The following is a 105,053-nucleotide window of genomic DNA, read 5'->3' as shown; positions in this document are numbered from 1 at the left end:
GACTTGGCCGGATTAGCACTGGGTGTTATGCTATATGTTGGCAAATTGAACTCCAATAAAAAAATAAATTAAATTAAATAAATAAAAAAGAAAATATCCTGGGAAGATAGACACCAATATATTATCCATAGTTACTTATGAATTACAACTTTTATTGAAGTATAGTCGACATACAATGTTCTGTTAGTTTCAGGTATATAGCACAGCGATTCTGCCATTCTATACATTATGCTATGCTTACCACAATAAGTATAATCACATCTGTCACCAGACATTATTATGGTATTATTTTTTTAAGATTTTATTCATGAGAGATGCACAAAGAAAGAGGCAGAGACACAGGCAGAGGGAGAAGCAGGAGCCCAAAGTGGGACTTGATGCCAGATCTTGGGATCACACCCTGAGCCGAAGGCAATCAACTGCGTCCCATTATTGTAGTATTATTGATTGTATTCCCTAACAATGTACGTTTTATCCGTGACTTACTTTACAATTGGAAGTTTGCACCTCTTAATCCCCTTCACCTATTTTGCCAATGTCCTCCACTCTACTTCCTTCCAGCAATGGTATTTATGATTTTGTTCTTGTATTTGTTCTCTGTATTTATGATTGTTTCTTTCGCTTTTTTTAGATTCCATATATTTGTCTTTCTCTGACTTATTTCATGTAGCATAACTTCTAGGCACTTCCATGTTGTTTCAAATGGCAAGATCTCATTTTTTATGGCTGAGTAATATTCCATTCTGTGTATATATCACATCTTTTTCCAGTCATCAGTCCATGGACACTTGGGCTGCTTCCATATTTTGGCTATTGTTACAAATGCTAAACATGGGAGTGCATGTATATCTTCAAATTTGTGTTTTTGTTCTTTGGGTAGATACCCAGTAGAATTACTGGATCATTTGGTATTTCTGTTGTTTTGGTTTTTTAAGACTTTATTTGCAGAGAACACAAGCAGGAGGAGAGGCAGAGGGAGAGAGAGATGCAGACCTCCCACCAAGCAGGGAAGGAGACTGACACAGGGCTTGATTCTGGGACCCTGGGATTATGACCCAAGCCAAAGGTTTAATGAACTAGCCACCCAGGCGCCCTATTGTTTTTTGTTTTGAGAAAGACAGAATGCTCACCCACATTATGAGGTGGGGGAAGGAATCATTTTTTAAGATTTTGAGAAAGAGAAAGCTTGAGCACGAGAAGGACAGAGGGAGAGAGAGAAGCAAACTCCCCACTAAGCATGGAGCCCAACACTGGGTTGAATCCCACGACCCTAAGATCATGACCTGAGCTGAAATCAAGAGTCCGATGCCCACCCAAGCCACCTAGGAGCCCAGAGGGAGAGAATCTTAAGCAGGTTCTGCACACAGCTCAACCTCACAATCCTGAGATCATGACCTCAGCCAAAATCAAGACTCAAGTGCTTAACTGAGTCATGAAGGTGCCCCTCTATTGTTAATTTTTTAAGGAATTTCCATACTGTGTACCACAGTGGTTACACCAATGTGCATTACCACCAGTAGTGCATGAAAGTTTTCTTTTCTCCACATCCTGGCCAACACTAGTTATTTCTTGTCTTTTTTATACTAGGTCTTTGAACAAATTTAAGGTGGTATTTCATTTGGATTTGCATTTACCTGCTGATTAGTGATGCTGAGCATCTTTTCATTGGTCTGTTGGCCATCCACCATCCATATATCTCTGGAAAAACATGTTTTCAGGTCCTCTGCCCATTCTTAAATTATTCAGCTTTTTGGGCTATTGAGTTGAATAAGTTCTCTTTTTATTTTATTAATTTTTTAAAGATTTATTTATTCATGTAGACATAGAGAGAGAGAGGCAGAGACACAGGAGGAGGGAGAAGCAGGCTCCATGCCGGGAGCCCAACCTGGGACTCGATCCCAGGACTCCAGGATCGCACCCTGGGCCAAAGGCAGGCGCTAAACCACTGAACCACCCAGGGATCCCCAAGTTCTCTTTTTAAAAAAGATTTTATTGGGATGCCTGGGTGGCTCAGTGGTTGAGTGACTGACTTCAGTTCAGGGTGCTCAGGGGATGATCCTGGAGTTCTGGGATCGAGTTCCACATTGAGCTCCCTGCATGGAGCCTGCTTCTCCCTCTGCCTAAGTCTCTGCCTCTCTCCTTCTGTGCCTCTCATGAATAAATAAATCTTTTTTACTTTTTAAAAACGATTTTATTTACTTGGCAGAGATACAGGGAGAACACCAAAAGGAACACAGGCAGGCAGAAGCAGAGGGAGAAGCAGACTCCATGCTGAGCAGGGATACCAATGCAAGGTTTGATCCCAGGACCCTGAGATCATGACCCAAGCTGAAGGCAGACACAAATGACTGAGCCACCCAGCTCCTCCTAGTTGAGTAAGTTCTTTATGTATCGTGGATATTAACCACTTTTTGGACATACCAAATGCACCTATCTTCTCTCCTTCAGTAGGTTGCCTTTTCATTTTGTTGGTTTTCTTTGCTGTTTAAGAGCTTTTTATTTTGATGCAGTCCCAAAAATCTATTTTTGCTTTTGTTTCCCCTTCCTGAAAGGACAAATCTAGAAAAATGTTGTCAAGGCCAACGGCCAAGAGATTTCTGCCTATGTTTCCTTTTAGAAGTTTTAAGATTTCAGGTCTCACATTTTTTATTTTATTCTTCCCTATAGTATAAGAAAGTGGCCCAGTTTCATTCTTTTCCGTGTAGCTATCCAGTTGTCCCAACACCATTTATTGAGGAGACTATCATTTCTCCAATGTATATTCCCTCCTTTGTCATAGATTAATTGGCCATATAAGTGAGGGCTTATTTCTGAATCTTAGTTCCATTGATCTCTGCATTCACTTTGGTTCAGGTCATGATCTCAGGGTTCTCGGGTTGAACCCCACATCGAGCTCTCTGCTCAGCAAGGAGTCTGCTTCTCCCTCTCCCCTGGACATCCCCCCCTTCTCATGCTCACTAGCACACACTCTCTTGCCCTCTCTCAAGTAAATAAGATCTTTAAAGAAAAAAATTACACCATCTAAATCGACTTCTAGGCTAAATTCAAAATACAAGGGGGTAAAAAACAAGATGCTAGAATAAGAATAGGAGCACCTGTGTTAGATAAGGCACTCAAGATAAGGTCTCCATGAGATGACATTTAAGCTGAAATCTGAAGGAAAGGAAGGTAGTCCTCCATGATAAAGAGTGGAGGGACAAAAGAGCTTTATACATGGAACAGCAAAAGTCAGAGTCCTCATTCAGACCTTTGCATATTTTTCTTCTCTCCCTCACCTCCCCACTCAGTACTTTTGTTGATTTGCCTTCCAGTTCACTATTGTTCTGTGTTCAACTTGTTAAGTCCATGTGTTAAACTATTAATTTCATGTACTGTGTTTTCAATTCTAGAACAGCCATTTGACTATTTTTTATAGATTCTAATTACTAACTGAAATTGTCTAGTTTCCTTTTTCTTCCATCCTCTCCTGTATGTTAACATATTAACCATAATTACATCAACATCCTTATCTAAAACACCCAATATCTAGGTCACCTCTGTCTGCATCTCTTGTCAATTTTGTCTCATTGATTACAGGCACACCTCGGAGATAATTGAAGGTTTGTTTCCAGACCACCACAGTGGTTGCAATTTATTGCAATAAAGCAAGTCAAATGAATGTTTCCCAATGCATATAAATGTTATGCTTATACTATAGTCAATTATATGTGCAGTACACTTTATCCTCCCCATGGACATATATTTTTTTTATTTTTTTTATTTTTATTTATTTATGATAGTCACAGAGAGAGAGAGAGAGAGAGAGAGAGAGAGAGAGAGAGAGGCAGAGACATAGGCAGAGGGAGAAGCAGGCTCCATGCACCGGGAGCCTGATGTGGGATTCGATCCCGGGTCTCCAGGATCGTGCCCTGGGCCAAAGGCAGGCGCCAAACCACTGCGCCACCCAGGGATCCCCCCATGGACATATATTAATTAAAAAAAATACTTTGCTAAAAAAAAAAAAACCCACTAACCATCACATTGGCTTTTATAATCTTTTTGCTGGTGGAGGGTAATGCCTTGCTGATGGCTGCTGACTGGTCTGGGCAGTCGTTACTGATGGGTGGGTAGCTTTGGCAATTCCTTAAGATAATGAAGCTTGATCCATTAATTACTTTCTTTCATAAACGATTTCTCTATAGCATGTGATGCTGTTTGGTAGCATTTTATCCACAATAGAATTTCTTTCAAAATTAAAGTAAATCCTCTCAAATCCTGCCACTGCTTTACCAAGTTTATGTAATATTCTACATTCTTTGTCATTTCAACAGCCTTCACAGCATCTTCACCAAGAGTAGATTCCATCTCAGAGAGCCACTTTGTTCATCCATAAGAAGCAGCTCCTTATCTGTAAAATGTTACCATTAGATTGCAGCAATTCAATACAATGGAGAAAAACTTTAATATTATATCAGAATTACTAAAATGTGGTAGAGATATAAAATGAGCAAATACTGTTGGAAATGGCAAAGATAGACTTCCTCTGCACAGGGTTGTCAAAAACCTTCAACTGAAAAAAAAAAAAAGGGCAGTATCTGCAAAGCACAATAAAGTATGTCTGTATATGATCCTGTTTTTCACACGCCTAATTTAAAAAAAAAATAATTTTGCCAGACATTATGTTTAAAAGAACTTCAGGGGCTTCTACCAGAGAATTTCTCCTTTCTTCTGCTAGTTTGAGGGGCTAATCACCTCAGTCCAGCAACAGTGAGTTGGGTCAGCACTTCACTCAATCTTCAATAAGCCTCAGTTCACCCTTGTTGAGCCTTTGGATTTGGGGTTGGAACTCTCCTAAAGCTTTTAAGTTAGAGGACTTGGTATGTCCTCCTCTCCTTAACCTCCAACCTCCTACCTCGTGCAGCTTCAAGTTTTGATGAGATGGCTTGAGGAGGCTGGGCATTGATTTTAGGGAGCCACCTCCTCTGGTGGTTTTTTTCATTCCTAAACACCACAGACACTGCAGATACTTCAGTCTTCTAGAAGCTTTTATTCTGGGGATGCCTGGGTGGCTCAGTGGTTAAGCGTCTGCCTTGGGCTTGGGGCATGATCCTGGAGTCCCAGGACCAAGTCCCATATTGGGCTCCCTGCATTGGGGCCTGCTTCTCCCTCTGCCTGTGTCTCTGCCTCTCTCCCTGTCTCTCATGAATAAGTAAATAAAATCTTTGAAAAAGAGATAGCAGCTTTTATTCTGGCTCCCTGGCCACCCACACAGCCCTGAAACCTAGCACATGTCCCAGGGGAGGGAACTGGCTGTGCATTTGAAGCTTCTCAAGTTGCTAATCTACCATTTCAACTTTAATTGACCACAGGAACACTTGTGATTCCTCTCTCATATTTTGGTCCATCTAGTCATCACTCTTTCCACAGCTCAACGATACCTTTTTTTTTTTTTAATTTTTATTTATTTATGATAGTCACAGAGAGAGAGAGAGAGGCAGAGACATAGGCAGAGGGAGAAGCAGGCTCCATGCACCGGGAGCCTGATGTGGGATTCGATCCCGGGTCTCCAGGATTGCGCCCTGGGCCAAAGGCAAGTGCCAAACCACTGCGCCACCCAGGGATCCCTCAACGATACCTTTAAAAACTCGTCGTATTTTCTCTGGTTCCTGCCACAATTCTGCATCCTATTTGGAAGTAGACTTTTTGAAGACAATTTAAGCAGCAGCTAAATCCAACCTCATAACATTGCATTCACTTGAAGAAGTTTACAGTAAAAACTGCTGCAAGCATACTAGAGAAACACAACTGCAGGACAGTCACATCTATGAGTGTGCCAGATACTGAGAGTCATTCAGCTGTACACTCAGCCTGAGTATATGCAAGATAATTATTCTGAAGGGAAACTCAATTAAGGAAGGTTTCACATGGAAATTATATAAGGAGTCACACTCCAGAAAAGATACCATGTGTTATGTGCTCTTCTATAAAGGATAGGCCTATTCATTAGGAGTATGATGCTTTAACAACATATGGATAATTGAGTAAATGGCAGCAGAGTAATGAAAATATTGTAACTGTCTTACTTGAAATAACGGTTGCATTCCTGCACTAAATGTTAAATATGCAAACGTGGGATTCCTGGGTGGCGCAGCAGTTTGGCGCCTGCCTTTGGCCCAGGGCACGATCCTGGAGACCCGGGATCGAATCCCACGTTGGGCTCCCAGTGCATGGAGCCTGCTTCTCCCTCTGCCTATGTGTCTGCCTCTCTCTCTCTCTCTCTATCATAAATAAATAAAAATTTTAAAAAATTAAAAATAAATAAATATGCAAACGTAAGAAAATTGTCTGAGATAGAAACTTCTTATACTACATTGTTCAACATGTTCAAGGAGGATGCAATACATCCCTTCACATGTATGGAGATGGTCACACTATATAGTACCATTGTTTCTTGTCTCAACAATTCAAATAGGAACTGAAATAATACTATGTTCTACAAGTGACTTAAAGTGTAACATCATACATGTTTTTCTCCTACTGTCTGCTTTTATATCTTGTGTGCCTGGCTACTGTTACAGAGTTTCATCCTGAAAAACAGGCAACTTTCCTTTTTCCTTTTCTGCTACCTCTGGAAAGCACTACAGCTTATAAAAGATTGTTAAATATGGAAAGATTTAACAGATTTTTGTGCTAAAATTGAGTGAAAGAAAGCAACTATGAGCCTTGCCAACACCTTCTTGCTATGACAAATAAAACATACAATGAAAATACCCACAAATTATTTTCCCCCCAGTGGCATCTTAACATCTTATTGTATAATCTAGAAATTATCTGTATTTAATTTAATTAAAAATAATAGCAGGGGCACCTGGTTGGCTCAGTTAAGTGGTGGAATCCTGATTTCAGCTCAGGTCATGGGATTAAGCCCCTCGTCAGGCGTCTGCTAGATTCTCTCTCCCCTTTTCCCTCTGTCCTTACTCACTGCACACATTTTCTCCCAAATAAATAGCTTTCAAATAAATAGTTCCTATTTTCTGAAATATCTTAACCACAAATGAATGAGCATACCTTTAGGATGAGTTACATAGTTCAGAATGATTTTGCATGAAAGGAATTTTAAGGGAAAGTTAACTGTTTTTGAGAAAATGCTTCATGGGATTTGGTAAGCTGGACTACTACCCACCATGGCACTCCCTGCGATTGCCACACACTTACCTGATCATAGGCCTCTTGACATTTTTTCTCCCTCATTCTCTTTCCCTTGCTCCAATAAGGAAGTCACATTTGATTTAAAAAATAGTCCTGCTTGCAATAGGGGAGAAAATAGATGCTTCAAAAGATTATGGTTCTTCCTAGATCCAGACTCAATTTCTTAATATAAAGGAGAAGCTATTAGAAGAGAACAAAAACCTTCAAGGAAGAATAGAAACCACTTCCCACTTCTGCCAATTTTAATTTGTTTCCTCAAGAACCCAGAATAGAATTCAGGCAGGCAACTGCAAGCCCACCCGCTTTTACTAAAGAGAAAGCAAAGATACCTAGCTTGAGGTTCTGAATTTGGAAAACCTCGGATGTAACCTCGGATGCAGTTCCCATAGTTCCCAATCATTACATTCCCATATAAATTCTTCTGGTTCTGAATTTGGAAAACCTCGAATGTAACCTCGGATGCAGTTCCCATAGTTCCCAATCATTACATTCCCATATAAATTCTTCTGGTCAGGTTCCAATCTGCCCCATTTCTCCTGAGACAAGTCTATGACCACATCCCTGAATGTTCAAACCTCTGAAATGACAAATGCATTTTTTTTTGACAAATACATTTTTGTTCAACAAAGACCCCCTTTACATGGTGCCTGCCACACCATAGGAAAGGAAGGATTTGTACAATGGAGCTATTCCAGTAGCAATTGAGGCTCTGAGGAAATTATTAGACAACAGCTATGTTATATCATAGTAGGTAGGAAAGAAATTGGCCAGCTTCTCACTTGGTGAAAGATTTGCCCATACACGAAAAAATGTATTTAAATGAGGCACTTATTCAACCGCTAAACTGTGTATTACCTATCTTGCCAAGTCTTAAAGCAGATAGATGCTTCCAAGATAAGATACACCTTTAACTGGGACATTAAAAATAAGCAAGGTGTACATGAAGAGTCAGAACAACATCTGGTTTATTGTGACAAATAACGTGCTTACAAAAGGAATGTTCCCACTGAAAATGGAACAAAAGAGGAAAACCACCTTGGTATCTTCCTACAACATAACTTATTTACATTTACTTCAGGCTAAGACAGGGCTAGTCATATTCAAGAATAAACACGAGTTAGCAAAACCTTAAATCTAAACTATATCTCAAAGCTAAAGCCCTAAGTTCTTAAAAGTGTTTCTGTAATCCTGTATGTTTCTACAAATGCACACCAGTCTTCACTGCTGACATCACTATTGGGGTATTTGCATTTTCAGAACCACAAATGCTGTAGAAAAGAACTGTGCAAGTACCAGATTGATTAACTAAAAAACAAAGTATTTATTAATAACTTTCTTTTCTAAATTTGCTTTAAAACAAAAATCATCTCCCCCAAAGAAAAACTCCCCCAAATTCCCTCCAGTAGGATGTCTCAGGACTCCTAAGATTTTGCCACACTCCTTACAATGGTAGTTTGCTTCCCAGTTTAATTCTGCAGTTCGGAAATAAAGCAGATAGTCACCTTCTATTCATTTATAGGGTTGCTCTTTCTCCTTAGAAGAGTATTTTCAAATTTAATAAATATTGCATGGTACACAGACATTGCCAAATCACTGCTTTGTAAGACTTTGCTTTATTATAAATTTTCTGATGTCCAGGAAATAATGCACTCTTGCCCACACACTCTGTCCTGTTTGAGCTGACAGATGCAGAATTAGGGCCAATTTCCAATTAAAAGCTTTCTCACATTTATTGGCCATGTATCCTTTCCTGGTAGGAATTTATAAATGTAGAGTGAGGGAATCCTACCAATGAAGTCTTCTCGGTACTGACTGATTTTATCTTCTGATGTTACAGAATGTGCAGCTATTATGGCTTTCCCACATATTCCTGTGTGACTTTTTTCTCCAGGATGTTGAATCAAGTATAACCCATTCTCTTCACATTCAACATATGCACTTAAGGCTTCTTGCTAGGAGTCCTCTCAAATCCAAAGTAAGGCATGAACTGTTTGTTTTTTTCTTAAACCATACACTCTTAGGTTTTCTCTATAGAGCGAATTCCTTTGTGTTCAGTAAGGAATGAGTGATAATTAAATGAATTTTCATATTCATAGGGGTTCTCTACAGTGTGTGTTCTCTGATGTTTGGCAAGGTTTGAGCTCCAGCTGAAGGACTTACTGCACACCTTACATACATAGGGTTTCTCCCCAGTGTGAGTTATCTGATGGAGAATAAGGGAGAAGCTTCGACTGAATGTTTTATCACACTCAGTACATGCATAGGGCTTTTCTCCAGTGTGAATTTTCATGTGTTGCAGAAGAGATGCATGCCATGTGAAAACTTTACCACAGTCATCACACTCATAGAGCTTTTCTCCAGCATGAATCCTCTGATGTTTAATAAGGAACGAGTGGCAACGGAAGGCTTTCCTACATTCATTACATTCGTAGGGAGTTTTGGTAGTATGGATGCTCTGATGCCGAGTAAGGTGTGAAGAACGGCGAAATGCCTTCCCACATTCAATGCATTCATAAGGTTTCTCTCCAGTATGTGTAATCTGGTGGCGAATGAGTTCTGAGCCACTGCTAAAGGCCTTCCCACATTTCCTACATATATACTGTTTCTTTCCTATGTGAATTCTCTGATGTCGTGTGAGGTTTGAGGCACGGCTAAAAGCCTTTCCACATTCAGTACATTCATAGGGTTTCTCCCCAGTATGTGTTCTCCGGTGTTCAATGAGGAATGAGAGGTAACTGAATGTTTTATTACAGTCCTTACACTCATGGGGTTTCTTTCCAGTATGTATCATCTGATGTTTCACAAGGTTTGAAATCTGGCTAAAGGTTTTGCCACATTCCTTACACACATATGGTTTCTCTCCAGTATGAGTTCTTTGGTGTAACACAAGGGAAAAGCGCCGACTGAAAGTTTTTCCACACTCATGACATCCATGGGGTCTCTCCACAGTATTGATACTCATGTGCTGAGATAGGGCTCCTGAATGAGAGTCTGTCACTTGCCTGATACATCCCTGATTTCCTTGCATCTGAGTATCTTCCTCGCATTTCCAGCCTCCTTTAAAACTGGAATGGTCAGGGTCTTGGTTAAGAATTCTTTCCACTACCAAATACTGGGATGAATCATATTCACATATGACATTATTTGGAGAAAATTCTTTGATCTCACCATGAGACTCTGAAAATGAAAAAACAAAGCAAATGTTTGTTTTTCCTCTATTGAGTAAAGTAAAGCCACTCCTCACTTTTTCAATGACCGATTTTTAAAAAGCAGGAAAAAAAATCTCAACACTGCATGGCTTTCATAGTTCTCATACAGACTGAAATCTGAGCAGTATGCTCAGAAATTCAGAAGACATCAGAGGAGAGATGTAGGTAAATAAGGAAAAACAAAGCAGAAGTAATTGAAGGTGAGGGGGAAAAAGCAGGACAGGAAGATAAATACTTGGGAAGGATGTGTTCTCGTCTTCCCCAGCTCTACTTAAACTTTTCTGCACCCAAAAGGACTTGAAAAAGACAAATTTATAATGCTACTAATAAACTATGAGTGTTCCTCTGGTCCCACAAAAACATCAAACTGTTCACTTAATGCCTCAGGAAACATCTTACCATGACTTATTCTAAATAAGTAAGTAAAAGATATGTCTTTGAAAATGACTGCCTATGATCCTCTCTCTACTTTCCAAACTAACAAGTAAAGCTCAACTTTGGTATAACAGTGTCTTTCCACCACATGCTTTTTAAAAAAAAAAAAAAAAATTATTTATTAGAGAGAGTGCACAAACAAGAGGGGCAGAAGAAGAGGGAGAGAATCTGAAGCAAACTCCCCACTAAGTACAGAGCCTGACTCAGGGCTCCACCTCATGGCCTGAGCCAAAACCAAGACACTTAGCCAACTGAACCACCCAGGAGTCCCATCAGATGCTTTTAATAGTCAAACATAGGCCCTGATTTTCTCCAGGCTAAATTTTAGGAAAGTACTTTATCATTTTCAGGGAGGAAAACTATATAATGCTATGAAGACTTTTAAAAAATATATATTCACTCATATTCCAATTCTTAGGAAATACTTGGGGGTAAAAAGCCATTATATATAATTTATTCTCAGATGCTTCAGAGAAAAAAATCATATACCAAATGATGATGGGAATGGGACAAAATGTTAGTAATAGCGGAATCTGAGTAAAGAGCTTATGGGTATTCTTTGCACTATTCTTGAAAGTTTTCTGGAAGTTTAAAATTATTTCCAAATACACTAAAAAAATCATTTTTCTCTAAAACACACTTTAACATTTTAAATACTTTTATTTATTATCACTGACCATAAGCTTCTAAGGAAAAGTAAATAGACTTCTTTTTTTTTCTAAGATTTTATTTATATATTTGAGAGAGAGTGAGACAGTACAGGGAAGGGGCAGAGAGAGAAGTAGACTACCCACTGAGCAGGTAACCCATCACAGGGCTTGATCCCAGGGTCCTGAGATCATGACCTGAGCCGAAGACAAGTGCTTCACTGACTGAGCCATCCAGGGAATCCCAGACCTCTTTCTGTAATATCTGAACAAAGAATCAAGATCTATACCTACATGGTGGGCACGGTAAAATGAAAGATTAGGATTGGGGAGGCAGTAAAATAATAGTTAAGAAAAATGGTCTCAATAAAGAGAAAATCTTAAATTACTTTCCTGGCTCCTCTATAAACCAATTCCCTGCCTACTGAGCAATTCAGTAAGAGCTGTGGGGATATAAACAGAATAATTCTGTTCATGAGCCGAGAACACAGAAGAAAACAATTACTGATATAAGAAACAAGATAAGCCTATTATACTTAGAGTAAAAATTGTATGAAAGACCAGAAATATAAAAGTCCACTGCAAAAACAAGAGTGTGGCATGCACATGGGGAAGCAAAAGAAAGCAAGAAAGTATGCGGCCATGAAGCGAATGCTTAGTCTCCAAGATCAGAGGCTTAAAGCGAAGGATAGATTAAAACCTAAAAAGAAAGAAAAGAAAGATCCCAGTGCACTCAAGGAAAGAGAAGTCTCCCAACATCCTTCCTGCTTATTCTTCCAATATAACACACAGCTGGGCCCACCTTACCACATCCTGGTTGATACCAACTTTATCAACTTTTCCATTAAAGCCAAACTTGACTTAGTACAGTCAATGATGGACTGTCTGTATGCCAAGTGTATCCCTTGTATAACTGTGTAATGGCTGAAATTGAGAAACTGGGGCAAAAGTATCGAGTGGCTCTAAGGATTGCCAAGGATCCGAGATTTGAACGATTGCCACGCGCACACACACAAAGGAACCTATGCAGATGACTGCTTAGTACAGAGAGTAACTCAGCACAAGTGTTACATTGTGGCCACAGTTGACCGGGACCTTAAACGAAGGATCTGGAAGATCCCGGGACCTTAAACGAAGGATCCAGAAGATCCCTGAAGTTCCCATCATGTACATTTCTAACCATAGGTACAACATTGAGCAGATGCCAGATGATTATGGAGCCCCTCGGTTCTAATTCTTAATAAGAGTTTTTCTGCCTTCTTATACCAACTTTTTCTGTTGCCAGTTCATATTAGCAATATGCTATAGTATGAATTATTCTTCTTACCCATTTGCTCTGTTACGAGCTGAGTATGGTTAAATATATTCATTTTTTGATGTTTTGAAAAAAAAAAAAAGTTCACTGCAGTTGGTAAAGAGGCTTCACCTGAGGAAATTAGTTGGAAACTGAACTATAGCAGGATGTATCAGGTGAACCTAGACATTTAATATTAGAAAAAGCCACTGGAGTTAACTGCACAGATTCAGTATACAACCTGCCATATGACTTCACAGACCAATAAGAGTAAAAAGCACAACCAAGAAAATCAGGTTCAAAATATGAACAGAATGCTAATTATATATTCCTCACCCCTCTTCCTTCCCTCAAAGTCACCTCCCCTCCTTTTATCACCTGTATGCCCATACTCTTCGGTAAACAACAGATGGATCTGATATAATTTAGCACTTATACTTATTAAAAGCCTAGAGGAATACAAGGATTCATTTTTCTTTCTTTTTAAGATTTGTTTGAGAGAGAGCACATGTGAGTGGAGGGAGAGGCAGAGGGAGGGGAAGAGAGAATCTCAAGCAGACTCAACACTCCGTGTAGAGCTCAATCTCACAACCTGAGGTCAGACCTGCTTTTCAATGCTATAATGGAATTTTTAGCTATGCTAAGACAAGAAAAGCAAATACAGATTGGCAAGAAGAAATAAAACTTGTTGTTGACAGATGACACTATTAATCTATGCAGAGAATCTGAAAAAATTTACCAAAAAACTTGAATAAGTAATTATAACAAAATTGCAGGATATAAAGTTAATGTACAAAAGTCATTCTTTCCCAGATACCAGGAATGAAAAAGAGACATTATTGTTTATATTAGCATACAAAAAATGAAATACTTAGGTATAAATCTAAAAAACAGGTACCAGGATTTATACAAGGAAAACTACAAAACTCGGATGATAGATATGAAGAACTAAATAGACAGAAATTCCATGTTCATTGGATGATTCAATATTGCCAAGATGTCAATTCCTCCCTACTTGATCTATAGATACAATGAAATCCGAGAAAGTAATTTTACAGATCCCAACAAACTGATTCTAAAGTTTGTATCAAGAAGCAAAAGATCTAGAATACCTAACAGGATCCTGAAGGAAAAGAACAAAGCTAGAGGATTGACAATGACTTCAAGACATATTATAAACTTATTATAATGAAGACAGTGAAAGACTAGACAAGTAGATCAATGGAACAGAGTATAGAGCTCAGAAACAGACCTGCATAATTATAGTCAATTGATCTTTGAAAAAGGAACAAAGACATCACAAGGGACCAAAAACATCTTTTCAACAAATGGTCCTCAAACAACTGTGCATCCACACGCATAAAAATGAATTTAGGCACACAACTTACACTTTTGACTAAAATTAACTCAAAATGGATCATAGACCTGGGATACCTGGGTGGCTCAGCAGTTGAGCATCTGCCTTCGGCTCAGGGTGTGATCCCAGAGTCCTGGGATTGAGTCCCGCATTAGGCTCCCTACATGGAGCCTGCTTCTCCCTTTGCCTGTGTCTCTGCCTCTCTCTCTCTCTCTGGATCATAAACCTAAATATAAAACACAAAACTATAAACGTCCTAGAAGATAACATAGGAACCTAGATGACCTTAGATATGGCAATGACTTTTTAAATACAACAACCAAAACCATGATCCATGAAAGTAAGCTAGACTTCATAAATAGCCTCTGCTCTACAAAAGCCAGTATCAAAAGAACGAGAAGACAGACCACAACCTGGGAGAAAATATGTGCAAAAGACATATCTGATAAGACCTGATAACCAAAATATACAAAGAATTCTTAAAACTTAACAATAAGAAAATGAACAATACAATTTAAAAATGAGCAAAAGACCCAAACAGACGCATCACCAAAGATAATACAGATGGCCAGTAAGAATACGGAAAGATATTCAACATCACATTTCATGAAAGAATTCTAAGTAAAACAAGATACCACTACACACTTATTAGAATGGCCAAAATCCAAACCACTAACAACATCAAATGCTGAGAAGGATGCAGAGCAATAGGAACTACCATTCATTGCTTGTGGGAATGTAAAATGGTAGAACCACTTTGGAAAATAGTTTGGCAGTTTCTTTTAAAGATTTTATATATATGAAAGATTCTATATATTTACTTATTTGAAAGAGAGAAAGAGAAGGAATAGGGGGAGGGGCAGAGGGAGAAGCAGACTCCCCATGGAGCAGGTTAGCCTGATTTGAGATTCAATCCCAGAACCCTGGAATCATGACCTGGGCTGAAGACAGATGCTTACCTGAATGAGCTGCCCAGGTGCCCAGTTTGGCAGTTTCTTAACATACTCTTACCACATGATCCAACAATTGCATTCTTGGTATTTACCAATCAATTCAAAACTTATACTCACACAAAAGCCTGCAAAAGGATGTTTATTTATTTATTTTTTTATTTATTTTTATTTTTTTTTTAATTTTTATTTATTTATGATAGTCACAGAGAGAGAGAGAGAGAGGCAGAGACACAGGCAGAGGGAGAAGCAGGCTCCATGCACTGGGAGCCTGATGTGGGATTCGATCCTGGGTCTCCAGGATCGCGCCCTGGGCCAAAGGCAGGCGCCAAACCGCTGCGCCACCCAGGGATCCCTCAAAAGGATGTTTATAGCAGCTTTCTTTATAATTGTCAAAACTTGGAAGCAACCAAGATACTCTTCAGTAGGAGAATGCAAAAGTAAACTGCAGTTCATCTAGACAAAAGAATATTATTCAGCACTTAAAAGAAACGAGCTGTTTACCCACGGAAAGGTATAAAGTTAAAGTAGCCAATCTGAAAATGCTTACTACTGTATGATTTCAACTACATGGCATTCTGGAAAAGGCAAAATCAGGAAGACAATAAAAAGATCAATAGTGGCCAGGGATTGGTGGGGAAAGAGTGATGAACAGGCAGAGCACAAAGGATTTTTAGTAAACTATTCCACATGATAACAATGGTGGATACATATCATTCTTATACATTTGCCCAAACCCAAGAATGTATATACAACATCAAGAGCAAAACCTAACGTAAACTATGGACTTTGGGTCATGATGTGTCAATGTAGGTTTATCAATTTTAACAAATATACATTATGTATGGGGATTGTGGTATGGGATGTCCACAATGGGAGTGGTTGTAGACCTCTGTACTTTCCATGCAATTTTGCTGTGAAACTAAAACTACTTTTAAAAAGTTTATTGAGACACCTGGGTGGCTCAGCAGTGAGTGTCTGCCTTTGGCTATGGGTGTGATCCAGATCCAGGAATCAAGTCCCACATCGGAGGACTCTGATGGGGAGCCTGCTTCTCCCTCTATGTCTCTGCCTCTGTCTCTTGTGAATAAATAAATCTTCTAAAAAAATAAAAATAAAAAGCTTATTAATTTAAAAAAAATCACTATTGTATTTGCAGGGAAGAATCAATCTAGAAAGATTTAGGGTAGTTTTATTGCTTTAATAAAGGCTGAGAGATACAAATATACAAATTCACTACTAGCATTTTTTTTTCTTTTTACTACTAGCATTCCAATAGAAAAGCAATATAGCCTGTAAGAAACTAGGGAAAGTTGCTTAAGAATAAATTCAACAACAACAACAACAACAACAAAAAGAATAAATTCAACAATATAGGTTGCCTGACTGGCTCCGTCAGTGGAGCATTCAACTCTTGATCTCAGGGTTGTAAATTCAAGCCCCATGTTGGGTGTAGAGATTACTTAGAAAAAATAAAATATTTTGGGGCACCTGAATGGCTCAGTCAGCTAAGCAGCCAGCTCTTGATTTCTGTTCAGTCATGATCTTGGGGTTCCGGGATCGATCCCTCCTCAGTGGGGAGTATGCTTGAGAATTTTTCTGCCTCTGCCCCTTTCCCCATTTATACACATAAATATAGGTGGTTTTTCTCTCTAAAATAAATCTTAAAAAAAAAAAAAAAAAAAAAAAGCAGCACTCCAAATGACTAAAATTTGAGAAGCATGGTGATCTCTTTATTAAGCTCCAGAGTATGATACTTGATTGCCTAGTGAATTGATATGGTTAAATATCCCACAAAGATCCAAAACTCAGTCACAGATTGAAAAAAAATCTTCCCCTTCCCTTCAAGGTTGTTCTTATTTATTTGTTTGTTTATTTATTTAATTTATTTATGACAGAAAGAAAGAAAGAAAAGAAAAGAAAAGAAAAGAAAAGAAAAGAAAAGAAAAAAGAGAAAAAAGGAAAAGAACGAATGAACCAACGAGCACTAAGATGAGTGTTATCAACCACAACTCCTCAATCTTCTTCAGGTCTTGTATCTAGTCAATCTCCAAGTCCAATCTCCACATCCTTAGGTTAGCAGCCTGTACAGGGAAGCCTCCCTTCCCTGAGCACTTCCACAGTTCCACAGTTCATGTGATGATTAAATCCAGACCAGGTTATAGAGACAACTCTTAAGTGGTAGCCCTGTTTCCTAATCTTGCTTCCAATAAATCTGTTTTCCAAACCTCAGCTAAATAAAATGCTTGCCTGCCTAAAATCTTTCAACAACTCCGTTAGAGATGAACTCTATGTTTGCTAACATGACTTGCAAAGCACCTGCATCATATGACCAGTGTTTTCCCTAACTTTCCTTAATTCCCATTTTCCTTCTTATACTTTATACTTTTGTTCAATCTAGCCTGAACCTTGTATTTTCATTTTATTAGTATCATCTTTCTACACACTGTAACTTTTTTTTCACTTACAAAATATAAGATGAAATATTCAGTCCCTTATAGATGGAGTAAGAGCACTGCCACCTGTCTCTCCTGAATGCAGCTAAAAGCCATGGAAAAAATGCACAGAGCAGCTATCTGAAAACTCTAAAAAGTAAAGGGTGGCAAGTTAATTGGAGAAGGAAATCAGAACTCAAAGTAACACTGAACTGGTGGTGAGTTTCTTGGTTTGTTATCCTTGTCTCCAGGCCTAAACCCAAAGGCAACATGAAAGCAGGAACTGTGCATCAGGCTGCTCCCAGAGTAGCCTCCATTTCTGGTCTGAGAATGGGAAAGAGGGTCTCTACTAGTCAGAGAAATCTTACCCCATTTCTACCCAATCGCAAGGTATCTTGCAGCAGCGATACCTTGGCAATTAAAACTATAAGAGTGTTCGCAGAAAAATCTATGGTCACAAGAGCACAGGAATAATACCCATTTTCTTCTTTTTCTGTCTCCTTGTTGCTTGGTGCAGAGGCAGACATGGTTGTAGGAAATAGAGAGTAGAGGGGAAACTAGAGGTCTGCCTTTCTACCCAGAAGACTGAAAGAGGAGCCCTACAAGTGAAGCAGGGTAGGAGAGGGAGCTCAAGAAAATGCTTCTGTAAAGTTGTATAAAATTCAGGGCACATCCCTGAGTTGTGCACATACATGAAATCCTGGACTCACACCTGAGATGTGCACATGCATGACATCCTCAATGTATCCCTGGGTTGTACACGTGCATGACATCCTGGGTGCGTCCCAGGGTTGGGCAAGTGCATGACATCCTGGGCGCATCCCAGAGTTGTGCAAGTGCATGACATGCTGGGCACATTCCTAGGTTGTGTAAAGTGCGTGACATCCTGGGTGCACCCTTGGGTTGTGCACGCATGTATCTGACCCTGTATACTGTGCTAGAAACTGAAAACTGAAATGGGACCCCACAGCCTAGGTTGGGAAAGGCCAGAGGAGGTGCATATATACGACAGACCTACGAAAGCCGTAAAAATACAACTGTCCTAGGACCACATATGTAGAAGAAAGGTTAGAACTGACGGCCTTAACGTACCCATATTGACAACCTGCCTAAATATAATTACCATCCCTGCAGGACCTAAACAAGACCTAGTCTTAGAATATAAAAATAAATAGGTTAAAATTCAAGTTATAGGACATCTGGAGAAACAGAAATGTTTCACCATCCTACAGGACAGCTGCAGACAACCCAGCTATAATACACACTTACGAAGCATTTATTTATGGATAGTGCTTTTAAAAAAAATACAAGCAAAACTTTTTTTTGTTTTTTTTTGTTTTTTTAAAGATTTATTTATTTGTTTATTCAGAGAGAGCGAGAGAGAGGCAGAGACGCAGGCAGAGGGAGAAGCAGGCTCCATGCAGGAAGCCAGACGCGGGACCCGATCCCGGGTCTCCAGGATCACACCCTGGGCTGCAGGCGGTGCTAAACCGCTGCGCCACCGGGGCTGCCCGCAAAACTGTTTTGATATGAAAAATGGTTATTTTGATCATGTAGAAAATGTCCCTATAATTTATACATGATAGTGAAGTGAAATATTGAGATGTAATTTACTTTTCAATTATTCTGCAAAAAAAGGAGTGGAGTGAGGCAAATAAAGGAAAATGTTATCCATTATTTAGTCCATAACTAAGGCTGTATAGACATATGCGAGAATAGAAAAGGAAACAATCAATAAAAAACAGAGAACCCATAAATATACACAAATATTAACATTTAAGTTATGACAAACCTACAACATGTCAGCATATGATGCCATGATAACTGGATCTCCTCCCAGAAGAAATCAAAATTGACCAGTAACTCACACAACACACAAAAATCAATTCAAAGTGGACAACAGATCTAAACGTGATTGGCAAAATGACTAGGTTTAAGAGAAAATATAAGAAAATGCCTTCATTATGACCTCATGACAGGGAATGGTTTCTTAAACATGTTAATTCTACAGGGAACAACATCTGACCGCACTAAAACTAAAAATTTCCGTTCATCAAAAGAAGTTATTAAGGGGGAAAATATACCATATGTGACAGAAAAACATTTGCAGTGAAAATAATTAGCGAAGCATTTGTATCTGAAATATCTAACTTCTACAAATCAATACAAAAGACCGAGAATCCAATACATAAATGAGCAAAGACCTTCAAGACACATATCACAGATGAGGGTACCTAGGTGTCCAGTAAACATACGGAAAGGTGCTCAACCTCATCAGTAATCAGAAAAATGCAATTTTCAACCATAGCAACCTCCCATTGCACACTCCTCTGCTAGGTCTGTATATGGTGTCTGACTGTCTGGGACATTCATTAGTAAGTATGCAGAACCAGGGGAACCCACTTATGGTGTTCGTGAGAATGTCAGTAAAAGCACTCTGGAAAACATTTTTGCATTATCTCATGATATGAAAGAGGTACACCATCCTCTGCCCCAGCAATTCTAGACCTAGAAAGACACCACAACAAACCTGTGCCAGTCTGCACCTGGGCACAAGGACAATAGTAACATTGCTTGCAACAGCCCTAAAATGCAAACAACACAAGAAGCCCTCAATAACAGAATGGATAAATTGGTGGGGTACTGATGTGTACAATGAAACAAACTACCACAGTAATATGCAAAAAAGCATAAATCTTAAAAGTACTTTTGAAAAGCAAATCACAATACATACATTATGAACCCTCTAGATGAAGTTCACAAACATACTCATTTAACTATAGTGATTAGAGATACAAACAGTTGACAAGGTTTGTCAAGTAACCAAACCAGTAAGTTGCTCCCATAAAGAGAAGACTGCCTCGAGGTAGGGAAGAGGTGAGCACACAGTGCTCTTATGACGTGAGCAGTGGTTACATGCATATCTTTCAATAATTTGTTAAGCTGTACATTCATTTTGCCTTTTTAGAAAGGTACTGGACTGTAGCCAAGGAAACCACCATGTGCTCCCTCCACAGGGAGCCTGGTGTGCAATGGTGGCAAACAGTAGCCCCCTCAGTAGTGTATACAGCCTGTTGCTTAAATGGGTTGCCTTACAGGACTTTGGACACAGCCCTTTCCCTTTGACATTCATGTGTGACCTCATGCTACCCCCAATATGGGTTCCAAACAGGGATGTGGGGCACCCTTGGAAAACCCCAGGGCACAATAGCCAGGGTCCACATAGGCCAAATCCTTATCATCCATACAAAATGGAGAACCCTTATGCAGGGCCATTCCCAGTTCCCTGGGGCTGCCAGAAGATCCACATCTCTAAGAAGTGGGTCCACATCTCACTTTAATACACAAGAATTTGAAGCCATGATGGCTGAAAAGCAGTTCATCTCAAATACCTGTGGGGGTCAAACACACCCTAACCATGGCCTCCTGGATAAATGGCTGGCCCTATGCTCATGAGAACCTTCCCACTGCCCTCTCCTTATTCATGCCCACCAATAAATCCTATCCTACTTCCTGTTTTTAATGAAAAGGGGGTACTAGAATGAACACAAAAAAATTAGCAGAACTGTATTAAAGTAAGTGGAGGGGCACTTGGCTGGTTCCATCGGTAGAGGAGGTAACTCTTAATCTCAAGGCCAGGAGTTTGAGCCCCACACTGGACACAGGATTATTTAGAACAAAAGTAAGTAAGTGAATGAATGAAGGAATGAATAAAATAGTGGAATTAGAGGCAATTTTTCTGTTTGACCTTTCCTCACTTCCCTTGTACACAGTTCTATCAGTTTTATTACTTTTACACAGGACATTATTCTTCAACTCCTCCTTAAATGAAGAAATCTCCCTGCACTTGCTTGAACTCGTAACTTCAGCCCACATCACTGCTTACTACACCCTCCTGGATCTCTGCAGCAAGTGAGCCTCACTGCCGTCAGCACCTGAGAGCTGGAGCTGTTTTCACAGCTACTCTGGTTCCCCTATCAGACTCCCAAACTACTGCTTCCCTGTCCGTGAGAGCATTCCTCCTGTTATGCCAGGAAAAGGTCAGTACACCTCCATCAGAGGTTTTAGAATCAACTAAAGAACTTATAGAACTTTTCATAAATACAGAATTTAAGCTATTTAGATCTATGACAGAATCTTCCAGGGTGTCACATGGCCATTTATTTTTAAAGAACTTCACCAGCAATTCAATTGTCAACCTGAGGTGACATCTCAATCCCATGGCTTCAATTTTCACTTAATATTAAAATTCTCACATCCACATTTCTAACCTGACCATTTTTCTATCATATATTTCAACAGCTTGTGCAAATCTTCACTTGGAAATACCATCCTCTACTCACACCAAGCACATCTCAAACTAATTCATCACTTTTTCTCCAAAACTGATTCCTGTCTTTTATGTTTCTATTACTACTATCCCTATGCAAATTGTCTAGGCCCCAAACACCAACTGGAAATTCCTTATCCCTTACTGCTGAACTGCAAATTTGGAGACATGCAATGAAGTTATTTACAGATCAATTTTACCTCATTAAGTTGTAACTTCTTTGATAGTTATTACACTTTTTTATACTTTCTACTCTCTGTAGCATCCAAGAGAAAGTCTTTTAAATAAATACCAAGAGAATGTGTGAGGGAATGAATAAATCAATTAAACCAAAAGTAGCAACAAATTCATCCAAGACAGTTAAATAGGACCATAGTTTTACCTTTCAATTTAGGCAACAGAAACACAGGTCAATTTCAAGAAAGAAAGGGAGAAGAAATCAAAAAGAAATGAAACTCAGGGGGCAGCCCCGGTGGCGCAGCGGTTTAACGCCGCCTGCAGCCTAGGGCGTGATCCTGGAAACCCTGGATCGAGTCCCACATCAGGCTCTCTGTATGATGCCTGCTTCTCCCTCTGTCTGTGTCTCTGCCTCTCTCTCTTTCCGTCTCTATGAATAAATAAATAAAATCTTTAAAAAAAATGCTCAACCTTTGAGCTAAAATATTAAAAAAAAAGAAAAAAGAAAAAGAAATGTAATGAAACTCAGAGCCCAGACAGAGCTAACAATGGAAAGAAAGAACACATCTGTTAGTGAGAAAGTGTACAAAGGTAAGATGAGAATTGAAGATGGCTGGAAAGCAGATGTGAAATAGTTTCTTCTGAGGATGTGAGCAAGACTTCATAGTCCCCAATGCTCTGGTATCTGTAAGGGAAAATTATAACCAAAATATAAAAAGTATTGCTTTCTTATTGATTAGTTGGGTTGTTACCAACTTACTCACCTGAAAACAGATCTCTTCTCAAATCTCCTTTCTCCAGCCAGGGCCCTTTTCCTTGCTCCAATAAGGAAACCACATAAGGCTTAGAAATGTTAAGACCTGCTTGCAGAAAATGAAATAAATTCCAAATCAGTCCTTCAGTCTCTAGAAGAGAGCCATTAAAACAAAGGCCATGGGATGCCTGGGTGGCTTAGTGGTTGAGTGTCTCCCTTTGGATCAGGGCATGATCCCAGAGTCCTGGGATCAAGTCTTGCATCAGGCTCTCTGCAGGGAGCCTGCTTCTCCCTCTGCCTGTGTCTCTGCCTCTCTCTGTGTGTCTCTCATGAATAAATAAAAATAAAATCTTTTAAAAAATTAAAAATAAAAATAAATAAATAACATAAAAGAAAGGCCACCTGTAAATGTGAGAGATGTCTAAGGATTAGGTGGTTATAATCCATCTTAAAAAATAAAAAAACGGGGGATCCCTGGGTGGCGCAGCAGTTTAGCGCCTGCCTTTGGCCCAGGGCGCGATCCTGGAGACCCGGGATCGAATCCCATGTCGGGCTCCCGGTGAATGGAGCCTGCTTCTCCCTCTGCCTGTGTCTCTGCCTCTCTCTCTCTATGTGACTATCACAAATAAAATAAATAAATAAATAAATAAATAAAATAAAATAAAATAAAATAAAATAAAATAAAATAAAATAAAATAAAAAAACGGGTGCCTGGCTGGCTCAGTGGTGTGTGACTTTTTTTTTTTTTTAAGATTTTATTTGTTTATTCATGAGAGACATAGAGAGAGAGGCAGAGACACAGGCAGAGGGAGAAGCAGGCTCCCTGCAGAGAGCCTGATGCAAGACTTGATCCCAGGAGCCTGATGCGGGACTCGATCCTGGGTCTCCAGGATCCTGCCCTGGGCCGAAGGCAGCGCTAAACTGCTGAGCCACCGGAGCTGCCCAGGAGTGTGTGACTCTTGATCTCAGGTTGTAAGCTCCAGCTCAAAACTGGGTGTAGATATTACTTAAAAATAAAGATCAGAAAAAATAAAAGGAAAATACAGGGATGTCTGAGTGGCCCAAGCGGTTGAGCATCTGCCTTCACACTTAGGGCATGATCCTGGGTTCCAGAATCAAGTTGCACATCGGGCTCTTTGCAGGGAGCCTGCTTCTCCCTCTGCCTATGTCTCTGCCCCTCTCTCTCTCTCTCTGTCTCTCTCATGAATGAATGAATGAATGAATGAATAAATAAATAAATAAATCTTTAAAAGGAAAAAACTAACAAAAAGAAAAATAACATACTCCTTGGGAATCTCCAATCAGAAAACCAAGATTCACAACAGCCCAAATTTCAAATTCTGACTGAGAGGAGGAGAAATCCACTTACCCAGTGAAACAAGGTGGCTATAGTTCTCCAACATTACATGTCTGTACAGATCCCTCTGAGCAGGCTGAAGCCACTCCCACTCCTCCTGGGAGAAGTCAATGGCCACATCTCTGAATGTCACTGACTCCTGAAATGACATAAAGATATCTGCACAACCAACACCCACTTGATCATTGCCCTGATCAAGGAGTGAAATGAGTCCCATTGTGGAGAGCAGACAATATATATAAGTAGCAATGGGAGTTTTCAGAATTCTGAGTGTAAGAGCCTACCTGTTTTATTAAGTGGAAAAAGGAGAAAAAATAAATGCAATTTGTCCTGAGATAATACACAGTTTTGTGGGGAAAAAAAAAGGATTATACATGCAAACAACATGGATTTCTGGCTTTTTGTTGTAAAAGTTCTTAGAATCTTACAACACTTCATGAATAGTGAAGACAATCTGTTTGTATTTAATAGGCAATGTATATTTTCCTTAAGGGCAGCCAATTTTAATATGATTTGGCAAGATTTCTTCCTGGTAACTAATGAGGAAGCAGGAGCAGAAGACAAACTGAGGGCAAAGCACAAGCTGATTCACCACAGCCTCCCTCCCCCAACCTCCACCCCACCACGACTGACTCGGGACCTGTGTGACATTCCTCAGGCACTCCTGGATGCCCTAAAGCTAAGGGAAGGAAAAACAAATGGCTAACTTATAGAGATCACAATCCTCCAAGGCAAGAGTCTCCCTCAGTTCACAAATGTCTTAGTCGGGCTCCCTGCATGGAGTCTGTTTCTCCCTCTGCCTGTGTCTCTGCCTCTCTCTCTCTCTCATGAATAAATAAATAAAATCTTGAAAAAAAGAAAAGAAAAGAAAACCTTCCTTCTTGGGGCACCTGGGTGGCTCAGTGGTTGGGCATCTGCCTTTGGCTCAGGGTGTCTCTGCTTCTCTGTATGTGTGTGTCTCTCGTGAATAAATGAATAAAATCTTTAAAAAAGAAGAAAAAGGAAAAAGAAAACCTCCCTTCTTCCTTGCCCCCAACTCCCAAGTATATGATCAGTCAACCCTCACAGTCCCCGCAGAGCAGCTTTCTGCCCATGGGTCCTGTCCCTGGGCTTGAATAAAATCATCTTTCTGCAGCAAAGAGTATCAAGAATTCTTTTTTTGGCCATTGGCTCCGGACCCCATCTATATTCAAAAACTACATCAGTAGCAACTGGGTATAGCAGACAGCAGCAGTACCCTTGAGAAGGGACATGCACTCAAGTGCATCACAGCTGTCCCCCTTCCAGAAGAAACAGCTAGGAAACTGAGGGGTACTTGAAGCAAAGTTACAGAACAAGGAGAATTAGCAGTAAAGTGTACGGACTACCCAAGGAAGAGATATAATACTTCCCAAGACCAAGCCTAGCACTTTCCCCCTCAGAGTTAGGGGTAACAGTAACCTCTGCAGCCTGGTTTTGCCCCACTTGAATAATCCACATAACCATGAAGCTTAAACAAAAATGTTGAAAGGTGCCAAACCAGTAAGAGCCCCAGATATACCGCAGCTCTATTTTACAGCTAAAAAAAAAATTTAGGGGTGCCTGGGTGGCTCAGTCAGTGGAGTCTTAGTTTCAGCTTAGGTCAAGATCTTGGAGCCCTGGGATGGAACATCGGATTGCTTCCCGATTCTCTCAACCTCTGCCCCTCAACTCCCACTCTCTCAAGTAATCTTAAAAAAAAAAAAAAAAAATTCTCCTCCTGCTCTCTCAAGTAAATAATCTTTCAAAATTCTCTCCCTGCCCCTCCTCCGTCTTTCAAAAAAAAAAAAAATGGTTTTAAATGTTAAAAGATTACTGACTGATAAAGCTACTTCCTAAACAGTGGAATATGCACCACAGATGGAAACTGCACTCCCAGCAGAACGTGAGGAGCGTCTGGACTCGGAAACAAACAGGCCACAAAGTAGAGCAGAGAAGTGGAACTAAAAACAGAGGGCCTGGGGCAGGATGGGAGGTGTTCTCCACCCCCAGGTCTGTGAAGCATAATTGCCCCCGATTTTGTTTGGTGCCTGCTGCCTCGCCAGGACTCAGGGCGGGGCGCCTGCTGCAACACCCAGAGGGCCTGGGCGGCAGCTCGCCCGCACACACACCTACAGTAAGTTCTCCAGAGATGCTGACGTGCTGGCCCAGGAGCCAGACTGAGACCACTGACACCTGTGCTGCGAACGGATGCTTAATACACTCGTGGTGCAGACGGGCAGCGGGGCATCCTCTCCCCAACGCCGCGCGAGGGAGGGAAGAATCATCGCCCCCGCCCGCCCCCTCCGGTCCAGGTAGATGCGAGAGCCCGAGCGCAGGACCCGGGGCGGGACGGTTCTGGAGAAGCAGAGCTTCGGCCCCACGGCCCAGAGGACGCAGCCACGCTCAGCAAGAAGGAGACTGCAACTTACCTGAGACATAGCTCACGGCGGGACGGGGAAACGGCAGGACCCGGAAACACAGACGGCAGGACCGGAAAAGAGACGGCTCTGCTGCGGCGGAGAACGAAGCACTGAGCGCGCGGCTACGGCGCCCTCCGCCCTCCCGCCCCCTTGGCGCCGCCTTCCCCTTTAATTGGGTCACAGGACGGCGCGCCTCCTCGGCGCCTCCGGTGGGCGAGGCGGTCTCGAGCCGCAGACCTGCCTTCGGCCCTGGACGCCCGGAGAACGTCCCAGCGCGCCAGAGAGGGCCGCTCTACATACCTCGGAGCCCACGCAAGCCCGACTTCCGGCTCTGCGTCCGCGGACTCCGCCGCGAGCCTCCAGCAAACTCCTCCTGCCAGAGCCTCTGGGACCTGATCCCCACCAGGCCTTGGGCCTCCGACGACTACACTTCCCAGGACCCACCGCGGCCTACGGGGCCGATAGGAGAGCGCCCCTCGCACTCTGTGCCTCCCCCTGCGCCTGCGCACACAGCGACAGAGCCCACGGACGTCAGACGACTACATTTCCCAGGAACCACCGCGGCCTGAGAGAGGCGGGCGGAGAGCTCCACGGTGACTTTCGAGCGCCCCACAGGGGAGGCAATGGCGCCTCGAGATAAGTACCGTTGGCCTAAATTACGACTCCCAGAATGTCCCAGGCCCACAGCCTGAGACTTAGAGCCTAGCCGGAAGTGGCTGCGGCCCCCGCACTTCCGGAAAGACCGCCGGCCGGGACAGCTGTAGTAAGAGTTTCCGCAGGTGGGAGCAGGAGCACTAAGGATGGCCGCGGCTCCTGGTCCTCCTGGAGTTCTGAGCCACCCTCGGGAAAGAGCCGCTGAAATGGCCCTGTCGTGGCCGCGTCCGGAGGTTTTGGTGTGCAAGCCACCAGCGCCGTGCCCCTGAAGAGTTCAGGGCCTCAGTGGAGGGGAGGCGGGCGTGAAGATGAGAGCGTGAGCCCACGGGACGGAGGATCCAGGGAGATAAAAGGGCAGTCCAGTCCGTTCTAGAAGGGGTGAAGGGTGAGAGGAAGAAAGGGGCTGTGGGAGGGGGTGGGGGGGTGAGCATGATGAGTGAGGGGTAGGATAGGGGAGTGGGAGGGGACTTGTAGCTGCGGGAGGACTGAGTGTCGGGAATGACGAAGTAGGGTGCACAGGGGTACCGAGCAGTGGCTGGGGGAACAGCTAGCGCGGCACCTCAACAACTTGAGCACTTTCTTTGAGATTTTATTTATTTATTTATTTCCAGACACACAGACACACAGAGACACACAGAGAGGCAGAGGAAGAAGCAGGCTCCTCACGGGAACCCTGATGCAGGACTCGATCCCCGGACCCTGGGATCATGCCCTGAGCCAAAGGCAGCTACTCAACCACTCAGCTACCCAGGCGTCCCTGAAGTTGTGTTCTTGAAACATATAACATTGTGTACCAGCTGTGCTACAATAAAAACAGGACTTTTTCAGTTCAATGGCCAGGTGAAATGAGGGCCAAGGAGAAGCGGTCTGAGTAGAAGCGAGCCTGGAAAAGTGAGCAAGCCTTGGGCAGAGCTTGCAGCTTCAGTGAGGAAACACTGAAGCATGTGATGTTGCAACAGTCGCACTTGCATGTAGTGCCTGGTGTCCCAGCAAATTGAAGGGAAGGAGGACTGGAGCCAGGAAGGCCATTGAAGGCAACGACTCATGTGTGGCATCAGGGGAAGCTGATGCAAGGTGCTTTTTCAAAGTAAACTTTATGCCCAACCTGGAGCCTGAATGCACGACCCCTGAGACCAGCAGGGACTTAGAGATCATGTGCTCCAAGGGCCCAGTGTCATCTCTCCCCCACACACACAACCCTCAGGAAACAGAATCCAGGGTACCTGGATGTGAACTGGAAATAGCAGGTGGAACAGAACGAGGATTGAGGTTTCTTGCTGTGGTGAAATGTTGCCAGAAGTTCCTTCCTTAAAACCTCTACTACCATGGTTATCCACTGTGGTGATTTCAACATCCATTTATACGACATGCCCAGATCTTTGGGCTACTCATTTTATTTCACTAAAATGATGAACACAGGAAAAACACATTTAGAAGCGAAGAAATGGATGCCTTTGGGGGGATATATAGAGACTGTGTGGTTTGATCTCCTGTGTTAATCTCCAACAAACCATTATTTCTCACTGAAGCTTGCTGTGACTTCACTACATCTGCTCTCCCAAATCTTTTTTTCACACAGAAAGTAGCCCAACATTTATAAAAATCCCAAAGTATTCCTCAGCTTAATGACTTTGATGTCTTTTGGTTACTCTGAAGTAAAGCAAAAGTCCTGATCTCACCTCTGTATTCTCAAGCTTATATTATTTTCCACCACTCTGCTTTGTTTCCCCAAATGCCATGGATCCAGGACCTTTGAACCATTTATCTTTTCACATGATAACTTCATTAGTTCATTTCATCTCATCCTTCATATTTCAACCCAGGAAACTCAGAGAACACTTATCTCTTTGATCAGTGTTCTCTGACTCTCCTGTGATCTCTGAGTAATGTCACTTTGTAAATTCACTGCATTCTGTACTCGTTCACTCTAGCATTTGACTAAGTTGTAGTTATGTTTATAAATCTGTGTATTGTATTATTTTTTTGTTCATAACTGTCTATCTCATTAGACTAGAGTGAGTCTAGAGACTGTTTTGCTTATCATTCTGCCTAGAACTACCATATTGCTGGCACAGAATGAGGGCCCAATGTATATTTATTAACTAAATGACAAATGGCTATTACCAGATTTTCGTTTTTGTCATACAGTGAATTAAATTATCTTTTTTTTTTAATTTAATTTTTGTGGGGTGCCTGGGTGGCTCAGTCAGGTGTCTGCGGCTTTCAGCTTGGGTCATGATCCTGGGGTCCTGAGGTCCAGCCCCCGTCAGGCTCCCTGCTCAGCAGGCAATCTGCTTCCTCCTCTATCTGCCACTGCCTCAACTTGTGCTCTCCCTGTCAAATAAAATCTTAAAAAAAAAAAAAAAATTACTTTTTTTGTGAGAATACGCAACTCTATTGACTAGTTCTTATTTATCCTCTGTGAAATACCTATCCATATCCTTTGTCCATTTTTCTCTTGGTTTTTCAGTGGAGTTTGGGGGAGAGGGATAAGACCTTTTATTACTTTTAGGTAATTTCTACACCTATCATGGGGCTTGAACTCACAACCCTGGGACACTGGGTAGCTCAATGGTTGAGTGTCTGCCTTTGGCTCAGGGCGTGATCCTGGGGGCATGGGATCGAGTCCTGCATCATGCTCCCCACAGGGAGTCTGCTTCTCCCTCTGCCTATGTCTCTGCCTCTCTCTGTGTGTCTCTCATGAATAAATAAATAGGTTTTTAAAAATTAAAAAAAACGTAAGTCACCGTAGGATAGCTTATTTTTTCGTAAGGGGATAAAAGAACTAACAACCCTGAGATCAGGAGTCACAAGCTCTACTGACTGACCCAGCTTCACATCCTAGGATCTCTACATTTTTATCATTGATTTGTAGATCTTTTTTTTTCTTTTTTTTTTTTTTTAAGGAGAGGGAGAAATATTTTTTTGAACATTTTATTTATTTATTTATTTGTTTGTTTATGGGGGGATGGGTAATATATTTATGGACCACATATCAGATAAGGGGATTATTTATCATTCAAAATACATAAGGAATTCATACAGGTAATAGCAAAAAGAAAAAACCTGATTTTGATTCATTTTCGATACAATATCCTCAGTATTAACGTTTTTTGTAATTTTTTTAAAAAATTTTATTGGAGTTCAATTTGCCAACATACAGAATAACACCCAGTGCTAATCCCACCAAGTGCCCCCCTCAGTGCCCATCACCCAGTCACCCCAAACCCCCACCCACCTCCCCTTCTACTACCCCTTGTTCATTTCCCAAAGTTAGTTGTCTCTCATGTTTTGTCACCCTCACTGATATTTTCACTCATTTTTTCTCCTTTCCCTTTATTCTCTTTCACTAATTTTTATATTCCCCAAATGAATGAGACCATATGATGTTTGTTACTTTCCGACTGACATATTTCACTTACCATAATACCCTCCAGGTCCCTCCATGTTGAAGCAAATATTGGGTATTTGTCTATTCTAATGGCTGAGTAATATTCCATTGTATACATAGACCACATCTTCTTTATCCATCATCTTTCGATGGACACCATGGCGCCTTCCAGTTTGGCTATCGTGGACATTGCTGCTATAAACATCGGGGTGCAGGTGTCCCGGCGTTTCACTGCATCTGTATCTTTGGGGTAAATCCCCAGCAGTGCAATTGCCGGGTCATAGGGCAGATCTATTTTTAACTCTTTGAAGAACCCCCACACAGTTTTCCAGAGTGGCTGCACCAGTTCACATTCCCACCAACAGTGCAACAGGGTTCCCCTTACTCCACATCCTCTCCAACATTTGTTTCCTGTCTTGTTAATTTTCCCCATTCTCACTGGTGTGAGGTGGTATCTCGTTGTGGTTTTGATTTGTATTTCCCTGGTGGCCAGTGATGCGGAGCATTTTCTCATGTGAGTGTTGGCCATGTCTATGTCTTCCTTTGTGAAATTTCTGTTCATGTCTTTTGCCCATTTCATGATTGGATTGTTTGTTTCTTTGCTGTTGAGTTGAATAAGTTCTTTATAGATCTTGGATACTAGCCCTTTATCTGATAGGTCATTTGCAAATATCTTCTCCCATTCTGTAGGTTGTCTTTTAGTTTTGTTGACTGTTTCTTTTGCTGTGCAGAAGCTTACCTTGATGAAGTCCAAATAATTCATTTTGCTTTTGTTTCTCTTGACTTCATGGATGTATCTTGCAAGAAGTTGCTGTGGCCAAGTTCAAAAAGGGTGTTGCCTCTGTTCTCCTCTAGGATTTTCATGGAATCTTGTCTCATATTTAGATCTTTCATCCATTTTGAGTTTATCTTTGTGTATGGTGTCAGAGAATGATCAGGTTTCATTCTGCATGTGGATGTCCAATTTTCCCAGCACCATTTACTGAAGAGACTGTCTTTTCTCCAGTGGATAGTCTTTCCTGCTTTGTCGAATATTAGTTGACCATAGAGTTGAGGGTCCACTTCTGGATTCTCCATTCTGCTCCATTGATCTATGTGTCTGTTTTTTTGCCAATACCACACTATTTTGATGACCACACTTTTGCAGTACAACCTGAAATCTGACATTGTGATGCCCCCAGCTATGGTTTTCTTTTTTAATATTCCCCTGGCTATTCGGGGTCTCTTCTGCTTCCACACAAATCTTAAGATGATTTGTTCCAACTCTCTGAAGAAAGTCCATGGTGCTTTGATAGGGATTGCAGTAAATGTGTAAATTACCCTGGGTAACATTGACATTTTCACAATATTAATTCTTCCAAACCACAAGCATGGAATATTTTTCCATCTCTTTGTGTCTTCCTCAATTTCTTTCAGAAGTGTTCTGTAGTTTTTAGGGTATAGATCCTTTACTACTTTAGTTAGGTTTATTCCTAGGTATCTTATGCTTCTGGGTGCAACTGTAAATAGGATTATCCCATTTACATGACTCCTTAATTTCTCTTTCTTTAGTCTCATTCTTAGTGTATAGAAATGCCACTGATACCTGGGCATTGAATTTGTATCCTGCCACACTGCCAAGTTGCTGTATGAGTTCTAGCAATCTTGGGGTGGAGTCTTTTGGGTTTTCTATGTACAGTATCATGTCATCTGCAAAGAGGGAAAGTTTGACTTCTTTGCCAATTTGAATGCCTTTTATTTCTTTTTGCTGCCTGATTGCTGAGGCTAGGACTTCTACTACTATTTTGAATAGCAGTGGTGAGAGTGGACATCCCTGTTGTGTTCCTGATCTTAGGGGAAAGGCTCCCAGTGTTTCCCCATTGAGAATGATATTTGCTGTGGGCTTTTCGTGGATGGCTTTTAAGATGCTGAGCAATATTCCCTCTATCCCTACACTCTCAAAAGTTTTGATCAGGAATGGATGCTGTATTTTGTCAAATGCTTTCTCTGCATCTATTGAGAGGATCATGTGGCTCTTGTTTTTTTTCTCTTGTTGATATGATCAGTCACATTGATTGCTTTACAATTGTTGAACCAGCCTTGCATCCCGGGGATAAATCCCATTTGGTCATGGTGAATAATATTCTTAAGTTACTGTTGGATCCTCTTGGCTAGTATGGTGTTGAAAATTTTTGCATCTGTGTTCATCAGGGATATTGGTCTATAATTCTCCTTTTTGGTGGGGTCTTTGTCTGGTTTGGAATTAAGATGATGCCGGACTCATAGAACGAGTTTGGAAGTACTCCACCTCTATCTTTCCAAACAGCTTTAGTAGAATAGGTATGATTTCTTCTTTAAACGTTTGTTAGAATTCCCCTGGGAAGCCATCTGGCCCCGGACTCTGGTGTCTTGGGAGGTTTTTGATAACTGCTTCAATCTCCTCCCTGGTTATCGGCCTGTTCAGGTTTTCTATTTCTTCCTGTTCCAGTTTTAGTAGTTTTTGGCTTTCCAGAAATGTGTTCTTTCTTCTAGATTGCCTAATATATTGGTGTATAGCTGCTCATAATAAGGTTTTTATTTTTTTTAAACAACTTTATTTTTTTTATTTATTTAGGATAGGCACACAGTGAGAGAGAGAGAGGCAGAGATATAGGCAGAGGGAGAAGCAGGCTCCATGCACCGGGAGCCCAACGTGGGATTCGATCCCGGGTCTCCAGGATCGCGCCCTGGGCCAAAGGCAGGCGCTAAACCGCTGCGCCACCCAGGGATCCCGTGGTTTTTAAATCATTTGTATTTCCTTGGTGTTGGTGGTGATCTCTCCTTTCTCATTCATGATTTTATTAATTTGAGTCATTTCTCTCTTCTTTTTAATAAGGCTGCCTAAGGTTTCTCTATCTTATGGATTCTTTCAAAGAACCAACTCCTGGTTTGTTGATCTGTTCCACAGTTCTTCTGGTCTCTATTTTATTGAATTCTGCTTGAATTTTTATTAACTGTTTTCTTCTCCTGGGTGATGGTTTCATTTGCTGTTCCTTCTCCAGTTCCTTTAGGTGCAAGGTTAACTTTTGTATTTGAGTTCTTTCCAGTTTTTGAATGGATGCTTGTATTGTGATGTATTTCCCCCTCAGGACTGCTTTTGCTGTATCCCAAAGATTTTGAACGGTTGTATCTGCATTCTCATTAGTTTCCATGAATCCTTTTAATTCTTCTCTAATTTCCTGGTTGACCTTTTCGTCTTTTAGCAGGATGGTCCTTGACCTCCACGTGTTTGAAATCCTTCCAAACTTCTTGTGGTTTAGTTCTAGTTTCAAAGCATTATGGTCTGAAAATATGCAGGGTACAATCCCAATCTTTTGGTATCGGTTAAGACCTGATTTTTGACCCAGTATGTGGTCTATTCTGGAGAAAGTTCCATGTGCACTTGTGAAGAATATGTATACACTTGCGTTTGGATATAAAGTTCTGTAAATATCTGTGAAATCCATCTGATCTGGTGTATCATTTAAACCTCTTGTTTCTTTGGAGATGTGTTTAGAAGATCTGTCGATTATAGAAAACGCTGTGTTCAAGTTACCAAGTATATTATTATCTAAGTATGTCTTAACTTTGGCTATTATTTGATTGATATATTTGGCTCCCACATTCGGGGCATAAATATTCATGATTCTTGGGTCCTCTTGTTGGATAGATCCTTTCAGTATGATATAGTGTCCCTCTTCATCTCTTATCACAGTCTTTGGGATAAATTTTTTCTGATATTAGGATGGCTACCCCTGCTTTCTTTTGAGGACCATTTGAATGGTTCTCCAACCTTTTATTTTCAGGCTGTAGGTGTCCTTATGTCTAAAATGAGTCTCTTGTAGACAGCAAATAGATGGGTATTGCTTTTTTATCCAGTCTGAAACCCTGCTCCTTTTGATGGTATCATTAAGTCCATTCACGTTCAGAATTACTATTGAAAGATATGAATTTAGGGCAGCCCCGGGGGCGCAGCAGTTTAGCGCCGCCTGCAGCCCTGGGCGTGATCCTGGAGACCCTGGATCCAGTCCCACATCAGGCTCTCTGCATGGAGCCTGCTTCTCCCTCTGCCTGTGTCTCTGCCTCTCATTCTCTCTCTGTGTCTCTATGAATAAATAAATAAAATCTAAAAAAAAAAAGATATGAATTTAGGGTCATCATGATACCTATTCAGTCCCTATTTTTGTGGATTGTTTCTTTGGACTTGCTCTTTCTTTTACAGAGTCCCCCTTAATATTTCTTGCAGAGCTGGTTTGGTGGTCATATATCCTTTCAGTTTCTGCATATCTTGGAAGCTCTTTATCTCTCCTTCTATTCTGAATGAGAGCCTTGTTGGATAGAGTATTCTTGGCTGCATGTTCTTCTCATTTAGGACACTGAATATATCCTGCCAGCCCTTTCTAGCCTGCCAGGTCTCTGTGGAGAGGTCTGCTGTTATCCTAATACTTCTCCCCATAAATGTTAGGGGGTTCTTGTCTCTTGCTGCTTTAAGGATCTTCTCTTTATCTTTGGAATTTGCAAGTTTCACTATTAAATGTCAATGTGTTGAGCATTTTTTATTCATTTTGGGGGGGGGGTGTCTCTCTATCTCCTGGATCTGAATGCCTGTTTCCCTTCCCAAGTTAGGGAAGTTCTCAGCTATGATTTGTTCAAATACACTTTCTGGACCTCTGTCCCTTTTAGCGCCCTCTGGAACCGAATTAAACATAGATTTTTCCTTCTGAGATTGTCATTTATTTCCCTTAACCTATTCTCATGATCTTTTAATTGTTTTTCTCTTTTTTCCTCAGCTTACTTCCTTGCCATTAACTTGTCTTCTATGTCACTCACTCGTTCTTCTACCTTGTTAACCCTCGTCATTAGGACCTCCAGTTTGGATTGCATCTCATTTAATTGATTTTTAATTTTGGCCTGATTAGATCTAAATTTTGCAGTCATGAAGTCTGTTGAATCCTTTATGCTTTTTTCTAGAGCCACCAGTAGCTTTATAATTGTACTTCTGAATTGGCTTTCTGACATTGAATTGTAATCCAAATTTTGTAACTCTGTGGGAGAGTACTGTTTCTGATTCTTTCTTTTGTGGTGAGTTTTTCCTTCTAGTCATTTTGCTCAGTGCAGAGTGGCCAAAAACAAGTTGTACTGGAAAAAAGAGATCAAGAGAGAATAAAAAGGGGGGGGGGGACAAACAGGAAACAAAAAACAAGGGGAGTATCCTCTGATTCTATATACTGTAAATCCCTTGATTTCCTCTAGAACGTTCCAGTGCTGCTTGGTCAATAACTTGCTTTACCCTTGTCCTTCCAGCTGGTCTTCTGCGGGAGGGGCCTGCTGTGCTGATTCTTAGGTGTGTGCACCTAAGGGGAGCTGCCCAGCCCCCTTCCAGGTGCAGGGCTCAGTGGGAGCTGTTTATACTGTGATGCCCCTGCTCAGTCCCAGGTACAAGGTGACACCAGGAGGAACAACAACAGTGGCGGCGGCCAGCTGTCCAGCTCTGAAGTCAGCTCCCGCAGTAACTACTGCAGCTCCTAGTCCGCAGGGGCCTGGATGCTCCAGGGGCGGGTGGCACCGATCTGCACAGCTCGGGGCCACCGGCGGCAGGAGTGTCCTTGCTGTCCTGTGTCCTCCTGGCCTCTGCGTATCCCAGGGGGAGTGCCAGATCTTGGGCTGTGTCTCCCAACACCCTTGGCTCCAGGGCCTGCACCTCTGGAATGGTGCTCCCAGGGCTGCGCAGCCCCCTCATGTGGAGCCGCCGCCTGAGCCACCCGAGCTGCTCCCGGGAGCGCTGTGCGCGTGCTCTAGGCCTTTACGGGGCTCGGCCTGGGGTGTGTGGCGCACTCTCCCTGGGCGCAGTTCCTCTGTTAGTGCCCCTGGGAGTCTGAGGGCATCCCCGCCTCCCCCCCCCCCCCCGGGACCCTGCCAGAGGTCCCTGCGAGCGCCTTTCCAGACCGGGCTCTCCTGTCCTGAGGGCACTTGCCCCGGCCTTAGCCCGGCTCCTCGCGGCGGCCCCTGCCCCTTGGATGCTTTTTTATTTCTTTTTCCCCGTCTCCCTACCTTGATAGAAGCGCGAACTCTTCTCACTGTAGCATTCCAGGCTGTTCTCTCTTTAAATCTCAGGCCGAATTCGTAGGTTTTCAGGATAATTTGAAAGTTATCTAGGTAAGTTGGTGGGGACAGGTGGCTTGGGGACCCTACTCTTCCGCCGTCTTGCCCTGTTGAACCCAAGGAATTTAACAAAAATCCTCTACCCCTGGACAAGCAGAGCAGGACTAACTCCATTTTGTGCTACACCCGCCATCTCACGTATAACCCCGACGTGACCTGCTTCTTGCTTAAGGCGCTGCCCCACCCTGGTCAAGCCGCTGAGCACACCCTTACCAGAAACCGGCTCATATAGGAATGCAGAACGCCTAGCAGCCAGAGAATGTAGACCCTGCCTTTTGCCCACCAAACCTGCGGCCAGTTCTGACCAGAGTGATAGGCTAGTTCAAACGGTCACTATAGGGTAAATTGTAATTCAATTGGCCACCTGCGTGTGAACCCACAGGACTATGCAGCTTTCTGTGTGTGTTACAATCTCATTGGCCACTGGCCCCTATAAAACTGCTGTGCCTCTTATCCTCCGGTCCAAGTCCCTGCTCTGCTTTGTCGGGTGTACTTGCACTCAAGCTCGAGCTTGCAAATAAACCCTTGTGCGCTTGCATCGGGGTCGGCTCCTTGGTGGTTTCTCAGATTCGCAATCTTGGGTCCATGCCCCGCCTCCTACATATCTATCTATCATCTATCTATCTTTCTATCTGAGAGAGAGGGAGAGAGAGAACACAGAGGGGAGGGATAGAGGGAGATGCAAAGCACAGCACCCAATGCAGGGCTCACTCTCATGACCCTGGGATCATGACGTGAACCTAAATCAAGAGTGAGACGTTTATTTATTTATTTTTTTTATGATAGTCACAGAGAGAGAGAGAGAGGCGCAGAGACACAGGCAGAGGGAGAAGCAGGCTCCATGCACCGGGAGCCTGATGTGGGATTCGATCCCGGGTCTCCAGGATCGCGCCCCCAGCCAAAGGCAGGCGCGGAACTGCTGCGCCACCCAGGGATCCCCTGAGACGTTTAACCAACTGAGCCACCTAGGTGCTCCAATTTGTAGGAGCTCTTTATGTGGAATTTTATGCCTTTGGTGTACATGTTGCAGATACAGCATATTCTCAAAAGTCATAACTTCTGTTTTCTCTTTGTATGGTGTGTGTGTGCATGCTGTACTTTGAAATTTCATGCAGTAAAACCTATCCGTCATTTCCGTTTTGGCTTTTGAATTTCTCATGTGTACAGAAGTTATCTACGTATTAAGTTTTATTTTTTTATTTTTTTATTTTTTATTTTTTTTTCGTATTAAGTTTTAAAATATATTCTATACTCTCCTATGCTAAATCCCCTTATATCTCTGTTTCAAGATCCTTTGTTTGGTCCCAGTGATCTGTTTATTCCTGTACCAGTATCATACTGTTTTAGTTACAATAGCTTTCTGATAGATCACGTTCCTTCTTACTCTTGTTTTTTCCCCTAAGATTTTATTTATTACTCATGAGAGACACAGAGAGAGAGGCGGAGACAGAAGCAGACTCCCCTCAGGGAGCCTGATGTGGAACTTGATCCAGGACTCTGGGATCATGCCCTGAGTCTAAAGCAGACACTTTATTATTTTTTTAAGATTATTTTTATTCATAGAGACAGAGAGAGAGAGAGAGAAAAAGAGAGAGAAAGAGGCAGAGACACAGACAGAGGGAGAAGCAGGCAGAAAGCCTGACGTGGGACTCGATCCAGGGTCTCCAGGATCACGCCCTAGGCTGTAGGCGGTGCTAAACCGCTGCGCGACCAGGGCTGCCCCCAGACACTTTTTTTTTTTTTTAAGATTTTATTTATTTATTCATGAGAGACACACAGAGAGAGAGACAGAGACAGAGAGAGAGAGACAGAGAGAGAGAGAGAGAGAGAGAGAGAGAAGCAGGCTCCATGCAAGGAGCCCTATGCGGGACTCGATCCTGGAACTCCAGGATCACACCCTGGGCTGAAGGCAAGGCGCTAAACCGCTGATCCACCCAGGGATCCCCTAAAGCAGACACTTTAGACTTCAACCACTGAGCCACCGAGGTGTCCCCTGTCTTATTCTTTCTCTTCTAATTTTTTCTAGGTTATTCTTACAAGTTTGTCTCATAAGATATATTTTAGATATTTTTTAGAATATTCTTGCCAAATTCTCTTAACAGAATTCATTAGAATTCAATCATGACTATTCAGGTTAAAGAGAAAAACCATGCACTATCTATAGAGGAAAAGTTAAGTGACAGTGGATTTTTTATCTGAATCCATGGAAGCCAGGGGAGGTGGTACAACATTTTTCACATGCTGGAAAAAAAAATTGTTAATCCTTAATTCTATATCTACTAAAAAAATATTCTTCAGAAACCAAGGGGAAATAAAGACCTTCAGATGATGAAGATGCAGGAAAACTAAGAATTTGGCACCAGCAGGTCTTATCTTGAAGACTAACTAGGAGCATGTGGGTGGCTCTGTCAGTGAAGCATCTGCCTTCCTCTCAGGTCATGATCCTGGGATTGAGCCCCACATCGGACTCCCTGCTCAACTGGGGGGATCTGCTTCTCCCTCTGCCCCTCCCCCCGCTCTTGTGCTCGTTCTCCCTCGCTTGCTCTCTCTCAAATAAATAAAATATTTTTTACAAAAAGTACAGCACCATCTGATGTGGTGTTTGGAGTATCAACAGTGATGTTGATAGGAAGGGTTAAATGAACGTAGATGGAAGTAAGGTTTCTGCACTTCAGTCAAAGTGGTAAAATGTCAATATGAGCATGCTGTGTTAAATTAGGTATTTATATTATAATACTAAGTGAAACCACAAATAAAGATACCTCAAAATATTTTCAATAAGGAAAAATAATTCTAAAAAAATGTTCAAGTAACCCACATAAAAGCAAGAAAACATAAAAAGATGAGAAACAGAAGGAACAAGAAAAGTCCCATCTAATATTAGGTGTATAAATAGTATACACACACACACTTAACTGTGACTCTACTGTATAAAATAACTGTCACCAATGACTCACCTTTTTCCATAGCACTTCCTGTAGTGTCTCTAATCAAATGTATCTTCTCAAAAGGTCCTTTTAAAACGACTCCATCCAATTGTAGCTTCTTTCACATCCACATTAATCTTGGTCATATTGCCCTGCATTGTTTTTGTCATAGTATTTATTCTTCCCAGACTCCTTCTCCTCATTTCCCCTCTCCCCTCACTAGAAGGAATATAAACTCGTGAGAGCAGAAGGCTTTTCTGTCCTGCTCAGACCTTGACCCCATCGCCTAGAAGAGCAGTACGGGAGAAGTAGTACATGGTGTATAGAGGCTTATAAAGTATTTTTGAATAAGTGAATGAATAGATCCAAGTAGTAGCATTTTGTAATATGCATGTTTCATTGTACTGATTTACCATAAGTTAGTCAAATGGAGTCAAAGACTCTAATGTTTAAACTAGACAACAGGATATAATTTTTTATCCATTAACATTAAATTCTATACAGTGGGGGATGCCTAGGTGTCTCAGTGGTTGTTTGCTTTGGCTCAGGTCGTGATCCTGGGGTCCTGGAATCAAGTCCCACATTGAGCTCCCCATGGGGAACCTGCTTTTCCTTCTACCTATGTCTCTACCTTTCTCTGTGTCCCTCATGAATGAATAAAATCTTTTTAAAAAGAACATTTTTCATCTATATTATAAACGTCAGGCCCTGGAAAGTAAATAGAGCCCAGCAAAAGAGAAAATAATTCTCAGATGCATCAGTATTATCTTGAAAGGGCCAGTGATACACGTGATTCCCTCATTTTGTGAAGACCCTGAGGGACAGGTCCAGCGGAAACCTTCCCAGGGGTCAAAGCCATGAGCAGTGCACTGGGGAGTTTACTTAACACAGATGGAGGATGGCTAGAAACATGGATATGCAAGGATACCTTGGCAGAGGTAACCCAGTTGGCTGGTTGTTAGGATCCAGACGGGAATAAAGCAAACATCAGGGACAAGGAAGTCTGAGGAAAAGGCAACATGAACTCTGCACTTTGGTAGTGGACATAAAGCAGGTTGGTTCTTATGTCTCACAATACTTAGAAGAGGCAGAGAAAGCAAACAGGGGCAGTGTGACTCATCCTGTGTGTATGAGCTGCCTTCAGGTCCAGTGAGCATTTTAAGGCAAAATAAGTATAATAATGGGATCGTGATCATGGTTAAGACCACAAGCGTTAATGATATTTGCCTACCCAGAAGCAGTCAGCCCAACAGATGGTAAAATGGCCTATTGATGATTCCTTGGTTTTATAGTATATACTTGTGACCCAATTATCAGGTCCTCAAGGATATCCAGCTTCTACATTTTTTATTATAGAAATAAGACCTTCATAAGCTGCCCATCTGTTTTGGCTCTTTAGACCCCAGGATCAATTAGCCACTTCCACAGTTGCCTGCAGCAACAGCAATTCTGATTACCATCCAGATCTTGAGGCTATCACAGTAACCCTGTCTCTCAAATTAAATTCTGCTAGTAGACCTGTTCCATCACAGAACCCAAGAGTCTCCTTTGATATCAAGGACCTCACTTTGGGGCACCCTTGATGCTTAGCACAGCAATGAGCACATATTTATAAGACCCTGGTGCTCCTCTTACGCACATTAATTTCTCGATGTGCCTCTTGGAGGTCAAGGTTGGGAGAATTGGTAAATGGATTACTCATAACAAACCTATATCATCACATTTCCTTAAATTCATATATTATGCCAAGGAGTTTTTGACAGCCCATCTTTGTATTGGCCTCTGTCAAGTCCAAGATTTCAGATAATAAACTGAACAGAAAGAAAGATACTGATAGATTAACAAAATCAAAATCTTGTTCATTGTAAAAACTAACAGGCAGACTTTTGCCAAGACGAAATGAGAATAAAAGAGAATCACAAATAAACATAAATGAAAAAATCAGCATAACACAGATACAGAAGAGATCCAAATATCTATAATTTGATACCAGTAAACATAAATTGCTAGAGAAACACCCTACTCAAACTTCCTGAATAATATACAAAGCAATGGGAGTTGCATGCAATCTCCTGCAGTAAGTTCCTAGTCTTCTCAGGATTTGTCACCTGTCTCTAGAATGCACATGGGGCATCAGGGTCTCCAAAATGCTAGCCAGCTCTTCCTCATCCCACTGGTTGTTGCAATTTCACTGTTACCAGACTATGTCCAGATAGTCTGGACCTCTTCAGACTATTAGGCAGCCCTGGGGTAAACCTGAATGTGTAATGTCTGCTCCATGTTAATGCAAACCTCATCCAACCCTTTTTCCTGAATAGGATAAAAAGAATGTATCTGTCAAATCAAAGTCTATATCCTAGGTACCTGAGAGCATATAAATCTGCTTTAGGAATAGTATCACATCTGCTAGGAGGACTATTACTTGGTTGAATGTGTGTCTAGTTCATAGGCATTGTAGTCTGTAGGGCTTGCCAGGCTAAAAAGCCTGAAGTACTGAAGTAGATAGCAGTGTGATATCAACTCTACCAGGGTATCCTTTAGGTCTTTTAGAATAGCACTCATTTCTTCATTTCTGCCACCCCCTCTCATTTTCCTCCCCCCGCCCCCAGTGCATTACTGTGTTTTATCTACTATCCTATCCAAGGAGAAAGTCTTAGGGACCTCCATTTGGCCTTCCCCACTATGGTGAGCCTTAGCCAAAGACCAGGGATCCAGGGCAGGGTTTACTCTAGCTGCCAAGAATGCCAACCTGTCCAACAGCACAGAGCCTCTCTCACCAGGGTTGATTTGGCTACTGCCATTAGTGAAGGTCCAGAATAAGAGACCAGGGCTGAGCCCCCAGCACAGCACCATTCCCTGATGAGAGTAACTGGCACTTGGTGTCAAGTTGACAATTTTGCCCCCGAAAAGATCACCATTCTCACAATTAAAAACATGTTCCAGGTAGGGGTTTTCTTTCCTGCTCACAGGGCCTCAGCCAGCACCACTATCCAAAGGCAATTACAGAATAATTGAACAGTATGGGATTCCTTATTCACTGTATCAGACCAGAAGCAACCACTTTGCAGCAAAAGGAGTGCAAGAATATGCCCAGAACAATAGGGTACACTGGATATATTACAGAACTTACCTTGGAGCAGCTGCTGGTGCTGCCAAGCACTGGAAAGGCCTCATGAAGGCAGAGCTAAAGCCCAGCTCAGAAGCAATATTCTTCAGGGACAGGGTGCCATCCTTCCAAATGCAGCTTATAAGCTAGATAAGACCTTTTGTGTGTCCCCAAAGCAGACGACATGGGTCTGCATACCACTGTTTGGAAGAAGGGATGGCCTCGCTTGCCACCACCATTACCAATGATTACCTCCAGGGCACTTCATGCTTCCCATAACCACAACGCTGGGCTCCAATTCCCAAAGGGAACACACTTTTCACCCAGAGATAGAGCAAATTTTCTGCTTAATTGCAAGCTACCAGTCCAATGTGGGCATCATGCTCTTTGTATCCAGGAGCCAGCAGGTCCCAGAAGTGGGGCCACTCTTTTCCCAGGGGTTCTTGATGTATCACAAGGAGGAGGATGTAGGGCTACTTACACAACAGTGTGAGGAGGAATTAGTGGATTCAGATGATCCACCTATATGTTTCTTGCATTTACCATCTGCTCAGGTCTGAGGAGGGCCTGGTAACCATGGCTCAGACCCCTGAGGAGGGAGGAGCCACCAATGCCAGCAAAGGCCACAGAATGGCTCACAGGTGAGAAGGGACCAGCTGGTCTGAGCAACCTGTTTCCTCAGTCTCTCCTCAGACAGACCTAATGCTGGGGAAATGGGGCTCAGCAGTGAGAGGGATGGACTGTGGTGACAGATGGGCAATCCAACCCCCTCCAAGGAAGGGCTTGCTGGCAGGGAGAGTGGCCAGCAGACTGCCTCCAGCTGCCAGCTTCTGTGAAGTTGGCCTCACTAAAAAGAACTGCTTGACCTGGGATGATCCTCTTCATAGGGCAGCAGGTCTCTGGTGACAGAGCACCTCAGAGCTGTGGAGATCTGATCATATTGGCCCAATATGAGATACTCCTGAGCAACACATGCTCCAGAGCTCCCTACTGGTGTGGCCAGGGTCTCAACAGTCTCTGTGCAGCCTGACTTCTTCCTCTGATCTGCCCTTTGCTATTTATCCTGCCATCACATCACAGCTGTTGATCCTCAATAAACATCTTGCATTCCAAACTTCATCTCAGGATCCACTTCCAGAGAATCCAAATCAGGACACAGTCTGACCTCCTGTGTTGGAATATTTGGGTTGTAAGTAAAAAACACAATGTGAACCAGCAGAAGCAAACATGAGAATTTATTACAAGGATGTTCAGGATAGCTCACACAAGAATGCAACAATCAAGGCATGAAAAGGGTAGAGGGCAGAGGTGACCCCGGACATCAGGACCAGAAGAACCAGATCCTGGAGCACGAGCTTCCATGGCTTTGTTCTGGCCTCTAACTGAGCCCCCAATTGTTTGGGAAACCATGGAGAGTTACTATGTGTATATGTTACAGCTTCAGTCTCTCAAACTATACAATGAAAGGCAGTCCCAGCTTTCCAGAAGCTTTCTAATGGAAAAGAAAGTGACGGTTATATTATCACAGTGACAGACACGTGTGCAGGTTCATAAAGTGTGGACAGGCATTAACAAGGAACACAGACACTTCAATGACAGAAGATGCAAAAAGTGCAGGACTGGAAACCTCAAGGAACTGCAGATAGTTCAAGGAGGCCAAAAAAGCCATGTGCCAGAAGAATGCTATTCAGAAGTGATGGACAGGCCGGGTTGGTACAGAGGTCCACACTGACCATGTGGGCGATGCACTTCAAGTCCGCAATTAGCCCCATGGAATTTCAGCAGAGGAGTGCGAAGTCAGAATTGCATCTCAAAGCAACTCCTAAGCATGGAATCTGAAGACAGTCACAGTGGGGTGAGCTCATCGGCACTTCGGCCAGACTAGGTGCTGAACATCCAGCAGCTTGTTGGTTCAGTATTTGTGGACTAAGGAGCTGAGCAAAATTGACAACCTGATCATATACTGCTGGGGTAAGTGACCAAATGAGACGCCTCAGGTGCAAATTCCAAATGCCCGCTGATCTGTATTCTGCTGTTGGGTACAGGTGTTGCTGGATAAACTGGATACTCTTTGTGTTTATTTCACCTCAGACTCTACAGGACATGATCTTGAAATCAGAATATCCGGGACATATGGATCCATAGAGGTAACTGTATCTGATTACCAAATCCCACAAAGAAACACTGAACAGAAGGCACTCCTGGGACAGGTCCCAAAATTCAGACTTTACTTAGTAAAAGGAATACAATAGGAAGTGTCCTCTACAGCACTGTTTCCAGGCCAGTGGGGGAACCAGGTGGAGAGGAGAGAGGGGACATGCCTTCCACCTGGTCTACTTAAACATCCAATCAACACAACCTCCAGTGCTCCAGGAGGCTGCACATAAATCCTTCAACTTAAAACCAGTTTTCTTCTTGGTGTGGGATTTGTGGTGGGAACCAATGAGGGAAAATGAGGAGACACAGGTTTTTGTGATTTACCGAGGTAATTTAAAAGACACTAAAAATACCTAATTTCAGAATCAAAGCCCTCTCGTGCGAATTCTACACAACATGCCTGAGCCTCCGCATAAGGCTACTGTCAACCTCAGCCCTCCCCGCCTGATAACTGGCTCTTTGGGGGAGGGAAAAACCCTGCTCTTGGGTATTCAACCAGTGGGGGTAGTGCTGACATTCTAATCTTTAGTGAGACAAATACTGGGTTTAACTGCTTAACAGTAAATGAAATAACCTAGAATTGAGGTGAGCAAAATTAGATCATGTTTAGACAACAGACTCAAAGCTCAATCCAAAAACTAATGAATCAAACTCTGGGAAGGGGAAAGAGAATCATGATAAATGAAAATTTAAAAATGGGAAAATCTACAAAGTTAAGATATCACCCTGTAACTATTCTATTACAAATGAATTTGCTAAAAATACTTTAGATTTAGGGAGAAAAGTAGGAAGTCCTTACATTTGAGTATGAATACAAATTTGGGGACCTAGTACTTTTAATCCGGTGCAGTGGTTTAGAAAACTACTACGTCCCAAATATTCAATAATGATGCTAAAATTGGTAACTAAAGGAAAAAGACACTGCTAGAATCAAAAGCGCAATACACCGTACTGATAAAGCAAGAGAGAAGTCTTTGATTTTTCCAAGTCTGGTAACAAGATCAGGATTGGACTTTTCTGAATTTCACCATCATACAAAGAACACTGTTGACTTTATCAGGCAACATTGTAGAGATCACTGCAAAGTTCTACTTAAGGGGTGGTTCATGCACTGCCAAAGCGAACCCTACTTATCATGAAAGGTTCACAGTGGGAGTCTCCATGTAGAAGATGCAACTAATGACACAAGGTGGAACACAGATATTTCAAATGATGCAACAATGAAAATCCTATTTCCTAATACCTATCCAGTAATTACAGCAAGTCGCAGGAAGGCAAGACAGGCTTCTTTGAACACACCAAAAATATATTTTCCACCACAAAAATCCGTATTTTACATTATCTGAATGCTAACTCCTAAATTGGTTTTTCCATCTAGCTTTTTTACAAGAGATTTTAAGAAACACAAAAAACATATTGGCACACAGCATCGTGATACATCAGAAGGAAGTAACATACAAGCTATACTTGGGGACACAGCACTTGAAGTATGTCTACTTGATGCACGAAGGTGCCAAGCTGAGTGGGAGTAAGACTACACAGCACTACTGCCATCTAGCCTAAATGTTGAGTGATAGTTCATACACCTGCTTTCTTTTGATCACTCATGAGTCACTATAGTTAGGCTGTGGCTCCTACCTTTTAATACTTATTAAAAAGATTTTATATAATTGTTTCAGAGACTCTCAGGCTGCATACTTCATATAATGTTGGCTTTCGTAACTGAAGAGAACGGGCAGCAACAACAGATCCCTTTTATATGCCAATAGGCCATAAGGAAAAAAGATGTGTTATCACTTAAGCTGGATATTTAGCAGTAAGATGTGTTGTATCAGCTACCATTTTCACTGTATCATTGACACAGAAAAACCAGCAGCACGTATGTGTCCTGACCTCAGAGGCACTAACAGGAATGTGCATTTCATGCTCACAATCACTTTAGCATATGATTCCAAAATATGAGACACCCTGTGAGACACAGGAAAATAAAGTCATTAATACCACTGAGAAATGTCTTATTTAGATGTTTCAAAGAGTCAATTTATTCACATATTCTTATTAAAGATTTTATTTATTTATTCATGAGACACACAGAGACAGGCAGAGACATAGGCAGAGGGAGAACAAGGCTCCTTGAGAGGAGCCTGATGTGGGACTCAAGCCTGGGTCTCTGGGATCATGCCTTGAGCCGAAGACAGTCGCTCAACCACTGAGCCACCCAGGTATCCCTATTCACATATTTTAAAAGCTTCATTCTTCAGATTGAGCATATCAACCATCAGAATTGGGATTTTTTTAAAAAAGATTTTATTTATTTATTCATGAGAGACACACAGCAAGAGGCAGAGACACAGAGGGAGAAGCAGACTCCATGCTGGAAGCCCGAAGTAGGACTCAATACCGGGTCCCCAGAATCAGGCCCTGGGACGAAGGCGGCGCTAAATCACTGAGACACCCAGGCTGCCCCAGAATTGGGAATTTTTGATAACCATGTCTATTAATAAAAAAGTACAGGTTCCCTTGATAGCTTTACTTCTAGGGGCATATTTCCAAGGTCTTTAAATTAGTAGTTTTGCCCACAATATGAATTTCCCCAAAATACAATGTGGTTGGATTACCTGCTGAAGACTGTCCCATTCTTAGTATTTTAACTGAGCTTCATTTCTGAGAGTATGTTCTGAATGCACAACAGCTGTGATTTCTTGATAAAAATATTACATCACTTGCTGCATTCATGGGGTTTTTCTTCACTTACTGGACTAGTGTTTACCCCAGTGGGGATATTTCCAACAGCTAAGGAGATGTGACCTTTGCAAAGCTTTCTGACATTCACAGTATTCCTCATTGCTATTAATTTCCTGCTGTATGTCTGACAGTTTTCTGAAATCCACTGCATCTCACAGGCTCATTCTACTCTCAGGGTTCTTATACGATTAAGTTAATCTGCTGAAGGGTTTCCCTACATAACCTCAGAGTTCCTATCCTAATGATTACCAGACAGACACATAATGTGATGCAATTATTTATTTGAAAGATTTACCATAACTGCGTTTTCTGAAGTACGAAGAGGTGAGATCTCTGTCAAAGACTTGGTATGAACTCCATTCCTAGGAATTCTTCACTGTATGAGTTCTCTGGTGATTAATGAGCTGTGACTTTTGGGAGAAGGCTTTCCCACATTCATGGCACTGGTAAGGCTTCTCTCCTGTGTGAATTCTCTGGTGATTAACAAGCTGTGACTTCTGAGAGAAGGCTTTCCTACATTCGCTGCAGCCGTAGGGCTTCTCTCCAGTGTGTGTCCTCTGATGTGGTATTAGGTGTGATTTCCGAGAAAAGGTTTTGCCACATGCGCTGCACTCAAAGGGTTTCTCTCCTGTGTGTGTTCTCCGATGATTGATGAGGCTTGACTTCTCCCTGAAAGCTTTCCCACACTCACTGCATTCATACGGTTTTTCTCCTGTGTGAGTTCTTTGATGTCTAATTAATTCTGATTTCTCAAAGAAAGCTTTCCTACAAAGACTGCATTCATAGGGTTTCTCTCCTGTGTGGATTCTCTGGTGAGTATTCAGTTGTGACTTCTGGGAGAAGGCTTTTTCACAATCCCTGCACCCGTATGGTTTTTCTCCCGTATGAGTTCTCTGGTGAGTTGCAAGACTTGACTTCTCACCAAAGGCTTTCCCACACTCCGTGCATTCATAGGGTTTCTCTCCTGTGTGAGTCCTCTGGTGTGATATGAGATGTGACTTCTGACAAAACGCCTTCCCACATTCACTGCAGACATAGGGCTTTTCTCCTGTATGAATTCTCTGATGATTAGTAAGGCTTAATTTTTCACTGAAAGCTTTCCCACACTCACTGCATTCATAGGGTTTTTCTCCTGTGTGAGTCCTCTGATGCCTAACAAGCTGAGATTTCCTACTGAAGGCTTTCCCACATTTACTGCATACAAAGGGTTTCTCTCCTGTGTGAGTCATCTGATGGGATATGAGATGTGACTTCTGGGAGAAGGCTTTCCCACACTGAATGCACACATGAGGCTTCTCTCCCGTGTGAGTTCTCTGGTGGTTGATGAGACTCGACCGCTCTCTGAAGGCTTTGCCACATTCACTGCATTCATAAGGCTTCTCTCCAGTATGAATGGTCTGATGTCTAATGAGCTCGGACTTCTCAAAGAAGGCTTTTCTACAATCACTACATCCATAGGGTTTTGTCCCTGTATGAGTCCTATGGTGAGTAACAAGTTGCGACTTCCTGCTGAAGGCTTTCCCACACTCTCTACATTCAAAAGGTTTCTCTCCTGTATGAATTCTCTGATGATTAATAAGATTGGACTTCTCACTAAAGGCCCTTCCACATTCACTGCACCCATAGGGTTTTTCACCTGTGTGTGTCCTCCAATGTGATATGAGGTGTGACTTCCGGGAGAAGGCTTTCCCACATTCACCACATTCATATGGTTTCTCTCCTGTGTGTGTTCTCTGATGTGATGTGAGCTGTGACTTTTGGGAGAAGGCTTTCCCACACTGGCCACAATCATAAGGTTTCTCTCCTGTATGAGTTCTGTGATGTGTAATAAACTGTGACTTCTGGGGAAAGGTTTTGCCACACTTCCCACAGCCATAAGCAATCTCTCTTATATGTCTGCTCTGATGTTTAATGAGACTGGATTTCTTAGTGAAGCGTTTCCTACATTCACTGCATTCGTAGAGTTTCTCCCCTAAACGAGTTCTGTGATATATGATAATCTGTGACTTCTTAGAGCTAATTTTATATTTATCATATTCATAATATTTTAACCAAGTATCAGTTTCCTCAGGCTTGGTATGCAGAAACAATTTATCAAATACACTTAAGCCATCTGGTTCTGTTTTTCCATAATCTGCTTTTGGAATAAGTAAATCTAAGTGACGTTTTAAAAGTAATCCATCTACATCATCTTCACTGTTTGATTTCCTTAAAGGAATCAAGTTCATGCTCAGATTGATTTTTTTTCCAAATGCATCACATTCATCATCTTGTTTCATATTTCTAAGCTTCTCCTGGTTATCTTGGTGCCATGTCATGTGACCATTTACTTGCAAGACTTGTTCTATAAAGAAAGAAAACCCTGTGAATGCTTCTATAGTTGTGTTTTTAAAGATTTATTTATTTTCGAGAGTGTGCAAGAGCATGCACGATGAGAGAAGGGGGAGAAGGATAAAAGAGAATCTTGAGCAGACTCCCCAAAGAGTGTGGAACCCAACACAGGGCTCAGTCCCATGACACTGAGATCACAACCTGAGCCAAAACCAAGAGGTGGATGCTCAACTGACTGAGCCACCCAGACGCCCCTTCTATGATTATATTTACTGAATAAAAAATGAGCAATGCTGTTTGAGGGGATGAATGCTTTGGAAGCCTGTATCTCAGTCCCAAGTATGAGATCTATCCTCTAGGTATGTGGAGGAAAAAAAAGAAAATGCTATATATAGGAATAAGATACAGGCAGTAGTATATTAAGTCACCTCTGGTTCTTGTCAAATAAAACTTAATAAAATGAAAAGAAAATGTAAAAAATACATCAAGAGCAAGGAGGAACAAAGAAAGGAAGGTGGAAGAAGTACTGATCCGATATTCTGAGGAGCCGATTTCATTCATGCCTAATAAGGATATACTGTGCTCTGGGTGACCATGGGGACAGGAGCCAGGAAACCCCAATGAAGCTTATATCCTAATGGAGAAGAAGACATAGAAAATCAACAGGTTTGACAGAAGAACTACTAAAGCCATTACAAGCTTGAAGAATGAGAAATCATTTGTGAACTTTTCCCCATTTTTAAGTTTTCTGGAAGTTTGAAACTCCCACTGCATTTTCAACATCATAACCAAGAAAGGCATGTCATGGAGCACATCATCTTTCACGATGGAAACCTATCATGGAAAATACCCTCAGAGTATGAGGGAAAAAGAGGTCTGCAGGTTAAAGTCAGGGTCTACTACAGAAACACTAACTTTGAGATATAGGTCAGGAGTCTGAATAAAGTGTTACATAAACAGATGTGAGAGCAGAAAATGTAGTATTTATAAACTTACAACTTTACATTACTTTAAATGTGATATTGTTAGACTAAGGACACGTTTGGAAATTTTTACTTTTTTCCCACTAGGAAAATGGGACTGCTTTAGTTTTGGTTATTTATGGGATATCCCAGATACCTCAACTCTCCCCACCACTCTTCCCTGCTGTACATTAATCTATCTTATTATCTCAGTGAAATATCTTTCCAAGTGATTTCCCTGTTTCCCGTAACATTTTCCATTCTGTGGATAGGTTAAACTTTTATAAATGTAAATCAGGGGGCACCTGGGTGGTGCAGTCAATTTTGAACATCAGACTCTTGGTTTGGGCTCAGGGCATGATCTCAGGGTCATAGGTTTGAGTCCCATGTGGGGCTCTGACTCAGAGGGAGTGTGCTTCTTTCCCTGTTTCCCTCGGCCTTTCCCCCAACTCTCTCTCAAATAAATAAATCTTAAAAAAAATATATTTTTTAAGCAGTGAACTTTATTTAAAATTACCAGAGTCAATCTAACTGCCTTCCTGCTGCTTATAAGTCAATGTATGACCTAGATCCCACACACTGCCGAGCACACAGACACCCAAACACAAAGGCTTACTTTCTGCTTCCTGTAGCCCCTAAACTTCTTCCTGACCTAATATATTCATATTTGTCAGTCCTTTAAGGGTACACTTTCCCCCAGTTCACATAGCTCACTCAGTTTGGTCTTCATGTCTAGAACCCTGCTGTGGACTGAGAACTTGTGCACCCCACTTCCCCAAACCTGTATGTTGAAGCCCTCCCTACCCTTCTATGTGGATATATTTGGAAATGGGATCACAAAGGAATTAAGGTTAAATGAGATCTTATGGGTGGGGCCCTGATCCAAAAGGATTAGCATCCCTATCAGAAACACCGGAGCAGGCCTCACCCCCCAACTCCATGCACAAATGAAGAAAGGCCACGTGAGGGCAAAACTGCACGGCTACAAGGCTATCTACACACCAGCAAGACTATGTTCACCAGGCTCCTTGCCCTTGGACCCTCCAGGCTCAGAAGTATGGCAAAGCTTTCTGTTGTTTAACCATCTATGATATCTTGTTATGGCAGCCTACACAGTGCCACAAAATCTCCACTACATTTTCTTTTTTTTTTTTTTTTTTTTTTTTTTTTTTTATTTATGATAGTCACAGAGAGAGAGAGAGAGGCAGAGACATAGGCAGAGGGAGAAGCAGGCTCCATGCACTGGGAGCCCGATGTGGGATTCGATCCCGGGTCTCCAGGATCGCGCCCTGAGCCAAAGGCAGGCGCCAAACCGCTGCGCCACCCAGGGATCCCTCCACTACATTTTCATCTACCTTATTTCTATAATGGAAATTTCAGGGTCTGGGTTTTACCCTGGTTATTTGCCAACTTGATTACTTTGATCCTCCCATGAGAAATTAAGTGTAGTGTAGGCAGATAATAGATCTCTAATGTTCACTATTGAACCCATGCCACTGAGCATGATACCTGAAAATATACATATCACCATCTATTCAACCTTCTATGAACTGCTCTAGCAGGCATGATTATGCAAACACATGATTACTTGCAAGGTAGTCCTTGGCTGCCATTTTGGGGGGTGTTCCCACTTCTCCCCAGCTTATAAAAGGGGCTCCCTGTGCCTAGACTGTGTGCAAACAATTGTTCTTTGCTGAGCACCTGCTCTCCTGGGAGTCTGCAATGCTGGTGGTGTGTCAGGCATTAAGATGTCCACAAGCAGCCTCCAATAAAACCCTAGATGCTGGGTCTTTGAGCTTCCCTGGGCAGAAACACTACAGATATTACTGTATTTTCTTTTTGTTGCAGGGAGCAGTGCAGGAAACCCATACTCGGAGTCCTCCAGACTATGCTCCTACCCTTCCCATGGTGATGAAGCTCTCATTACATCCCTGTAATAAATCTCAGCAATATGGACAATGATACCTTGAGTCCTCCTCGTGACTCTCTGAACATGGTGGTGGTCTTGAGGACCCTGACACACAGGGCTTATTTAGTTAACTCTGACAACTAACTACACTGCACTGTAGTGAAACATAAACGTTCAACATTTAGATGTTTTACAAAAAAACAAAAAAACAAAACAAAACAAAAAAACACCACACCAGAACTGGATGCAAATGTCTTCACTCACTAAGTTCTACACCTCTGTAAGGTATATTTGAGGTTTTTATTTTTAATTGTGGATGCTATCAACAAATGAGGGGCACATAAAAATCACAAGAGGTTTCTCAAACTACAAACTCCAGTCCTAGAATACTCAATTTTAAAACTACGTGTTCACGACTCTACTGCATCAATTTTACTGGTAATTGATCCATAATGATTGTCATTGGAAAAACAATATCCAGGTAATCTAATGCAAACCTGGCTAAAAACTCCTAAATTAAAACAATGGGCTTCTGAAGAGATATTTATTGAATGAATATTGTCTAACACATAAACGGAAATAAAACGATAAGCCTTGTGTTTATGCATGCACACAGCTCAGGGACCAACCACCTAAAGAATATTATATACACTGTGATCAGGTCTGGGATGGGACTTCAGAAAAATAGAAAAACTCAGCTGGAGCAGTCAAAAACATTCCATGAATATGAATGCAGTGAAAACAGAGCTTATACAGTCAGGAATAAGTTAAAGCATAGCACGATCAAATGTTCAGATCCAGAGAAGAATAAATATTACATCTGAAAACACTGAGGAAAAAAAAAAAAATGAAAACACTGAGGAATCTTTAGATGGAATTGACCATGAGTTGGGGAAAAAAGAGTAAAGAGCTGACAGCCACACAGACTCAGACCTTGAAGATTCTGTAGGAGGAGGCTGCCCAGGCTACATTCAGAGGGACCGGCATCTTGGGTGGACTGTGGGCCCACCCCAAGTCTACCCTGGGCACCCACGTCTCTGCCCCAAACAATCCTTAAGCCACAAGTGCACACCTGGTCTATATGCAGGGATTCTAGATATTCTGGAGAACTAACACACCCTCCAGGGCAAGGCTCAGGCCATGAGAAATGGGAGTCAGAGGTTGAGAAGCTTCCTGGCCCCTCTCCCTGCAACCACCATAGGTCAGCACTCTTCCATCACACCACTACTAGTGTCCTCTCACTGCGCTCTCCCACTACCAGGTGGGGACCACATCCCCAGGAAATATCTCAGAGTCTGCTCTTGTGGGAACCCAAAGTCCCTATCATATAGCAGATAAGGAGGGCTGTACAATGGATCAGAAGAGTGCTGGTTGCTTTAGGAACTGAAAGACATGGTATCATTTAAGAAAACTTAGAAAACATTAGACTCTAGACCTATCGAGCAATTTGGGAAATTCGGGAATGAGACATTGTGGGTCTAGTTTTAAGTGTGACTTGAAGAGTTAAGTAAAAAGATAGTTTCCAAAAGGCAAAAGACTTAAATAATAAGAATACAAAGAAAGAACATTCAATGTACTCCGTGGTGTCTAATCTACAGGAAGAGCACCGCAGAACCCAATCTTACAATGGGAAGAAAAGGACCGAGTGTGTAGGAGGAATTGGGGAGGACTTCCTGCTGCAAGGAGACTGAACAGAGTGGGCTCCACAGGGTACTTCTCTGGGCATCAGATGCCCAAATGAGGGAAAAATAAAGCTCCTGAATATACAAGCAGGGTGTGTTTGCCCTAGGTGAACAGAGACAAAGACCAAACGTTCAGAATCCTTGACAAGAAGTCAAAGTCCCACACTTGACAGTCAAAACAATTCATGGCCTGGCCACGCAGGAAATATTTTGCTTTGAGCTGTAAGCAAAGAAGCCACATCTAAGCATAATTGGAGTAACTCCTGTCAGTGGTTCCGAATCACCACTAAAGGTTTAGAGATTTGGAAGAGAGCTCTCACAGAAGTCAAGCCCTGACCAGCTGCCCTGATCAGCTGAGACTGAATTTCTGCTCTCCTGCATCTGACTGGTTTGCACACCCACCTGGACAGTCTAAACTTGAGAGTTCTCCAGCTCCTATCCACGGCTCTTCTCCTTGCTCCAACCTGAAGATGACATCAGGTTTCACAACTTCATACCCTGTTCAGGGGAAATCACAAAAGAAATGGCTCCAACTGTTTGTGCTTTAGGGCCTCTAAAGAACAAACAAGTTCTAGCATCAGGTGACACAGTGAATCTACCCATTTGTGTATCAACAGAGTAAATAATTCTCAAAGGCAATGGTTTCCCTGGTGGCTAAGAAACTTTGACTTCTATAATTCAAATACAAAACCTTTATACACCTCAGAGGCACTGGAGCCAGTCTGCCTGGCCCTTTCAGGTATTTGCTATCAATCCTTGGGAAAGTTACTTAAAGGGAGAATAATCATACCTGCCCCACAAAACTGCTGTGTAAATAAGTCCACAGATGAACAGTATGTGAAATACAGTAAGTTCCTAGCACTAGATGCTGAGCACTAATGGTACCACCACCACCATTCTGATAAGTTTCAGAGGCTGCACAATGTAAATAAGTCTCCATTACTGGAAGGCATGGTGCAGACGCTCTCCCTGGCATCATAGTCAAGGAATTTTAAATCTCCTAAATTTAGGCCCAACACCATTGGAAATTTCAGAAGCAGCATGGCTCTCAGCAACTGAACCAGTAAGGTACTAGGCACCATATGAGGTCCTCTGGGAGCTCTCTTACCCAGTGAAACGAGGCTGCTATAGTTCTCCAACATTACATCCTTGTACAAGTCCTTCTGTCTGCCATCCAGGAGCTGCCATTCCTTCTGCGTGAAGTCCACAAATAAATCTTCAAATGACAATGCTTCCTGTAAGAATACAATCCTGGTGAATCTGAAGCAATTAGTACTACACAAGGTGCAAAAGGACTGGAGCTTGAGCACGTTACTCTCACCAAACAAGTTATGGAGAATAACTACTGTCTCTCCTTTGCCAAACATCTCTGGGATAAAATGCCATGTTGCACTCTTCCATCCATATAATACATGGCAACTGAAATTCATAATTTTAAATCTTCTGAACCACCAACAAAATACTTACTGAACCTCAACTTTAGCACCAGAAAGTGGTCCAACAGAAATATAATAAAACAATACCCTAATGAGCTACCTATCCTTGTGGAGGGCTGCACACATACACATCTATTCATAAAACAAGGTATTTTTTTTTAAGATTTTATTCATTTATTCATGAGAGACAGATAGAGGCAGAGACACAGGCAGAAGGAGAAGCAGGCTCCATCCAGGGAGCCTGACGTGGGACTTGATCCTAGGACTCCAGAATCACGCCCTGGGCTGAAGGCAGGCGCTTAACCGCTGAGCCACTCAGGGATCCCCTAAAACAAGGTATTTTAACAGCTGAGACAAAAATGAAGGGAAGGTGTAATGTGGGTCAAAATGAGGAGAGAATCAGGGAATGTCAACTTGCGCCATTTGCAAGAGGTAAACATTGTGGTGAGGTTTCTTTTTTTTTTTTTTTTTTTTAAGATTTTACTTATTTATTCATGAGAGAGAGAGAGAGGCAGAGACACAAGCAGGCTCCATGCAGGAAGCCAGATGTGGGACTCGATCCTGGAACTCCAGGATCATGCCCTGAGCCGAAGGCAGACACTCAACCACTGAGCCACCCAGGTATCACTGTGATGAGTTTTAAAAGGAAATTAGCAATGCTTTCCACAAAAATGGGGGTGCAAAGGGATTCTGGTAGCCAACAACTCTGATGAGACCTCAAAACTGCTAGTGTTCAGGAGGTGCTAACAGTTCAGTTAGATAAGATCAAAGGGTGCAAGGTGGTGATTAGATTAAAGGCCACAGGGGAGGCATAGCTAACTGCCCTAGACACTTACTGTCTTTTTTTAAAAAAATATTTTATTTATTTATTTAGAAGAAACACACAGAGAGAGGCAGAGACATAGGCAGAGGGAGAACGAGACTCCCCGCGAGGAGCCCAATGCAGGACTCAATCCCAGGACCCCAGGATCACACCCTGAGCTGAAGGCAGATGCTCAACCCCTGAGCCACCCAGGCGTCTCTTTTTCTTTTTTTTTAAAAAAGATTTGAAAGAGAGAGAGGGCAGCCCCGATGGCCCAGCGGTTTGGCGCCGCCTTCAGCCCAGGGTATGATCCTGAGACCCAGGATTGAGTCCCACGTTGGGCTCCCTGCATGGAGCCTGCTTCTCCTTCTGCCCGTGTCTCTGCCTCTCTCTTTCTCTGTGTCTGTCACAAATAAATAAATAAAATAAAATAAAATAAAAGAGAGAGAGAGAGAGCGTGCATGCAAGCACCTGCTGAGGGGAGAGGGGCAGAGGGAGAGAATCAAGCAGACTCCACACTGAGCACAAAGCCTGACACAGGGCTTGGTCTCACAACTCTGGGATCACGACCTGAACCAAAATCAAGAGTCAGATGCCCAAATGACTGAGCCCTGCCCCCCCACAGGTTCCCCTGATCTAGACCCTTTCTGTTGCTACCCCTCAGTTTGGTTCATAGAGTTAAGAGTCTCTCATGATTTGCCTCCCTCTCCGTTTTCATCTTTTTTTTTTTTTTAAAGATTTTATTTATTTATTTGAGATAGAGCATGAGGGAGAGGCAGAGGGAAAGGAAGAAGCAGAGAAGCAGACTCCTTGATATGGGGCTCAATCCCAGGACCCTGAGATTATGACCTAAGCCAAAGGCAGACAATTAACTGAGACATCAAGATGCTCGTTTTCATCTTATTTTTCCTTCCCTTCCCCTGTGCTCAATTCCACACGAGTGAAATCATATGGTATTTGTCTTTCTCTGATTGACTTTAGCTCAGCATAATACATTCTAGCTCCATCCATGTCACTGCAAATGGCAAGATTTCATCCTTTCTGATGGGTGAGTAAAATTCCATTATATATATATATATACACACACACACACACACACACACACATACATATACATACACACCACATCTTCTTTATCCATTTATTTATTGAAGGACATCTGGGCTCTTTCCACAGTTTGGTGATTGTGGACATTGCTGCTATGAACACTGGGGTGCAGGTGCCCCTTCGAATCACTATGTTTGTATCTTTGGGGTAAATACCAAGTAGTGCAATTGCTGAGTCATAGGGTAGCTCTATTTTTTTTTTTTAATTTATTTATTTATAATAGTCACAGAGAGAGAGAGAGAGAGAGGCAGAGACACAGGCAGAGGGAGAAGCAGGCTCCATGCACCGGGAGCCCGACGTGGGATTCGATCCCGGGTCTCCAGGATCGCGCCCTGGGCCAAAGGCAGGCGCCAAACCGCTGCGCCACCCAGGGATCCCGGGTAGCTCTATTTTTAACTGAGGAACCTCCACACTGTTTTCCAGGGTGGCTGCACCAGCTTACATTCCCACCAGCAGAGTAAGAGGGTTCCCCTTTTAATTTTACTTATGTTTAAATAATTAAACAGTACAGGTAGCTAACGGCAACCCAAGGTATAAAAATTTGTCTGGTCTTTGTCCCAGGTTCCTGGGACAGAGCTTCTAAAGCCATATTAGGGCACCTGGACGTGCTCAGTTAAGACTCTGACTCTTGATTTTGGCTCAGGTCTTGTTCTGAGGGCTGTGAGGTCAAGCCGCACTTCAGGCTCCTTCCTGAGTGTGGAGCCGGCTTAGGATTCTCTCTCCCCCTCGCCCTCTGCCCCTTCCCCTACCACGCACACTCATGCACACACACTCTCATTCTTAAAAAAAAATGTTAAAGCCTTGCTATTTCCCCAGTGACAAAAGGGTTTTTATAATTCATGATGGGCTCCTCCTGAGTTATGTTTCTCACAAAAAAAGGTAACTCATATTGGGCTCCTGATCTTCCAGAGGGGCACTGGTCAGAAATATCAACCATTTTATTTTTTCTTTATTTTAAGGATTTTTACTTATTTATTCATGAGAGACAGAGACAGAGAGAGAGAGGCACAGACAGAGGCAGAGGGAGAAGCAAGCACCATGTAGGGAGCCTGATGTGGGACTCGATCCTGGGTCTCCAGGATCATGCCACCTGCGCTGCCCTCAACCATTCAATTTGAGGGTTGGGGCTTTCAAATGGTGTAAGCCCAACCTCAAGAAGGATGAGGAGGGCTAGAGATTTAGTTCACTTACATGGCCAATGAGTCAATCAATCACGCCTACATAATGAATCCCCAGTAAAAACTGCAGAGGGGCACCTGGGGGTCTCAGTCAGTTGAGCATGTGTCTTCGGCTCATGATCTTGGGGTCCCAGGATCAAGCCTTGCATCGGGCTCCCTGCTCAGTGGGGAGTCTGCTTCTCCCTCTGACCCTTCCTCAACCCATTCCTGCTTGCTCTAATAAATAAAATCTAAAAAAAGAAAAAAAAATACCGTGGACATCGGAGTCTAAGTTAGCTGTTAGGTTGGGGAACAGAAAGATAGGTGAAAAAGGGTGATGTATTTTGATTCCACCTCTGGAGCACCCCCCAGACCTCATCCTACGTACCTGTGCATTTGGCCGGTTCCAATGTGTGTCGTTTCTAGTAAAACTGTTATTGTAAGTATAGCACTTCCATAAGTTCTGAGAGCTGTTCCAGCAAACTAGAAGGGGTCATGGGAACCCTCCAAATTTGTACCCACTTGGTCAGAAAAGCAGGTGACCTGGGGACCCCAAAACTTAGAGCTGGCAACTGAAGTGAGGGCAGTCTTGCTGGGGGACTGTGTTCTTAATCTGTAGAGGCTGTGTTAACTCCAGCTGGCGTCACACATGAGTGCTGGAATGCACCAGACGGAGAACAAGGCAGGCTGAGAGCAGGAAGTCAATGCCACTTTAACCCTCATGTCTGGAGGTCCTGGCCAGTACAACCAAATGCAAGGAAAAAGTACAAATACTGAAAGAAAGATGTAAAAGATGTACAGTACAAATACCGAAAGGAAGATGTAAAAAGATGGTATAACTGCATATGAAAAATTTAAAAATACTACAAACAATGATAATTAACTGTGCCTATTCTTCTTTGATACCAAAACTAACCAACTAGTCGTCTCTTAAAGATCAGTCAAGCCACAGTACAGAATTTCCAACTTAAAATCTTCTCATAAAAACACAGCTTTATTAGTTAATTCTGTAGACACTGAATGCAAAAATAATTCCTGTTTTACTAAACAATTATGGAATATGGAAGAAAGAACACAACCCTAAACTTTTTGATATAAGCATAACCTTGATAACAAAACTCAGTAAAGATACTCCAAGAAAAGAAAAGCAAAGGCCAACTTACACATGAACACTGATGTGAAACTTCTAAACAACATGTTACCACACTACACTGAACAATACAAGAGAAAATATATCAAGACTGAGTTGGTTGATCCCAGAAATTCAGTTGGTTTAACATTAAAAAAAAAAAAAAAAAAGTTATTTGCTATCCTAACAGAGTGAGACATATAATCACCTCAAAAGATACAGATAAAGCACATTTGCAAATTAAAAGAACATACATGAGAGCTACAACAGAAAAAAACTGAACTGGTGTTAAAAAGCTTGTTTAAATTACCAAAAAGAAGCACTAGATTTTACAAGGAAGGAAGATAAAAGTATGAAAAAGAACAAGCAGAAGAAAAAAGAAAAAAAGAAACTGAAAAGTATTAAGTTATTTGTTATAAAAAGTCTTGGCAGGGGCACCAGACCGGCTCATTTGGCAGAGTACACAACTCTTGATCTTGGGATCGTGAGTTCAAGCCCCACATTGGGTTAAAGCTTTATTTATTTTTTTTTATAGATTTATTTATTCATGAGTGACAGAGAGAGAGAGAGGCAGACACACAGGCAAAGGGAGAAGCAGGCTCCCTGTAGGGAGTCCAATGTGGCACTCAATCCCAGGATCCCAGGATCACGTCCGGAGCCAAAGGTGCTCAACTGCTGAGCCACCCAAGCAGGCGTCCCTAGAGCTTTACTTAAAAAAAAAAAAAAAAAAAAAAAAATCTTGGCAAACCAGGAATTTAGCAGGATTTCTTTTTACTAAGAAAAAAAGTACTGCTGGTATTTTTATGAACATAGAAAATCAGATCAAATCTAAGAAAATTATTAGAATTGATAAGCAGACTTAAGAAGTTCCTTGATACAAAGTCCATGGGTAAAAACCTAGTATACTTCCATGTTTTGGCAACAAAATTTTAAAAATTTATACATAAAATTTAAAATATCATTTACTGTAGAAATGACTAATTGCAGATCTGGGACAGAAAATTTACAAGCTAAGCCCTGACATAAGTTACCATGTGACAAAGCAACATTTCATTTATTTTATTTTTAAAGATTTTATTTATTCATGAGAGACATAGAAAGAGAGAGAGAGAGGCAGAGACAAAGGCAGAGGGAGAAACAGGCTCCATGCAGGGAGCCTGATCCTGGGTCTCCAGAATCATGCCCTGGGCTGAAGGTGGCGCTAAACTGCTGGACCACTGAGGCTGCCCAATACTTTATTTAAAAGAGAGAGAAGCAGGGCATCATTCAGTAGCCCCTACTGAAATGCCTCATCCATCAAAGCAACAACCATAGAAGGTTCTTGGCATAACAAGGAGGGGCAAGCAGACCAGAGTCGCCGCCTGAAAGACTACAGACCAAAACCTCTGAAACACTCTTGCCAAAAAGGTCACACTTGAATCGGATCAGATATTCTTTATCTGTGCTAACCCGTGGCTCCTGACCACTTGAAACATGGATAGCATAACGAGGGCTGGATTGAATCAATTTAAACAGTTGATGTGGCCAGTGCCTTCTGCACTGTACAGCACAGCTCTAAATCTACATGTGACAGGAGACAGAGAACACACCAGCAAAACCCCAAAAAATACGAGATGACAAGATAAATCACCTGGCCTCTTCTATTAAATGGGACTAGAACAAAGAGCCAACAGGTAAAGAGGGGCATGAGAGGGCCAGATCAACTAATTACACTGTATGAACTTCACCAGATTCTGAGGCAAAGGAAGGTCAAACAATCTGCAGATTTTATGAGACAACTGGAAATCTGAACATAGACTGAATTTGGGGATACTAACTAAGAAGCTGCCTTCACTGGAGAGAAGGCTGCAACTGAAGGAATCTCAAACAAAAAGTGACATGAAAGAAACAAAACACATTAGTACATACCACAGCCAATGACACCGAACCGCCATAGTTAAGAAGGAACACTTAGGGCAGGCCCGGTGGCCCAGCAGTTTAGTGCCGTCTTTGGCCCGGGGGGTGATCCTGGAGACCCAGGATCGAGTCCCAAGTCGGGTTCCCTGCATGGAACCTGCTTCTCCCTCTACCTGCGTCTCTGCCTCTCTCGGTCATGAATAAATAAATAAAATCTTAAAAAAAAAAAAAAAGGAACACTTAGCAGTAAAACTAGAAACTAGCATGGAAATAGTCACAACAGTCATGGTCCAACTCCCTGGTCAGTAGGAGATGCTGTGATTGGCAGGGGCACACGTGGGACCAGCCTCATCTGGGCTCAGAATGTTCTCCTTGACCCAAATGGTGGCTTCATGGGTATGCAGTTGGTAACGATTCATTAAGCTGCACTTTTACATTTTATGTACTTTTCCATATGTGAATTCTGCTGCACGATTAAAGAGGTGAATACATAAATTGTGATTACTAAGCTGTGCTTTGGCATTTTCACCTTGGGTCACTCTCTGGAAAACTGCAAAATGACCATAAGACCCACGGATTTACTACATTTCTCTGAGGGCATTATCCACATTCTATTATTTATTCAAAGACTTCATCAAAGAATGACCAAGAAATGTTTCCTTTCTATGAACTAATTTACTTTTTCCTTTGGAAAACGCAAGTCAAAGAAACATTACTTATTACAACTGCTAAAAATCTGAAAACCAGGATTGCAGCTCAAATTAATTATGTAGACACTGTAGCTTATAAAAATTCAGGGAGCACGTGGGTGGCTCAGTTGGTGAAGCATGTGGCTCTTGATTTCAGCTCAGCTCACAATCTCAGGGCTGTGACATTGAGCCCTACGTGGGGCTCCATGCCAGGTACGGAGTCTAAGATTCCCTCTGCTTCTGCGCCTCTCTCCTACCCTAGCTCACCCCTGCTCACAGTCTCTAACAACAACAACAAAAATTCAAATCCTAAGACCTTCTCAAGACCCTATAGCTAATAAAGTTGGCCTTTGAACGTCACAGTTATGAACTGTGCAAAGCCATTACATGTGGATTTTTTCAACAAATACAGTATAGTACTAAAATGTATTTTCCTTATGATTTTAGTAACTTTTTTTTTTTTTTTTTTTTTTTTTTTTTTAATGATAGGAACACAGTGAGAGAGAGAGGCAGAGACACAGGCAGAGGGAGAAGCAGGCTCCATGCACCGGGAGCCTGACGTGGGATTCGATCCCGGATCTCCAAGATCGCGCCCTGGGCCAAAGGCAGGCGCCAAACCGCTGCGCCACCCAGGGATCCTGATTTTAGTAACATTTTCTTTTCTCTAGCTTTATCTTAAATACAGCATATAATATACATACACAATATGCACTAATTACCTGTGACTGGTAAGGCTTCCAGTCAACACTAAGCTGTCAGTAGTTCAGTTTTGGGGGATGGATTTTCCACTGTGCGGCGAGTTGGCACCCCTGACCTCACCATCATTCTAACTGCTCCAGTTTGGGTGACAATCTGGATCTTCTATTCTGAGGCTATTTTCCCCTGATTTCTTAAGTTATACTTTTCTTTTTCATTAGAAGATATACATACCTCTTCTAATCCCCTGGAAAATAATGGAGAAGAAACAATCACCTCACCTGTAACATGGTCATTTTCTGTTGCCTGTGCAAGATGAGTAGCACATCTGAGATCTGCCCCACCCTGAGCCTCTATGAGGCCTCTATGAGGCCACGGCCAGGTCTTTCACACCATGAACAGGTTCCCGTCTCCAAGAGTGCCTTTACTGTGTCACATGAGCAGGCTCGCTTGAGTATCCAGGATCTGTGGACTTAGGAACAAAGGTACTTTATTTTATTTATTTATTTTTTAAAGATTTTATTTATTTATTCATAGAGACAGACAGAGAGAGAGAGAGAGAGAGAGGGGCAGAGACACAGGCAGAGGGAGAAGCAGGCATCATACAGAGAGCCTGACGCAGGACTCGATCCAGGGTCTCCAGGATCACACCCTGGGCTGCAGGCGGCGCTAAACCGCTGCGCCACCGGGGCTGCCCCAAAGGTACTTTAATTGGATATTCACACCACACCTAAGACCTGGGAACTCTTGCTAGGAATGAGGAATTCACAATCATCTGTGTTTTTCTTTTTTTTTTTTTTTAAAGGTTTTATTTATTCATTCATGAGAGAGACACACAAGAGAGGCAGAGACCTAAGCAGAGGGAGAAGCAGACTCCCCACAGGGAGCCTGATGTGGGACTCAATCCCAGGACTCCGGGATCACACCCTGAGCCAAAGATAGGCACTCAGCCACTGAGCCACCCAGGCATCCCTCATCTGTGTATCTATATAACTGAACTAGGGCTATCCTGGGATAGGAACAGGATATAGTGCAAAAAAAGAACAGAAGTCTATGATCTGGCAGACAGATAAAGAAGTATCAGAAATAAAGTAATTCTGATATCCATTCACCGCTCACTCTGGACACTGCAGGATAAATTACTTTAACAGACGCAATGAAAATAAATAAATAAATAAATAAAATTAAAAAATAAAAAACAGGCGCAATGAAGTACAAGTCTATTTTCGGCAGATGGAATTTTGGAGAGCTTAAATGGTTTGTATTAGAACAGATTTTTTTTTAATTAATTTTTATTGGTGTTCAATTTACCAACATACAGAAAAACACCCAGTGCTTAACCCGTCAAGTGTCCGCCTCAGTGCCCGTCACCCATTCCCCTCCACCCCCCCGCCCTCCTCCCCTTCCACCACCCCTAGTTCGTTTCCCAGAGTTAGGAGTCTTTATGTTCTGTCTCCCTTCCTGATATTTCCCAACATTTCTTTTCCCTTCCTTTATATTCCCTTTCACTATTTTTTATATATATTAGAACAGATTTGAGGGATGCCTGGGTGGCTCAGCAGCTGAACGTCTACCTTTGGCTCAAACCGTGATCCCAGGTCCCAGGATTAAGTCCTGCATCAGGCTCCCTATGAAGAGCCTGCTTCTCCCTCTGCCTATGTTTCTGCCCCTCTCTCTCTCTCTCTCATGAATAAAATCTTAAAAAAAAAAAAAAAAAAACAGAATTGAGTTTCAATCAGCTTTCCCCTTCACAGGCTACATGGCTTTGGGCAAAAACAGACTAACTTCATCTTTATGAGCCACAGCTCCCTACAAAAGTCTTCTATAAACCTCTCAATTTATGTCTGCCAGCTCAATCAATTTCTGATGGAAATATGTTAAAATCTCCCAATAAGATTATAAATTGGTAAATGTTACCTTGTTAATCCTGTTGATATTTGGATTATGTGTTTAAAGATATTTTGTTGGACACATAGCAGTTGTGGATTTTAGAAAAATTATGCTTTAATCACTGTAATGGCACTCCATACTCATGCTCCTTTCTTGGCTTTTAAGCCTCCTTTTTTCACTTGCTAAAATTGTGAGGATAAAGTGGACCTTTGGGTCCATTTATTGGTGAGATTCTGAGGAATATATGAAATAATAAAAGGAAAAGATTATTCCTTGTAATAACAGCTAAGATACGAATGCTTTCTCTAATTAAGGGAAAATACTAAGCACTTTATAATTTGACCCTCACAGAGAACCCAGGGGGCATTTAACATAATCCCCACTTTACTCAAAGCAAGCAGAAGTCTTTAGAGTGACTCAGTGTGCCCCTGACTACATAGGTGTTTGGGAGCAGAACGGGAATACTGTTTTTCTTTCTTGCTACATTCGAGGCACTTACTACTAAAATCATGTGGTGTGTGTACTTACGCAGACACATACCATACATCCTCGAATTAGCTCTTATATCTGTGCACACATTCAGTCACCGTATTTCCACAGAAACACAAATGATGAACGGCCTGCTGTCCCCAAATCATACCAAAGGACAGTAGTTAAAAAGAAAGCTCTTCCCTTTCATGTCATGATTCAAACTTCAGCACCAGCTCAGAACAAGAAATGACAATGTCTTTACATCTTTAATAGTGAAAATACATGCATCTTAATACAGGAGCTGACATACATGAGCACTATACAAGTTTTAGCTATAATCATTATTGCAACAGTGAAAAATGATGGCAAAATTCAGAAATGTATTCAAGCTACATAAGAAATAAGGGATGCCTGGGTGGCTCAGTGGCTGAGGGGTCCACTTTTGTCTCAGGTCATGATCCTACGGTCCTGGAACCAAGTCCTGCATTAGGTTACCCACAGGGAGCCTGATTCTCCCTCTGACTGTGTCTCTGCCTCTCTCTGTGTGTCTCTCATGAATAAATAAATAACATCTTTAAAAATAAATAAATAAATAAGGAACAACTATTACCTCTATCACCACACCACAATCATTCTTAGGAGATGGGAAAACCATTTAGATAAATTTTTTTTTAAAGACTTTATTATCCATTAGAGACACATACACAGAGAGGCAGAGACATAGGTAGAGGGAGAAGCAGACTTCCTGCGAAGACCCTGATGTGGGACTCGATCCCAGGACTCTGGGATCATGCCCTGAGCTGAAGGCAGATGCTCAACCACTGAGCCACCCAGGCATCCCCCATTTGGATAATTTTAACAAAAATATAAGTATTTTTAAAACCACTTGGTTTCTTTTTTCCCCCTACTGTGCAAAGAGCATCTTTCCAAGTCAATAAATATACTTCTCTGATATCCACAGCATCTTCATATAAAACAATTAAAAGGTAGAAAATAAAATCTACTCTAAAAGAAAAAAACATAGAAATTACGCAGGAATATAAGCAGACAAGAGGCATATAAGACCCATATGAAACAAACTAAAACCACCAACAGGGACTACAAAAATAGGCTTCATAAATGTATAATCTGGTCTTGCTCAGGGATATGAAGACTTCACAGTGGAAGTAAGTTAGCCCCAAATGATTATATCTTTAAGTCTACTGCAATCATATCTGAAAAAGGTTTTCTTTAATAAGCAATTCTAAGATTCATCTGGAAAAAAAAAGTTTCAAGAATAGCTTTGACACCTTTAGAAATACAAAATAACTGCGGTGCCTGGATGACTCCGTTGGTTAAACGGACTCTTTATTTTGGCTCAGGTCATGATCTCAGGGCAGTGGGGAGTCTACTTAAAGATTCTCTCCCTCTTCCCCTCCCCCCAACTCGCACGGCACTCCCAAATAAATAAATCTTTAAAAGAAATATAAAATAATCAAGGTGTACACATTCATGTAACAGTAACATGTATTATAAAATCAAATAATTAAAAACACATTTGACACCGTCTCCATAAAATAAGTAAAATTTAGTATGCAATAAATATGGCATTTCAAAGTCACAAGTAAAACTGGATTATTTAATGAACAGAAATGATTAATACCTAAAGAAAAATAAAGCTGGTTTTGTATCTCACACATTACACAGAAGTAATTCATTATTTTGTATTTCTTTTTTTTAAGATTTATCCCCTCACCCCCAAACATACACACACCACAAACCAGTAAATTATACCCACAACAAATGTCATTTGCTTTGCATTATATCTGCTTTTACTTCATTTCACATAATAAAAATTCTGGCATTGTGACAAATAAAATGATGCTTATCATTCAAGCCATTTCCTTAGGCAGACAGCCAAATTCACAAAGTGACTTTAGTATTTCCTGTGGAATTGTTGTCAGACTATTCAGTGAAGTTTACTTGGGTTTCAATGAGAACTTACCAAGAGTAGAAAACTCCTGTCATGTTAAAATGATGTGTACTCATGGGGCACCTGGGGGCTCTGTCAGTTGAGCATCTGACTCTGAGTCTAGGCTCAGTTTGTGATCTCAGGATCCCCTGGAATCAGAATCGAGCCCTGAGTTGGGCTCTGTCCTCAGCAGGGAGTCTAGTCTGCCTGAGACTCTCTCCCCCCTACCTTTGTCCCTCCCTGATTCCCTCTCAAGGAGCTAAAAAAAAAAAAAAGATGCAGACTTACTACAGAAATTACATAGAATTGAGAATTTCAGGTGAACAAGGTATGACAAACCATCAGTGTGGTAGGATTTCGAATATTTGTTATTCAGAAAAATGGTGACTCAATCTTATTCCAATTCAAACAAATGTGTTTTTGAAGGTTGGCTTTGAAAGTTAAAAGTTTTGAGGTTATCTTCCATGTGTCTGCTCAGCAAATGAAGCCTAAGCTCCTCAAAGTAGGACGGGCCCAATCTAACCCGACTGCTCTGCCTACCTTGGCAACTTCTGTGACCGCTCTCCCATTTGTCTTCAGCACAAAGGAGCAACCTTCATCATCCTCCCGTAGTTCTACGCAGCATCAAGTTCCAAAGGAATTTCAGGGGAAAGGTAGAGGATAACAAAAAATAACATTTACTTCCTTACTATGACATATTCATAATCATATTGTCTTAATGCATCGGGCACCCATGATGAAGTGATAAGGCACAGAGGTTCAGCAACTTGCCCAACATCGATGACACCCCTATGAAGTGGCGCTTCTGGGCCACGGGTCTCACTTAGTGTCCCTGGAGATCTGCAGTCACAGCCCCTCCACAGGAGTGGGCAAAGGCCTCCAGAGCCTCTGTTTAAGTTTCAGGAGTGGTGCCATCCAATCCCCTGTCCACAAATATCAGCACCATAGCAGACCAGGAATAAAGACAAAGGAAGAAGGGGCCTGGGTGGCTCAGTTGGATAAGTGCCGGACTCCTGATCTTTGCTCAGGTCTCAACCTCAGGGGGGTGAGTTCAAGCCCCGCCCTGGACTCCACACTGGGTGTGGAGCCTACTTAAAAACAAACCAAAGGAAAAAAAAAAAAAAAAAAAACCAAAGAGACAAACAAAACAAAAGAAAAATATGTTCTTCTTAGTGGCCAGCCGAAAAAACTCCCTGCAAGAACAAAATATAGTCCACTGTAAGGAAAGATATATATGATAGATCATAATGGCTTTAAGCAGCATACTCCCAATTTTGCTTTTTTAAGGAAATATGAGGTGTACTAAAACTATAACGCGACTACAAAAAACGGACCAATGTTAACAGTAACTAGCTCCTGGTGACGGACCATGAAAGATGTTCACTGGAGTCTATTTACCAAGTTGCTCTAAACTGACTGCAGTGAACAGGTTTTAACTTTATAAAAAAGAGGAGACACCAGGGTGGCTCAGGTCATGATCCTGAGATCCCGGGATCCAGCCCCGCCTCAGCTCCCTGCTTTTCCCTCTGCCTTCCCTTCTCTTCCCTCCTCCTGCTTATGCTCTCTCCCTCAAATAAATCTTTAAACAATATATATATATATATATTTTTTTTTAATGTTAAAGTCCTTAACCCGAGAACACAGCAGGCAAGCGGATTTCAGTCCACCACACCTAGCTGAACCAAAGTAAACAGTAATTAAAATAAATGCTTTAATGACAAGAAACATCAGAACCGGGGGGGGGGGGGGGGATCCTTTCTCTTCACGCCCTCATTCTCATTTCCAGGCGATGAACCGGAGACCCCGAAATCGTTGAGTGGGGCGTCCACGCGGGGCGCGGAGTAGACGCCCCAAACCCGAGCAGGACCACCCACGGTGGCGACAGGGCGGCCGGGCCGGAGGCGGCCGCAGGGAAGGGGCCCCAAGGCCGAACCGCGGCCGCCGACGCACACCCCCCACGACCGCCACAGCCCGGAGCGGGGCCCAGAGGCCTCGGGACTGGGCGGGGGGGAAGGGCCTCCCGGACCCGCGCCGACCCCCCCCCCCGACGCCCCCGCACGCCCCCCAACCGCCCGCCCGGGGAAACCCGACCCCGGACTCGCAGCGACGCCGGCACCCACCCCAGGCCTCCGCCGTCGGACGCGCAGGCCCAGAAGACACGTGACCCGGCCCAGCGGCCCCCGCCCTCACGGCCTCCAGGTCCACCAGCCTCCGTGCGCCGCCGGGGGGTCCGCGGAATCCTGCTCCGACTGCGGCGGAGCCGGGGGGCGCGCACGGGCACGCGGGCACGCGCGCGGAACGCCCACACTCGCCTCCCGCTTGGAGGCGAAGGACAAAGAGAAGGGCGCAACCCGGAGGCGTCAGTGGCCGTGCCACGCGAGTACGCGTGCGCGAGAGAAAGACGCCTTTGTAGTTGCTGTTTCCTTTTTTCTTTTTTCGGGGGCTCAGTTTCACACCGGGAAGCCGCCTTCGAACTACATTTCCCAGAAGGCTTCGCGGCACGCAGGCGTCGCGGCGTCCGAGGAGCGGGGGTCTCTGGGACCTCGCCCGCCCGGGAGCGAGGGGCGGGGACGCGCGCCTGCGAGAGACGCGGGCGGGGGAGGGGTGGGGGTTAGGATTGCCTCAGACCAGGACTCCGAATCCACCAGGACGTGAGAAAAAGGAAGAAATAAAGAAAAGACAACAGGTTTGTGAATTCAGTTGAGGAAATACAAACAGTATTGGTCCATTTACGTTAAGTCGATCGGAGTTAGCAGGAAAACGTGAGAAGGGCGGAATTCCCCGGAGTGCAAGTGTCAGATTTGACTCAAGTGAGCAGAAAACCACCTCATGGATACAAATGAAGACAATTCCAGAGACTCTGCAAAATCCAGCAATCACTGGGTTTCCAGGGAATTCTTCCGAACATCGAGTGATTGGAAAATTCTTACATATAAAACTTCCAGAGGAAATGGGAGGAGGAATGTTAGGTACCATAAAGACCCAAATGGACATGGTTTGACTAAGACAAAACCTGATCATGACGACCAGCCCTGAAATCCTAAGAAATTATCAACAGAGGAGCTGGTGACACCTCGGGATATTGGTTAATATTCCCCATCAGTAAGTCAAAGGGAAAATATAATCACCTCAATAAGATGAAACAAACATTTTATTCCTTATTTTTAAGATTTTATTTATTTATTCACAAGCAGAGGGAGAAGCACGTTCCCAGTGAGGAGCCTGATAAAGGACTCGATCCCGTGACCCCAGGATCATGACCTGAAGGGAAGGCAGATGCTCAACCACTGAACCACCCAGGCATCCGGAATGAAATATTTTAGACCTAGAAATGCATTCTAGAGCTTTTAAAAATAACAAATTAGGGGGAAAAATCATTTGCTGATTTAACATTTAAAATATAGACATAACTATAAAGCTGGTGTGCTGCTTAATATTGGAACATCAGGAGGACTTCATGGCAGGATATGGATACCTGAGACTGGGATTTTAAAAATTGGGAGTAGTATTTGAAATGCAGAACATATTGGTAATGTGTTTTGGTGATTACTGCTGAAGTATATATATTTCCCATGACTGGGGTTTTATTTCATAGATTGTCAATTACCCTTTGCTTATTTTTCTGTCAGGTTAACTTTTTCTACTAAATTCATGGAGCTGAATTTACTAATCCACAATACACAGCATGTTTTAATTTTTTTGTTTATTCCTTGTCTATGAACTTTGTTTATAAAAATATTGGTCCTGGGTGGCTTGGTTGGTTGAGTATTTGCCCTCAGCTCAGGTCATAATCTCAGGGTTCTGGGATCCAGCCCAATATAGAGCTCCCTGCTCAGCGGGGAGCCTGCTCCTCCGTCTACCCCCCTCCCACTCATGCTCTCTCTCTCTCTCTCAAATAAAATTTTTAAACGTCTTTTGAAATAAATAAAACTAAAAATGTTGGCCCCTTAGATTTTAGTTTAGTTTTTTTCTTTAAAGATTTTATTTATTCATTTGAGGGAGAGAGAGAGAGTGAGAATGAGCGGAGGGAGCAGCAGAGGGAGACCAGAGCCCCCACTGATAGGGAACCTGACAAGGGGCTGGATCTCAGGACTCTGGGATCATGACCTGAGCCAGAGGCCGATGCTTCACTGTCTGAGCCACTAGGCGCCCCAGATTTTAGTTTTGGCGTTATAAAATATATCTAGATTTTCGTTTATGGTTTTCTTATGTGTTTTGTTAAATCTTTCTCTTGAAAGAGAAAAAAAAAAAGACATCTTTCTCCATCTTGGTATCATAAAATATTTCCTTGTATTGTCTAATAATACATTAGCATTTTGCTTTGACATTTAAGTTTTAATCTTTCTGGAGTTGTGTGTATGCATATAGTGTGAAGTATTGATCTAATTTCATTTTGTTTCCAAATGGGAAGCTAATTTCCTAATTCCAAGTATACTGGTTTGCTAGGATAGAGTAGGCAGACAGGAGAGGGATGGCGGGGGTGGAGGGGTGGGATAAACAGGTCACATGGTAGAAGGCTGAGGGCACAGCCTCCTGATCTTGTGGTTTTCAACATCTTGGCCTTGTGCCTTCTAATGCCCTGGGGCTGGCAGACAGAGCCACAATTACAAACTTGTGCTCTCCTCTTCTACTTCTGCCCCCAGGATGACCGCTGCGGTTATTATAATACCTATGCCAGGTGGCTTCAGCTCCTCCACCTTACCTCCCCTGCGGGGGAGGATGGCCTAGAACCCTGTAGAACCAAAATCTTCATGTCCTACACAAAACATGAAAAGACAGTCCTGACCCCGGTTCAGCTGCCCTCTGGACCTGCCTGCTCTCCCTTCTGGGGACAGTACTGTCTACGCTGCTTGGGGCCTGGTACTTCCCACCATTGGGCTGTCTTTATCTGTGAGAAGATCCTCATGTAAATCTTCCATGGGGAATCCAGGAACCAGACCATTCACACAATGCCAACTCCTGCACTGGGAACATTAGGACTGCCATAACAAAGTACCACAGAGGGATCCCTGGGTGGCGCAGCGGTTTGGCGCCTGCCTTTGGCCCGGGGCGCAATCCGGGAGACCCTAGATCGAATCCCACATCAGGCTCCCGGTGCATGGAGCCTGCTTCTCCCTCTGCCTCTGTCTCTGCCTCTCTCTGTGTGTGTGACTATCATAAATAAATAAAAAAAAATAAAAAAGTACCACAGACTGGGGGGGGGGGGGGTAAACAAATTTGTTTTGTCAACATTTTGAACATGACAAGTGTGAGATCAAGGTGTTGGCAGATGTGGTTTCTTCCAGGGACTCTCTCCTTGGCTTGTAGGTGGCTATTTCCTCACATCGTCATTCCTCTGTGTGCGTCTCTGTCCTAATCTCCTCTTATAAGGACACCAGTCATTTCAGATTGAGGTCATCTCTATAACTCTATTTTACCTTCATTTTCTCTTTAAAGCCACTGTTTCCAAATACAGCCACTTCCTAAGGTGCTGGGGTTAGGACTTCAGGAGTTTGGAGGCGGGGACACAATCCAGCCCATACTGCCAAGTATCAAATCTCCCATTCTTTCTTCAATATGTATGAATTTATTTCTTTTATATCCCAAATTTCCATGTGTCCAAGGTATTCTTTCTGGGATACTTTCTGTTCCATCACCTATTAGTCTATCACTGTATGAATATCATTGTTTTGTTATTCTAGCTGAAATAGAAACCTCTTGTAGAAGGGAAAGCTCTTCTAACTGTGCTTGTTCATGATTGTCTTGGACAGTTTGAGACCTGTAAACTTTCTTTTTCATGTTAAGATCTGTCTCGTTTCAAGAAAGAAAATGCTTTTATTGTTCTGACTGGAATTATATTAAATGTATATTTTGTAAATATTAGTATTTTATTACATTTACTCCATCAATGTCGTATATCTTTGAATTTTTCAATTTTTTAAAAAATTAAGACTTTATGGTTTTTTAATTTTTTAAAAAGATTTTATTTATTTGAGAGAGAGAAAGAGAGTGTAGGGAGAGGGAGAAGCAGACTCCCTGTTGAGCACGGAGCCCGATGCAAGACTCCATCCCAGGATCCTGAGATCATGACCTGAGCTGAAATCAAGAGTCCAGTGCTTAACCAGAGCCACCCAGTTGCCCCGTTTATGTAAGTTAAGAGACCTATTCCTAGATAGTTTCCAACCTCGTATCAGAGGTATTCCTAAAATGCTTATCATTCCTATTGATATTATGAACATGAGTTTTTTTTCCCTGGTGTATTTTCTTACTGGCTAATAAATGTACTATGGACTGAATATTTGTGTGCTTCCAAAATTCCTTTGTTGAAATCCTAACTCCAGTGTGGCTGTATTTGGAGATGCACACCTAAGGAAATTAAGGTTAAATGAGAGTATTTCCATCTTTTCACCCAAAATACGCCCGTGGGCCACACACAGGAAAACTGCTACAGATACTCCTGTTCAGCGCTGGGGACAAGAGGATCCCCACACAGCAGTCACTGGTCCATAGAAATTCCTAAATCCCACTGCATACATGTTACCAGGTACCAACTGGTCCTGTTCTCTTGGGGTTCTTCCTAGCTCTTGGCGGCACCTTTTGGATCTTGGTTCTGCCATCTGAGTCATCATCTTTCCTTATTCATAGGAAGTGATCCTGTTTGCAAGTGACCTCAGACTCCCTCCTCCAAAAAGTTGAGTCCAAAGATCTCTTTTTAGTTTGTAGTTTGGTCCTTTTCAGTCCAAGTTATATCACTGTTCAAAACCTTGTAGTGTATGTGTGTTTATACTATTTTTCAGTTTACACTTAGCTTTTTTTTTTTTCATTTTTTACTGTAAACACTACACTGAGACATATCATAATTTTTTGTCCTGTGTTTTTCTTTCTACGCATTTGGCAATTTCACCTTTTTCTTTTTTTATTAAGCACTCCCAACACTCATGTTAACTCTATAATTAGCATGTCTCCAACTTCAAGTGATGGAAAATATTCTTGGGAATTGAGGTTGTATGAAATTTTCTTCAAAATGATTCTCCCCCCAGGGGCGCCTGGGTGGAGGAGGAGTTTGGTAATTATATAAGTGTTGTTGCAGGGGAAAACTTTGTGGGCTTTTTATGTAACAATTAGACAAAAGCCACATCCCCCCAAGTCTCTTAGAGATAAGACTGCCTCTGCTGTGGGCAGGGAGCCTGCTGTGAGGCCACAGCCTGACTTAGAAGATCTGTTGTTTGAGGGTCCACAGAGGCAGCCCCTGAAGTCCTCAGAAAGCATTTTTTTTTTGTCTGGAGGGGTTCTACCCCTTAAATCTCTCCAAAATCTTACCTAAGGGTTTTATAGTCCATGAGGGCATTTCTTAGTTTGGAGACACTTTATTAGCAGAAAGACTGGGCCACTTAACAGCTCTTCTGAGGAATTGTTCTGTTTTTAGTTCTTCTCTCTGCTCTCAAATTGTATTAAAAGTAGTGAGAAAAAAACCAGGTTGAACCCAAGCACTGTGCCTGGAAAACTGGGTTATTTCCTTTGAGGGCATTAGGTAGGTTTTTTATCTTTCATTTACATTAGATGGCAACATTGATAACTTGTCTGCCTTTACCTCTCCCCATGTAACACTTTTCTCGTGTTCTGTCCAGCTTGCACCAACAATCTCTTTGATGACCTCTAGGTTCTTCTAATACCCTTTCCAAGAGCCCTTCAGGTTTTCACCAATAGTTTCCTCAGGAATCTTCCAGATTCATGGGATCCCTGGGTGGCGCAGCGGTTTGGCGCCTGCCTTTGGCCGGGGCGCAGTCCTGGAGATCTGGGATCGAGTCCCACGTCGGGCTCCCTGTGTGGAGCCTGCTTCTCCCTCTGCCTGTGTCTCTGCCTCTCTGTCTCTCTCTGTGTGACTATCATGAATAAATAAATAAAATCTTTAAAAAAAAGGAATCTTCCGGATTCAGCACACTGCCCAGTGTCAAAGCTAGTAGGACCCCACTCCCAGGCCAAATTTCTATTCTGATCACAATTGCTTCCTAAAACGTCACCCCAAAAACCTGAGCATATATAACAACAAAAATGAGTCTCTCTCATGGTTCTCTTGGGTCAGGATTTCAGGTTTGGCTGGGCAGTTCTGGTTCAGGGTGTCTCATGTAATGTTGTTTGGCTGGTGGGTGCAGCTGGGAAGATGGCACTGGAGCATATGGGGGCTGGACGGGCATCTCTTTCTCTTCCTGTAGCCTCAGAACCTATGTAGGCGCCTCCCCAGCACCACAGCCTGAGAGACTGGCCACATGGCAGCAAGTGTTCCAGCTAGGGCAGCAGAAGCTGCATGGCCTTTTGTGGTGTTTGTGCCTGTGTGTCTGTGTGTGCATCTCTTTGTGTGTGTTTGTGCATGTGTGTCTCTGTGTGTGCACCTGTGTGTGCCTGTGTGTCTGTGTGTGCGCACGGGGAGAGGAGAGCGTGCAGCAGCCTTCACCACATTCTGCTGCTTCCAGTGACCACTAGCAAACAGGACCTTCAGTGGGAGGAGTAAGCCACAATGTGGAAGGGGAGGTGAGGAGGGGCTGGCTCTTGGCTACAGCCATCTTTGGAAAGCAAAACCCACCACATATGTCAAAAATGGCCAATTATGAGTAATTTTGATACGGGAGAGCTAGATTCTTGTCTCACAAAGTTAAAGAATGAATCTCACGAACAATAGAGTAAAGAGATAGAAGTTTAAGCAAAGGGATCCCTGGGTGGCACAGTGGTTTGGCGTCTGCCTTTGGCCCAGGGCGCGATCCTGGAGATCCGGGATCGAATCCCACATCAGGCTCCCGGTGCATGGAGCCTGCTTCTCCCTCTGCCTGTGTCTCTGCCTGTCTCTCTCACTGTGTTCCTATCATAAATAAATTAAAAATAATAATAATAATTTAAAAAAAAGAAGTTTAAGCAAAGATAGAGAGAAAGCTCTCAGAAGTGAGAGGGGCCCTGACAGGGTCGGCACAGGGCTTTTGGTGGTAGTCTTTTATTGAGAACTGACCAGGAAGCTTGTGGCCTCGAGATTCTTGTGCAGTCTTGGTTTGAGCCAGAACTATTGATAACACTTATGTCTTTGTGGTCTGGTGAGTTTCTTAGTAACCATTAAAGGGAAATACTCTCTAACATTTTGGAGCTAGGAGCTAGGAAGCCAGGGTTTCGTTTTGTTATGTTTTTCTGTTTCTGCTGCCATATCTCTGTTTTCTTGGGATGGGTAGAATCCTGACTCTGGGCCTTTCCGTGTCCTTGGGGTTTATGGGAGCCCACAGATTGCTAGGCACCTGACTTTGGCCCTTTCCTTTATCTTTCCCTGCCTAGCCCCATCTACCCCTAACTTGTTCCTACATCAATTTCATATAGTTCAACCTAGACAGACATACACAAATATGTGGGGAAAGAAACCTGGATTCCATTTTACCAAGAAAATTTTCATCTATTAGATTAGCCTATAATTACTGTTTTTCTATAGTCTCTAGCCAGGTTTGGTATGAAGTTTTTACTAGGATTCTAAAATGAATTTGGGAGTAATCTATCCTTTAAAAATTTTATAACACTCCTTGTATAACATAATGATGAGCAAGTTCTTTAATGTTTGGTAAAATTTTACTGTTCAATAATCCAAGCTTGCTACAATTCCATCAAGGGAAATTTTGGACTACAATTCAATTTTAGTCATATTTGTTACTGATTTATTCAGTCTTGCTTTTTCTCCTTGGTCTATTTTGGTCATGTATAACTTGCAAGAAAATTGAGAAATTTTATCTAATCTTTCATATTTAGTGGTACATGGTTATCCTTATTCTCCTATAATTTTTAAAATTCTAAATTATATATTTTTTAATTTTTTTTAAATTTATTTATGATAGTCACACACACACACACAGAGAGAGAGGCAGAGACATAGGCAGAGGGAGAAGCAGGCTCCATGCACCCGGAGACCGACGTGGGATTCGATCCTGGGTCTCCAGGATCGCGCCCTGGGCCAAAGGCAGGCGCCAAACCGCTGCGCCACCCAGGGATCCCTCTAAATTATATTTTTAATAAATATTTTTTTTAACACAAACCTTTTTTTTTTTTAGAAGTTTATTTTTTTTTTATTTAATTTATTTATGATAGGCACACAGTGAGAGAGAGAGAGAGAGGCAGAGACATAGGCAGAGGGAGAAGCAGGCTCCATGCACTGGGAGCCTGACGTGGGATTCGATCCCAAGTCTCCAGGATCGCGCCCTGGGCCAAAGGCAGGCGCCAAACCACTGCGCCACCCAGGGATCCCTATTTTTAATAAATATTTATTTATTATTTATGATAGGCATAGAGAGAGAGAGGCAGAGACACAGGAGGAGGGAGAAGCCGGCTCCATGCCAGGAGCCTGACACAGGACTCGATCCCGGGACTCCAGGATCGCACCCTGGGCCAAAGGCAGGTGCTAAACCACTGAGCCACCCAGGGATCCCCTTCTAAATTGTATTTATGTCCTCTTTTCATCTCACATTAGTTACAAGTACTTTCTCATGAATGTTCGAAAATCTGTCACCCAGTCTGAGAAATAGGAAATTAAACAGGAAATTACAAGTAATTTGCAGCCTTTATTTGCTGCTCCTCCACATACGCAGATGCCATCCTGAATATTCTGGTTATTGTTCTCTTGCTTTTTCTGTTTCATCATTTTATCACAGATACATGCCTGCCTAAATAATATGTAATTCCACTTTATTTTTACCTTCAACAGTATTATATATCTAGGGCTTGAACATATGGTTTATTCAGTTGTAGTTTATGTCATAATACATAATATCCCATTTACTATTATAATAGTTTATTCATTCCCCTTTTACATCTTTGTTAGATTTCTTGTTTTAATTGAAACTTCTATTGAGAGAATTGTAAATTTCACCTGTAGTGTAAAAAATAATAGAGATCCTTATACTTTGCCCAGTTTACCCCAATGTTAACGTTTTGTAAAACTACAGTACATCGCAGTACAGTCCACAATCCTTAAGATTTGTTTCATTTACACTGTTCCTGTATTAAACATTTTATTCTTTTATCATATGTGTAGGTTCATGTATCAACAACCCATATCATGATACTGAACAGTTCCCATACCACAATTTTTTTTGTATTTTCATTCTTTTGAAAATGGATTCATTTTGTTAAATCTCATTTCACAAAGTTTTTCTGGTATGTAGAAATAGAATTAATTTGAATATATTGACCTGATATCTGATGACCTTGCTAAAATAATTTTTCATTTAACTATTTAGAAATGATTTGAAACTAGTGAAAAGTCGAAAAGAATCACAGAATTACAGAATTTACAGAATAGTAAGATTCCTAAATACACTTTATCTATATTCCCCAGATGTTGACATTTTACCATGTCTGCTTTCTCTATAAAAGAACATACTTCTCTTGAAAGGTAGAAGCATGAGTTGCAGACATAACTCCCCTATGCTCCTGCACACTGCAGAGAATATCTCCAAGAAGCTCATGCTATTATCTAACCATAGTAAGTTATCAAATTGAGGAAGTGAACCTACATGCAATACTTTTATCAAATACACAGAACTTATTCAAGTTCCATCAGTAGTCCTAATAAAGTCCAAGAAACAAAACTTGGATTCAGCATCCAATTTCATGTATCTTTAGTTCCTCTAAATTAAAGATTAATTAATTAATTATTTTAGGTAAACTCTACTCCACACATGGGGCTCTGAGCAACCAGGAACCCCTGTTTAGTTACCTTTAAACTGGACCAGTCTTTTGGTCTCTCATGACCTCAACATTTTTTAAAAGTGCCGTTTTCATGCTGAATGGTTCTCAACCTGGGTTTGCTAGATTCATGTGTCCTGATTTAGATTCAGGTTATGCATTTTTGGCAGGAATACTAAAGAAGTGATGTGTCTTTCTCAGAGATCCTATTGAGAATTCCATATTTATTTGTACCTATAATAGCAATAATTTTGATTGCTTAATTAAGGTGGTAAATGCCATATTTCTCTTTTGTAAAGTTACTTTCCCAATTGTAATTAATAAGTATCTCATGGGAAGATGTTTTAAGATTAATTGAATATTCCTTTATAACCCTTTCACCCACCTAATTTTAGCATTCATGGATGATTCTTGCCTAACACAAGTATTACTGTGCTGGCTACCAAGTGGTGATTATTCTTATGCATCAAGTGATATTTCACTTTGAAGAATTTTCCCTTCTCTTTGTTTATATATTTACACATTTATATCAATATGGATCCATGGACTTATTTTATTCTTTTGGTAATAACCTACTACCATTATTTATTTGGATGCTCTATTCCAGATTTGGCCAGTGTTAAGCTGGCTGCAGTATCCTTTTGACAAGACCCCATCATTAAATTTTTGATGTCTGTTCTGCGACCTGTCCCTTGGTCTACACTGTATATTCCCTGCACACTTGAAAACATGTACATTCTGCCGTAGTTGGGTGGAGTGCTCCATAGAGGTGTGTTAGGTCAAGGTTTATAGTGTTCAAGCTATTTCCTTGTTGTTATGGGCTGATTGTATCCTTGCATGAGAGATGTTGGGATCCCAACCCACACACCCCAGGATGGGACCTTATTTAGAGATAGAGTCTATGGAGATAATCACGTTTAAGTGAGGTTATTGGGATGGGCCCTAAGCCTGTATGACTGGTATCCTTACAAAAATTTCACGGCACCTGAGTGGCTCAGTCAGTGAAGCATCTGCCTTTAGCTTGGGTCATGATCTCGGGGTCCTGGGATCAAGCCTCATGTTGAGCTCCCTGCTCACTGGGGACTCTGCTTCTCCTTCTCACTTGGCCCCTAGCAACTTGAATATGCCCACTCCCTCAAATAAATAAAATCTTTAATGAAAGGGCAGGGGAAATTGGACACAAATATTGATACACAATGGGAGAAAATGTGGAGACAAAGGGATGAACATCTACAAGCCAAAGAGAGCGACCTGAGAGAGAACCGAGTCTGCTGGTGCCGTGATGTCAGACTTCTGGCCTCTGCAACTGTAATACAGTAAGCAGCTGTTGTTTAAAACACTAATTTTGGAGTACTTTGTAATGGCAGCCTAGCAAACGAATAAGGATTTCTGTACTGGAAAATAGGGTGCTGCTGTAGCAAATACCTAAAAGTGTGGAAGAGGGTTTGGATGTGGTAGAGGATGGGAGTTGTGAGGCACCTGATACGAAAGCCTGGCTTGCCCTGAAGATACTGTTGGTAGAAATGCTTCAGAGGTACTTCTGATGAGGTGTCAGAGAGAAGTGAGCAACAGGTTATTGAAAACTGGAGGAAAACATGATTTTTGTAATAAAGTGACAGAAAACTTGGCTAAACTGTGTTTTATTGTAATAAGAACTTATAATGAACTGGAATGTTCAGCTGAACAGATTTCAAGCAGTGCTGAAGGCATGGCCTGACTTCTTGCTGCTAACAGTACAATATGAGAGGGCAGAGAGATAAACTGAAAAATGAATTGTTAGATTTTGAAAATTTGGAAGACTCTCAGATTATCCATATTACAAAAAGTGAAAAAGCATGCTCTGGACAGAAAAAGAGATTAGGTGTCAACCATCTCGGCAGAAATGCTACCAACTTGGACTGGAGGGGACAGACAAGTCTTTGGATGTCCAAGATTCTACAGGCAGGAAATAGGCCAGCAGAACTCAGATGTGCATACAGGCGAACCCTAAAGAGAAAGGAAGAATGACCCCGAGGGTAGAGCACCTCCTTGGTCTCAGAGGGTGAAGCCACCTTTCAATTTCAGAGATGTGTCCACCATGCAGGATGAGGGGCAGGGCCACCCCCCAGTGGGCTCTTAGAGCATTTGGCCAAGGCCTTATTAAATTCTAATGGAATTTGCCCTTAGGTTTTGACTTGCTTGAGACTCACAACCCTTTGTCCTGATTTCTCCCTTTTGGGATGGGAGAGTCTACTTTATGCCTGTCTGATCATTGTATTTTGGAAGCAGGTAACCTGTCTGGTTTCACACATTCCCAAATGGAGAGGAATACTGCCCCAGGATGAAGCATACCCATCTCATACACCTATGATTTAGATGATATTTTGGGATTTTGGAATTGATGCTTGGAAGAATGAAGCCTTCTGGGCTTGTTGGGCTGGGGTGAATGTATTTTGCATGTGAAAGGACATGGATGGGAGTGCAAGGGGGCAAACTTCGATGTTTAATTACATCTGTTCAAAAAGGATGTATTGAAAAAAAAAAAAAAAGGATGTATTGGATTCTTAGCCCCCAGCACCTCAGGCTGTGAAGTTAGTTAGCAATAGGATCTTTACAGAGATAATCAAGTGAAAATGAGATAATTAGGGTGAGAGACCTCACCCAATAAATGGGATCCTTCTAAGAAATTTGGGCACAGAGTTGGTAGTAATGAGCCCTGAGGTGTTGGCAGAATAAGCTGCCTCCTGTAAGGAAAGGTCCACTTTTTCAGAGGGTAAGGGGCTCCACATTAGGGCGTGGCACATTTCCTGGGCAACAGCAGCGACCACAACTCTGCCATTGTAGTTAGTGCAAGCCACTAGACAATACACAATGTCTCCCTATGTTCCAATAAAACTTGATTGGCGGATGCTAAAATTTGAAGTTCAAAAAATATATATTTTTTGGGATCCCTGGGTGGCGCAGCGGTTTGGCGCCTGCCTTTGGCCTAGGGCGCGATCCTGGAGACCCGGGATCGAATCCCACATCAGGCTCCCGGTGCATGGAGCCTGCTTCTCCCTCTGTCTGTGTCTCTGCCTCTCTCTCTATCTCTCTCTCTGTGACTATCATAAATAAATAAAAATTAAAAAAATATATATATATATATATATTTTTAAAAACCTTTGGATTTTTTTTTAAAGATTTTTATTTTTTATTTTTTTAAATTCATGAGAGACAGAGAGAGAGAGAGAGAGGCAGAGGAAGAGAGGCAGCGGGAGAAGCAGGAGCCATGAAGGGAGCTCAATGTGGGACTGGACCCCGGGTTTCCAGGATCAGGCCCTGGGCTGAAGGTGGCACTAAACCACTGAGCCACCTGAGCTGCCCTCAAATAATATTCTCAATTGGTGAAGTAGTTTTGATCTTTTTGCAACCATTTAAAAACATAAAGACTTCTTGGCTTCTGTCCATACAAATAAGTTGTATTTGACCTGAGAGCTGGTAACATCTAAGCTACATGTGTTTTTGTTTTTGTTTTTGTTTTTTTAAGATTTTACTTATTTATTCATGATAGAGAGAGAGAGAGAGAGAGAGAGAGGCAGAGACACAGGCAGAGGGAGAAGCAGGCTCCATGCAGGGAGCCTGACGCGGGACTCAATCCTGGGACTCCAGGATCGCCCTGGGCCAAAGGCAGGCGCTAAACTGCTGAGCCACCCAGGGATCCCCTAAGCTACGTGTTTCTGAGTGAAGAGCATCCAGCACAGTTTCTCAGGTGTCTGCCCGGCTGAGTTCAGACTTCTGTCAGATCTCCCCACATGAACTGTCAACAAACTACTTTTTCTAGATCAATATATGTTCATATAAGGGATTAGCGAACATGTGAAGTAGATGGTGAATTTAGCAATGTCACAGTTAATGCTTTTCCTTGGGATGAGATTTCAGAGCCTCACATCTGTCACTGTTGTGTTTAAGAGCGAACAGAAGTAGCCATCCCATCTCCTGTGTCAGATTTACTCATAAATTAAAAACCCTTCCATGGTAGTAGCCTTTGGTGTTCCCAGAATCTTATCATCAGGGGTCACAAGGTTCTTGGTATACACAAGCAATAATGCTACTTCATACTATGGGCTGAAGTTTCCATGTTGGAATGTGACAAGAATCTGATTTTCTTCTTGCCTCGGGAATAAAGCCTCTTTTGTTACTTATCTACTACTCCCCAGCAGCAATTTATCAGTTAAAGACCCTTCAGTAATAGGAGATAGAAATTCACTCTCCTAAACTTTAGCAGGAAAAAAAAGAAACCAAAAAACCCATTTTTATTGAAGAGAGGAAGGACATAGGGCAGAAAACCAGGTTCAAAGAGGGATGGCACCCAGTTATTCTGGGAAACCAATACAGCAGGACCGAACTGATGGTCCTCAATTCTGGGCAAGAGTGAGTGAGTGCCACAGATACCTCTGGTTCATACTACACCCAAAGGCTCAGAATCCAGGAAAGAGGCTACCATGACCCGGAAGTGGGCATAATGCTCACCTGTGGCTGGTAGAACAGATGCCCTGAAAGACACCAACCCAGAGATGCACATATCAGAGAGGTGCTCCTCCAGAGAAAACCAGAGTGCTCTTACTCATCAGTGAAGAACAGACTCTGAACTGCTAAAATATAATCCACATTCATTTCGATTTCTCTCACACAGCAGCCCTCTGATAAATGCCAAACCCACTACATAGACTGCTAAGTAAACTCATTTTGGGAATAGTATCTTTCCCGTTATTAAAAGCCACATTACTTTGGTTGCTAAGAAATAAAGAGACAAAACTGATATTTAGCATTTAATATGGAGAATATTAGGAGATGTTATTCCACAAACTACCAAATATATGTGTAACAAGTTACATTAAAAAATAAAAAAATAAAAAAAAATGCTGAAATTTTTAAAAATGCTATTCAGTTACTCAGGAAAGTCACATTAAATATCCCCTAACCTTGAGAATATGTTTCTTGCTGTTTTCCTGACTGCTGCTTTATTTACATTTTAAAATAAAACACAACTTTATACTCCATCATGAAAAAAAATCTACCATTTAAAGTTGAGGTTTTCTTCACTAAAACATAGCTTCAAATCTGGAATGTGACTCTCCACACATAACACATTTCATATGGGAAAATGCTTTCCTGATTTATTAAATTTGGAAAGTTTTAGATATGATTTCTCCAGATTTTACCTTTATAATGATGCTACCTCATTTCATAGTTACTGCTCCTCATTCCCTCAGGTCTCGTCCACAGAGACTCATAGGACTTATTTCTGAAAGCTTTTGCCCCTTCATTCCATACAGGATGGTCTCTAACTCTGTTTTTAGGACTTCCTGCTTGTGCATCCCATCTATAACATCACCTAAAGTCTCCTGAGGATCCATGTCGATGAGAAAGTTAACATCTACTTCCTTCTAATGTTTCACTTGTGAGTTTTTCGATGTATACGAAGCCCTGAATTCCAACAGAAAGATTTCCCACATTCAGAGCATTTCCATGGTTTTTCTCCAGTGTGAACTCTCTGATGCTCACTGAGGGACGACTTCTGAGTGAAGGCCTTTCCACATTCACCACACTTAAAAGGTTTCTCTCCTGAGTGAGTTTTCTGGTGTATCTGAAGTGACGCCTTCCTGGGATAGGCTTTCTCACATTCGCTGCATTCATATGGCTTCTCTGTTGAGTGAGTTCTCTGGTGTATGATGAGCTGGGATTTCCCACAAAAGGCTCTCTCACAGAAACTACATTCATAGGGTCTTTCTCCTGTGTGCGTTCTCCTATGTATCACAAGGTATGATTTGCTGCTGAAAGCCTTCCCACACTCAGTGCACCCATAGGGCTTCTCACCTGCATGTGCTCTCAGATGTGCGGTAAGTTGTTCTTTCCTACCAAAGGCTTTCCCACATTCACTGCACTGATAAGGATTATTTCCCGTGTGGATTCCCTGGTGAACAACAAGTTGTGTCTTCATGTTGAAGGCTTTCCCACAATCGCTGCACTGATAGGGTTTCTCCCCTGTGTGCATTCTGATGTGAACCAGGAGGTATGACTTACTCCTAAAAGCTTTCCCACATTCACTGCATTTATGAGGCTTCACTCCTGTGTGAGTCCTCTGGTGTACAACAAATGGTGACTTCAAACTAAAGGCTTTCCCACACTCACCACATTCATAAGGTTTCACTCCTGTGTGGCTTCTCTGGTGTAAGATAAGCTGTGACTTCCAGCTGTAGGCTTTCCCACATTCACCGCAGCCATAAGGTTTCCCTCCTGTGTGAATTTCCTGATGGACGATGAGCTGTGACCTGAAGGAGAATACCTTCCCACAGTCACTACAGGAGTAGGGCTTTTCTCCTGTGTGGACTCTCTGATGAGCGTTAAGGTTTGACTTGGCACTAAACGCCCTTTCACACTTGGTGCATTCGTAAGGTCTCTCTCCCGTGTGAATTCTGAGATGGACGATCAGCTGTGATTTACAACGAAAAGCTTTTCCACATTCATTACACACACAGTTCTTTTCTATACTGTGAGCTCTTTGATGCTTAAGAAAATAGGATTCTTCATATCCATGGAATTTATCAGGATTTTTTCTCAGACAGCTTTTGGTTGAACCTGAGTTTTGTGTCAGACTTTTTCCATGTGTGTTGTACTTATGGATTCTTTGTCTTGAAGAAACATGGATTCTGCTCAGATGACGTTTTCCAAACGCGCCAAAAGCATAATTTCTCTCAACATTTTCAAACTCATCTTGACTTTTCTGGTACCACTCTTTCCAACCTTCTAGGAAAAATAAATATACATGTATATATATTTTTAATCATCAATGTAGCTGATATGGGATTAAGAGAGCTATAGGACTGCCATGTAATGAGTCTTTTTTCTTGATAACAGGCCTCAGACACTGGCTCAAAAGAAATACTGGCCAGGCCTACATGTGCCATATATCTGAGCTTTGTGGAGCACAAGGAACTGAGTCAAACCAAATCCCATTATGGAAATGGGTCACAAATAGCAGTGATCAAAAACGGTTTTTAAAAGAGAGGCTTAGGGGATCCCTGGGTGGCGCAGCGGTTTGGCGCCTGCCTTTGGCCCAGGGCGCGATCCTGGAGACCCGGGATCGAATCCCACGTCAGGCTCCCGGTGCATGGAGCCTGCTTCTCCCTCTGCCTGTGTCTCTGCCTCTCTCTAGAGGTACCTGGGTGGCTCAGTGGGTTGAGTGACTAACTCTTGGTTTCAGCTCAGGTCATGATCTCAGGGTTGTAACATCGAGCCCTGTGTCTGATGGCTTGTGGTCAATGGGGAGCCTGTTTGAGATTCTCTCTCTCTCTCCCTTTGGCCCTCCCCCACCCTGCCCCATTGCCACTCTCCTATGCTGTACTCCTGCTATCAAAAAAAAAAAAAAAAAGAGAAAGAAAGAAAGAAAGAAAAGAAAAGAAAACAAGAGGCTCAAAAAGCTTAGCCTGCAATTAGGACCCAATGCCATTTATCTTATATCTGAATGTTATTATTATAGGTGTTTACTCAAAAAATGAATTTTGAGTATACAGAATAACCAGAGTATAACATTCAGATAGGTACAATGAGACATTGAAAGTAAGACTGTGTTAGCCATAGGAAAATTAAGGGCAAGACATTCCAAACAGATGGAAAAACACATACAAAGTTCTTGAGAAGGGAACACCTGCTTGCCACAGTTAAGTAATAGAAAACATGAGGGGTGCCTAGATGGCTCAGTCAGCTGGGTATCTGCCATCAGCTTAGGTTATGATCATGGTGTCCTGGGATCAAGCCCCAACTGCTCCGTGGGGAGCCTACTTCTCTCCTCCCCCCTTGTGCTCCCTCTTCCTAGCTCTGTCGCTATCTCTTTCTCTCTCTCTCTCAAATAAACAAACAAACACTTTTAAAAAAAGAAATAAGAAGTTTGGTAGGCTCAATCGGTGGAGCCGGTGACTCTTGATCTCAGGATCAAGAGCCCCACATTGGGTGTGGAGCCTACAAAATAAAAAAGAAAGAAAGAAAAAAAGAAATATTTTGAAAAAAGGCTAACGCTAAAACCCACTGAGTGAACAGAGTGAGGCAGGAACCAAATAGGCAGCAAAAAGTTCTCATCTTAACCAAGGGGTTTCAATTAGAGGACATCTTGATTTGTGTTGTGCTTTTAAAAGATGTTTGGCTGTTTTGTAAGAAATGAATAAGAAAAGGGCTAAAAAACAAATGAGAAAGCCCTTGTAGTAGTGCAGGAAGACATCAGAGTGTATCTGAAAAGAACCAAGAAAATCTACCAAAGGACTGGATGAAGAAGGCGAGAGATGGGGATGCTTTAAGAACTCTAGATTTTAGGCTTGTGAAACAGGGGTGCTGCTCTCTGAGTAAGAGAATGTTTGGAAGAAAAATGAAGGACTTTGTTTTGGATCTGATTACACTTGAGATCTCAGCTAAAAATCCAAATGGAGAGGAGACAAATGGAGAGGCAGACAGACTTAAGTTTAGTGCTTAGGAAAAAGCTGGCGTCAACAACACGTAAAGAGTCTTAAACGCTATGAAGGATGAGACTTTCCAAGGAAGGTGAGCAGATGACACTGAGACTGGACAACAAGGCTCAAAAGGACCATGATGTTGAGTGTGATACCCACAGGGCAGCAGGAAAGGAGCACTCATCAGGGGCACAGCCCTGGCATGTCACCACAGCTGTCCTGGGGGGCTGCCAGGAGCTCTCCTCTTCCTCAGGATCCTCCTGATAAATTTTTTTTTTTTTTTTATGATAGTCACAGAGAGAGAGAGAGAGAGAGAGAGAGAGAGAGAGAGAGAGAGAGGCAGAGACACAGGCAGAGGGAGAAGCAGGCTCCATGCACCGGGAGCCCGACGTGGGATTCGATCCCGGGTCTCCAGGATCGCGCCCTGGGCCAAAGGCAGGCACCAAACCGCTGCGCCACCCAGGGATCCCAGGATCCTCCTGATAAATGATAAACCCTTTCTAACCACTTATGTAAGGAACAATTCACCTTATGGTTTGTGCCTCAAAGCGGGGGCCACTAAACTCCAGGAAAGGGGTGGGAATACCAAGACCAGTGGCTAGAAAAGGACTTCTCAGGCTTGAAGACATGTCCAGACAACTGTTGGTTGTTGGTATTGGCTTAAAAGAATGAGAAAAAAAGAAGACTTACTGGAAGCTTGTTAGATGTCTTTTGTTTGAAAATTTTACATATATATATATATATTTTTTTTTTTTTTTTGAAAAAGAGATAGAGGCAGAGACCAAGATAGTGAAAGAGCACCTGAGCCAAAGGCAGATGCTGAACTGAGCCACCCACGTGTCCTGCTTGTTTTGTTTCTGTTTTTGTTTTCTTGTTGAGTTTTGAAGGGAACTTAAACCTGATCTGATTAACAGCCTATGATTCTTTAGCCCCAAATATGCCCAAATCTGCACCAACTAACAGGGGCCATTCTCCTCAAGCCATCTGTGGCCATGTAGGACAAAGAGAAAAGACTGGAATGAGAAGGAAAAGTGTGCCAGTGCTAGGGCAAGAAGTCTTTGATTTTTTTTCTCAAAGAGGACAGTGTATAACTGATGACTGCTACCTTCATCCACCCCTCTGGAAAGTGACAGGACGCATATAAAAACAAATCCAGCAGGAATAGCTAAGGAGAAGACTATAGAGTTCTCAATTATGGCTAAGAATTTGAGCTACCCATGCCTGAGAGAACACTGATCTAGTCTGGGAACTGAGGGGACAGGAGCTATGAAGACACTGCCAAAGGATAAAATACTGGCCAAAACAGAAGCAGCACTAAGATTAGCAACGGAGGTGAGCCTGGGAGCCCAGGATATGGTACTACAAGTGCAACAGCAATAATAAGGAAAGTGAGGAAGCCAGAGACGAACACTTCCTTCGCATTTCTGCTACTGAGGAAGCCTGGGGATCTTTTTTTTTTTTTTTTTAATTTTTTATTTTTATTTATTTATGATAGGCACACAGTGAGAGAGAGAGGCAGAGACACAGGCAGAGGGAGAAGCAGGCTCCATGCACCGGGAGCCCGACCTGGGATTCGATCCCGAGTCTCCAGGATCGCGCCCTGGGCCAAAGGCAGGGGCCAAACCGCTGCGCCACCCAGGGATCCCAAAGCCTGGGGATCTTTTACATGCATTTAACCTGAAGGACAGGAGTGCAGAAGAAAAGAGGATGAGGATACCCATGGGATGTTACAACATGGGAGAAAAAAAGCTGAAACCTCCCAAGTGGAAAAGCCTTTCAGCTGTTACAGTACTGGCGAGAAAACAGGTATATTTGGGAAATAGACCCCTCTGGAAGACTCCAAAGGGAAGAGGAGCCAGGAAATATAAGGTGATAAAAATCACTTCATGACACAGGTGAGACTGGGCTGGTTTCAGATTCCATTTAAGGAAAGTGCCCAAGAAAGTAAAAGCTAATTTCAAAAGGAGAGAAAAGAAAGCAATGTAATCTCTAAAAGTGATGTTGAGCAAAGGACTGACTAAGGGATTATTTGTGGAAAGCAAGAGAGAAAGTCCACATATGGGAAGTAGAGGGCGTGAGTCACGCAAAGGGATAGGAGAGAAGATCTCTCTGGAGGATGGAACGGCTGAGGTGGTCCATGACCACAGGAAGGAGGGAAAATAACCCCGAAAGCAGCATCTAAGCAGAGTCCCTCAGACCCATGAGAAGAAAGCCCAAACATGGGCAGAGAGATGGTCCTTCCCCAAGGAGCTAGCTTATAAGTTCCTCCCGAGTCGCCCAATAGTTCAAGGGCTCCAGTGTAGAGTTTTCACACACCACTGCCCCACGGCCAGCCCTGGCTCACTCCCACACCCCCATCTTCCCGCTTACCCACCTGGATAGCTCTGGCGGGAAACTCTGGCATTTATCATCCACGGCTCCTCTCCTTGCTCCAACTTGAAGATTAAATCAGGTTTGGTACCATGATACCCTGTTAGTGGAAAATCACAAAGGATGTGGGCCACGCTGCTAGGGACTAAGGGGTCCAGACCTACAAAACTGCTCACTTGCACTTGGGGGAGGATTATAGTTAGAGGATGAGGGCCAAATAGGGACCATGAACTTTGATCTCTAAGGTTCAAGCCCATAACCATTAAAAACTTTGGAGGGGATCCCTGGGTGGCGCAGCGGTTTAGCGCCTGACTTTGGCCCAGGGCGCGATCCTGGAGACCTGGGATCGAATCCCACGTCGGCTCTTGGTGCACGGAGCTTGCTTCTCCCTCTCTGCCTGTGTCTCTGCCTCTCTCTCTCTCTGGGACTATCATAAATAAATAAAAATTAAAAAAAAAAAAAAAAAAACTTTGGAGGGCGCAGCATCGGTGGCTCAGTGGTTTAGCGCCACCTTCAGTCCAGGGTGTGACCCTGGAGACCTGAGATCGAGTCCCGCGTTGGGCTCCCTTCATGGAGCCTGCTCTTCCCTCTGCCTGTGTCTCTGCGTCTCTTTCTCTGTGTCTCTCATGAATAAATAAATAAAATCTTAAATATATATATATTTTTTTGAGAATTCATGGTAGATAAACAAAAGAAAAAGGGATGGTGATTTATAAATCACAACCTGAGATCAACAGAGAAGTGGCACTTACCCAGAGACACCAGGTGGCTATAGTTCTCCAGGATCACATCCCTGTACAGGTACTTCTGTGCAGAATCCAGCAACTGCCACTCTTCCCAGGTGAACTCCATAGATATATCCTTGAATGACAATAATCCCTGTAATAATATACATCCCATTCAATCGGATGCTATTACATTAGGTGACGTGGAACAGATGTACAGGAACTGGTAAAGGAGAAATGTTCCTCCATGGACTGCCTCCTGTGTCCAGGTCAGCACGGACTTTCAGAATAAAACAGAACAAAAACAGGGGTGCCTGGGTGGCTCAGTCAGTGAATCGTCTGGTTCAGTTCAGGTCATAATCCCAGGGTCCTAGGATCAAACCCCATGTTGGGCTCCCTGCTCAGTGGGGAGTCTGCTTCTCCTGTTCTCTCTGCCTGCCGCTCACCTTGCTCATTCTCTCACTTGTGTGCTCTCTCTCAAGTGAATAAATAAAAAATCTTTAAAAAACAAAACCAAAAAACTTTTGCATTTCCATGTGCCAGATACTGGTTTTGGTCCTGAAAACTTCAGGATGAACACAACCAACTTCTGCCCTCAAGAAGCTTCCAGTCTTGTAGAGGGAAACAGGCATCTATACATGAAGATGAAACAGGTGTTGTAAGTCTTGCATAAAAAAAATTATCCAAGATATATTTTGCCCAGAGATGAAAAGAATAATTGTAAACACATGGGAAGGTCTGACCCTGTGAACTCTCATCTTGGCAGCTGCTCAACCCATCTTGAGTGAGAGCCTGGCACCATTAAAAAAAAAACCAAAAAAACAAAAAAAATGCCAAAATAGGTAAATTCCTAGTCTTCTTTCAAGAAACTAAGGGGCCCATTACTGAGGCCAGCCAGGGTTCACTTCAACATAGACTCTGAACCTGGAGCTAGTGCTGCGGAGCCGCAGATGATGGAGAGCCACTGTGGGTGGGCATGGGGTAGTAAGGACTTGAGATTCCATTACAAGTGAGGAGATGTGGGCAGTCTGGGTGGTTCAGCGGTTTAGCGCTGCCTTCAGCCCAGGGCGTGATCCTGGAGACCTGGGATTGAGTCCCACGTTGGGCTCCCTGCATGGGGCCTGCTTCTCCCTCTGCCTGTGTCTCTGCCTCTCTCTCTCTTTCTCTCTCTCTCTCTCTCTCTCTCTGTGTGTGTCTCTCATGAATAAATAAATACAATCTTAAAAAACAAAACGAAACAAAAAACAAGTGAGGAGATGCCAAAAAGCAAATGTGACAAACAACTGTTGGCCTGGATGCAGACCATGTGGAACTCACATATTGGCCATGGGAACATAAAGTGGTTTTGCCAAATCTCGAAACTGGTAGTATATACTAACCTTAAATATACATACACTCGATGACCAAACATTATCACTCCTACATACATGCCAGCTGGCTGTCAACCATGAGCAAGATTCTGCACCCCCAGGGGATGTCTGACACTGTCTAGAGACACCTGAGATTGTCATATGGAGCTAGTGCTGCTGGTAGCTACACAGGGAGAGGCCAAGGCCAAATCTGGATGCTGCTCAACATCCTATATTGCATGGGACAGTCCTTCACAATGAAGAGTAATTCTACCCTAAATGTCAACAGTGTCGAGGCTGAGAAATCTGGGATAAGCCTAAAAGAAATGAGAACTGATATCCCTCAAAAGACGTGTACAAAAATGTTTATAACAATGTTATTCAAATAGCCATTAACTGGACACAGCCCAAATGTTGCTGCTGCCCATGTCTACGAATACAGCAGATAAACTAACAGTCATACAACACTGTATCATACAACTTGGGGGTCACTGACAAACCATGTTGAGAGAAGCCAGACACTTTACTGTACAATTCCAATTATATTAAATTAAAAAAAAAACAAACAACAAAATTTATGGTGTTAGATGTAACAGAAATAAAACCAATAAAACAAAGCAATGACCCCTGGGGGGAGAGGGGAGGGGATGACAGTGGCCATTGGGAGAACATGGAACCTTCTAGAACTCCGGAATTCTTTAGTTTGATTTTGATTTGTCTTCAGTGCATTCTCTAATTCTGTGACTTATAAGAATATTCAGTCATTCAGATGTCCAAAACATAGTTCTCATATGTATTTGGTCTTCATCCATGGTTTGTTTCCTGGCTCAGACTTCCTAAAATCCCTGGAATTTCCTCTAATGAGTGTGAGCAAGGTATCTTTTGTTGTTAATGAGGTGACTTCTTGAAAGCCCTTTGACAGCCTACCAAAGTGCAGCTGGTTTCCAGGAAAGTGTCCCCCATCTCTAGGTGGACAGTTTAGTGTATACTACCAGTTTGGAGAATTAAGGTGAATGCTCAGCTTAATTCTCTCCTTTGTGTTGTGTGTAGGGGAACTGCACCTCCACCCCTCTTGTTGGAATTGGTTCCAGGAACCTAAAAGAATATAAATAGTCTCCTTAAGATTGATGCATTTTATTGTAATTTAGAACTCAATTAAATTTTTAAAAAGTCAAAAAAGCCACAAATGGATATATATGTATAAAACTATCACAGATACAACTACAAATATATTTTTGGCATAAGGGAAAAACAGAAATGTCACATAGTGTGAAATCTATATATGTGATTACCCACACAAATAAACCAAACATTTTAAGGATATAAATGACTGTAGACAAATGTACATAGAAAGATCTAGAAGAACATATGCCAAATTGATTATCTCTGAAAAAGAAAAGAGATTAGGACAGGAAGGTAATTATAAGATTGAACTTTGTTCTAAGAGAATGTAAAAAAGTACTAAATATATCTATCACCAAAAATCAACAAGATAAGAATATCCATAGACGTGCAGAGTTGTTCACTGTTTCAAAATTTGTAAAAGTGACTAGCTCAACAACCTGAATTTCCACCAATAAGAGAATAGCTAGAGAAGATTATGGTACATTCTTCCTATAGAGACGTTGTTCAAACTATATAATTACATACAGTATGATGCAAGTCACATAACAACACTTTTCAAATGTTGAATTAAGCACACCTAAAATTCCACCCGATCACCTATAAAATTCATAAGTAATTTTAATCAGTAACTTAAAAAAATTAAATATATTTGTGTATCAAAAGAATACGAAATTTCAGCAGATCAAAAGCTGAGAGGCCTGAGAGCAGCAAATAGAAAGCCCTAGGTGTTATCAGCTGTTAGGCATGGGGAGACTTAAATCCCCATCAGCATCAGTGGAGAAAGAGCCCAATAATACATGGCCCATTCCCACTGCAGCATAATAAGATGGAGCTCTAACAAAAGGAAATGATGATCTATATGTAATGCCACAGAGAATTTTAAAATAAATGTAAGGGGGATCCCTGGGTGGCGCAATGGTTTGGCACCTGCCTTTGGCCCGGGGCTCAATCCTGGAGACCCGGGATCGAATCCCACGTCGGGCTCCCGGGGCATGTAGCCTGCTTCTCCCTCTGCCTGTGTCTCTGCCTCTCTCTCTCTCTCTGTGACTATTAAATAAATAAATAAATAAATAAATAAATAAATAAATAAATAAAATAAGATAAAATATAAATAAATAAATAAATAAATAAATAAATAAATAAATAAATAAATAAATAAATAAATGTAAGGGAGGGGCACCTGGGTGGTTCAGTGGTTGAGCATCTGCCTTCAGCTCAGGTTATGATCCCGGGGTCCTGGGATGGAGCATCAAGCTCCGCATCCCGGTAGGGAGCCTCCTCTACGTCTGTCTCTGTCTCTCTGTCTCTCATGAATAAATAAATAAGGGAGATGGGGCAAGATGGAGAGGAGTAGGTTCCTCAACTCACCTGGCCCCACCAACTTACCTACATAACTTTCAAATCATCCTGGACAGCTATGAATTCCACCTGAGATTTATTTATTTTTTTTTAATTTTTATTTATTTATGATAGTCACACACAGACAGAGAGAGAGAGAGAGAGAGGCAGAGACACAGGCAGAGGGAGAAGCAGGCTCCATGCACCGGGAGCCTGACGTGGGATTCGATCCCGGGTCTCCAGGATGGCGCCCTGGGCCAAAGGCAGGCGCTAAACCGCTGCGCCAACCAGGGATCCCCCACCTGAGATTTAAAGAGAGAATAGCCGGAACGCTACAGAGAAGGGTTTTCGGTTCTAGCAAGGTAGGAAGGTGGAAAAAAATTAAAAAGAACCAAGTGGTGGCCACAAGGAGCTGGGTGAAAGCCTACGGGACAGGAAAGCCCAGCCCCAGAGAAGCGGGAACTTTAAAAATCTGCACCAGATTTTTCCCGGACAGAAAAGCGCTTAGCAGGGAAATCGGGCAGAATTGCGGGAGGGGCAGTGAAGCCTCCAGTTTCCCGGAGTCACTAATAGAGGAAGTGCACCCAGGGGAAAGCACAACACAAACTGTGGACCGATCTCAGTAAAGGGCTCGAGCGCAAATCTGGCAGGGCATCTGGCATGCAAGAATTCTACCACTGAACCACCAATGCTTGGCAGGGCATCTGGGAGAAGCCAGTCGGTTAGGCGGGTGATTCCAAACTTCGACACCCTGCTGCATTCAGAAGCCTCGGACACTGGGTGCGTGGTTCCAGCAACACAGGGCCCCGGATCACAGGGCGCCAAGCGGACACAGCCCACGATCCTACACTCCCCCCCCCCCCCGGACAGGTGGCGGCGGGGAGGGCACAGGGGAAGGGCACAGGACAGCAAGGACTCTCCTGCCCCCCAGGCACCCCCAAGCTGTGCAGATCAGCGCCCCTGCCCCGCCCCAGGAGCATCCAGGCCACTGCGGACTAGAAGACTGCATTCATTACTACTGGGGAGCTGATTCCAGAGGTGGAGACCTGGTCGTCACTGTTGTTGTTGTTCCTCCTAGTTTCACCTTGTGCTTGGGAGGGGCGGGCCGCCAGGGAATGGAGGCCTCCCGGGGTAAATAGCTCCCACTGAGCCCTGCAACTGGCAGGGAGCAGGGAAGCTCCCCCAGGTACACACACCTGGGAATCAGCACAGCAGACCCCTCCTCAGAAGACCAGGTGGAAGGAGAGGGGAAGAGCAAGCTCTTCACCAAGCAGTGCTGGAAAGCTCCAGGGGAAACAGACGGATTGGGATCCCTGGGTGGCGCGGCGGTTTGGCGCCTGCCTTTGGCCCAGGGCGTGATCCTGGAGGCCCGGGATCGAATCCCACATCGGGCTCCCGGTGCATGGAGCCTGCTTCTCCCTCTGCCTGTGTCTCTGCCTCTCTCTCTCTCTGTGTGTGACTACCATAAATAAATAAATTAAAAAAAAAAAAAAAGAAACAGACGGATTTATAGTATATAGAACTAGAGAGAGTACGCCCCTTTTTATCCCCCCTTTCCGGTACAAATCGTTTTTTGTTTTTTAAAGATTTTATTTATTAATGAGATAGAGAGAGAGAGGGGTGGGGAGAAGCAGGCTCCATGCAGGGAGCACAACGTGGGACTCAATCCTGGCTCTCCAGGATCATGCCTGTGCCAAAGGTGGTGCTAAACTGCTGAGCCACCTGGGCCGCCCTTGTTTTTGTTTTTTAACTCATTTTTATATCAGACTAAAACTTTCCAATATTTTTTTCTAACCTTAACTACAAATATTTTACCACTTCTTCATTCTTAAGTTTCTTCCTTTTTGACTTTCATATTTCTACAATTACAGGCCTTAGATGTATTTTCCACTTCTAGATTCCCTTCAACATACTCAATTAAATTTGAGAGACATACAAGATATGTTTTTTTGCTTTGTTTTCTGTTTTCTGTTTCTCTGCCTCATTTTGTTCTCCAATGGCAGAAGTTCATACCTTCTAAAACATGACCAGCATGCACCCAGAACCAAGTGGTATACCGTGCTGGTTCATTCTGTGAGACTATATTCTCTCTTCATTCCCATTCTGCCCCCCTCTTTTATCTCATTTATGATTTGGTGGTCAATGTTGGGGCTCTCTACAAGTAATTCTGGTTTATATAAATGTGGGACTGAGCATGTTCTAACGTACAGAACTTAATAGACTCAGAACCAAGAGGACCACCCTCTAGGACCCTCTCAGGTAGACTATAATCTCCCTCCACTTTGTCACCACCACCATCTCCAAGTCCCCCCCACCTTTTTTTTCTTCTTTTTCTTAATTTTTTTTTTTAATTTTTTTTTTTATTTATTCATGATAGTCACAGAGAGAGAGAGAGCGGCAGAGACACAGGCGGAGGGAGAAGCAGGCTCCATGCACCGGGAGCCCGATGTGGGATTCGATCCCAGGGTTTCCAGGATCGCGCCCTGGGCCAAAGGCAGGCGCCAAACCGCTGCGCCACCCAGGGATCCCTTTCTTCTTTTTCTTTTTTCTTTTTTTTTCTCTTTTCTTCTCTGCTTCCTTGGGATCCTTGGCCTTTAATTTTCTACAACTTTGGTTTATTTTTTTTTTAATTTTTTTTTAATTTTTTTTTTATTTTTTAATTTATTTATGATAGAGAGAGAGAGGCAGAGACATAGGCAGAGGGAGAAGCAGGCTCCATGCACCAGGAGCCCGACGTGGGATTCGATCCCGGGTCTCCAGGATTGCGCCCTGGGCCAAAGGCAGGCGCCAAACCGCTGCACCACCCAGGGATCCCTACAACTTTGGTTTAAAATTTGTTTTTCACTTTAGTGGTCCTTTTCTTTTACTTCATTCTGATCTTTGTTTTCATTTTCTGGTCTCTGACCTCAGCAGAATCATCTAGGGTGAAATTTACTTAAGTTCTGGTTGATATTCTTGACTCAGCCCGCTCACTCTGCCCTGAAGAAAATGACTAGAAAGAACTCACCACAAAAAAAAGAATCAGAAATAGTATTCTCTGCCACAGAATTAAAGAATATGGATTACAATGCAATGTCAGAAAGCCAATTCAGAAGCACAATTATAGGGCAGCCTCAGTGGTGCTGTGGTTTAGCGCCACCTGCAGCCCGGGGCATGATCCTGGAGACCTGGGATCAAGTCCCACATCGCGCTCCCTGCATGGAGCCCGCTTCTCCCTCTCCCTGTGTCTCTGCCTGTCTCTCCCTGTCTCTATGAATAAATAAATAAAAATCTTAAAAAAAAAAAAAAAAGAAGCACAATTATAAAGCTACTAGTGGCTCTGGAAAAAAGCCTAAAAGATTCAAAAGACTTCATGACTGCAGAATTTAGATCTAATCAGGCTGAAATTAAAAATCAATTAAATGAGATGCAATCCAAACTTGATGTCCTAAAAATGAGGATTAGTGAGGTGGAAGAGTGACCGACATAGAAGACAAGTTGATGACAAGGAAGGAAGATGAGGAAAAAAGAGAAAAACAAAAGACCATGAGAAAAGGTTAAGGGAAATAAATGACAGCCTCAGAAGGAAGAAACTATGTATAACTGGGGTTCCAAGAGAGGGCTAGAGGGCCAGACAGCATATTTAAACAAATCAAAGCTGAGAACTCCCCTAATTTGCGGAGAGAAACAGGCATTCAGATCCAGGAGATAGAGCTAACATTCATGAATATTTATGCCCCTAATGTGGGAGCTGCCAAGTATATCAATTAATAACTAAAAACATACTTAGATCATAATATGCTAATAGTAGGAGACTTCAACATGGCACTTTCTGCAAATGACAGATATCCTAAGCACAACATCACCAAAGAATCAAGGCCCTTAAATGTTACACTGGACCAGATGGATTTCACAGATCTATACAGAACTTCCCATCTGAATGCAGCTGAATACACATTTTTCTCCAGAGCACATGCAACTTTCTCCAAAACAGACCACATACTGGGTCACAAATCAGGTATCAACTAATGCCAAAAGATTGGGATTCCCCCCTGCATATTTTCAGACCACAATGCTTTGAAACTTGAACTCAGTCACAAGAAGAAATTTGAAAGAAACTCAAACACATGGAGGTTAAAGAGCATCCTACTAAAAGATGAATGGGTCAACCAGGAAATTAGAGAACAATTAAAAAGATTCATGGATGGGGATCCCTGGGTGGCTTAGCGGTTTAGCACCTGCCTTCAGCCCAGGGTGTGATCTGGGGTCCCGGGATTGAGTCCCGCTTCAGGCTCCCTGCATGGAGCCTGCTTCTCCCTCTGCCTGTGTCTCTGCCTCTCTCTCTCTCTCTCTGTGTGTGACTATCATGAATAAATAAATAAAATTTTAAAAATATAAAAAAAAATTACCATGGACTATCTTCAGAGAGTTGGAACAAATAATCTTAAGATTTGTGTGGAATCAGAAAAGACCCCAAATAGCCAGGGGAATATTGAAAAAGAAAACCAGAGCCAGGGGCATCACAATGCCGGATCTCAAGTTGTACTACAAAGCTATGATCAAGACAGTGTGTTACTGGCACAAACACAGACACAGAGATCAATGGAACAGAACAGAGAACCCAGAAATGGCCCCTCAATTCTATGGTCAACTACTATTTGACAAAGCAGGAAAGACTATCCACTGGAAAAAGGACAGTCTCTTCAGTAAATGGTGCTGGGAAAATTGGACAGCCATCCCTTCGCACTCCACCCACAGGCTTTCTTTCCACCAGAGGCAGCTGCCAATTTGCTTGGAGTGCAACCCTAGAAATAAACGTCTGGAATGCTTCCTTCCCTGCTACCCCCACCATCCCACGGTCATCTAGTTGTCCATTAAATGCTACTTAAATGTTGCCTTGCAAAGGGGTGCCAATCTAAAGTAGCCGTTTAGCTGCTCTCTTCCAGCTTAGCTGCTCTCTTTCACTTGCGTAACATTCACATCTTTTGTGATTTTGTTTAACCATCTCCCATACCCTGCACAGGGTCATGGATCCTGTCAATCTTGTTCATCCCTACATGCCCTAGAAATTACCTGGTGTAATAATCAGTAACTGTTTGTTAAATTAATATGTGCACTCGAGCACAAGAGAAACTGTTCACATTAAAATGTAAGAGGCACAAAGTCTGAAGATAGTGCCTTGAGTCCTAGCTCTGCAAGCCCAGTCTCCTTGGATCCTTTTTTTACTAGTTTGGGGCCATGGACAGGCTTCCCAGTTTCCTCACCTGTAAGGTGGGGACCTTCCAGCCTCATGGGCTCATGAGACCCTAACAACTCCATACACACAAAGTGCCTCGCTAAGAGTGGTGCCTATTATTACCCACTCAATGGGGTAATCCTTTCAATCCTTCATCTGATCTTCCTTACTTATTCTTCATGTGATTCTGTTTGCTTATTTTTCTTTACTGCTACTGTAAATACAATGTTTTGTCTCACCGTGTTTTCCATACAGTTATTGTTAAAGAGTAAAAATATCCTGGGGTGCCAGGTGGGCCAGTCAGTAAAGCATGCCACTCTTGATCTCGGGGTTGTAAGTTTAAGTCCCACGTTGCGCACAGAGATTACTTAAAAAGATAAAACAATAAACAGATCCTTAATTTTACGGTCAATTGTATCACTCATGCCACTCAGTGAATGGCCTTCTTCCTGGCACCCGTCATCTTCCTGTAACACCCTGAAGTGTCATACCACCTAGAAGGGGTCTCTGCTGTCACTAGTCACTTCACATCCCACTGTCCAACACCTCATGCAATCCAGTTTGCAGCGCGCCAACCGCCCTCAAGAAGTGACGATTCCAACCCGCTCTTTGGTGCCAAGAAATTCCTTAAGACTCATAAACACCGAAGTCCCAGAGAAACACTTTTCTGAGGTATTTCCCGTCACGGCTCTTACGAAGATCTCTTCCCACATTCTCCTCACACCTGTCTTGCACCCTGATCTGCCTCGTCTTTGCCACAAACCGGAGGATCCATCGCACCCTGAGCTCCTACTAACATGTGTATTTCCCGAAGGGAGCTCCCCCTCGAGCTGCAGACTCGGCGGCGCAGCACATACTCAACACCCAGGCGGCCAGGTCCTCCCAGCAGGGTGCCCAGGGGAGGCACCGCCCGCGGCGCAGTAAGTCGGAAGCTCAGCGTTCGCCACGGGGTCCCCCTGCCAACAGCTCGGTCCGGGGCCTACGCGCCCCGGCTCAAACATGGCTCCTCCCGGCTTCCGTAACAGGGACCCTCACGACCCTCAGAGGTCAGCGGCCGCGACGGGCAACGGATCCGAACCTCGAGGGAGAGGACCCAGGACAAAGTGCCAGAAACACGAGATCAGAGACAGGGGCAGGAAGGGGGCGGGACGCGACCGTTCGGGCCCTGGACGTAACCGTGCTCAGTGCCCAGGCAGCTTCTAAAGACGGGAGGTCCCTACTTACCCAACACGAAGCCTTCCGGAGCCTGCCAGCCATCCCGCGCTGTCCCGTGCAGGCTGCGGGGCAGAGAACCGAGCTGTGAGGGTCTCCCTGCCGCCCATCCGCGCCCACCCGGGGCGGACCGCCCGCACCATCCAGTTTGCAGCACGCCACAGCGGGCGCGGCGACCTCGAGTCCCGGCGGGCTGCGACCACGCCCCAGACCTACCGTGGGGGCTCAGCCGGCCAAGCTCCTGCTCTGAACAGGACGCGCCGGGAGGGGCTAAGTCAGTGCCGCCCGGGATCCAGACCGCAGAAGCTCAGGAACCCGCGGGCCGGCTCCAGTCCACAAACCCAGGACGGAAACAGCCTGGAGGAACGGACCTGACTACAGCCGCGGGCGCGGCGCAGCGGAAGTACGTCATGGCGGAGTCGGTGGGCCCAACGGCGACCGAAGAAAACTACATCTCCCAGAAGCGTCGGCGGAGGATCCTTGCTTCCAGGCCGGGCTTCCGGCGGGAGGCAGATGTGCAGAGATGGGCAGAGCTTCTGGGGACCCAGACAGGGCTGGCAGAGGGGACCAGGTAGGCCTGTGGCGCTCGGCCCTGCCTGGGTCCAACCTCAGCACAAGGGCCGACATCCTGAGGCCTGAGGTCAAACAAGACGGAACACCACAGTGAGCCCTGCACACTGGGAGACGCTGCAGTAGATGGAAAGAAATAGAAGCGCACCACTCGTGGACCTGAATATGCGGCCAGTCCAAGATAGGTCAAACAATTCTCATTACAATGCAATAAAACTATAAATAGCATAATTTCAAAAGGATTTGATGCCTAAAGATCTTTTTTCCAAAAAGCTTTCTATTCAACAGATATTTGGATGAAATAGGGAAATAGGGACAAGAGTGTAGATAACACTGTAAGCAGTTACGAGAGAAACAAAGCGAGGATAACAAAAAAAATCTTACAATCTTGAGTAATTATAACAATAAACACCAAAAAGCAGCAAGTTAAAGTCTCAAAAACCTAGTGAAGAAACAGCAAAATAAGCCAAGGAAAGCAAAGGATATATTAAAGATAAAAGCAAACAACCAGACAAAATTAGCAAGAACTGAAAAGACACAAAGTAACTGACATCTAGAGAACACAGTTAAAGTGAAAACCACAGGCCCAAATTGGAAGCACATAGGTGAAGGCCCTAGATCTGTAAACCCAGAAGTTTACCTAACTTAATGTTAGCAGCCTCAACTTCCCGGAAATGTCATCTTCACGGGTCAGCACCGATAGGATAATGTGTCACAGGGCCCTTTCCTTTTCATCCCTTAAGGAAGAGGAGGGAATCTACCTACTATATCTTCTTTGTTCCCCTAATAAGGGGGACCTCGGCTAAAATAATCCTTTTTTTCTATTTATGACTACTTTGTCATGCTTTTTAAAGCCCTTCCCTTTCTGTAGCCCTTCCCCTCTTCCAGCTAGATCGGTTGCTGCCTGATCCATTAATCGATTAATAAAGTCAATGAGATTAAAATTTACTTGGCTTAATTTTTATTTAACAACACATCTAAAGACTGTTGAGTATGTGTAATTTTTATGTGCACAAGGCGCATTCTCCAGGATAGGTCCTATAGTGTCACACCACAAAACAAGCCTCAATAGATTAACAAGGATTGAAATCATACAAAGTATGTTTTCTGACAACAGTGGAATTAAGTTAAAAAAAAAAAAAAAAGAACCCTAGGAAACCTAGGAAAAATGTAGGGAATCCCCAGATTAACTCAAGTAACTCCTAGCTCAAAAAATCACAAAGAAAATTAGAAAATACTTTGAATTAGAATGAAAATGCAACATATCAAAAAGTCTAGATGGGTGGAAATCCAAATCCTGAGCTGTTTTCTTTATTCAACTTACCTCCAATTTAATCTCCCCTTCCTATCTGAATCTAGACCTACTCACTTGGTTATAGTCTCATTAAACTCCCAAACAGATTACATTTGTGGCAAGTTGCAAAAAATATTCTGTCTACTTCTCTGATTGAAGCAAACTTACCTCTTAAGACCTTTCTTAGGCAATCCAGATTGCCATCTTATGTCATTTAAATAAATGTAAATGCATTGTCCCTAATGCTACAGTCTTCCCAGACCTTTCCATATTAGGAACTTTAGTCTCCTGCTAATCTAAGTCTCCTTATTCACAGTTATGATAGAATGAATTATGGTGAAAAGCTTCTACTGGCCTAAAATGATGCAGAACTATTTTTATGGAATAGGGAAAAACTATTTTAGGATCTAGGGTTGGAATTGGGTATAAAAGAATAGAAAGACATTCTGGAAAAGTCCATGAGAGAAATAGACACCTGTATACTGTAAGATGACAGTATACAGACAAGTGGAGACCAGTGAGGACATTTCAGTATGTAAGATATGCTAGAACTGAATACAAAGATAACATTCTGAAGGGTGCCTGGCAGGCTCAGTTGGTAGAGCATTCTACTTTTTGTGTTGGGGTCATGAGTTCCAGCTGGGTGTAGAGTTTACAAAAAAAAAAAAAAAAAGACAACATTCTGTTCACAGAAGATTTGTGATAGTCTTGGGAGATCTGCATGCATTAATGAAAGCAGAGTTGCAACAATTGATAAATACATACATGTGATTGCCTTTTTCCAGTATGGGTATGGGAATTGATGCTGGAAATACCATATATAATTCATTAAGTTTGTATTAAGACTCTTGATTGCAGATGCCAGAAATATAGCTCAAAGTAGTTTAAACTAACAGAGGAAATGTATTACCTTTTCTAACTGAAGAAGTCAAGCTTCAAGAATGGCTGGATCCAGGACTTCAATCACCTATAGACTATGGTCTCCCTTTCTCTATTCTTCCCAGTCAGCCTCATTTTCAGTCAAGCTTTCCTCATGAAGTAGCAGAGGGAAATACACATACTTTTGTAATAGTTCTGGCAAATATGGAGCGATTGACTCTCATAAGGTCAGATACCCATCCCTGAATCAAGGTCAAAATGACTAATTATCCAGGCTTGGATAAAACCAATAGTTCATTGTTCTAAGCTTCACTGAAACTACACAGACTAAACACAAGAGAAGGGTTGTTTCCCTAAAAAATAGAGATAAATTACTGAAAGGGAATGGATGTAAAAAAGGCAAAAATACAATTTCTCAGGTCTAGTTCTAGAATTACTGACTCCTCCAGTAATGGATTAATCCTGTTAATTAGGAAAGTCACAGCATGAGAAAGCATTGTAACATTTTCAGTGCTCAGGTCATGTCTCAAAGCCTCCAAAGTATGATTTGTAATTTGAGCCATATAAATTATCCCTATAGCCTTTACATCATATATCATTTTTTCCTATTTGCCTTTTTTTCTACTTAAAAGTGCTCATATCTATTTTTGTTCCCAAATTTGGAAACAGTAGGCTCTCATTACATATTGGATTGGTTGATTAATTTATATGGAATTTGCCTAGAAAAACTCTTTCTTCATTTTTGGAATGGTCTTTTTCATGATAGTTTCTTTCCTGTCTTAGCTTCCCTGATCTTCCTTCCTATTTCTATGTTCTTGTAGATATCTACTATATAAGCCTAAGGCTTTAATACTAAGGGACTTAGCAAAGATGAGACAAATTATTTTTTATAACAGATTTATAACCTAGCTGGAACCATAAGTATACACATGCGGTAGGTTGAGTTTTGCAGGAAACAGACTTTATAAGCAGGCGGGATATTAGGGACTTCCCTCAGGAATTACCACTGGGAGGGAGTGAGGGCAGCAGGAC

General features: G+C 42.6%; 3 protein-coding genes, 1 non-coding gene and 1 pseudogene across 13 annotated transcripts; 2 read left to right on the top strand and 3 right to left on the bottom strand.

The window, feature by feature from the left end:
- Nucleotides 1-8,489: 8,489 nt before the first annotated feature.
- Nucleotides 8,490-26,990, bottom strand: ZNF140 (zinc finger protein 140). 4 transcript variants are annotated; one of them, XM_041729114.1, is made up of 5 exons: nt 26,854-26,990; nt 26,563-26,643; nt 24,146-24,272; nt 22,787-22,885; nt 8,490-10,365 (listed from the first exon to the last, which is right to left on the bottom strand). In XM_041729114.1, exons 2-5 carry the CDS (start codon nt 26,569-26,571, stop codon nt 9,206-9,208), a joined length of 1,395 nt encoding a protein of 464 aa, XP_041585048.1. In that variant the 5' UTR covers nt 26,572-26,643; nt 26,854-26,990; the 3' UTR covers nt 8,490-9,205. The 4 variants fall into 4 exon arrangements, with proteins under 4 accessions (XP_041585048.1, XP_041585049.1, XP_041585050.1 ...); XM_041729115.1 differs by having other exon boundaries at nt 26,563-26,640; nt 26,854-26,966; XM_041729116.1 differs by lacking the exon at nt 26,563-26,643 and having other exon boundaries at nt 26,854-26,977.
- Nucleotides 12,086-12,713, top strand: LOC121475642 (annotated as a pseudogene).
- On the top strand, nt 20,496-20,629 carry LOC121475889. Its single transcript, XR_005983838.1, has one exon. It is a non-coding gene; the product is annotated as a small nucleolar RNA SNORA70 (small nucleolar RNA).
- A 17,019-nt stretch (nt 26,991-44,009) lies between the features above and the next one.
- On the bottom strand, nt 44,010-90,369 carry ZNF84 (zinc finger protein 84). 5 transcript variants are annotated; one of them, XM_041729107.1, is made up of 7 exons: nt 69,921-70,255; nt 68,341-68,993; nt 67,834-67,949; nt 63,770-63,960; nt 55,685-55,811; nt 54,979-55,074; nt 44,010-50,036 (listed from the first exon to the last, which is right to left on the bottom strand). In XM_041729107.1, exons 4-7 carry the CDS (start codon nt 63,782-63,784, stop codon nt 48,055-48,057), a joined length of 2,220 nt encoding a protein of 739 aa, XP_041585041.1. In that variant the 5' UTR covers nt 63,785-63,960; nt 67,834-67,949; nt 68,341-68,993; nt 69,921-70,255; the 3' UTR covers nt 44,010-48,054. The 5 variants fall into 5 exon arrangements, with proteins under 5 accessions (XP_041585041.1, XP_041585039.1, XP_041585040.1 ...); XM_041729105.1 differs by having other exon boundaries at nt 68,341-68,414; XM_041729106.1 differs by lacking the exons at nt 67,834-67,949; nt 69,921-70,255 and adding an exon at nt 90,319-90,369 and having other exon boundaries at nt 68,341-68,414.
- ZNF26 (zinc finger protein 26) lies at nt 84,260-101,658 on the bottom strand. 3 transcript variants are annotated; one of them, XM_041729110.1, is made up of 6 exons: nt 101,495-101,658; nt 101,291-101,343; nt 100,306-100,433; nt 91,067-91,193; nt 90,319-90,414; nt 84,260-86,250 (listed from the first exon to the last, which is right to left on the bottom strand). In XM_041729110.1, exons 3-6 carry the CDS (start codon nt 100,315-100,317, stop codon nt 84,899-84,901), a joined length of 1,587 nt encoding a protein of 528 aa, XP_041585044.1. In that variant the 5' UTR covers nt 100,318-100,433; nt 101,291-101,343; nt 101,495-101,658; the 3' UTR covers nt 84,260-84,898. The 3 variants fall into 3 exon arrangements, with proteins under 3 accessions (XP_041585044.1, XP_041585042.1, XP_041585045.1); XM_041729108.1 differs by lacking the exon at nt 100,306-100,433; XM_041729111.1 differs by lacking the exons at nt 100,306-100,433; nt 101,291-101,343.
- Nucleotides 101,659-105,053: the final 3,395 nt, after the last annotated feature.

Source organism: Vulpes lagopus, chromosome 14, assembly GCF_018345385.1.
Source record: "Vulpes lagopus strain Blue_001 chromosome 14, ASM1834538v1, whole genome shotgun sequence".
NCBI lineage: Eukaryota > Metazoa > Chordata > Mammalia > Carnivora > Canidae > Vulpes > Vulpes lagopus.
The sequence above is the reverse complement of the archived record's forward strand: the minus strand, read 5'-3'. Positions and strand labels throughout refer to the sequence as shown.

Coding starts and splice junctions, on each gene's coding strand:
- ZNF140 (XM_041729114.1), bottom strand. Junction 22,886..24,145: donor TAGCCACCTTGTTTCACTGG/GTAAGTGGATTT, acceptor ATTTTCTGCAAG/CAGGTCTTAACATTTCTAAG. Junction 10,366..22,786: donor GAGAAGAGATCTGTTTTCAG/GTGAGTAAGTTG, acceptor TTTCATTTTCAG/AGTCTCATGGTGAGATCAAA.
- ZNF26 (XM_041729108.1), bottom strand. CDS start 101,323: ATGGCTGGCAGGCTCCGGAAGGCTTCGTGTTGG. Junction 91,194..101,290: donor TCCGGAAGGCTTCGTGTTGG/GTAAGTAGGGAC, acceptor ATATTATTACAG/GGATTATTGTCATTCAAGGA. Junction 90,415..91,066: donor TAGCCACCTGGTGTCTCTGG/GTAAGTGCCACT, acceptor TTCCACTAACAG/GGTATCATGGTACCAAACCT.
- ZNF84 (XM_041729106.1), bottom strand. Junction 55,075..55,684: donor TAGCAGCCTCGTTTCACTGG/GTAAGAGAGCTC, acceptor TCCCCTGAACAG/GGTATGAAGTTGTGAAACCT. Junction 50,037..54,978: donor CTCAAGTTTAGACTGTCCAG/GTGGGTGTGCAA, acceptor CTTTCTTTATAG/AACAAGTCTTGCAAGTAAAT.